The sequence below is a fragment of the Battus philenor genome, unplaced genomic scaffold (genome assembly GCF_028537555.1).
Source record: "Battus philenor isolate CCGP_79_NKW_IND1 unplaced genomic scaffold, ilBatPhil1.0.hap1 SCAF_13, whole genome shotgun sequence".
In the NCBI taxonomy this organism is placed as follows: Eukaryota; Metazoa; Arthropoda; class Insecta; order Lepidoptera; family Papilionidae; genus Battus; species Battus philenor.
In genome coordinates, this window is record NW_027181675.1 from 10,545,127 (window position 1) to 10,689,305 (window position 144,179).

Genomic DNA, 144,179 nt, shown 5'->3' on the forward strand with positions numbered 1-144,179 from the left:
GTAATGTTAAAGACCTTAAAATAAAAATTATAATTAGACACCTCTCCAAATGAACGGAGACCCGTAAAAATTTATATTGCGCTGCCTACAGAGATTAATAAGGTCATTACTGAAAATCATATAATCAATGACAAAATACGTATAGGCCCAATGTGATTCGAACCTACGTGGCTTTAGTAAAATGTCAGTTGTCCATAGCACTATTCATACATAGTACCTAAAGCAGTATACACTGTACGTAGTAATTAATATTTAATAAAGTGTATTTCGGGACGGGATCACCTCGTCAGGGAGCCATAAATCATTTAAGGGGTCCTCTCATTAAACATTCTTGACGGCTGGTCGGTTTTTAATTAATTCTTTAATCAAATTGTACGAGTATGTTTTCAGTAATAAAAACGTAATAAAAAGAAATTAAATTTTCGGCTTAAATTTTAACAGGGATTCTACGATTCGGTTTCTAATCATGTGTATTTAATTATTCGAATATTATTCTGTATAAGATTTTAATTCGTATCGATAAAAACATTTTTTTTATATACAGGATAGGTTAGGTGTAAAAACTTTAAAGAGGTGATTACTGTCAATTAAGGTATGGTGAACCTTATTCAAAAATCAGTTCTATAATAATAAATAACATTATCAAAAAAATAGTAAAAAAGCGTTTTAAACACTTGAATTACCTAATTATTGTTTACAATCTGTCATTGTATATAAAGTTATAAGGCCGTCGCATTACAATAGAAAAAAGTATAATTTCTAACAATTGTCACATATTTCAGAGAGATTACATTTTACAGAGTGATTATATATGTGCTGTACATTTGCCACTTTAAAGCTTTTACACCTGTAATCAATCACACTGTACATAAAATTCATAACCAAGAGATTACCTTACGAACCTAGCATTGAAGACATTCCAAAAAGTATATTAAGACTAGGCGATACATTTCTTTTTGATATTAAAAAGTCACCCTTAGCTGTAAGTTTAATATTGATACAACGAGAAAATTTATACCACAATGAAAACTCAGTAACTGGGTCAAACTATTGCGGAGCCTGACTTATACAATAAGTTGCAAGTCGTTAACTTTGTGTCTATAGTTGCCAAGAAAATTAAACCAACTTCTAATACTTGACTTTACAAAAATAGTAATATTACATTGATCCAAAATTTAAGAGAAAATTATCTATGGATCCTGTAGATTAGGTTTTTTATTTTGGCCACTCTACAATTTATTCCAAATTCTTATAATAAAGTTAATCTTTATTTATTTCAAATATGCGCTCATAAAACAAGGGCACTACTTATTCAGTCAATAAATGCTCATGCTGTTGGTGTAATGTAGGTGTAATAATTTTTTTTGGTACATTAAGTGTTTAATAAATAGTAACCTAATATTACATGAAAATGTATGAAATGGTTAAATATATATGCAGTTAATAACAATTACATAAATTGAAAATTAATCAATTCTCAAAATAACAGCGACACTTATAGTTATGTAGTATTAAATTATTTTTAATATTACTAAACTTTAAGTGGAGATTAATGATAAATAAAATAGATAAAAATTAATCATCAGTTGCGTTGCTAAGCGCATAACAACGGAATGATCTAAGGAAGAAAAGTACTGGAAAATTTGCGAGAAAAATGTATAAAAACAAAACTATTGTGTCCATTAAAACGAGAGCTTATTTTAAAAAACCGTCCAACGCTATCATGTCACGGCAATCAAAAAAAGCGTTAGGGTATAATAATACAAATAATATGCTATGCCATAAAGCATTACAATGAAAATATAATCAAATTATTAAAACAGTCTGATAATGTAAGAAAAAGGAAACTTATTTTTTTATAGTGATCGTCGTTAATTATTAACTTTCGGCAATACGAACGAAGTTCATCAGCAGTGCTTGTTTATTGAAATGCTAAGGGTTGTTCAAACAAGCTTCCTATTTCATGAAATATTTCGAAAATTCGTTGACATCATAAAAATAAAATTATCGCTTTAATTAAATTTTTTTTTCGTACTTAGGTACATCTTTTTTTTTGAAGATTATTAATCAATCAAAATAATAAAAGTAGCTAGTTTTTAATATGAAATACGATAGGTCAATCTATATAATTTTAAAATTTTATGAACATATAATACTTATTATTGTGGTAGGTTAGTGGTTAAGGACAGAAGCTACTTACTTTCGTAAGACATGAGTTCGATTCAACAGGAGCACTGTTAGTTTAAGGAATTTTAAGGAAAAATCATGATGTAATGACGAACAATGTAAAAGATATGTCGCAATTCGATTATTACTCAAACTTTATCTTTCGAAGGTTTGCTGTCGTATAACTCTAGTTATACATTCGTCTATATATAAGATACATAAAAAAATTTAAAGAGTCTAACTATAAAAATAGTGTCTATTTCCCATCTTTAAATACACTGCTGCTACCTCTCGACTATCAATTCATACATTCAAAGCACACTTGATATAAGTTAGTGAAAAGCCAGTCCTTTGCAAAATTCTGTCAATCATTACGATACTTCACATACGTAAAGCTTTGACCTACATTCTAAACAGAGCGCTGACAACTTTGCTCGTGTTGAATCTACTGGTAAAAATATTCCACATTTATACAAACACTGAAAGCGAAAAATTTTAGGAAATCTTTTTAAACGGCGAATAGCGCTTACAATTGTATGGAGACAGAATAAATATAGTTAGACTACTCGCTAAATCCTTTACAATTAAATACTAGTTTTTAACTTAAAAAAATTATATACTTTATTAGCTTTCTTCATAAAGTCGAAAATAAACCTAACTAAAGTGATCAATAATGAAACAATGTTCGAAATGCGCTGACAAAACGATCACTATATTTATTTAATAAATATAAAATAAAGAAATAATCTTGTAATCTTTAAATGAGAATATCAATTTGCAGTTCGGGAACTGTCTAACGAACAAAGTATATAGCAACTTGTCAAATATGCAAGGTTTAACAGTATTTATGAAGAAACTTGGAGATTATATATTCTCCAAATTTCTTCATAATTATCTGTTTTTTCCATAAAAACTTACCACAAAGTAGTAGGAAATAGACAAATTGTAATTAATAAACGGTTCATAGGAACATTATATTATATGTTAAACTTTCATGTAGTATACATAAAAGTTTCATGTACATGAAGTACAAAAAAAAATTAAGACAACTGTCTACAAAATTTAACATATGTTAAACCAATCAAGCCAAGTGTATCCAAAAGTTTTTACATAAATAACACAGGGTGTTCGCAACGTGTTTGCTATAAATTTCAAGTATTGACGCCGTAGTACTATCATTTGAATCTACAAACTCCATGCATAAATCTCAAAGTTTCTTTAGAAATATTTTTCAAATGCGTCATATTTTACATGAAGAAATTTTAATAAAGAATACTTAGATATTAAAATTTTTCATCAACTAATAATGTGAAATTTTCAATTACATATTTTCGTACCCTATTGATTAATTTATTAATATACTACTAAACTTTAAACATTTGCATTGATGTAATTGACATTTCAAAACGAGTAAAATAAAGTTATAGGATAAGAAAAATGTGCCACGAGGACTAATAATGCAAGCACGGAAGGCGTGTTACTCATAATTTTGTGGTTCAGTTTTTATAGACAAGTGAACGCTTTGCTAAACACTGAATTTAAAAAATTCTGAGTGTATTTTTGCGATGTAGCACCAAAAACTGCTCTTAGAAAGACGCTTTTTGAATACAGATAAATTATTTTAATTCACTCATTTTCTACTTCTTCAGATATCCCTTATATAATCACGAATAGTATTAAAAGCCTTGTCCCCTTTGCTATAGACGCTTGATACTTTATGTGGATACTACGGTATTATCATTGCTCACATACGATGAAAGTAAACAACGTATGGATACCAGCCCGACAACGATCCGAGCCTATTCTCTACGAGGACACTTATATCTTAAGAGTACGAATATTACGTGTCTAATACAATTTATAATCATCAGTCAGAATTCGTTTGCTCTTTGTCTCTGTCCAATCAGCTAATGATTTTTTTTTGTTTTTTTTTTATATACCTCGTAGCGTTAAAGGTATTAAAGTATACATGAATTTAAAACGTCGTGGAAGTTAGTTCGTAGATCAAAACATATTTTTTTCTTAAATTATACTTAAGTGATAAAGTTTTTATGAGTCCTGAAGTACAGAGGAGCTCAAATTATTTGGACAATCGACTTGTCGGCAATTTTGAAAGAAAAACTAAGAAAAGGACTATCACCTACTCGCTGGTCTGACAAAAGCAAGCAGGATCACCTCGCATGGATTAATATTTTAAAAAAAAAGTGTAAAGAAAAATAGTAGAAAAATTGACTTGATAGGCCACAACTCTCAATTATGATGAAATAACTAAGAAAAAAACCTTTTTTGTTCATCACACGTGCAAAAAAAATGCAGAAAAAGAGCATGTTTAAGTTCTGAAGTGGATTAACATTTTTCGTATAAATATTAAGCTTTGTTTATTATTTGTGCATTTTCTAGCTTAAAATATTATTCTAAGCTCAGCGTTACCTATATTCTCAGAGCAACGTACATTGGCTGAGAAATCGAATTTCCCTGTCCGCTGTCAAACCATGATTAAATACTCCACTTCAGGTATCACTTTATCGTATACGCTTAAACTAGATTTTCCTCCTGAATTATTAGGCAGTTGACTTAATTTCCTTTACGTCGATTTTTACATTGTACATTATTTTTTTACATTGTACATTATATTTTTACATTGTACATAATATTTTTATATTGTAACTTACAGCTATCTTTTGAAACGTTGAAATAAATACAGATGTAAATTAAATATATTCAATTATAAAATATCTAACGATAATATAAGTTATGTGTTTATAATTCATGTTTGCATACTTAAAAAGTCTTCACTTATTATTTCTGTTAAAAAAAAGCAGTCTTTACTTATTATTTCTGTTGCTAAACAGGAAAAAATTTCTTAGTTAAATTTGGTTATCAGCCAAACAAAAAATCCAGTGTTTTCAAATATTTTACCATATAACATAGTCGTTTGTGCTGGTACTGACATTAACTTAAATTATTAGATAATCGTAATTTACATACATTAACAGTTAGCTAAATTGCATAAATTTAAAATAACATTAACCGGTAACAATATGAAATATTATATAATTTATTTTGGTGTAACGTTATTGTGCTATATAATAATATAGTGAGTATTTGCTTTTTGATCTCTTCTTCAGTCCAAAGGAACTTAGAGGGTTAACACTCACAAAAACAAACCGTTCTTAGCCCCTGCTTTGATCTGGTCCACGACTCCGTTGTATAGTTACAATTAGGCCGATGATGACGATTATATCCCATATTCATTGCAAGGGGCAACGACGAGACCGACTTGAATTTAAATTCGAGGATATACCGATTCCATTAGATAATCGTTTATGTGATGATAATATTCAAAATTAATGTGAATATTTTTATCACCCATCGGAGTTTTAACCCATGACCTAAGATCGCGAGTAAAAATCTTTTACCGATTATTTCTCACAACGAACAAGGGTCACTAAATAACAGATTTTACGAAATTCCAACCCAAGGGCGGTTAAGCGTTTATTTAATTTCGCATAGCGGGCTACGGACAAGTAAATTATAATTATTAAAATCATATAGGCTTACATGTTTATGTAATTTATAATAAATAGATACAAGAGAAAACAAAAAGCGATATCAATAGAGAAATGTGTATAAAAGAGACATTAAAAAGTCGTTAGGAATATCAAACTTAAAATGAAACCATTCCACGTTATAAAAATACAACTGGTACTATAATTAATACTAAGTACTATGGAATTTAAAGAGTATTTGCATATTACATAAACATTTTATTTTAATGAAATAGTATTTGCCTAATGCTCATTTAATTCTTTAAATGCCGTAGGCCGTCTACTACTGGACACTGTCACTCCCCCCTCCCCCTGATAATATAGTAAGATAAAACATTTGGAAAATTCGGATTACTACATATTATAATTAATTATTATTTACTATCTGTCCCTGCAAACTTTAATCTGCCAAAAGTTATTGACATGTCGCTTTCCGATAAAAAAAAATAATGTACCAATTATCACAGTGATGACTTGATGATTTATAATTCCTGTATAAGCTTTCAAGTTTTTGCATCTTTTACCAGCCTTGGATACTACTCCTCCGATGTAACAAATCCTCCAATGTATCATATCCCTTGCCTAGTATCATTCATGAATATAATTAGTAGTATTTAAGAGCTTTCGCCGAGACTCCCCTGGGAGCCTTCTATCTTCGCCAATTTAAAAGAATTTTTAGGCTAGGCACCCTCTGTGCGCTGCCACCTTAGACCAGCGGAAAGCAATCAAATGTAATTTGGGTAGCAGTGACAGTCCGATGCAAAAGCTGAATCATACACTAATAACATTAGTTATTTTTTCATTCACCCCATATAAGCAACGATGTATTTTTAGAATTCTACATTTAGATTACACAATGATTTAGTGAAGTAATTACTAAATAAAATATAGATTTTCTTGTTATTTTTAAAATCCATCTTCTTGTTACCATACTCTTGTTACCGTTAATCAATCGACGCGTCGACTCATTAGTGATGCTACTCGACGTACAAGGACCGTCGGCCGAAATAGCTTCGCCCGAGTACACTCATAGTTTCCTAAACTATTAATACAAACACCGCTTAGCGTACATCTGTGTGCAAAAGATGAAAACTCAAATCATCAAGTTATATTGTTTTGTGGAAATATAATACAATGCAGTAGGTTTTCTAAATACTCTTTTACGTGTACCGATTTTTATTAAATTTGAAATATTTACTTTCGTACTGCTTCATCACTATCATCATCATTGTCATTTCCAATAAATTCCCAACAAGACCGGTTGTAAGCGACCTTCCATCTTCTATCGACTTTAACAATATCGTATATCCACCTTGTGGATGGATATTTTATGCTGCGCCAGCCGAATCACCCTGTCAAAAGTCAGGCGATTGTCTTCAAACTATCCCGCCAACTTAGATGTAGACTCGGTCAAAATCCGGGCGTCATATACCTCTACGGTCATCCTATCCCCTGGACGAAAACCGTTAAATACCTAGATGTCACCTTTGACACTAGGCTTCTATTTCAAAAGCACACTCATCTCGTCGTACACAAAGCCCGCGCCATACTGTTCAGGCTTTACCCCCTCCTCAGCCCCTCAAGTAAGCTGTCCCTCAGACATAAACTCCTCCTCTATAAGACCTGTGTAAGACCCGTGTTCGCTTACGCAAGCGTAGTCTTCGCCCACGCCCCGGCGCACATACTACAACCCTTACAGACGTTACAGAACCGCTTCACCAGGCTCTCAACCGGTACCAGATGGTTCCAACGTAACATCGATCTCCACAGTGACCTCCAACTTGAAACCGTGCTAGAGTTCTTCCAGGCGTGCTCAAAGGCATACTTCGCAAAGGCCTCTTCCCACCCCTTCCCCCTCATAGCGAACTCCTTTCGCTACTCCCCCGGCACCTCCTTCCGAAATCTCGTAAGGCGTCCTAAAGACGTCCTTATAGATCTTATGAAAAGACAGTCCAAGGACTCGCTCGCAGGTAGTCGACGCGGACGGACGTGCGCTCCCATAGTGCAGTCCCCGGCAGCCCATGCTGCCCGCCAAAGTTACCGACGAGTAGTTGTGTGTGGTTCAGTGTTCGACGCGACAGCCCGCCGGGCGGTCGTGTCTAGTACAAGTGCGCGCAGCCGACGGTGCGCTCAGAGCGCCCGAGTGTGTGAGTGTGCACGTGCCACGCTGAGGTGGAAAACGCCGCTGGGTTCCAGTGGGGTAAGTACACCAATTATTTCGTCTCCCTTGGGAGACCAATTCGACGCCCTTACCTCCCGTTGGTGGCTGCCGCGCAAGCGAGCAGGCTACCGAGGGAGGAAAGACGCTCTCTCCCTGCCGCTAGGCGGGGAGTAACCAACTGACGCGACCATCCAACAGCACCAAGATGGAGGAACTAGGGAGGCACCTAGTCCTCTTCCTTCAGGAATCTCACCCCAAGCTATGGGAAGGCTTCATAGCGAAGCATAAACGCTTCCTAGGAAGCGAAACCGACGACGGCACAGCAGTGCCGGATAAAAACCCAAAGGCCGCACACAGGCCAGAGACCCGTCCGACCCCACAGGGCCGGCCCTCCACCTCCTACGGGAGGTCCAAAACGACCTCAGAGTCAGAGTCCAGCGGCTCCGACATGGAGGTCGAACAACATGTTAACTCGACAGGTGACGAGGGCTTCACCCTCGTTACTAAAAAGCGCAAACGTGCGCTCAAAAAAAGTGAAACCGAGGACACCTCGGTCCTCCCATCCCCAGGCGCGTCGCCGCCTAAGAAAGTGGCCCAGACGGAGCGCAAGGCTCCCCCAGAGATCGAACCCAGGGGTCCCAAGCCCCCTCCGCCCATCATCCTGCAGGAGAAGGGCAAATGGGATGAGCTATCCCAGTGGATAGCGAGGAACAAAATTTCATGCCCTAAGGCAAAAAACACCCAACAGGGTATTGTTATCAATCTAGGTACGGTAGAAGACTACCGTAAAGTCACTAAACACCTCAGGGCCCAGAGCATAGGTTTCCACACCTATGCCCTCCCAGAGGATAAACAACTGAGGGTGGTCATTAGAGGCATCCCCTTAGAAGTAGACGCGGGTCTTGCGTTTGAAGACCTGAAAGCTCAAGGCATTCCAGTCAGGAGTGTCTACAGAATGTCCAATTCAAGGACAAAGGAACCTATCCCACTACTCATGGTGACGATAGAGCTCTCCCCGGAGGGCAAAAAAGTGTACAACGTGAAAACGTTGTGCAAGTTGAGCGGGATTAGGGTAGAGGCCCCGCACAGGAAGGGCCAAATAGGGCAGTGCCACAACTGCCAACTGTACGGCCATTCAGCGCGTAATTGCTACGCGCGCCCCCGATGCGTCAAATGCGACGGGGACCACAGCACAATTAAGTGCGACCGACAGGCCAACTCGGCCGACCCACCCACATGCTGCCTGTGCAAGGCCGAGGGGCACCCTGCGAACTACCGCGGGTGCTCCAAAGCCCCACGCAGGCACCGCGGGGGAGCTAAGCGCAACCAGCGCTATCAGCACCGCCCCCGCCAGGAAACGCGCGGCACCACAACCGCCACCCAGCCGCCGCCGGCGCCCTGGCGCCCGGCTCCGGCACCAAGGGTCTCGGCATGGGCTAAACCCCTGCCGGGAACGCAGCCAGCTCGAGCTGCGGCGGCCGCAAGGCCGCAACCACCAGCTCCAGCAGCCAAGAAACTAGGTAAGACCGACCTAGGCGCGGGACTGGAATCCTTAACGGGATTCCTGGACTGCATAGATATAGATAGCGTATTAGCGCTCTCAAAAGACCTCCACGCCGCCAGCGGGTGGAAAGAAAGGATGGAGGTGGTGGTCAAACACGCCGCAACCATCAGGGCTCTGAAAGCAGAGCATTAAATCTGTTACTAACCACTATGGATAGTACAACTAAAACAAGGACCAAACCAAAAACACTAACTGTCGCGTACTTTAACGCGGACGGACTCCAGTCACAGAGGGACGAGATCGGCTTGTTTCTCAGGGAACATGATGTAGACATCATGCTCATACAGGAAACTTTCCTAAAACCCGCAACGCGAGATCCAAAAATAGCAAACTACGACATAGCTAGGCAAGACAGGCTGACCGGACCAAAGGGCGGCACCCTGATCTATTACAAGAGGAAGCTTCACTGTGTGCCTATCACACCCCCTCCTCTAGTTAATTTAGAAGCCACCATCTGCAAAGTGGCATTGACGGGCCATCAGCCCCTAGTAATAGTTTCTGCATACCAACCGTGCGGAAAAACAATGTTAGAATCGGACCTAGAATCCATTATGAATCTGGGTCCAGCAGTGCTTCTGGCAGGTGATCTCAACAGTAAACACACCTCCTGGAACACGTCAAGCTCAAATCAAAACGGTAGGGTGCTCTTCAGCCTAGCGGAGACACTAAACTTTGACATAGCCGCTCCGAATAAGCCGACGAGGTACGCGCATAACGCCACTCATCGGCCGTCCATTATAGATATAGCGCTGCTCAAAAATATAACACTAGAAGTAGCAGCTATGAAGGTGGTCCAAGATCTTACATCGGACCACCGACCAGTCATTATGAAACTGGGCCAGTCCGGCGGTGAGGTCCCTCTGACCAAAACCGTCGTCAACTGGCGTAGCCTCGGGATCAAACTCGAGGCCACGAACTCCCAGCATCTGGACGAGATCCCAGACACAATTGACACGCCCGACACAGCATGCCGAGCGATCAAATCTTTAACAGCCCATCTCTCATCGGCGATCGAAGAAGCCACAAGGGAGATACCCGAGTCGGAACACCGACTCGGGGCTCTCCCAGGCTCCATTCGAGGACTGATCAGAGAAAAGAATGCCGTTATGAGGCGACATGACAGACACCCCTCCGGGGAGAACAAACAGAGATTGCGCCGCCTACAAAGGCTAGTGAAAGCGCGCGTCTCAGACTATAGACAGGACAAGTGGGATGCGCTGCTTCGAGACCTCGAACCGTCAAAAAACGCCTTCTGGCGGTTGGCTCGAAGCCTGAAGACCAACAACTGCGCTGCCATCCCTCCCTTAGTTAGGACAAACAACGCCGATCCCGCCTTCGATGATCTGGAGAAGGCCGAATGTTTAGCCGACAGCCTAGAGAACCAGTGTACTCCATCTACACACTACACAGACCCTATGCACTTACATCTGGTCAACACAGAAGTAAGTAGGAGATCCGCCCTCCCCCCGGAGGGCGAAGAATTACCAAAGGTAACGGAGGTAGAAGTCGCTGAGATCATCGTCGGTCTCAAACCTAATAAGGCACCCGGGCCGGATGGCATCACCAACAAGGTGCTCCGAGCCTTGCCCGGGCAGCTACTAACTCTGCTTGCAGATATATTCAACGTCCTGCTGGCCAACTGCACCTTCCCTGACGAGTGGAAGGAAGCGGTGGTCATCGGCATCCACAAGCCGGCCAAGCCCAGGGAGCTGCCAAGCAGCTATCGCCCCATCAGCCTCCTCTGCACCATGGGAAAAGTGTACGAGAGAATCATCCTGTCAAGATTGAAGAACTTCGCATTCGGCCAAAACCTCATCCCGGACGAACAGTTCGGGTTCAGGCCGAAGCACTCATGTGTACATCAAGTACACAGACTGACAGAACACATACTGTCAGGTCAAGCAAGATCCAAGAAGAAACCCGTCCTCACCGGCGCACTTTTCTTCGATGTCGAAAAAGCGTTCGACAAAGTTTGGCACGAGGGCTTAATATATAAGCTCTATCAACTCAAGGTGCCCGACAGGCTTGTGCTCACCATACAAGCCTTCTTGAAGAACCGCACGTTCAGATATCGTGTGGAAGGCGCCCGGTCCTCCAGACGACCGCTCCTAGCAGGAGTACCACAAGGCTCCTGCCTCTCACCGCTCCTATTCTCGCTGTACACCAGCGATATACCGAAAGACCCCCAAGTCGGACTAGCCATGTTCGCGGATGACACGGCCCTGTTCTACACAGACATGCACCAGGGCCGAATCACGATTAGACTCCAGACCGCCGCCAACCGCCTAGGCGAATGGTTCCGGAAATGGAGGATAGACATCAACCCGGACAAGAGCGAAGCCGTTCTCTTCGGCCAGAAGTTCGGAAGGAAGCAAATGCCCCGACTCAAGCCAATACCCGAGAAAAGGAAACTCGGGAATATCACACTCTTCGACCGACCAATCCCATGGAAGGCATCGGTCAAATATCTAGGAGTCACCCTGGACTCCCGCCTAAACTTCTCACCTCACATCAAAACCGTGAGGAACAAAGCCGCCTTTGTATTGGGTAAACTCCACCCTCTACTCTGTGCCTCCAGCAAACTAGCGCTGAGGCACAAAATCCACATCTACAAGGCTTGCGTACGACCCATAATGTCGTACGCGAGCGTAGTCTTCGCTCACGTCAGTGAGTCAAAATTGAATCACCTGCAAGTGATCCAAAACCGCTTCATCCGGAAAGCAACCAGAGCGGAGCCCTACCAGAGGAACGTCGATCTTCACAGCGACCTGAACCTCCCAACCATGCAAGAATTCTTCGGAGAGGCGTCAAGGAGATACTTCCAGGACGCCGTACATCATCCGAACAGTCTGGTGGCCCAAGCGGCCGACTACGAACCAGACAGCAACGCAACCACAGCAAAGCGTAGGCCCCGCCACGCAATACCGGACGAGGACGCTCCGACCCCGAAAGGTATTAAAAAACGCCCCCCGAAAACACCAAGGGGGGCCCCCACCAAAAAGGCCACTCTCAAAGTGGCCAAGACACGCCCAACCAAGAGGGCACACCGAACAGCTACTGCCAGGAGGCAGTAGCGAGAAGAAAATCAAGATCAAGACAGAAGACGAAGAAGATAACGCCGACGCAGACTCCATCACCGCCATCGAAGGAGGAAGCCGCAGCAATACCAGCAAGTCCCTCGCAGCGCAACCACGCGTCGAGAGACGGCAGTAGGATAGTCTAAAAAAATTTTATTTAGCTCGCGGGTCTTCGACCCGCGAGCCCTGTATCCGACGAAGCTGTGAAAGCCCGCAAGGCTAACAGCAGAAACATCAACAAGAAAACTGACTGATAGATCTTATCGCAGGGTTCCCACAATCCAATCAAAAAGTGGTACTCACCACACACCGCACGCTTCAGACACTCACTTAAGTGATACGTCTTAATCATTGTCACTGTCATACACACACAAATCACTGTCATAAATATCTACTTTTTAATGATTTTGTTGAAAATAAATTATACCTAAATGTTTTAACCAACTTTATTTTTATATATAAAGCACGTACATATTGTATTGTATAACCGTCTAGACCTGGTTGAATTAGAAAAAAAATGTTTGCATTATAAACTAAGAAATATACATAACCTTTCCTTTAGTTTTTTTTTTAATAAGTAACTATCAGCATATGTGTACGCTTTAACAGTAAACTCCCGTGTAAACGTTTGAGTTATCATGCAATTAATTCCATAAGTTTATATACAATCAAGTGTATATAAATAAATAAAATAAAAAGGTCCTCACTGGAATTTCAGTTCGCTTAAGACTGCCAGACTGGTCTTTCTTCACCTTTCCATACGGCACAACTACTCGAACGCCTTTGAACTTCATTCGTAACTTACTGTCCAAGTAAAGTCATTCCGGGGGAGATGACAGAGGCTTATGCGGCTACTCTTTATGATTTTTAAGATCATTGTAATAAGTTCTATGATAATCCACCTTAATAATCATGATGATAGATTTATTATCCTTTAAGTAGGCGCCTCTCCGGTCTTGGTGTTACGCTTGCCGTGGTTTTCATCACACGTGGCATACGGAGGTTTTTGGAGTGCAACGGACCCCGTGCGACTAATTGTGTAGTACTATTTTGGTAAGTGATGATTACATTTTGATTTCTGTTTTCATAATTTTATGATGTCTTGTATTTTACAACTATTTACTAAACTTTATAGGTAGAAAAACAATAGTGATACACTATTAGAATATTACAGAAATAACAGCGATGCTCAATGTGGAGCCATTTGATGATCGCGATGATGAGTTGAGCAGCAAAGAATACTCAGTGGAACACCGATGATGATTTAGCCTCTGCGCAGAGTGATATCGACTCCGAAGATAAGAGTTCACCTTTGTCTGAATATTATTTAGGCAAGCACAAGCAAACCAAATGGTTTCAAAATCCTTCATGCCAAAAAATATGACGAAGAGTTCGCAAATGCGTAACAATAATAATAATTTCATGCTTGCAAAACTTATGTTACTTTAAAATATAACCCTAAATTATCGATTAAATAAATAAAAAAAAACAAACCCTATAATATAATAAAAAATAATCCGTCGCTGGTGGTCGCTTTGAATGCTCCTCGTCACGCCTGTAATCTCGTGCACTGCCGAGAGAAGGAAGAAAATCCATGTTCCGTGTGGGCCGGATGATAACGGCCTAATAACAAAATCCCTGTGTGCGTTTTCCAATACGATTCACAAGAAATATTAATAAAAAATTCCAATTTAATCTTACGTTTTTCTATTTATTGTTTCGATTGTTATCCCATATACGTAAATATTCAAGATAATAAAAGAACACTTTTATTTAAAACTTAATCGCCAATGTTTTGCCAAGCATAGAACCCATCCACGTACCGTCCAAATAGGACTTTATTTTTTTATATTTTCATTATGAAATAAGAAAAGGAATATTACCGAGAAAAAAAATAAAAATATTAAACCGAAAATAGTAAAGACAATTTTTCATTTAGCATAAAAACAGAGTAAATTAAAACACTTGGCATAAGCTGAAACCTATATGACGTCAATAGAAGGCAACAAAGAAAATTTAAGGATTTAAATCGTAAATTAACTAACCGGATAAAAAATCTAAAACTCAGTACAAAAAATCATTATCTATATTATATTTAGATTATCTATATTATAACTCTAATAACGCACTACACAAAGGTCTAAAGCATCGAATTGGAGACTTGAAGTAGCCGTGGACATTATAACTCGCAGAACCGATGACCGCTGCAGCCTTAACGTACAGGAGTGGGAGTTAAAACAGACAAGCGCAGCGCCGTCGGACATCGGCCGTCGGACGAGCATACGAGTATATACAGACCTCTTCTAATAGGTTCGTATTGGATATTTATTAGGGAGGCCTATATCTCACGATGGACGTCCGAAAGCTTAAATATTGGTAATGATGCTGACAAAGATCAGAGCGAGTACTATAGTAGATACGATATGACCCCGATAAATGCGCACTCTTTGATATTTATAACGTTACTGCTCAATAACAGTAAAAGAATAAATATTAATATAGTATATTCTATCACAATAAACGAATATGTGACATCCACCAATCGACACTACCTAGGCTTATGTCCCAAAAGGTACTAGGCTTCTACTATTAGGCTTACATGTAACATTAACCCAGAAGTGTTAAACACCTATGTAGTCACACTACAAACTATTTATCAATCGAACACAAACTAAGAGCATTGATATTTCTAGAAGTAGCTGTTCTAAATCAAACTTTGCAATAAAAAAGCTTTAATTAAGTAAAAAAAATTTGGTTCACAAAAAATTAAAGAACTTGAAGATTGTTAATAAATTTTATAATTAGTTTTTCTATTCAGGGATACTTTATCCCATGTACAAAATGATTTTTAAATTACTTGGTAAATATTTAAGGACGAATTATTTCGTTATTCATTATTTTTTTTATTTATTTCGTGGTTCTTCACAGCTTACAAATTCACAACAAAATGTAAAAAATTAATAAATTATCTTCGACAATCATAAGGTATACGTCACATCGAATCAAATAATGAATTACGAAATTAAACTTTATTAAAAAAACTAAACGGAGAATAATGTATTATATTGACAGTGTGAATGGAGTGTGTATGTTAAGTGGGTAGAGTATATGTGGGGTGTGTTACGACACCATCTCTCAAAATAGATTAAGTACTCTTAGATACAATATTATTGTTATATTATATGCTAAACTGTGTATTGGTTTAATTATAATATCAGTTTACTGGTTTAAAAAACAACAGCCCGAGGTCATGAGTCGATAGTACAACTTATTAGTACAAAGTTGTAATGGAGACCTAAAAAATATTTACACAAAAGTTTACATCAAAGAATTGTCACTAAGTTTTTATTTAAAAAAAATTAACTAAAAATTGTGTTACCTCGCCCGCCGAAATCACTTCACAGGACGTACTACGCAATTTACACTTGAAACTTTATCAATAGTTTCAACACACCTTACAAGCAATAAGAGCGGATATTGTTCGATGAAAGGCTGTCGGAACGGCCTCCTTCAGGGAATCACCGAGAGCGACTAAACCGACGAGAAGCACTGAGTGTCACGGATGTCACCACTTCTATATTATACACACCCTGTATACTTCGGCTGAAGCGGCGCTCTCCTTACAACAACTGTATGCATCACATACATAAATCCATTCGCTGTAGACTACACTGTAGACACGAACTCTAACGACTGCCATTTCATTTTATTTTTCCACTTTCTCGGTGTCGTAGTTTCCTCTAACTTTGTATAAATAAATTGGGTAAGTTTACGCAGCTATAAATTTCCAACTTTTTAGGCACGGAAACACATACTTGGATGTTGAAAAGAAATAAAACCAACACTTTTCGTAAGCACTTATTATATTTACCATCGTCAACATAAAGTCGTTCGTCACCGTCACCATCTTCATTTTAGCCATGGACTTTCTACCTAGATTTCCATTTAATTTAAGGTTGGTTGAAAGCAGCCTTAAAAACGTCATCTGTCTACTTGTAGATTTAATACCTTAGCAGCGCTTGTTGACCAGTGGTCTCTACTTCAGAATTTTTTTTTAAGTTATCATTTCGCTGAAATACGTCGCTACTTTAGGTGGTCAGCGAATCTCCTCATTTCAAATTCTATCTCTAACAAATCATATCCATAGTTCATTGAGCGATTGCGAGCTTGTTAATCAGGCCGACTGGAATCAATTAATCTAAATTATAAATCAGTAAGAGAGTTTTTATAAAGGCCATATTAGTAAGTATCACAGACATATCGTTATACTGCATTGCTTAATAATCACTATGTTTTGATTCGACAGCTTCTATATATAGCATCTAAAAGGAATGCCACATGTCGTATCAGGTCCAAGGTAATAAAAGTACAAGTGATACAGCGCAGACTTCTCTGCCACCAAATCCCGAGTAGGGCTTACAATACCGGGATTCCGGAATCCCGAATACCGGAATCCCGGTATTCTAATCCCCGTATCCCGGGCGATTTTTGTCTGTTTTTAAAAACCGGTGTTTATGTAAAAATACCGGTATTTTAGTATTACATTATACATAAAAAACGCAAGTTATTAATATTATTTCATAAATATTCTTAATTTATTTAATTATATTTTTTGCTTCTTTAATTATATGATGCCACACGAGTCTATTATATGTAAAATGTAACATAGAATTTAATATGTACTTCTTACTTCCACGTGATTTTGTACTTATCTACTCCTACTCTTTTTGTGATAAAATATTTATTTTTTATTATTTAATGTCTACTCATTTCAGAACAGTATTTATCGGATTATATTTATTATTTGTTAACAAGTCAATATAGCAACTGAGGTAAGTAAAAATATAGCTAGTATTTTTTTTAATAATATCGGTTTTAATACCTGTATGCCGATATTTCAAATTTCAAAAATCTGAATACTGGATTCAGATTTTAATTCGGTATTTTAAGCCCTAATTCCGTAAAATTTCTTATTCTGTACTTGTATTGACCAACGTTTACGAAAATTGTCGACTTCTGACCAGGACGAATTTGATTGAATTGCTAAAATGTGTTTGTCAACAATATTTCATCAAACAATTACTAATTATAATTGTACTTATTTCACATATTTTTAGCAATGGTGCAATCATATAAAATCAGGTGTAAATTTTGCAAGTATTGACACTAATAATAAAATTAATTATTAATTAAGTTATTAGAGGAACAACAGAGACTGCGACATTAAGTATTGGAACGTAACATTTTCGTCTTAAATGCAGCGGAAAGATGAGTTACCTACTTAATTAGCTACTGCACATTCCTTAGCGACTTATTACACTAATCCCATGATGTATTGCGGCATATAGGTTCATTTATTTTCGTTTATTATTTTGGAAAACTTACGGTTAAATAAAATAATAATAAAAGAGCATAAACACAAAAAGATCATTTAAATTTTCACACAAACAGAAAAATATGCATACAACGTTTATTTTTTAAAACTTTATAATTAAACTTATCCATATTTAAGTCATAATTAGAGAACATAAATATGAGATGGCCATTCAAAAGTTTTTACAAATATACAGAAAGCAATGCAGAGTTATGTTGCTGTCATAAATATACAATTCTATTATCCACATATTCTCATAAAAACTCTATCAATACTGATTTGTCAATCACCGGAGATGTTCTGTAAAAAAATAATTTACAAACCATAAAATAAAATAAATATAAAATTTCTAGCTAATATAATTTAGATAACACAATCCTCAACCATAAGGAAAAAGATTTTTTTCCACGGATATTTCCGACATAACTATTAGGTACTCTGATATCAACTAATTCATATTTTTAGAAATAATATCACATAAATATTATTTCTGTTATTAATAACTTAAAATTAAAATACGGGTCTTATTTTTTCTATTTTATAAATGCAAGTTCACTGGCAGAATGACAAAATGTTTTATCCTCTTTTAATAGGTAACCTTTATAAAAAGTTTTATTCTGGCAATCTGACTTTTATCACAAAAAGCTAATCCTTGAGTTTACATAGTATCAAATTGTACATACTTATAATCAAGATAATTATATTAATATCCTTTTCGTTTTAAATAAATATAGCAGCTATGACCTTGTGTGGAAAACTTTTGACAAAATACATATGATGGTACGTAAAAAGAGTGGAGTTATTTTTAATACATTTACACAAACTGCTGGTAATAAAAGTAATGTACAATTTAAAGGAGTATGTAGGGGTTGATAACATTTTACCCAGTCGTAAATTATCAATCTTATATACATTAGACGCATATTTTGACGAACATAAAACATGGTTTTGGTGGCAAAGATAGGATAATATTTTCATACGCCTGAATACAAAATTTATTTTATGATTGTGGCAGACTATCGGTTAGTACAATGATCTAAGCCCAATTTAAAAAATAACATATATTTGTGAATAATAATTTTTCAGTAAGATAGAGTACACTTGTATATTGCTAACTACGGTCGTCCCTCGGACTAAAGAAGAAAGTCTACACCTACACTTACGACCCATAACGTGGTCTATCATTACGGGCCTTATTTGCAAGCTTACAGTCGCTTAGCTCGCTATGGATCCCTCTCCATATCTGTGCTCTCGATTTCTCTACGAGACGATTCAGAAATGGGGAGATCTGTAGACGAAAGACAACACCATTGTTGCCATGTCCATACATGGCCGAGCGGATTGGCAAGTTGAAATAGCAGTGAACAAGCCACATATCGCCCAGCGTAGAGATCCACTGGGACATAAAATTCTAGAATGGGATAAACAGAAGCAAGACAACGTAAGATGACAACCTACAAGGTGGATAGACCTATTTGGAATATATGGCGAAGACCAATATCAAACAGTGGACGTCGAATGACTGAAATGGTAATGAATAATTACAGTAGTTAAAAAGCACAGTTAAAAAGCAAAACAACGATATCATAACTGAAAACGCCCACCTTCGGATGAACGTACACACAACCAGATATAAGAGCGACTCGAAATTAAATAAGAATAACATTTAAAAAAATCAAATTAAACACCCTGTGAAATAAATGTCATTCACTACGAATTTTATTAGTAAGAAGTTTTGTATAAGACCAAATCTGTGTGCCTAATCTTGAGACTTCATTACCCCTTTAACTACATGTGCTGCGGTCTCAAACCGGAACACATTTTAGATATGTAGCCGAGTTCGCACGAACTTAACAAAATGAAAATTCATTTTTCAGAAAAACGTCAAGCTATGTTTACTCTTTTTTATTTATGTCAAAATTGGCGTGCTTTTAAGTCTAGATACGTTTAATAAAAGTGCATAAATTCATAGAAACCATCAATTTCTTCCGCCACAGAAAAAATATTTACAAAATAATAAGTTGTCTTCCATGTAGTAAATAAGATACAACATAAAGAATTAAACATTTTGAGAAACATTATTCAAATAAATATATCTAAAAGTAAAGGTTTTATAATTGTATGTACGTCGTTTTCACCTAAGTGTACTCTTACTGTCTTTAGATGAGTTACTTCCAAGAAGCTATGCTTTATTGAGCTTACTGATTACATCTTATAGAAATGTGTATTTTATCTTAATTTTATATCATATTTATACGTAGCAAATATTGTTTTATAATATGATTGTACTACGTTGTCCGTTAGAACGGATTATAAAATAATTAAACAAACAGAATAAACCGATTAAAAAGAAACCGACAACCTCAGCAATGGACAGGACACGAAGTGCACTGAACGGATAGCCGCTAAGTAACGTTTTACAGTGGAGATTACGGAACCGCAAGAGCAACATAGGTCATTCTCCTAAGTTGGGCAGAAACCTTAATAAAGACGCTTTCAACCAGTCCTATTGGAAATCTATGGCGTAGACCTGTGTCCAGCATTAGGTGTCACATCGTTGAAATGATGATGATTTTCAAAATATACTTAAGCATTTAACTATTGATTTTGAGTTTCATAAATAAAAATTGTTGCAGATACAAAGAATATTTTAATTAACATCGGCATACGAGGAAATCTTTGACCAAAAAAATGTGCTATTTATGTAACTGTTTAGCATGGAGCATGGACGTTATGCAACGGTAAGTCTCTTAATTAACCTGTAGTTTCTCCATGTTTTATAGTCGATCTCTCTTAGGCTTTTAAATTGTATTTGTTTCAATATAAGTTTCGTAGTAAGTAGACCGGAACAGTAATGTTTACATATTTGCAAGTCTCACTATTTTCCGGCGTGAAATGTGCCATAACTTGAGACGTTTTACCTTGTCCCATGATGACAAACGCGGAAAGAATTCTGCGTATTTTATACAGTTTCCGATAGCCAGGTACATACCCCGAAATACTATTTGATTTAAGCTACATCTCATAAGATGTATTGTATAAATTTATGTTAACTTAATTAAAAGATGTGTTATTGTTGTATTTCTTGTTATTTTTTCTCCACAACTATAACACTATACAAAGCTCTGCTTTTTGCTCTGCTTAGAATCTAAAATAAAATTTATTAAAAAAATTAATAGATAATAAATGGACGATTAACGTATTTTATTTTACCTTTATCTTTGAAGTATGTGACATGTTCTCCTCATTAAATATTGTTGTATTGGACACAAAAATGAAATTCCATTGAGATGTAATATCTAAGTTATTCAAAAGGAGGACACTAAAACCTTTGCTACCATTATTTTTATAGAACCAGTACATAATTTCCTAGGTGGAAAGTCGTTTATATTATTCATCGCTAAAATTTTTTAGTTAGTTTCCGGATAACTATAAAATATTTTGTCGATTATCAGATAAAAAATACATAAATAACATATCTGAAATTAAAAGTTTAATATATCGTTACCAACTAAAATCATCATAATCATCATAATCATTTCAAGCATAAAATATCCTTGCTGGACATAGACCTCTCCATTAGTTTTACAAGATCTCTTTTAAGCAATCTTATTGAAAATCTTAAGGTGAGGCGTATGTTACGAGCTTAACTCTCTCCATGACTCGTTAAGCTGCAACTAAAGACACAAACAGCAATCCATTTAAATCCAAATATTTAGTGTTTAATAGTAGAAATCATCTATATAGGTTGATAGATGATTGCTACTATTAAACACTAAATTTTGTACAAGTAGTAATCTGTAATATAAATGACGCTTTTCTAACGTAATTTACTTACAATTTTGTTTTAAGTTTAGTATTTATCGACCGATGATCATAACCTTGAACAACTATATATTTACATCTATGGTGAGAAATTGTTCTATATGATAATGTTATAAATTAACAATGCGACAGAGCGATCACCTTCTGCATCACAAGTATCCTGATGTTCATCATATGCTTGGGTTTCTCCATCTGCATCATCGCCGGCATTGCGTATGGATACAATTACTCGCTGGCCGAGTTCATAACATTTACACGTTAGTATTATTAATTAAATATGTTATGTAGTGATCATAAGTTTACAAAACTTTCTCTTTTAAGTGTTTACAGTGGATTACAATAAACAACTAGTCTAATAATAACAGCTGATTAAGCCATGATTCAGCTCTTTCGAACATTCCTGATTTGTAATGATTATCTGTTGTCGAGAACGATAAAACAAAACAAGTACCGTATCAATATATTATATATATATTTCTATAGATAAGTTTCGGCAGCTTCTCGATCCAGAGAAATAAGTAATATAAAAATCCGAGCCGATGCTTTCAAGGTAGCTGTTTAGCTTCATTACTGCAGAAAGGTCTACAATAAGCACCTTCAGCATTGAGCTATCCAAACTCAGTGACGCTGTAAATGCTATCGAGCTAACAGCACAAAATAATAGGATATATAATTACTGTATGATAAATAAATTCACTATATGAAGTTTAATAATAAAGGTAGAGATAAATAAATAATGGAAAAGTTATTAAAATTGTAGACTATGGATTCGAACCTGGTGAAGCACATCCTTTATATAAATTATCTTACGATCGGCTTATTTTACGATTTTATAAAGATTGTACTCGTAAATATATCTAAAAGGTATGTGTGTATCAATCAATCAGCTCCGGAACCGTATAACTTACGGCATACCATTGAAGTGTATCGTATATAAACATGAAGTCGCTTTTTGTACTGACACAAGTTTCCTAGTATCAAAATATAAGCAATGAAACAGTAAGCCTAAACAGCACTTCTCGGTTTTCTGATTTAGAAACTTTTTTTAAAAGATACATGTTTAGTAGATCTGCTTTTAATTATTAGATAACAACGTAAACAAAGGGAAATATGGATAATAATTTGTCTTCTGCGGCTATGAAGAATTTATCATATAATCGTAAATGAGGAGACCTCAGCAAATGAACTTTCATGTTATAATTTATACTATTTATTTTACTCTTTATAGGGTCTGATGTGTCTGTATACATGCGTCGTGGACAGTGGAACGACCGTAAAGATTTGGCAGAGTTTGGTCCATTAAGCAGACGAGTTAGCGATGAAGATGATTGTAAGTAATATTTAAGTTCAAGTTAATATTTAACTTAAGTGACATAGTCAACTTCAATGACCTTTTATTACAAAATTTAATATTAAAACAGATTGTGACGAACATCTTCTCAAAATTCTAAAGAACATAATGTTGTTTAATCTCTCGAAGTAAATAATTTCATGATAAGACTTCATTGTTATTTTTCACAGCATTTTCAAACATTAGCACCGATTACCAAGATACTATGGTCTCCGCTGGTGATAAAAAACCACTTTCTGAGACGTTGGTGAAATCGCAGGATACCAGGAAATACGCAGAAAGACTATCTAAGTTTTCAAATACGTTAACTTCGAAACGATTTAATGAAGAAGATTTAGATGTACCAGAGGTTAGATCGTTAAAAAAATTAACTCACTGGTAGAATATGTTTACGAGCATGAAATTTCTACACGTTTTGTTTTGTTGACAAAACTATTAATTGTATTGAGATTAAATTTAGCCTTTCTTCCAATGATTGTACTTTAGACTATTAGATAAAAGTCAAAGTGTTTAGCTATATTAATGATATATCCGCTTAAATTTGAACAGAGCCAATTAAATTTTTTCAGGGTTCGGTTAGCTATTACAGGTTCACGACACCGCCTGTCCATCACATTTCAATTAATCCCAATCCAGCAATTCAAACAACAGTAGTGCAAAGTGGCAGTTCTGCAATAGTCATGAGGAAATTTCCACCATTGAAAGATATTTCCTCTGATATCGCGAAGAAAGATCCGGATGAATATTTCTATAGAGTTAATGATTTGGATGAAAGAGATAAAATAAAATCAAAAATGAAAATCAACAGAGGTGAATCTTCAGAAGAAATATCCGATGATAATGAAAAGCTACATGAAGTTTCGACGAGGTATTTATCTTTAGAATTAACTTCAGCTGTAAAACTTAAATTCACATTTCTTAAGTAGCGTTGGTTTCCCGCCTTATAACATAAGACATGAACATAGGGCCACACACATTATTATAACTATGTGTTTTTTTTCCTTTCTGTTAATAAGTACAAACTTTGTTTATCTATCTGTTTAAGGAAAAGCAGTGTCTTAATAGAAATATGTATATATTGTGTACTTAAAAGGAAACTATAAACACGGTTTCATTATGTGTAATTATTGGATGATTTCTTTTGTACACCGTTTCGTCTGAAACCTTAAATCTTTTTCTTAAACCAAATGTGTTCTAAAAATATTGTATCCTTTTATTTATGATAAGTGCTGAGAATGGTGGAAATAAAAAAGCCATCAAGCATATTCATGAAGTTCACAATCAATACTTATTTGCCTAATGGTAACGTAAAGAAATCAGCTGCTTTCTCTTAAAAGAAAGTATTTATAAGTTATATAAGTAAAGATATCTTCCTATTTATATACGGTAAAGATGTAAGCGACATTCTACGATTATAAAACCTTCATTTAGATCCAAATCGTTTCATATTTTCTATTAACAAATAAAAAGTCTCTATTTTATTCAATGTCAACATATCTTCCATTATTAACAGCTTTCTGTTTTTTTTGCTGATAGTCACTCTATCCCGATGCGACACTTTGAAGGAGGCGTGCCGGATGTGGATGAAGAAAATATGGCTTATAAACCAGTTTAAAATAAGAATTATATTTAAACCATTAAAAACATACACACCGCTCTAGATAATAATTTGATTTTTATTATTACTTTTAGTTATTATATATTATAATTGGGATTTTTTCTTACTACGAGCAGCAAAATTTGGTTCATAAATTAATAAATAAAATGAAAATCTAACAAAAATATTGCCGCACCAAAAAGGTGTAAGCTTTACATAAAACATTTCATGAAACAAAAAACACCTTATTTCATAAAAAATTATTATGATGTACAATAAAAACATGCACGTGAATACTAGGTTAGTAAGTAATATCTTATCCTATTTAAACAAACGCAAGTTGGGAGATGTTTTCTTTCCCGTGCGCAACATTAGACGAAACCATTTCTGCTCTTTAATTAGCTCTTAATAAAAAAAGGTTAATTGAAGAGTTGAACTCTTCAAAGCAAACAGTTTCGTATGTCACAAGAAATCTATTGTTAGCCTCGTAAAAGGAATTGTCAATTTTGAAGGATAAGAAAAATGTTCTAAATTTATTAACAGTAAAAACTTTTGTGTTTTCTTGATAATAAATTTAACTGCTTTACCAGATTTTAGACGATAGAGCTTTGAAAATATTTAGCTTACAGCACTTTAACCAATCATCAACGCTCTTCCGCCAGTTCCAGCAGAAGCCGTTACATCATTTATTTTATCAAAAATTAATTGGCTGCCAACCTCATGCCATTTCTGTAGATGCTCCGTGTAATTAATCTGTACGACATAGAGGATATATTATTTAATATTTTGCACCTTTACCTTAGTGATAAGCAATTTTCATATTCTTAAATATGCAACTGTATTCAAAAACTTTTATTTTCTTTATCAATCTAAAATATTGTTTTAATAAAAACGACCGTTATGCTAATTTTATAATTGTGTAAATTATTCTCGACATATTAAATGAAGAATGCTCTAAATGATTGACTGATTTTTGTTCACCTGATGCTAAAATTATGTACGCTACCATATAGGCCTTCTCTGTAGGTTTCCAGAATTCTGCTTAAGCATTCATATTAAGGACACAACGACCTTCTAGGTCGACAGAAGATGCTGGATCCAGACTTTCTACCGGTCCTATGCAAAATTTATGGGAAAGGCGTGTGTCCAGCGGAGAACTCGTTATCAGTTTATAATAATAATAGATCTGTACCTGTAGGTAAAAAAAAACTTTAATTTTTTCTATTTTAATTTGTGGTATTTATTGTTATATCAATAAAAATCGAAATTTTTTTAATGAATAGTTTATTGCTAATTCGTGTATTTTATACTTCATTTTCAGACACGTATATCGGCATCTCTGTATACCTTCTTTTTAAAACTTTTTTATTTACATTCTTTTTTACTTTTCTGTGATGACTATTTACTTTTCTTCCTCTATGGCGTTTATTATGGCGCTTTTTACTTTTTCTGCCTCGTTTCTTGTTTTTCGTCTTACGGCTTCTCCTGATATTCTCCGATACAATTTTTGTTGGAGCGCCATCATCATCGCCTGAAACAGCGCTTTCTGAAGCTGCCATTGCTTTCAATTCTTTTTTTATATTATCTTCACCGGATATTAAACTTGTTTGTGAAATATCTTTATCTTCAGTGCTATAAAGTTTTTGCTTATTGTCAAGTTTCTGTGGCGTCACATTTTGTATTTTTTGTTTTTTCACGTGAATATGAATTTTCATCTTTTTATTACCTTTAGAATTTGAATCAGAATCTCCTTCATTTGAAAATGGGCCGTTTTCATTTTTAACTGAATTGTTAAAGCCTGAATTTTCTTCAATATGTTCTGTTTTTTTACCGTCCATTTCCTCGGATTTTATGTGTTTACCAGAATTAGTTGCTTTCAACAATATTTTTTTAAAACTTTTCGGTATTTGATTTATGACATATCCACTTATAATTGACTCTGCTGTAATTCTTTCCTTCAGATCTTTGAGATTTCTAATTGAAAAATCTGTGTGCCTTAAAATATAAAAATATTATTTATGTATTGGAGTAATAAATAGATACTTCAGTAATTTCTCATGCTTATGATCTCTAATACTTTTTATGATAACAATAGAAACAAGAATGCCCGTTATTTCAATGAACGAAATAAGCGTCACTAATATTTATTAATTGTAGGATTAAATCTGTTGCCTTCCTATTTAAATATGCATGATTATTAGGCAAAGCTAACAAATATATCTAATTCTAACTACGCTACATCAACTCCTCGTTTTCATCTACCATATTGAACACAACTTATAAGTTGCCTTATATGTGAATCCGTAAATAACAATCTATTTCCCTATTTAAGAAGAACAGACCTTAGGATAAACAAATATTGCAATATTCTTGTATTAAGGTAATCGAATTTTATGAATAACAATACTTGATCGTGTAATTACACTATATTTACCTCCAAAAAATATTATTGTCAATATTAAACGTAGCCGGTGAGCTATATTCTGAGTTCATCTCCAAGTTTACACTCACGTCTTGCAGCTCCATATAAAACATGACTGCATTTGTAACGTTATTGTTTTCAGTTGTTAATTGGCCATGGACCTAAAAAAAACAATATTTTATTTAGCACGTAAGCAATATCTTTCGTCGAAAATATTAATATTTCATAAACAGATTTAATTTTAACAACTCTATATAATTACATCGAAAATCGGATCACTGAGTTAAAGACAACGTTCTGTGAGCGTGAATCCAGCAGATCTTTGCTGTAAGACTTACTCTTCTGTCCGATGCGCCAAATCAAGAGCCAGAATTATAAATGCTCTGTTGCTCGTGTTAGTCACACCCGAAATCAATTTTTATTTTTTTTAACGGCCACTGTTTTTGGGGGCCTATCGTACACCTTTAGCTCATTGTGGGAAAGAGATACATTTTTAATACATTTTTTACGTGTAACAATTTTTTCTCTCTCTTGTCTTCACATAATCGTTCATTCACTCTGCTAACATATGTCACTTAATCTAACATTCTCATTCATTTTAAATTTCCTTCTTAGGATCGCCTTTCTTCCTCACCTCAATTATCACAGTCTAGGTGTATCCGTAACAATGCACTACAGTCTATTCTTAGAGTTTAAATTATTTATTTGTATTCCAGGTGTATATTAATCACAGTTTTCTTTGGTTGTTGTTTCATACTTTTCAATATTTTTATTGTATTACGTTATTCTGTTACTTTAATTTATATAGCGAACATACCTTTAATGTATTATATCGGAGAGTTTCTGCTATGCCAACGTTTTGCAGTTTGTAAGGGCCACCGATGTAAGGTGAATAAATTGAATCGAAACCATCTACCACAACATCAGTCAATGCGACCAATGATTCATTAATCTCACCTGCCACCTACAGATTAACAAACCAAAATTTTAACCAACTTTATATTATTAGGTTGTAACAGTATTATTATTTAATAGAAACGTATTTTATTTGTGCTTACGTTCACTGTCCACTGTATTTTCATCGGAGGCAGGTCCTGAGACGCTTTATTGCCAACAACCGTTTCCTTGTTATTTTTTCTGATAAATTCATTGATATATTTCCGAGACTTCTCGAAGATTTTCTCCTGTTTGTAACTAAGCATATGAAACAAATATTATTTTAAGAAATAACGTGTCAAAAAAAATCTGTTGCACCGTATCTTGAATGCCAAATAGACCAATATTAAGGTAGCAGTTTGTATTTAAATAAGTTTAGGCATTATACGAAAATGCAAGTTGAAGTAGCAGTGGCAATATATATGGCGTACAGTACTGATGTCCGCAGTTGCCTTAAGGTTCTTGAGTAGAGACATTAAACTGACAAGTGCAGTGTAGGACGCCCACTTACAAGGTAGATATCGTCAAACCTTATTAAGGTCGTCAGTATATGTTTGATCCAGACCGCTTCCATCTGGTTCTATTGTACATCTATAGGGGAGGCCTATGTCTAGCTGCGGCCATTCTACGAGTAAAATTATGGTGATGATAAAAATGTTTTGTGGTTAAAACTGATATATGATTTTAAGGTACATTACTGCTACTTACCGATATTTAGCCAAATCATTGAATATGGAGGTGTTAACATAAGTAAACATGGCCGACTGCATTTTAGTCATCAACTCCGATCGTATTGGCTTACTTATAAGATTTTCAAGCGAATTTCCTATTAAGTGAAATTACTTTATAATTACAGTCACGATTAACTTATTAGAGATATTTATTTTTTAGTCATGTGCTCTGAAACGGTGTGAACTAAAGCTTTCTTAATTAAAACCAACGTATTGTTTTCAAATGAAAGATGAACATAAAACCCTAAACAGATCTTAAATTTATATATAAAGTTTTAATAGACTTACATTACGTACATACTTGACGTAAATTAAATACATAATATTTATAACGTTAGCTATGCCTTACTTTGCTCGTTAGAGAAATATGGTGCTATAACTGGAGGCGACCCTAAACCCGCTGCTGAAATCTGAAAAGAAATTTGTTTTGGTTAAATAAATAGTGAGATGCCTTACGTTGTCTTGTCTTGCTCCTTTCGTGATCCTTACGTGATCATGACTTGCGATAGTGGGTCAAAGGTGCGTATAAATTAAAACATCACCAATGCTCACAAATTCTGACGGAAAATATTCTATGGTAACATTCGCATCTTTGGGCCAAAGTCTAAAACATATGTGCTATTCATCAATATGTACTACGCAAAGGCACTCTCTCCGTGTAATCTTATGTCCCAATTATGGGAACATTACCAGGCGTAAGAAAACTATGCTACTCTTACACGCACCAGTTGGGATTACAATCAGTGCTTGTACTAGCAGCAATAGAATACAAAGATAATTTTGTACATGAATTATTCATATCTCTCATAAAGCTTTATAAAATAGATTGCAAAGCAATAATATTACCTCCACATTAAATTTGCAGTCCCTAACTCTGAACGTGTCGTGTCCTAGAACAACCGATTGTCCGCTCAAAGTTGAAATTGCAAAACCACGCAAAATGCAACCTTCTGCTATTATTCTGAAAATATGCCAAGCAATACAATTTCTTTTATATTAGCGCACACATTTATAATTATTTTATGTTGTAATATTGTATAAATGTTTGTTGTTTATGTTGTGTATGTATGTATAAAATATAATAGGTTGAAACATTTTGTTCTTGTTAAAGAATTTGAATTTGGAATAAAATTAATTCTATTAATAACGCGGTTTCTCTTTTGACACCGCGAAGGCGTTTCCATACCATTTTTACCAGATTATTAATATTTTTTACTAGTTTTATAATCTTTATGTATCACACATTATATTACAATGGCATTTAGAAGTCGTCTTGTATTTTCTTAGCCTAGAGGATTAGATTATGCATCGGTAGTTGTTGATACAAATTTTGATTTCACTTATTATACCCCGAGCCATAACAGAAAATTTGTAATTTTAGGCAAGCCGCAATTAAATACTTATTTAAAAATTGTGCATAAAGGTATTTAAATACAGAAAATATTTTTTGAAAGACTTTTAAAAAGTTAATGATTACTTTTTAATATCACTACAAGAACATTTTTGTGTACATTCAATGAAAATTAAAAAAATCATTTATATATGTACTTCTCTTGAAAATTTGATGAATAATTTGTAATGACTGTTCGGTGTTTGAATTTCATGATATATTTTTATTTAAAAAAAAAGGAGAAATCAGGTACACTTATTAAAAGACCACAAACAATCCTTCAAAGAGACGCACATGGCTCCGTAGACATAGATTGAGCCTCCAGATCTTCCCCTGTATACATAATACTTACGCTGCATGGCCTTCATTTTGAACCTGCTGAAGAATGAATGGAGAATTTTTGTACGGATCCTGAACAGATCCCGTGAACAAAACTTCGGTACTGTTTCTCATCAGAGAGTATTCAGTTTCTACAATCATCTTGGTCAGTTCCGCGTCTAATATAAGCACATTATGTGCTAAATGAAAAGTTACGTCGGGCGCTTTCAAATGTGGCAGTTCTTTTAAATACATGTCTTTGAAAATTCTGTAAATAAATTCAAGGTATATGATGTAACATTTATAATATCAGCGCTAGTATTTGAAGTCATTTATTTTCAATTCTTCTAAATGTACTTCTGAAACGATTCGAAAGCAATTTCCAAAATGTCATCATATACTTCATTAAATCGGCCAAATTTCCTTGACCTCACCTATAGCACGCTGTGTGTAAGTTTTATAATATTCTTAATCATTTAAAAAGATGACTAAATTGATTCATCACCATCATCATCATCGTAAAATGTCCACTGCTGTATATAGATCTCCTCCAAAAAGTTCCAATAGGACCAGTTTAAGCCGGCCTGCATCCATTCAATTATCATTAGTGTTTTACCTTTCTGAACAAAAATTCTTTATCTACTTCTTTTTTACAATACTTAAGTAACTACTTCAACATAAGTTTTTGTTTCAGGACGCGGAGTCGTAGAGTTATATAGCAATTTGTATTTGATTTAAAACGATTTGTATTTTAAAGTTATTTCTTGTAATATATAAGGGCCATTTAAGTGGATATTTTAAGAGAACTTTCAGAAGAAACTAAATTCAGTGTATTGTCTTGTAATAAATAGGTCATACTTATATAGCAATAGACTACTTACACATGAACAATGTTATCAGTCACATAAAAACCGTTAGAAAGAATTAAATCGTTCTCAGTTTTCCTTGCGATAGTATTCAATCCTTTTTTGCCGAAACTTTCTTTCAACGCCTGGAAACAGTGATATACGTTGAAGTTATTTAATTATACCAATAGGCCATGAAGTAAACTAAAAAATACAAGATTCAGAAAAGCATTTGCATCAACGTTATTATTTCAGCTGTAAGACTACCATTTCTGGACATTTTTCTCCGCCTTCCCCTGGCACCGGTTGAAGGGGGCATCTAGTCTTCCGATGACGTTATCAAGGTCGTATGTCGTTGTCGTCGTTGTCGTTGTTGGTATAAAAATTAAGTGCTTGTATTTGTATCTTCCTTATTTGTTTATTTAGCCTTAAAAAGTCGTATTTTCCTGTTGGTATTTACAACTTTACAAGATTTAAATTGGCAGAGTAGTAAAGGCACTTAACCTTTAGTTCATTCACATTAAGAATGTTAGACAGACAATGTTATGACAGATAATGATTAATTATTATATATTTATATATTCTTAACGCAAACGAACTGAAGACCACTTTGCAAGTTAGTAAGCTTAGCTTTTTCGATCGCCTGGACTAGGGAAGTTATAAGAATTTTCTCTATTTCAGATTTGTTAATTGCCAGAGCTTCTTCGTTCTCTTCTGTTCTCTTCACTAGTATATAGCAATGTTTGGTGATTAGATTATTTTTGATAAACAAATCACACATTTGTGAAATCTAATTTAGAAAGTCGTTGTGTCCAGAATGTCAATAATTTATTTTTAAAAGCGTATTTACTTACAATCTTTAATGCATTTTCGTATGACCTTCTGTAGATTGCCCATTGTTTATGAAAGGCGCTCACGGTTTCTAAAATTTGTTAAAAATGTTTAAACACATTTCCTTATCATATAACTTAATTATAAATCCCTATGGAATAAATAGTAATGACAACAGAAAATCATCGTTAATATATGTATGTTGAAATACCTTCGTCTTAATTACTACATATTGTTCTCATGTTGGTAACTGTATTATTCCTTCTTAATGACAGATGAAGAAGGAATAATACGTTAGTAAGACTTTCAGGAGTCAGAGCACCTGCGGTAAATCGCCCCGCGGTGATGTCATATGTATCTGGCGTTGTGGCGTTTTTTTACTATCTATTTCTACGCCGTTTAAAATCAAACCACTGCTTGAAGACGTCACTACATATAAATACACGCCTTGTGCGTCTATCAAGAAGCAAACCGACTTATAATTGTAATGCTTTTTCTGTACCGATTATAGTTCTAAAATATATTGTGTAAATTCTTTTCACATGATAAATAATAATAGTCGTCATAGTTTCTATAAATATTTTTAATACAATACTGCTACATAAGTGTTATATGCTGTGTTCATTCGTAAGCAGTAATAAGACATATATATATATATATATATATATATATATATATATATATATATATATATATATATATATAAGTGGATGCGTGCGTGGGTGTGATGTGTGTATGAGTACACTTCATGTTACTTTGTATGTATAAAAATTATTCTCAAATACTCATTACAGTAGTTCTGTTTGTTCATAGTCCAAAGATCTAAGCCTCTGTTTTACAGGTTAGTTTTGTTTCCCGGAAACTTAATGAAATTATGTTGATCTTTTTACTTTTTTTGTTAAATAAAATTTTGACACTATAGTTTTTTCGCTTGGCAATTGCTATACGAAGTCTAAGAAATAGAGTTTTATAATGATTCATTTAAGTCTTTGATGATTGCTATTAGATGAAGTTATCTTATGTTACATCTAGCTGGTTGAGCCAACCATTGCGCGAATATGTACATCGAAACCTCTGGAGAAATAACGTTCAGTATTCTTTAAGATTACAGTGTTTCATCACTGTTTATTTTGAATAATGAAGGAATTTTTAGAACAGTTGTTTCTCACAAAGGGAATTGAAAGAAAAATTTCAAAATGCAACATTAAAAATTTGATACGGTTATTAATATAAGAACAATTTTAGTATAGCATTTTTATATTATAATATTTCGAGCAGTTATTGCGTAGCAGTAAAGGTCTAACATTTGTGATAGTAGGTCGCAAGCTCGATTCTCGAAATACAATCTTAGACAATTTGCCACTGCTCATAAACAAGTCCCAGAGGATGGGCAGCAGCGTCCTCTACGTATCATAATAACACGCTGCGATCGCAAACCAGCCTCCAAGCGGGGCGATTATTGTATATTCCTCCACCGATAACTTTGGTGAAGTCCTGGGTTTTGCAGTGGGCGTCTATGGGCTGAAAAGAGGAGGACTAATTATAGAATATAGTTGTCTTATCGACAGCACGTTTTGTAAGAAGGAGGGTTAGTTGGATATCTGAAGGGGCAGAACTTGTTTTTTATAATAAGCGCTGTCCTCTTTCTGAACGTATCATGTCTTACTTAAAGAAGCTACCCCATTCCCCAACAGAGTACCTGATTACGGATTCGGCTAATGTAAAATACATTGATATGAATATATAATACAGGAAATTTTAAACTCTGGGACATGTCTCATGTTTTTAAAGACCTAAACAAGTTTTTGAATAATAATACATATGTTGATGATGGTAACGGAAAAAGGAGTTCTTGGAGTTCTTCATTGCTATTATATTTCGAGTTTGCAAAGTATCTAACGCTATATTGGCTATTGTTTTAATCCTGGCAAACGGTAACACTTTCATAACGTATTACTAAGTAACACAAAAATTGTATTTAATTGTTTATTTTCTTATGTTTATAGCTATGAAAGCAATTGTAATTTAATATGTAAAATTATTCATATAAATATATAACACTATGTGTTACTCAGAATAACCATTCTGCCAGCGTCCGTTAAAAATTCATACAGCGATGGCCTGATTTTTTATCTTGTCAAGCCATTTACTGAGAATTACAGTACTTCCTACTAAAACTGATAGATGTCTCTCAACGTATTATGAGTTGACATTTGTGGGACTGTTAAACTAAAATAAGCATAGTTTATTTTTTCCAATTTTGTAAGTATTATACATTTATAAAATACTTAAATTTAGTAAACTAGAAACCTTGATCTTCATATGTTTTTATGATATATAAGGACTTTTTTATATTTCATTGCAACACTTACCGCTATTATAATAATCTCTTATTACAGAATTAATGTCGCAGTTAATTACATTATTTTCTAAAACCACTACAAGAACTAGGATTAAAAAGTAATTCATATTCTCGCGATCCCAAGTTTCAATGACATTGAAGCGAATTCTCATTAAAATGATGCCGTAAAGTTTTACGCCAGAAAGTCGGTTCAGTTATTCAATTAAAAGATAACAGAAGTATTTTTACGATTTTAACCCTGCTATAGTGGTTTCCGAAGAAGTTTTTAATTACTAAAGTCAAAATGATAACCTTCTAGTTACTTTTATTGGCAATGAGTCTTGCTTCCTGCGAAGAAAAATGTTTAATACGACTGGTTTAAAAGCTTTACCGTCTTTTTATTAACACAAACGTCTTATCAATAATATATGTCACATAAAGATATGTACACAACTTTGTCACATGTTATTACTATATACCATTTTATCCATATCAATATTAAATTATTTGTAACATTATTATAATCAAACATATATGTGAGGTCGATTACAACTGCAATATATTTTTTTAATTTAAAAAAAAACATTAATACATAGACGAATTTAACACGGCTATACTGAGTTTATTGAAATTGCATGATCATCATTTCAGCGGTAGGATGTTCGCTGCCGTACATAGGCCTCTCATTAGATTTACAACAAATTAAACTCCGTGTATTGTCATGTAATAAATAGCTCATATTTGTTTAACAATAAACTTCTTACACATGAACAATGTTATTAGTTACATAAAAACCGTTCGAAAGCATTAAAGATTTCTTAGTTTTCCTTGCAATAGTCTTCAATCCTTTTTTGCCGAAACTTTCTTACAGTGTCTGGAAATAGTAATATACCAGGTATACCAATGAATTTAAAAAAAGAGGATATCCAGTAAAGCTGTCAGTCGCAGCTCGCCCACTGTTGGACACTGGTCTTCCCTAGGTACTTGCAATAGAATTACTATGAAGCGGCCGCATCAAGCGTTTTCCGATAACCTTAACAAAATGGAATGCCATACAAATTTTTATTATCGTTCCTATTTCGTCGCTTTAAGAATTTTTTTATATTTGTCACTTTTATTCAAATTTTAACGATTTATCTTTGCTCTTATAATAACCCTCAGTTTCGGCAATAACTACATTTGTAAAAGTTTTTTGAGCCATTTATTAGACACGTTGATCTAAGGAGTTCGTAATAATTTGTAGTGTGTAAATAAGGTTCACTTTAAAAATATGTTTTCAAACGTGTATTTAAAATTGCACTACGTTTCTTAAAAAAATAAATAATATTAATTTATTACAGTCTGTTATAGTTACGGGAGGTTTTATTGATAAAAAAATTCTGGAATGGAACCACAGACCATCAATCGTCACATAAAACCTGTCAACAACCATAACCCGAAACAACCAAGGTCGTCTTTCCACACGGATCGACAAGGCGGAAAAGCGACCTTGTTTGGTATCTATGTTTTCAGAAATTTATGGGACAGTCCTATGTCTAGCAGTGACAACCTGAGGCTTCAATGATGATTATAATTCATTAAGTTTTTAATAATATCTTTGACGTAATTCATTTGATCAACATTGCAATTTATTGCTGCCTTAAACATATAAGCCATAAGTTCAAAAAATATTATTGCGTAAATAAAACATGAGACCTAACATTGTTTAACTGAAAGGAAATAAGAAGACGTAAAATTAATTAAAAATAGTTTCATGTTGATAAATCTTTTTATATAAGGTAATAAAAAATCAATTTATATTTCGCTTCGTAAGAAAATTTTGCTTCAGTATTAAATCAGAGGAAATGATTTACAACAAAGAATTGATTTTAACTGCAGCTTTTTTTATATTTATATTCCCGCATGCATATAGCAATTTGAATAACATACGTAGCAACAAAAACGGTATGATCGCAATATCATTATTATGATTTTATATGTAAGCAAGATTTTAAATTTAGAGAATTAATTCACACTTAACTAAATTTTTCTCTTAAAGTTCTTATGTTCTGCATTTACTTATATTATATGTTTCGATATTTTGTAAATTAAACTGAGCTATAAAAAGTACCATAATTAGTTATTTTAAATTTCCAGTAATGACAAAACGTTTAACATCCGAACAATCTTTTATAAAAGGGGTTTACCTTTTTAAATTAAATATTTTTTTTCTACAGTACAAGTAGTTTCACGTTCTGCACGAAGAGGTGTAAAAATACACATAAATCAATACAATTCAAATAAACAACAATCAGAAGACGACGACGATGATCCAATAGAATTTTTAAATTCGCAAAAAATCCAAGAGAATCTAACTGAACAACAAAATAATTCTGAACCTGATCATATCATTCGTAAAGAAGATATAATAAGAGATCCAGGGAAAAGAAAAGAAAAAGGACTTCCTCCATTGATATCACAAGCTGCGTTAAAAGAAGAAAATTCTAGAAAAAATTGCTGGATTGATGTAAATGCAAAAAATCATTTCGAGACAATGGATGAATTAGATGGTATGTAAATAGTCACATAATGGTTAAGAAACTGACAGTAACTCATAGACAACTCTAATTTATGGTTCAATTTTACAGATCGTTATGCAAATGTTAGAAAGAAATACCAAGAAGTGGCAGAAAAGGACAATTTCGACGGAGAAATGTTAGCGGTAAGTGAAAATTACTTTACTCTACTACTACTCTAAAACAAATTTACTCATATTTTTTTTGAATCTTACTACTTATTCCGATCAATCTCTTTTCTTGTGAGAAACAGAACAAAAGGACATCAGTTCAAAAATAACTTTTCTAAAAAAACATTAAATATATACATATCATTACTTCTTCAAACGTTATTTGGAGTTTTTTTAACATAATTGTTTGTTTAGATGATGCTTAAGACTAGAGGAGCAGCAGTGCGAGCCGTCCACGATGCTGCTGGAGAACCAAGCTTCATACCAGCTGGTATAGACCTTGGCGGATATAGCATGATGAGATTAGAAGATTCTTTTCTGTAACTAAACTTTTTATACTACTTAATTTAATCATCATCGTCATTTCAGCCGTAGGAATTTGACTACTGGACATAAGCCTCCCGTATAGGTTAATAAGATCGTTTGTAAGCGGCCTACGTTTATCTTTTTTCGAGGACTTTAATAAGGTCATCTGTTCGCCTCATGTGTGAACGTCCCACGCTGCGCTTGTCGGACCGTGGTCTCTACTCCTGACCCTCAAGGTCCCAGAACCCTATTCAGCGCGATATGTGGCCTGCCCAGAGTCACTTCAACTTGCCAATCCGTTAGGGTATATCAATTACTTTCATTCTACATTTCTGATTCAATTTCGCAGAGATATCTTGAGCACAGCTCTCTTTTTGTTATTCGTTGAGCGACTGTGTGCTTGCCAATGAAACCCAAAGTGAAAAACCATGTTCCAGTGCCGTAAATTATGACAGGTATACAACCTTCGTCTTTAGACACCCTAGGATATGGGAGGAGATATTTCGTAGTTTCAGTCGTATATAATTTTAATATTAAATCTATAACATTAGGCCACACTTTTAGTTAAATAAAACCAAATTAAACATTACAATGTTGATGGATGCAATGACAGCTATAAAATGTTCGTTAGACAGAATACATTCAGGGGCTCACACAGAATAGAGCTACTTGCTCTTTAATTAACATATTTAATAATGTTATTATAATCCTATAGGTTTTATCAAAACTACTTTTCTTTAATTATTATTTTTAATGTAAAATAATCTTTATTGGTACATTACATAGAGCAATTTATTACATACATTCTTGAACTGCCGATATTCTGGTACGCAAATATAATAGTTATTATTTTATTTAAATCTAAACTATTAAAATTTTATTGAATAACCTGATAATAATTACGTAAAATTCTTTTTCAAATAAATACTTAAATTAGCTTCCTACATTTGGCTTGCAAGCAAAATATACATTTAAAAACTTTGAAATTATTTTTTACACTTATTAAATATACATTCCTAACTGCATAAAAATAAGTTAACTAAATGATCTTTCTCATAATAATAATTATAGTCATTGTTCAGCTTTGAATGTTAGGGAATTTGGAAGAATTAATAGAATTCCGCAGAAGGAGTACATTACCGCGAGAATACTTCCGAACCATTACGACACTTCAGTGTAGTATTGGCCCAATATAACGACAACATACAATATTCATAATAACATTAACCCAGTTTTTTATTGCATATCAAGCGAAATTCCTTGGCAGGCTCGTAATCTCTACATGACGTAGATGCGGACAGCCTTGGGATACAACATTTGGACAGGATTATTACCAAGCCACACGTCCCGTGGACCATAACAGATTACACGCAGGAACATACTGATTTCCCGGCATAGAAATGTCTTAACTCATTTTGTTTCGTACTCGAATATTCCTTATTATCATACTAACAAAAATGTTTAACGGAAAAGTTTGGTGTCTTGTCTAAATTGTTAACTTAGATGTTTAACTAGAAATTATCAATACAGTAGGTCCTTTAACTGTAATAGAAAGGCATTTTTTTTATTTGTTTAATACTCGTAATTTTCCTCGTGGCAATTGTTCGGGGAGGTCTTAGAGTCTATCGGATGAAATGACAACGATGATAATGTTCATATCATTCATCAACGTAATATTAGAAAGACATAAAGTTATAATACGAGTTACATAAAATAGAGCAATGGGTAGTCTTATTACTCGAGTCTAAGAGTCAAGTCGATTTTCTTACAGACAAACATTAAGAAGAAAAGGTAGTCAATGTGTACATTATATGATATAGTTAAATTTATGTAGTTCCTTTTTGTCCGTATATTCCATACATTCATGATAAATGTTCAAATAAACAAAATTATTTTGTAATACAATTTTTACAAATTTCACATTCACGGTATGATTAGGTAAATAGCAAATGTAACTGCCTATAACACAATCGTGCAAGGCCATAGTTTTGTTTGTATTTATTTGTTTCTTTTTTATTATAATACAGAAAATAGATTCTAAATATACGAAATTTGAATTTTTGATTAAAAATTTCTATTATTTTCTTCAAAATAGTTCCCAGCGTTTTTGAAAGAGTGAAATCGTTTTGTAACCCTTGGACTCGTTGCCTAGATGGCGAGTATAAAAAGCAGTGCCTATGACAGCTTCGGCCTTCAGATTCTGGAGAATAGACTAGAGAGCGGCATGCACCACAGGTCTTTTTGGAAATATTTAGGAGGAGGCCTATGTCCAACAAAATAATCCTACGGCTTTAATTATTACAATGATTGAGAGCTTTATCTGTAATGTTTATTCAGGTTTTTCCATCGAATGAAATTGAGAAACAACACGCATTTTCGTGTTAACCATTTGCACACTGACTTAGCCAACATGGTCCTTCTGGCAAAACTCTCCCTCAACGACCTACACATTCTAGGCGCTTACGAACGGACAACCACCGGCAGCAACCCGTCCGTACTTTTCTACACTCCCACTTACGGAGAAGCTGAGTAAGTGTTTATCTTCTTCAATCATTTTAACCACAATAATAACATACTCATTGCCTAAATTAACCGTTCTTAGTCGCACTCAGACAAATCAAGACTCTCTAGATAGTAACAAATCAAAACCAATCTCTGAACTATATTATAAATGCAGAGTTATACAATTTTAACGTTTACTTTTGATTTAATTAGAATGTTTACTGGTAAAGATGCGAAGTATCTAATAAACTAACTAATCTACCTTACTGATAGACGAGACTCTCCACAAAGAAGAAAGTTTTTATTTTAATTAAAATTAAAAGGATAAAGTTTTTTAATTATCATTAAATAATAAAAATAGAGCGTTGCACTTGTCCCTTATAGTTTCATCTTATTCAAAGCCTAGCTATTTCGATATATGACAGACGGTGTTAAAGGAAGTGATTTAGAACTAGTCGACTAACGAATATTATCAGATACAAGCAATCTCTACCGACTTTATATTGCTGAAAGTTGTTGGCTTTTCGTAAAAAAAAGTAAGATGTAATAAGAGAGTTCACTTAATTTATTGATTAAATGTGATCTAAATATATTAATTTTCTGACCTTTAGCTGATAAACGACAAAATAAATTTCCAGCCTCTTTTTTATCGGACTTTCACTACTGCCAAGATGGCATTTGTAGATTCTGCGAGTTAAAGGTGGTAGAGCTATTTCTTATAAGGTAGAGAAGTTCAAAGGAAGACCCTCTGCTCTGGACGCTTCATACTTTTTTAACTATTTTAACGGATGGGGAATTTACAGCGCGGGAACTTTTTTAATGAGATCTGTCGACAAAAGATTAATAAAAGATAAATGATCATGACAAATCGGTAAAGTTGTTTTCAAGAAATACGGTTACATTTATGAATAAACATAATTAAAAGATCATGAAGAATTTATACGTCCTTTTATACCCTTTTTAACTTCTATAACTATCTGTTGTCAATGAAGCAGATGAAAACGCAGTTTGAAGTAAAATAGGAATAAATCTGTTAGAGACAAACATCTATGCCTGATACTTATAGCCGGATTTACGGTTATCCGGCTTGAAGGACTATTTTATTAACTTCCTTTATAGACGGGAAAACTCGGCAAATGGTTTCGCATATAGACAGAATCAAATTTATTACGGTTGTTTTGGTCGATGTAATAGGCGATGAAATGAAAGTATAATGAAAAGTAAAGTGTCATAGTATCCAGAAGTACTGCCAAATTTAATATGATACGCTTTTTCTCTTATTTTTAAGCGTGTGTAAAGAACAAAAAATGCTTTTCTAACTTACTCATCAAAATTTTTCCTAAAGTATACTAAAGTTTACAGCTGCTTTAATTATTAAAATTAATAAAAAAATCATTATTTCTTAAAACGAATTTACGTAAAATCAGGCGTTAGGAATAATACAAAGATTATACTTTACCTTTCTTCATTTCAATATCCAAGTACCGTCCTACAATCTGTTTGAAAGAACGCCTTAAACAAGTAAAATGATCAATTAAAACGATTGAGTACAGTTTTACTTAGAATTTCATAAGCCTGATCGGAGATGCATTGAGCGAGATGAGAGATTTTTAAGTTTACCTCACATATCAATTAAAGGAAATACTTTTTAACGCTGTTTACTTCGATAACAATTGAAATTAGTACATATTTAAATTTTTATGTTAACTTTTGAATATTTTTAAAAGAATGGATAAAATACATGAAAATAAAAGTAAAAAAAATATTTTCCTCAATATATTCTAATAGACATACATACATTTACGAAGCCAAAATGTTAACTTTAACTATAAGTTTTATATAAAGCGATGCTATTTAGAATCGCGCTATTAATACGCTACGAACATGTTTTTTTTTTAAATATTATGTTCACGTAGTAAAGTCAATTTTCTGCCACCAACATTTTTTTCGTACTGTTAAAATAGTTTATAAAATATTTTTATTATTATTACTATAAAATTGACAATGAGCTATGAGTAAATTTAAAAGCATTACACGCATTAGCAATTTATCTGTGACAATAAATGGGGAAGGACGGAGGATATGAAAGAGCTTTTTGGCGCATTTTGATAACATAGATTTTGATAATTTTTTGTCAGGTTTTTACTAAAAAACGTCCAATACAACATGGAAGGAAGATACCGTCTCTTACGTAACAAACTTACAATTGAACTGATCGTTTCTGATATAGTAACAAGCGATATAATGATGACGGTAAGATTTGTTAATTTATTTCATAATTATGTAACAATTTGATAATGTTAACATCATTTTCAGTATAAAAATTATACTAAACCCATAACTTTACAACGAAAAGACATTGGTAAGTATTACAAATTAATTAAATGTATGTATATACGACAGCAGTTTTATGTAATGAAATGTATTTTGAACGCAGAAGAATTTTTGGATAGATTAAAAACAGACTTAGACAAATGGTTAAAAGATTACTTCAATGATTATCTTATGTACTTCGGCTTGGAAGGAAAAAAAGCATTCGACGAATTGTTGTAAGTACATTATATTTTTCTTACAGTTAGTATTGGCAAAGTCAACAAAATTGTTTTTTTTTGGTGACGGATGGCTACTGCTGTCCAGCTGGAAATGACAGGTTCCGAAGGTTTGAATGGTCAGGACGTAGATGGCGTTTTGCCTATACCTCGTTTTTGGTCGCAAATTTCGAGGGTGCACTTTGAGTGATCTATTAAATAAAACAAAAAATAAGTCCTAATTACTTTATTTAAACATGTTAGCAGTTATAAAAATAAAATAGCAAATAATTATAAAATTAGTAAAATTACTAATTGCATGTGACATCCCGTAATTATTAATACTGAAAAATGTACCTTGCTCTTTTAAGAAAATCGATGGTGAATTTTATTAGGACGTCCTGGTATCTTAAGTATCGCTCTTAATAGAGAGTTAGGACTTTAAATCGATAGTTTTTCTCATGCTGATAAGACTATATGTTACTCGTCTAGTTTCATAATATAGTCTGGTAGACACCGCCTCGAGCGATAAGACCGCCTCTTGTACCTCTATATAAATTGTTTTATTTTTTAGTTATTATTTATGGTTTACAATAAAGTGTAAATAAACAGATATCGTCAAGCGACAACTGAGATTGGAGTCGCTCGACGAATGGAACAGGAGGTATATGGAAGGAACGACGGCTTCAGTAACGAGAACATTTTTCCCAGACGCTATTTCAGCCTACCGCGTGCTCCGCAGTATCGAGGTGGACGCGGTTTCGACCCAGCTCTCCACGGGGCACGGGGGGTTCTCTGAGTACCTCCACAGGCTCAAGCTCAAGGAGGACCCCTCGTGCTTCTGTGAACCGGGCGTGGACCAGACCGTGATCCACCTTGTGGCCCAGTGTCCCGAATTCCGGGGACTCCGGCTCGAATTCGAGTGCCGGTCTGACGTAAAAATCAGGGAGGAAACCATAGCCTCCCTGATATGCGACGAAAAAACTAAAAAAGAGTTCATTCACCTCTATAAAAAAATTATAGGAAAAGCAATAGATAAAAATAAAGACTAAAAGAGTAAAAAATTGTAAACAAATAACACAAAGATAAAATAAAAGCAAAATAAAGCAATGTGATATAGAATAAAAATAGAATATAAGTAAAAAATGTGATATAGAATATAAGAAAATGTAAAAGTAATGAGGAATGAATGAAAGGCGATACAGAGAGAAAGAGATAGATAGTGGAATTGTGGAAAGAAAGAAATGAACGACAGATAATATGAAGTATGAAAGAAGAGAAAGAAAATAAAATAAAAAAAAGTATGTGAAAAAAAAATGTAAACAAAAAGTCCTTGTCCCACACCAGATAGGGGGTACGAGAGGCTCCCAATAACGGGAGCCAAAAAAAAAAACTACGTCGTCTCTAGGCTTCATAAAATTAGTGATCCTGTTGTACCTACAAGTACCTTTGTACGTTAATACAATACACTCTCGTGTCCCTCTGAATTATCATGTAATGAATTTTAAAAGTTCTTGTTTATATATAATTATTTTTATAACGTAAGGGATTTTTAAGTAATAATTAAGCTTGTTTGAGATTCTTTCTCACGGCCGGTGAAACCAAAATGCTCTTAGTGACGACCATGAGCCAGGAGACGCGGTGTAGGTAGACCCTTCACTAAGTGGACTGACTACATAGTCAGACAGTGCTTTATGACAATCTTTGGGGGATGCATATGGATCAGATGGGAGATCGCCCTACTTTAGTAATCTTATAAGAGATAGATATAACGTCTATCAATTAACATGATGGTCATCATCATATGAGAGCAGAAAACATTTAACGCCCGCAACGAAAATAGAAACATCTAAACTACACAAAACAAGGTAAGGCAGCATTAGTCGACTAGCAATTAAAGTTTATGTCATGATGCCTACTTTTTCAGACAATACGACAAAGAAAAGACTGTGTTATTGAACGAGCATGCTGATCAAGTAATAGAGAATATTAAAAAAAGACTGAACGAATTGAAATACACTTCTGTTCAGGTTCCTAAATTTACAATTATGGCTGTCAACGGCATGGTAAGTGACTCTACAGTACTATTTTATAATTTTTGTTATTTTATTACAATCGTATACAGGTGGATTGGTTATGGGTGCGAAAGCTTTAAATGGATGAATGTACAAAATTTCGGATCTCTATGTACTAAAATTAATTAACTATTGTATATTGTATGTTCCTATTATATTATATAAGCCTACAATTAGGACCAACGACCTCGTTATGGTGGTCGGACGGTGCTGAAAGCAAGTTAAACGGTCCTTTTAGAAATCTTTGGGAGAGGACTATGTCCAGCATGGAGACGTTCATCCTACGGCTGAAATTTTGATGATGATAATGATAACCGTGAATATGTCTGTAATGTTGATTCCAACTAGCCTTGATAAAAATTTAAGGACGATATCCAATTCTCAGCCGAGGATGTTCTTGCCCTAAAATGATGTATGTTATGTTATTTACTTGTCTAAGTAACTCCCTTAAAATTAAATATGAAGTAGCTAATAACATATCGACAGATGTTGAAAAGAAAGAAAGTTTTATAATTTTTAGTATTAAAATTCTTTTGCAGCAATTGAAACTTACTAACGGTGCATTAAGAGGTTTAGACACCATCCACAGACGATCTTTAGCAACAAGCAAAAAAGAAGAAAAGTTACGTAAACTGGATACTATAGTTGGTTTTAGCAATTTAAAGGTATGTCTACAATAATTATGACTATATTTGACACAGTTAAACTAAAATAACTAAGCAATTGTTTAATATTAGGCAACGTACCAATACGAAGCCGTATTTAACACGGGAATGCCACCAATAAATGGAATTTTAGTCGTAACAGCTGATGAATTAGTAACACACATGGGGATGACCATGTCGGAAAATTCTGAAACTTTAGACGTACTCTTTGATTCTATACATCAAATAAGGTAAGGATTAAACATTGCAATCTCACCTAAAATCACTACGCATATATTTTTTATTATGTACACAATCTTAAAAATAAGATAAAACGTGTAATATATTTCCGTATTCAACCACAGCTGAAATAACACTTTACCACAATTTTCTCCCAAAACTTTCTAAAAGTAAAAACTTCTCAAAATCTCTAACAAGAATTTGGTAAGACCCTTATTATTTTGTATTAACTTTCATGGAGAAGGAAGACTTCAAATTCTTCAGGAATTTAGCTCCAAAATCAAAAACCTGCATCCATCAAGTTCACCGTAACATCGAGCGCATACCTAACAAACAAATTCACGCACACCACACCGGACCCATGTTCATCGACTTGAGTAAAACCTTCGCCAAAGTCTTGCATACATTTAGAAAAGGACAAATTGTGTGTAGAAGCTCAATACAATATTCCTAGACATACAGAACTTTATGAATATTTTTGAAACTGTTATGTTACTATATATATCTAAGTCATATTTAAAAATTAGGTGTAGTCAAAAATTTTGCTCGTTTTTTTGTAAATGATTTTATTTAACGTTCTATTTTCTTTTGTTTATTTCCATACATTTAAAATTTTATATTTATTGTCATATTTATTGGTATGCAATCAATTATGTAGGTCGATGAGTTATTATCGAATAAAGTAATAACCTGTCGTTAACCACACCAATAAGATAAGAGGCACTTTTAAACCGACCAATTTCGAGATAAAAGATGGTACAAGACAAACAACATATATAATTAATAATAATATAAAAATAAAATGTTATTTTTATAGACCAGAGTCTCTTACGCTAGAAGGGCCTGCAAATAGGGCAATCGGAAATTTTAAGAATCTACTGGAAAGACTGGTTTTCACATTCATTACAAATTCAATTATTCACAATGTAAGAATGCTACAATCAATCACTAAATGCGGTAAGAAAACATGTTACATAAATAACGTTTTTTTTACATTTGTCTAAATAATTAATTTTCTTACAAATGCAATAATTTCTAGAACCACTTTTAAGTGCTAACGTCAACACCGAAGAAAAATATTTATCACAAGAAAATGAATCTTTACAAAATAATGAAAAGGCAAATAGCTTAAATAACGAAAGAGAAAATTTAAACAATACAGTAACAGAACAGATATATAATGAAGAATCTAATAATATTGGGAATAGTAATAAAATTGTTACCACTACAGTTAATCCTATTGTAGACAAATTATTTAATCCGACAGATATAAACCTTTTTTATGTTGATTTTTTTAATAAAGCTGACACAAACAACGATCCAATATCGGAAAAAAAAATTATGAATAATATAAACACCAAAGATGTTGAAACTAGTTCATTTGATGATGTGAGCTTTCCAAATGAAGAAAATAAATATAAAAACCAAATATTAGATGATGACACATATAATTACAAAAAATCTTTAGCCGGCAATAGTGACTCCGATTCGTCTTTTTAAGTGAAAAAAGAGAAGACAAATTAACACGGTTAATTTTCAACCTTGTGAAAGATATCGTATAAATCACTGGAAATAGGAAAAAGGCAGATAATTGAATAAACTTGTAATTTTATCATGTTTCAAATATTTTACGCGTTTTCAAACATTTGCCAAGATCCGCGTTGCATGTTATAACTCTCTTTAACTTTAATTACTTCTTTAAAAATTTAAATGTAATTTCATATTTAACTAATTACATTTGACAAAATGTTTATTTCATATTGTTAAATAGATTTATTAATTATGTGATTTTTTCAATATAATGAATCTGTTAAAAACGCCTCATTTTTTAGCCTTTTCCGATTGTAATTTACAAATCTGTAGATAGTTGTCAATGTCAACCAGAATTTTATACACCTGTCAAGTTGTCACTGCTATGCTGTACAAATTATAAGTTTAGACAATATGTTTGAAGCAAATTTATTGTGTTAAATAATTATTTACCGTAACAATTATTTTTTCATTTATATTTGGTACAAGGTGATGCTTCAGAAAAAATGTCCGAAGAGGAAAGTGTGGATATTGAGCAGGAATTATTGGATCTGTTAACGAATGTTCAACCAAATTTACAAGATGTTATCAAAAGGGTAAACATCTACAAATTTTCGATTATTTCTGACACTTTCATTTGATTACATTACAGGATATTTTTGTACATCTGACATTGAAATTATTTTTGAAAGTTTTTTTGTAGAACTTCTGTATGTTAATAAACAAAATGATTAAATATGTTGTTTGTTTTCAGAGTTTCACAAATGTTGTGTTGCAGCAAACAAAAAATGGTGAACAAATTAAACCTGATGTTTTAGAAGACACTTCATACTTTGCTAAAAACACTCAAGTGTAAGTTTTTTGTTGACTGCAACTACACTCATTCTGCAGACATTGATTTCCAAACACAAGTTTTGAAGAAGGCAAAATTCACCACAGACTAGTTTATTTTGATTCATCTAGTTTATATCTTTAATGCTTCAGAAAATTCAATACAAATATATGTGCTGATGTAGAACTTCATATCCGTAAAACTAAGAGAGGATAATCATTGTGGATGTATGTACACTGTGTAAAAGATAAAATATTTGGCATGTAGTGGGTCTTATAATCATAAAATTTATTTAGCACTAAAGTTATAGAAACTTGATCATGCAAGTTTGTGCTCATATTACAATTAGAAATAACATAGTAATAATTTATAAATTCAAATGTATAGTTATTGTAGATCAGCTCTTTAGTAATTATTTGCATATTTACTGTAATATGTATTAAAATATTCTCCATGTGTCATAGTTAGTATTTGACCACTAACCTAGATTTTATAAATTGAAAAATCTTATTTATTTTCAGTAACCTTACAAGATTAGAACTACTCAAGGCTCCTACATTCCACTTGCAAAGTTTATCACTAGATCTCAAATCAATGGCACTAAGTTTAAGATGCTCTCTTGGAGAAGTCAGTGTGAAAGGTCTTTACAGTGCTTTTAATGAAAATCTGTACAATTTGATACCTGTGATGTCAGAGGGCCATGTTCTGTAAGTATTTCATTTAAACCTTAGTATATTTATTAATACTATTTAAAAACATTTTGAAAGTCTGGATAATATAAAAAAGGTAATAATTGTTTTTAGGTCTGCACAAAAAGGATTTGGTATTTATGATTGATTGTTTTTTTTTTAAATAAATTGTTTTATAGAACCTTCTAAATAGTTTATGTTAACAGCTTTAAGATGGTGATGAGCATAAGATCACTTAATTTTTATTTTCTAATAGAGTATAAAAAGGTTTTAAAACAACAGATTAGACATTTGTAATTGTATTAAATTTTTAAGTATATGATTGTCATTAATTTTGTAAACTAATCTTGTGCTATATATAATAATGCTATATATTAATTGGGGTAAATTATTCATAGATGAAAACCATATATGTTTGCATAAAGTACACTGCTTTATATTTGTGTAAAGATTGGCCTATATTCTGCCATAACTCTTATACATTATCATATATACATGTCTTATACATTATTATTAATTTAATTCATTATATACAGATTCAGTAATAATGATAGTTTTATAAAAGTTAGTTTAAATAAAAAAATGCAGTGATTTGTACTTTTCAGGTGATTACACTGAGCTGATCATATTTCAATAGACTCTAATTAGCCATTGCTTATGGAAGTATGCCTTCAGCTGCTCACCGTGACTCTTATCTGTCTAATTAAATTTGATAATTTAATCATTATATGTTGGTAAAATTAAGTGGCAATAGGCACACAGACAGAGAGATATTCACACACTAGGTGTACATTTAACCTTTTTAGGTTTGTTGAAAGATGCTGCTGGCTGATTCCAATTGGTCATGTTGGAAACTTATGAAGGAGGTCCATCTCCAGCTGTGGTTATGGAGCATACCTAAATCAGTGGTTAATTTTTATTCCCTACACTTTTAATATGAACAAACTATTGATATATGTGCTAATTTGCTCTAATATTATATCATAGATTTCTTTTCTTTCTTTAATTTACACTTTGTTTTTAATTATGTTGCTATCAAACTAAAATTACCTTTTTATTTTACAATAGTGTTGATTTACATTATAATGTTTGCTAGCTACTCCTATTTATAACCAAGTCCATTCTATCTAATTTATTATTACCATAAATTAAAACAAATTTCAGAATATCTTTATCGAACATGACTGCCGATGTGAACACTGGTCTAGTCATGGAGGATGACGCATTTTCTTTCATTAACCCTGGAATCGATTTTATACATGATGAAGTTATAGTAAAGGTAATTCTAATTTCTATAAAATTATCACAACCTTACAAAGCTTTTAGCATTGTTGTGGGGTAACATTAACTTTTTTTTTACATATTATTGGCATATTTTCATTGGTTGTTTGTGTTCATATTCAGAATTCATAAACCATTTCTTCACATATAACAATACTTGTAAACTAAGTTCCCCTACCAAGTTTGCTTAACAACAACAGATAAATTTAATTATTTGGTGACTATAGACTCCCCGCATGTTGTATGCTGATTGAACTGCAATAATAATAGGGAAATGGGCTATAATATTTACAACTTTAAATTTTATATGGAGTAAACAGAATCCAAAATGAAGGTTATTTGTCCCAGGGATAATTGGAGAATATTATATACCTTCCAAATGTCTAAATCTATTTTTATCCAATTTACTTTCATATCAATCCTTAATGGTTATTAATATAGTGTATACACCTGTTGAACATTGATTGCACACCAATAATTTTATAACCATGGGTCTTAAATATTAACCAATCACTGATAATAAGCTCTGTTGTGGATATTCATTAATAAATAGTTCATTAACCATTTTGAATTTGATTTTTCAATTAACACAATAATTTTAATTCTATAACTACTCATTACCACAAATACTGTAACGTCTTTGGAATATTAGAAAATTCCCAAAAAATATTATTATGCAATGAGTTTGTTTGTATTAAAAGAAATTTACTTCAATTGTGAAAACCATGAACAATCATTACTTGTTTATTTAAAAGACGTCTCGTCAATTTCTCTGTAAAGGTCACAGCCATTTGTCTATGTATTAGTCTCGGAATTTTTTAATTTGTAGTCCAAGGACTTAAACTTTAACAATTGAATAATTAATTACTACAATTATATGAGATGTATTTCTATTTTAGTTATCTTGGCCATCACCACAAAGAAACGGCGGATACGAATTTACTACAACAGAACAATTAGCTAAACATATAGGTGAGAAAAGTTCAATAGAGAATTCATTCGAAATAATTATAGACTGTGTGATACCATTTAGGAGTTGCTTTTGAAACACGAACTGAGTTAGTGACTCGTCCAATATAATTTATAAAGTAAAATTATCTTAAACCTTTTAAATATTCCACACCATGGTTGTATGAAACCCTATGAGAAGCCATTAACAAATAATACTGATACTTATAAAGTATTTAATTTTATTATAAAAAAAAATATTTATATTATGATGAATATTAAAAATGGTAATGTTTCCAGACGACCTTCCCCTCACTGCGGCCATATCGTTACCCCTGTATGCCTTATTGAGGCAGAAGCTGCAAAGGCATCTCAGTCAGGTCCTGCGACGAGCCACCAGCGTCTCTGATGTCGTTTATTCCAACCCTAGTTTACTTGAAGTCTACAGGTGATACAGTACTTTAACTATAATTTCAAATTGTATAGGTTAAAGAAATATTTTTTCTTTGTATTAGATTAGGTAACACATTGTATTTTTTTCCAAAGGTCAACAGATGGGGAGACTTATAATAATATATTTAGATTTATAGTAATATCCACGGTGATTTTTCAACCCATAATACGTTGCAACAAATTGCTATTAAAGGCGTCTCATAAGATAAACCGTCGACCTTGTTAATACAGTCGTAAGGTGCTGGAAGCTGGCCCCTTCCATCCGGTCCTATTGGAAATTTGTATGTAGACTTTTTTCCAACTGTTACAATGATGATAATGTAATAGTTAACCACTTCGGCCACTAAGACATGCCCATGGACAAGTATCAACTTTAGTCGACAACCAAGAACTTTTAAACTATCTCTGCAACTACAGTGTGCTATAATTACATTAGATGAAAGGAATGCATTAATTCATGTTATTATTATTATTCAACGGCACTGCTATTCTATTCCCGAGGACTGCACACACTTTGTCTAAAGATTAAATCAGATTTCGCTAAAACCTTTATTGTAATTATGGTTTCCCAGAAATTAAGGTCAAGTTGTAGTGAATAAACACCCAAAAAAATGTATGTAAAAATAAATGATTTTAAAAAATCTATTTAGTTGTATATGATGTATAAATATTATCAGTCATAGTTAAAACTGTTATTAGATCTCTCATTCAATTATTATACTACACAGTGTATGACATAAAAAACTAATTAAAATTTAACACAATGAAAAAACATATTTTTTCCAGTTCTGTTGTAACGTTATCGCATTATTATCAATAACGCTTGCCGTCCCACATCGTTATTCAAGCGTTAAGTCAGTCGATTTCACTTTGCAGGTCGATGGTGGGTGAGTTGGCGCGAAATGGTAACAGAGTGGTAGACATGGTGCTGATAAACATGAGGAGAACGCTACTGCAGACGTGCCGAGAGGTTTTGGAGTTACCGCCGGTTCACGCCACCTTCATGCACAAGGTTATAACTCTAATAATAATCATTTATTTTCCCCATAAAGGTTTTACATATAATCATCATCATTATGAGAATATTACACAGTAAAGTTTGATGTCACTAACTTAAACTTAACTCAGTAAAAGGAGATCCGTAAAAAACTTAGTCGATTGCTCAGCAGATTGGCAAATAAAAGTGGTAGTGGCCGGCCTTTGGGTCCTGGAGTGAAGACCACGGGCTGGCAAGCGCAACGTAAGACGTTCACTAGGATAACAGACGACCTTATTAAGTTCGTCGGAAGTCGCTGAACACGGGCCATTTCCAACCGATTCAGTCGGGAAGTCCATATATAACAGTGGACATCTTACAGTTAAAATGGTGATGACAATAAATATTTATATGACAAAAATAATGAAGCATAAAGATCGCACTTTCCTGAAAGAGAAAAAAAAATAGTAAATCGTCTACATATAGTTTATTCTCCCAAAGTGTTTTTGCTTCCATCATAAGTAGACTTTAAAAAATAATAAATATTTATAAATTATTATTTAATTTGTAGTTATTCGGTATTGTGTAATCAGACATATTTCTTGTTCATATATCAAGTCAAAAAAAATCTTTTTATTTTGCCTAATTAATGCTGTAGATCTTTCTTGTTCTTACCACCGAAAGACGTCCACTGACATATCCATTAAAAAAATATCAAAGAACGCCACCACTATGAGCGATTCTATGTTTCCACGTCCAGCGACTTAAACTCATCGGTGTCCACCTAGTGGGGGCCGCGTCTACCGGCTCATAGTTGCCACTCGAGTACCTTTCGGCCTCAACAGCCTTCGATTGCATGAGCAATGTGCTCCGCCCACCACCACGGTAGATGAGCAATTCTTCGAGCTATGTCGGTAACCTTCGTTTCTCTGCGGATCTCCATGTTTCTGATTGAATCTGACTGCGAATCTCTGAGCATAGCCCCCTTTATTGTTCTCTGAGTAATGTAGAGCTTTCTTATAAGGCCCACCGTAAGCGACAACTTCTCCGATCCGTACGTGAATACTGGAATGCTGGAGATATTTGGTATTAATCATGCATGCAACCCATGTTATTTTATGTTTTTTTGTATAAAATCCAGATCGGAGCAATATCGTTTGTTGGTAAATTCGAGACGGACACGGGATGGGTGAAAAACTTGGCCACAATAAACAGAATTAACGACGTCAGCATCATTAAATCGGATCCCATGAAAACTAGTTTCAGTGTAACGCTCAAGATAAAAGACCTGCAGGTAAAAAAATTATTTCTATTGTTTAACATATACAATCTTTCAGAGCAACTACATGCATGTGTGTAAGACATGAAAAGAATGTCAAAAGAGCTCAATTATATAGAAGCTAGAATTTTCAATTCAACTTAAACCACAGATAATTCCAAACGCGCTCTGGCCAGTGAAGAACCCACAACAAACATAGACAGATTTTTTATGATCAAATTATTCCCAAGCTTTATTATTACTTAGAGAATCTATAACGTATCCATTTTAAACAATCTATGCACCCGCCCGACCAATTTTATATCAGAAAATGCACAACTGGGCTTATTAGTTACTGATAACGAGTTAAGGATGCGTTTACATATATTGTACGTCTGCCGTTGATAAGGATGCTCTAACTTGGATTGTTCCTGTATGCAATTAGACTATTTGTGTTTAGTTTGATTTGTATTTAACTTAAAATTTAGCTTGTAATTGCATTTATTACGGAGTTACGAGTAAATTATTTATTGATACCGAATTAATAATATCTAAAACAATAGCACTAATTGCTTTAAAAAACCGTGACTAGTAAATTGCAAAACAAAGTAACAAAGAGGATGATTGGGACAGCATTTTGCGATAATCAAGAATACAATAAAAAACAATATTAGTTGCGCCGCCTAATAAAAAAGTAGCCGCATGTAAACACAATCTCAATATGTTAACAATCTCTGACACTCATTAAATTCACTTGTCTCTCACTTGTTGAAAAATTTTATTTAAAAATACTTATCTTTTTATTATCTATTGAATTTAAAGATATTCTTTAAAGAGTTTTTCGTTTCTTGGTTCATATTTAATTTTAACTACATTATGTAAACATAATTTTTTTTTGTATTTTATCATTTTATATTCGTTTCGTCATTAGTTTATCTAACTTTAAGGTAAACATAATTAAAGTTATGTTTTGTTCTTTCGTACGGAGTATCGTGAAATATGCATCTTAGATTTGGAACTTAAATACAATAGTTATGAAGATAGAATTGAGTACATTTATGGCAGATTACTACCTTATGTTCAATATAAATGTGGTATATATGACAATGATTATCTCAATCGATGTAAACTTCACCATCTATTGCTCTTTGAGTAAGGCGTGGTAAATTGGCTATCCTACCTACCATATATTTGGATAAAATTTTTAAAAAGCTCTGTCGTTGGTCCCAAACTCGTTAGATCTATACATATACATGTTCCATCTTTTCGGCAAAGAAATCTTAAGTGATTCTTTGTTCTTTATGGTCCAGGACGGACACGTTAAGGAATTTAATTTTGACATATTTAGTATCAATCCATTTGCGTTAAAGCGCAAATAGAAATAGAAGGACGATTTCTTTGGCTCTCAATTTTTTTCTTAAGATTTGTAATTCCTTTATACCTCCACACTACCTAAATCATGCTAAAGGTGACTAAACTTGCGATGACCCCTTGTTGTGTCGTATTGCCTTTTATAAATAAAATAAAAATAAAAAATAATATTTATATCAGAAAAATATATCTCAATAATACCTAGTACCATTATTTCCGCCTCCCTAATACATATTATATGTCTTCAAGTAAAGCAGTTCTGTTTTTAAATATCGTGTATAAATCGCACAGATTGGGTACGATGAGTACCGAATGCGCGCGATGGGTGTGTCATGCGTGGGTCGGCTGGCAGCGGCGTTCGCGGACTGCGCCCTGCACCTAGCTCTGTCCGTGGGGCTGCTACACTGGGAGCCCTACGCGCAGCTCGACGGCCTTCAGCTCCACCACATGCAGTAAGTCTACGTTCAAAACAAATAAATATTAATTTGTTTATTTCACACAACAATAATATAAAACTATAAGAAATGAATTAAAACCGAAAACAAAATGCTAAACTAAAACAGTATATTACAAAAAGGGTACTGATTATTATAATTTCAACCACCATAATTCTCTTCTCATAACCCGAAAGATACCCTTTGCAAAGTATAGGTCTCAAAGATCGCCACGTACATGTACACATCATATAAACAAATGAATAGATACTTCGAACAGAATCTTCTTTATTGCACATTAATGATAAATTAAAAGTGAATAATTAGCAATTACTTAGCAATAAGCAGGCGTTATTCTAGATTTCTCTACGAGATTAAATCCACAATAAGGATTTGCAAGTTTAAATCACAGTGGGCAAACAACGTAGCGCGATGAACAAGAAGCTTTATGATGGTGAAGATATTGACACAAGCACAGTGTACGTCTTAGACCAGTGTAGCATATAGAATATTCAATAAAGTCATTATAGCATAATGGGTCAGTAGTTACGGATACATAGTTAAATTAACATATTGTCAACAGACAATAGGTTCCACTATTACCATCAATGAACGCCGGTTACGGTTACGCTCTAGATAGCAAAATCCACTCAATCCTTACAATGATGATTACTTATGCTTTATTTACAAGAGAAATTGTTGTATGTAATTCTATGTAAGGTATAGTTCATCATTATCATTATGTCAACCGATAGACGTTCACTGTAAGGCATGGGGTTCCTCCAAAAGCCGTCACGGTGACGGAACTTGCGCTGCCCGCATCCAGTGACTTCCCGCGACCATGACTACGTCATCTGTCCACCCCGTGGGCGGCCCACTCCGCGTTTACCGACTCGTGGTCGCCACACAAGAATCTTGTGGCCCTATCAGCCATCGGTTGCACGAGCTATATGCCCTTCTCACTGTCTCTTCAGACTAACAATTCTTCGGGCTCCGTCGATGACCTTGGTTCTTCTACGGATCTCCTCATTTCTGATTCGATCTCGCAGCGAAACTGAGCATAGCCGTATCTACCGCTCCCCTGGCGTGTACATCGTGGTTCCACCTACCCATAATATAGTCACTTAGCAAAAAATGTATATAGGTCAATGGATATGCACGTGACGGGGTTGGGTCCAATGAGTGGTGCGGTGCCGTTGGTGGCAGCGTGGGCGCGAGGGGCTGGCAACGCTCACGCTGTGCCTGCACTAGTAGCCCAGCTCAATCATGAACTGCACACAGCGCTCGCCGAACTGCCTCTCTGGGATCTGCTGCACGGCAAACAATGACGACCAAACCATGGTAACATACAAAGCAAATAGAAACAAAGCACAGAAATTCCTCTGAATTTTTTTTAACTTTTTGGGCACTAAACACATGCAACTGAAACGGCCTATACGAAGACGGAATAATTTTATTCTACAGGGAAATGTATATTTTAAACTATAATATTTTTTTCTTTCAGGTCTTTATTTTTAATTTATGGTTTTATACTTGTTAGGAAAGATCAATCAGCGTAAACTGTTGACAAGATCTTGTCTCCAGATAAAACGCCAATCTGCAGAATAATCTAGCCGCTTTTAATTTTTGTTTTGATAAACCAGCACTTTATAGAAAATTTCAGTTTCAGTTGTAACAACATTGGCTCTTTAGTTACATTGTTATTGTTAATTTTGCGTATTAAAATTATTTATAATAAATTTCGAAAAATTATTATGTGTAACAGTAAATTTTCCAATATTAAATTTACATCAATTTTACAATGAATAATAGAACCAAATTTGAAATTGAAATTCGAAAAATACGTCAGATGTGTATCTTGTCCTTTCGTCATACAGCCCAAAAAGTTAACGATCATACAGATATCTAAGCTATCTGTACCGTTACCTGAAATCAGATGTAGATTGTAGAGAGATCATCCCTTCAACAGAAACCGATATGCGTTTTCATAAAATTTATTTTTAAGACAATAATTATATTTACAAAGAAAATCCTATAAGTATACAAACAAAAGAGCAACACAATGTCGAGTCGGCCAATCAGTCCTCGCGGGGACTTGCGACAGTAACAGGTAGCTGTGCGAAAGAGAGATCCCACTTCGTATATTTTATTTGCATTTTGTGCACAGCAGTCTCGACGCGCCGTTAGGATGTCTTATGCAATTGCTTATCAAATGCATTCAAGGTGTAAAAGGTTAACTCGAAAATGTCAATCTATAAAAAAAATTACGATCGCTGGCCAAACACTCAAATAATTTCTTCATGTCACAGGGTAAAGTATTAAAATAAGTTGATGCTATCTATATAAATAATAAATAAAATTATGGAGTACAGTCTATGTACATATTATTGCTTTAAATATAAGATTTTTAAATGTAACATTTGATATTACTTGTCATTTTTAGTCCCATTAATTCTGATCTTGCAATTTCAATAACTAAAGTTATTGGTAAATCATTCAGAACAAATTTCGTCTTCAACATCATAACTGATAAGAATCTTGTTTAAAAATATGTATAATTCTTATATCATCCATTAAAAAGTCTTTGGTTGTATATTTATTTAAAATAGTAATATATTTAAGTGATTATATTTTAGTAGAGAAGGTTGTCAAAGTTGCTTGTTGGTAAACTTTACTGTACTACTGTTGTTAAGACGTCCATTTTGTTTTCGTATCTGAAACTTACTTGTGATTTGTGTTGTGAAAAAATAAAAATTACTAAAAAATCCAATAATAATATCTATTTTAAAATTAAAATAAATACATCACACCATCCCATTGATTTCTACGAGTATGATTATGTACGAACATTAAGCAATTGTCAATTCCGGCCAATTTAGGTTAAATTGCTGTTTAGAACATATATAACTTAAGTGTAAAGAAATAAATTTTATTATTGTAACACCGCTCTAAGACAAAAACACGCGCATATATGTGTCAATTAATATATATTTATATAATATACACTTGTTAACTATCACTAATTGAAATGAATTAATGTCATCTATGATTACAGTTTGTTAGATATTTATTCAAGTAACATAAAATGTATAATGACTGATATTATAATAATATACTTATTTCTGTTGTATTATAGTGCCACCGATACCGCTATACCGCGCTTTAGGTTTCGCGCGGCGAGAGGGAACGGGGAAGTATCGGTCAACGCTCGTGGCAGCGTTACTCATGCCCCTTTTTTTACTCAACTCCCACCTCGCCGCACTTTCCTAGACGCGGTACAACGATTTCGGTAGAAATATGTATATTAATGATTGGAAATCTACAGAGAATGGTCATGGTCAGGTGGCGCGCATATTGCTGTTGTATTAGAGGCTTATGTATTACAATACCCTATTTGTTTTTGTTGTTAGAGAAAGTATATTCGAGAACATTGTCCAAAAGTTATGCTATGAAGTTATGGAGGTGGCTTAAATGAGTTTCTACCTGATAGATAACTAAATGAACTATTATCGAAATTTCCTGAACGGTTTTTGTTTCTGTCCTAGGATTTTTTAGAAAAAAAAAACATTTTTCCTCACTAAGCAAACTATAGATAAACAGCAATAGAAAATTCAAATGCATATTCGAATGCATATTCTACTGTTTGTTAACATGCTGACGAATTTACTAAAATAAAATAATTGTATATACACTTTAAATTATTTGAAACTACCGATAATTATAGAAATTTTACATTAAATTTATTAAAACATGAAAATGTCTTTATATTTTGTGTAGTTCATAATCAATGGTAAGATTAAAACATTGTTAATTCCTATTAATATGTTGTTACCTTAGTTATAGAAGTGTAATGAGCAATAAAGTTATGTCATAAGCTATATATTATCAGAAAGCTCAATGCAAATCTTCGATTAAATTAAAAATTATTTGTTATGAAGTATAAAGAATGTATAAAAGAAATTCAATAGAAATCCTTTGACATGTTTTTCAATGTTACTTTAAGTTTTTTTGTTTGTTATTTGCACAATATCTTTAATTTGTAATTTACATCATTATACTGTATAGAATCATTAAAGTTTTTGATTGTTTATGTACTATTGGTTGTGAGAGCCTCGACTCTTGAGACTGTTGTAAATTATGTTTTTTTTTTTCTTACACATGTTTAATAAATTTTCTTTATTTCCAATTACTTGTGTTTTTTTGTTGTATCACTTCTTCCTGCAATTTAAAAGTATACCAATAAACATTTTAAAAAAAGACACGTGAACCACATAAATATATATTTTTTTTTAATTAGAACTGGTCAATTTTGTATCTAGAAGTTGGTAGTCTGAGAAATTCTCTTTACAAAGTCCACAGCAATATATAGTCCGAGTTTAACAAGAAATGGCAAAAATATTGACAAAGATAACAATAAGCTAAGAATACCGAAGAAACTGGGCTTCAAAACCAGAACCATGTATAAAAATATTATTTATTTAACAATTTAGCAATCATCATCTGACATTATTTTTGATCACAATGGGAAAATGAGCCTCATTAGTTTCAAGGTCACTCAGAGAGCGATTCTCGCTTCTCTGTGAGATCAAAACAGGAATAAGGAGATCCACAAATGAACTAAGGTCACCACACCAACATAACTCGAAGAATTGGTCGTCGGAAGTTGCAGTGGGTCAAGGTCTCGGGATGTCCCTGGATACGGGTGATCATGGCGAGCTTTGGAGTAGACCTATGACTTGCAATGAGCATCTATCTATGTGATAGATAAGTTGTGCATTTTCTGTTGTGAATTCTCTCCACTGGTAATAGGAAAGTATACCTTTATGGTCATCAAGTAAAAGACATTTTCAATAACAAAAATATTGTTGTAAGTTTGCATGTAAAACTTTTTTTCAACTTTTTTATGATCATGATTTTCATTTATTATCTTTTCGATATTCTGACAACAGACTAAACTTTTAACGTAACTGACCGTGTCATAATTAATTTGAGACTCACATGACACTTTTATCAACTTTTTTATTATTTTTTGTTATTTTTGATTTATATACACATGAATTATACTTATAAGTTAATATCGTGCTTATATGAAAAAAGTAATCGTTCGGACAATCTCCGACGAAGAATATTTGTATCCATTGAGGAAAGGACAAAAGACTTTTGGAACAAAGTATATGCTTAGAACATACTTTGTACATATAAATATATATATTTGGAGTATGTAATAGAGTAAGTCATAAAACATTCTATAAATATATTTAGTATAAGTATCTTGAGATTCTGGAGCAGAAACCACGAGCCGGGACGCTCATCGCAGAGCATACACCCACAAGATGGGAGGACTACTTTGTTATGGTCGTCTTAAGACCCTGGATGCAGGTCGCTTCCAACTGGTCCCATTATAAATATATGGGGAAGCCTATGTCCAGCGGAGGGCATTCTATGTCTTAATTGATGATGACGAATCAAGAAAATAAGCATTTGTAAAATTTGTTCCCGTTTAGTAATACTAAAAAACGTTATATTATTATTTAGTTTTGAGAACACGACAAACTAAGGCACTGTGTGCTTCATGTGCCTTATTTATCGACTGACTTTTAAATTGACACATATTATTTAATGGATCACATATGCTTATAATAATATTTTAAAATCCGATCGTTTTTATTATCTATTTTACTTTAAACATCTTTTTGGAGAATGATAGCCACGTCGTACAGAAAACGCGAATTTCTGCTAATACTTAAAAATATATATAGCCTACAATGTCGCAGGTCACAGGTATTTTTTTAATTTATTTTGAAGTTACAAAACATAATAACAGTTGCACTATTTAAAGTAATCGTTTGTGTTAGTTCTCCCATTCACGTGAATTATAAACTACACATTGTTAATATCATTTCACAATTAAAAAAGTTATTTTAATTCTTAATAAATCCTTGGACATCTGGAATATAACCACGCCCTTATATGTGTGGTTAATATACTCTTTATTCTAGTCTGTAATTGCGTAACCAAGTTACACTTGTACAATGTGATGGTTTTTAGTAGTAAAATTTAATTTTAATAAAAAAAGAAAATATTTTTTACGTTCAATCAAAAGGTACTTTGTTTTCGGATAAAACGCTATCATTCACAACTTGCGATGTCTCTGCCTTTTATGATAATTTCGATTTACTATTTCAAAAAAATTTAAAAATTATAGTTTGTATATGCTTTACAGGTTCTATTAATATAGTATGGGTATAGTTTCGTCTACGTTTCTCGGCATACAATTGTGTTTGAGCAGGTACCTAAAACATTCAATAATCATTTTTTTATTTTCTCCAACATTAGCCATAAGTTTATAAGTACATTAAAAGCTCTTTATTCATGGCGTTTTGTTTTAAAAATATGATATCGCGAATATAGAAACCGTGAACATGGAATAGTAATTTATATGGAATCATAAGGGATACGTTCCTAAATGACAAAATAGACAAAACAAATATAATAAAAAAAAAACAATTTAATTGAAGTTTTTGAACATTTTAATTAAATATCTTAGTTCTGAGACAATGGTTTAAAGACCTTTGTAATTTTCTGTTACTTGACGGTTTTTAAAATATCCTTTAACGCACTAGTCGCGTTACCAATTTGCCTCTTAAAAATAAGACATCGTTCTAAAGACGGATTAATATAACTTTCACTAAGAATTTTTTTAATTAAATGTGACTTTTGCAGTGCTTGTTAGAGCCTCTTCTTCAATGGGCTGTGAATTTAACATTTTTAAAACGCCTTTTTGTTATTAGTCCATTTGACGGCATTTCCAAGGGATATTGGGTTGGATACCTATTAGAATCCTTTCATTATTATGTATTTACTTATTAGATCCGCGAATAAAGGAATAGAGTCGCATATTTTAAATCCGAATAGTGAAAAGGCGAATGAAGGAAGCGTGAATAACGAACTTTTATTGTATAGCAATCCGACTTTTAGTGTTGTAGAAAGGTATTTTACGTCCATTTTTAACCACATTTTTAACCTTGACGGTTACATCTAAATGAAATATTATTGGTTACTCTTATCAATTTATCGATAACACACGCCGACCAAATTTTTTCGTAATCCATACAACATCATAAATAAATAAAATTTATTGATGCTCGTTACAACCCACAAATTTTGCAAAATAATTTAGTTATTAGATGTTAAAACATAACAAGAAAAAACCTCATCAATTTATCAAATACAGAGATATATAGTTTTAACAATTAGTAATATTTTATTTTAGATTTATAAATAGAGTAACAAGAAAATCTGCTTTAATTTCAGGGTATCTAATTGGGGACTCTGTGCATTCATACTGTCGGGAATGATGTTGGTAATGTTACTGTTATTAATTTATGGCATGACTATAGGATACCATACGGCTCAAACAGAACTGGTTGAATTTTCAAGTAAGTATTGTAGCTGCCATACGACATAAGTACACACATATCGCACTCTGTTAACCTGCGTTTCCCAACCGACGGCGCACTGAGGGAAGTCAACTCCCTTTTTTTTCCCCTTTTCACAATCATCTTCATTGACCTGCGACACGTTAATCGGACATAACGCTTCGAAGAGCGCTGCTACAGGACATCGTACTGTGACAAATATTGTCACAACAAACAGCGTGCCAGTCGACACTATGTTGTGAGCGAGTAGGCAGACCGGGATGCCGGCTGCGCAAAACCGGGCAATGTGGAAATCTGTGAGAGAGGCCTCTATACCTTGCAATGGGCGTGTGATCTAAAATGTTTTCATGGAGTTTTACATCTCTCAGTTTCTCACTTTCTTCTATTATTAACCAGTTTAATATTATGTCTAAGGCATTAATTTTTGGTTCTACGACCTTAACTGTGTTTGTTAAAATTTTCAGTGAAATCACGTGGCTTAAAAAAATACACAAAATACGAGGGACCATTCAGGCGCGCTACTATGGGGTTAGAGCAGCGAGCCCAGGAGCAAGCCGTCACAGATGCATCCTCACTTACGGTAACCTACAGTACGGAATCGACAACAGAGTCTATACTTGGTAAGTAAGGCGTGCGTCTCTCTTAGACTGACGATAGTCGCGTTTGTATGCATGGAAAAGTCCTCACTGCTCATGAATTGCAATGCGGTCATAGAGTCGGTGCCTCGTCTATTTATGTCACCCTAGGTGCGCATGCTTCGCAAACTTAACATAGGCCCCTTCTAATCTCTTGCAGGTATAATTACGTAAAATTTGTTCTTAGCTGATCTCTGTTTGGTAAAAGGAATATTTCTATTAAATTACTAAATCTCTAAACCTTGTAGTTCCGAAGATATGGCGATGAGTCAGCACATGGTCAGTAATAGAAATGACTCTTCACATATATCGACAACAGTTAAGCTGCGACCCGATCGACGGCAGGATTTGATCGAAGTCGACTCCCTTTATTATACCTACGGGTGTATAGTTAACCATGGAATATTTTCAATACAAAGATTCCGGATGGAACAGCCATGCGGTTTACTTCATACAACAATATTTCAGTCCGTTAAGGGTGGTTTTTGTTTTCACTTATAAACATCTTAAATCTTAAATGCTATAAGGACGATATTAATGTAGAAGAAAATGCTATTTGTTCGTTTAATGTCTTCCACGTCATAAATTTAAGTTTATTTAATTACTTACTTTTTCTTTTTCAACAAATAAGAGTTAAAACTGGCATTTTTAACTAAAATACACCTAATAAATTAGAAATAAATGTTTCTACCTTTTATTGTATTAGGAAAATAAATATTTGACCATAAAAGTGTTTTAGTTTTCATATTAAAGATTTAAATTATTAATTATTAATAAAAATCTTAATTTTTTATTATTGTAACGCGAAGTAACATTAATAACAAACATTTGTTTTAAAAGCTGTAACTTAGATGAAGGGTAAAACCGATGTAAAAAGATCACAATTATTTATTATAATCCTACTAGGTAGATATTCTCGCGGCGTGACAAGGAAGGAGTATCGTCAGCTCCGGCAACGTTGCGATGAATGAGCGTTCTTCCAAGGCTTCCACCTCTTTTTCCATTCCTAAAACACAATACAACAGTTTCTAAACTACAGCGAACACGCCAATTTGATTTCTATAGAAAAAAATATTAGCTTATACCATAACAGAATTAACCAAAAGTCCTTAAGTTCAATTTATTGATATTTCGCGACTTATTTAATTTTATTTCAGGATTGGAGTTGTACGATACTCGGCCACCCACGGCTGCTTCTACTGCTTCGATTGAATTAACTGAGACACCGGTTTTTATACGAATCAAAGACGGGTTCGTTACAATACATTACATCTATATGTAAACATTAATTTCGTTTTATTAATTAAATAAAAACTACATAGGACTTCTACCGAAGAATCGATAGAGGCTGCAGAAGTACTTCCGAAGAAACTCATTGGAAGATTCCGCCGAGCGAAAAATATAATTTTCTTTAACAGCCCTTTCTGGCGGCCGCTCCGAAAAAATGGATAATGTAAATTTGCAACTGTTTATGGTGTCTAAATTCGCAAGGAAGCTTTGAACAGGACTTGTTTATTTATTGTTTATATAAATGTTTTCACTTTGGCGCTTTAACGCCGTATATTTATTGATATAAAGGTTTTTTTCATATTGCTTGAATTTTTATTTTAGTAACAGTCCATGCCTTGTATACTATGTAAATGCTGTATGAGAAAAATAATAATTGACAACTATAAATATATATATACGGCATATATATATATATATATATATATATATATATATATATATATGCCGTATATAACGAATTCTACAAAGTAAAAAATAAATACCGCTTACAAAATTTATGCCTATACTCTGTTTAATCTATAAATCGGTGGTCTTTAATATTTTTTTCTTTTGGCTAATTTGATAATTTATATTGTATTTTCATAATTTATATGTTATTATAATATATTCATATTATATTTAAGACCTTAACAAAAATATTGTAATGAGCTCTAATGTTATAAGTGAATAAAATACAGCAACAAATTTGTCAAAAAAATTATAAAACTTGGTAGTATACACAAATTTAAATCATCAGATACAATGCAAATTCTATTTCTGATATACCAGAAGGCCTTCTGAAAACAATTTGCTATCATCAACTGATAACACCATAGTCGTCATTTCAGTTGTCGGACATCCACTGTTTAACATAAGCTTCCTGAGATGTCTTCCAATAGAATCTGTAGGAAGCGTCCTATGCCCATCGTCCTATGTTCAGCATCCTATGTCAATCGGTCTATGTTCAGCGTCCTATGTCCATCGGTCAATTAAAAATTATTAACAAATATTCATCAATAAAATTAAAACAAATGTTCAATTATGCTCATTATATTTTATGTTAATGACAAATTTTCATTTAATGTTCCTGCAAAAACCGCATCAAAGTGCCGAATAATTAATAATATTATTTATAATAAGTTTTCCTTTTCAGTACATACTGTTATTTTATATAGTTTTTTTAAATATTTAAAATCAATTATTTGTGATAAAATATAAATGTTGTCAAAATATCAAAAAATATCGAATAATATTAGGAACTGGTTCATTTTAATACATGTAATTACGTCTGAGAAAGAAAATAAATATATTTATGACTTAAAAAAATTTACATTGTAAAATAAATATATTTTAATATTGAATATAATCTGTGAAAAACGTTATTCAAATTCTATGTTATTTTGATAGCACGTTCGTTTAGATAATAATGTTTTATTTGATGTAGCATGTAGATTAGTCAATTCTTCTTAAATTATAAGATAATTTAAGAACTTGTATATTTTACGAAGTATATGAGTACAAAGTGTATCACTCATGTTTTGGAGGATGTAAAGAGTAAATTCAAATCGGATAAGATTAGATTTAACTATACGCAGTAAACCATTTTATTGGGAACTTTATTACAAAAACGCAGCGGATTAAATTACCAGCGTGATCCTAATGAATTCTGATGACATATTCTAGAGAACAAAAGTAAGAAATATCTTCATCACTTTCTTCTTTGAAAATTCACATCCAGGTAATACATTTTATCCTTTTAAAACGTACGATGGCAAGAGTACAAATTTTTAAATATAGACACTTGTTTTAGAGTAAAGAAGTTTTTTAGTGTTCAAAATAAATATGGGTCTAATATGTTCAACGTTACTCGGCATCCATTTGTGCATGGAAAGGTAAATTCGTTCAATATTCACTTTTGATTTTAATACATAGTCCTGCATCTTTTATTGAAAATTACAACCCTGTTTATTTTTCCTGCTGACTTAAATTGAGTTGTAGGGAAACCGAAACGCTCTTAACGAATAGCATATCCTCTTTTAATATGCATAATCGTTGTCTAAATTTATTAATCCCCATCACGCGCAGAAAATGTGGCCGCTGGAACCTTAATTTTCTGAAACGGAGATTCAAGACTGGTAAGCGAATTGTAAGTCCTATTGGAAATCTATAGGGGAACCTCAAGTCTAATAGGGGATTTCCGACGGCTTAAATGATGTGTTCAAAAAAAAAGAAGAGTGTTAAAAAATCCCAGAAAAGGTTTCGTTGACTTAGATAATAATATTGTTACAGAGTTTCAAATTGGGCGCTCTGTGCGTGCATACTGTCGGCAATTATGTGGATCATGATGTTAATGGTAATCTATGGTATGACGTTAGGATATCATACGGGCCAAACGGAACTGGTCGATTTTTCGAGTAAGTGTATTTAAATTTTAATACCAATAACTCGATTTATTCATTATCTATGGCATAGTTTTGGTTAACATAACACAGTAACGTATATGCTGCGTGGCGAAAGATCCAAGATAGCACAGATAACAGAGCTGATGAGCGACAGTTTCTTGTAAAACAGAGAGGTTAGGCTAATAGGCGGCCACTGTTTTAAACTTGTTGTATTGTTAGCGTATATTATGATTTGCTGTTGGCATGCTATGCCTATTTAAGATAAATAAATAAATACATTTTCTCCATTTTCATAATGATAGTGAAGTCAAGAGGTTTAAAAAAGTACACGAAGTATGGTGGACCACTGCGAGAGGGCAATGGCACAGAACTGGAACGGCGTGCCATGGATCAACTGACTTCAACAACCCAGGACAAAGAAGTAGAAACCACCACTGCCTCTATTCTTGGTTTGTAGATATTTCTTTGTGGTATTTAATGTGAGTTTAGAATATTAGGGTTACTTTTATAGTTTTTATAGTTTCAAAAGAGACATTGTATTTGCTAATAATAAATATTTTATCGCGAAATGCGAAGGTATAAAAAATAAACTATAATTATTAATATAAGTGTATAATATAAATAAGTTTTCTCGCGAGTGACTGCAAGATAGGTAGTAGATAATACCTCTAAGTTTATGAGGTATACGTAACAAATTTTCCAAATACAATTAAAGCGGAGATTTGATACAATCGAAAAACATTAAAATCCTATATCCTCAAAATGAAGACTCGCGTGAATAATTTATCGCGCTCTTTAATATTGACTTTTTACTTCAGGTCAACGGTTCGACAATCCGCTAACACTTAATGCCGTCAACGATTCTGCTGAATTCAGGGAATTCCCCGAGCCATCAGTTTTTATACAAATAAAAGACAGGTTAGCCGGTAGACTCTATTATTTGAAAGACTTTTCTAGATGATAAATTATACGTTTATGATATGTTTTACACGCGGTGACGCGCTCAATGGAAGCGAAAAATGAGGAGATCGTAGACAAACGATAGAAACTGACATGGTTCAGAGAAATTGCAAGTGGCAGTGGCAGTGGCAATAGGCACATTGGTTGTAACAGATGGCCGCCGGGGCTTTGAGGTACTAGAGTGAATATCACGGCAGGCCAAGCGCAACGAAGGACAACCACCTAGAACGTGGACGAACGATCTCATTAAGGTCGTCGAAAGACACTGGATGCGCAGGCCGCTTCAGGCCGATCCTATTGGAAATACATGAAGGGCGGCAGCCGTGAAAGCCTCCTACGGTTGAAATGATCATGATGTCGTACGACTGAAGACGCTTAATGCAATCCGCTTCCTAGTAGTTCTATTGGAACTCTATTGAAACTTACATTGATGTGGTTTTAAAATATCACACCCGGCGCAACACCGCCTTCAGATAAGATGGTAATATGAATATTTAGATCAATAATTTAAGTTGTTTCATAAGCTTTATAAACCGAAACATATTATACTATAACGAAACTAAATTATCTTAGCAATGTTAAATCAATGTACAATGTGTTAAATAACATTATTTTTAATGTAATTAAACTTAAAATTTGCAATCTTTATTTTATTCTTAGATATACTTTTGACATATTCATTAAAAAAAATTATTTATATATATATATGTATAATATACAATTATACGTTTATACTCATTTTATACAAATAAGTATAATTTTTATAAGATGATATATAATTTGTTGAAAATACAATATTTACCCGTTTATTTATACTTTCGTATTATTTTATACTTTGGATAATTTATAGTAATCTTAAGAAAGAAAGAAATTAATGTGAATTAGATAGAATAAGTAATAAATGTGAATTACAAAGCCCAGTTTAATATGTATATACTAGAAACTAAAATAAAATTACTACGCTACGTAAATTCTACACGCAACAACACAGAGCCTGCATCAAACTCCAACGAGACTTTTTTATGTCATCGCTTTCACAAATGTGAACGAATATTTAGATAATATTTCATGTACAATATTTTGAATAATTCATGAAAAATATCAAGATTGTGTAAACGGCAACAAGAAATACCATCTTCATAAACTTGATATGGTAAATATAATGTATTAAAAGAAGTTCTTCCTTCTTTGTAGGAATTCTTCAGTTTTTTTTATATTGTAAGTATTAATAATTTTTTTTTCATAGATCCAGCACAAAAAGGCCTGCTAGAGAAGTAAAACCCAACAGACGATTTCGACGATCAAAAAATAATATTTTTAACATTCCGTTTTGGAGGCCGTTAAAAAAAGGCAATATTTAAAATGTAATACAGTTTTGTCGTACAAATTTAAGAGTTAAACTTTGTACAGGTTGTTACGAATGGCTGCGTTTACGCCATCGATATGCCTAACTATTCTGCTAAAACATTTGTAAAGGAAAATCTATGAAAAAACTTTATTAAATTGCTTTGAAAATTTTTGTTTAAGTATTTTTATTAGTTGTTAGTTAATAAGGAAATGAAAGACATTTACAACACCACTTATTACACTTATTACGTATTTTATAGTCCGATGGACATGAAAATAAAATAAAACTCATGCGAAAATGGTTTAATAGCTCTGAAGTTTATCTGTGAAACATCGTAGCCACATATTTCTCTTACCAACTGTTGTACAAACGAAGAATGTGAATATTGTAGCAGAACGTCTACTGCTTAATGTTGGCGCACCCTTGAGTCTTTCAGATTCTTCCGACAACCTTAACTTGTTAATCGTCGTCTGTCTACCCTGTCGCATTCTGCGCTGCACTTTCCGGACATTCTAAACAATATATATATATATATATATATATATATATATATATATATATATATAGTGCTGTATTTCATATTGCACGGATGTTCTACGCATTATGTAGCTTGACCTCTTCTACTTGCTAGCTATTCCTATATTCTCTATTCTAATATAACATATGTAAATCACAATTATTACAACCCTCACCATGGGCTGCTTTTTTTACAAATAGATGGCTTCTAACGTAATACCAACCACCGGATGAATAAGCCGTTATGAAATTATCGATTTATTGTACACATTAAAGGCAAATAAATAAATATTTTTTGTCCTGTCCCTGTGCAACATGGCACTATGTAAGCAGCGCTGAGGTTTTTAGTGCATTATATTTTCAAACATAATTTTGTTCCATTGTATATATGTAATTTTGTTTCGTGTATTGAATTATTTTTTTTTGAATGTTTACTCTTGGAATACATAATAATTTTCGCAATATTTGTGATAATTTATAAGTCCTAAGGGTAACATTACAAATGGAGAGAGGCTCTCTATCCTAATCTAAATAAAAGACTTGTGCTTGTTTCATTTAGTACACTATTACAGAATACTTGTATTTCCAAAGTTATATGGCTATTTAATAACTTGCAAAAATAAAATCCAACAGAGCAACCGTCTCGCAGCGAATCAGTCATATTAGGACGCTGCCATTTTTCGAAGTCCGTCATCTGTCAACTAGACGATTGATTATTCTCACTTTGCTTGAAGTGTGCAATTAGGATTTTTATGAGGGTTCAAATGTAGCAGTTTCAGTACCCTAATAGTAAGCTATATAATTATTAAAATAAAATGGTAAATTGTTACCAAGTTACACTCTTTCAGAATACCAATTATAGGATCAATATATAAAAACATGGATATGTCAATCTACGGAAATCGTAATTGAAAATCGCTATCAAAACTATCGCTGATTATAAAAAAAAATATACAGAACGTCATTTTAATTTTTAAGAGCATTAAATAAACTATTAATTCTACAAATCTAATCTATTGTTTCAACTGATTTATTTTGTATGTTGTATCTGTGGATGTCACTGCTGCTAGCTCGGAGGCTTTTTCAGCTACATCGGAACTGAATTCACTAAACCGAAAGGTCCAGGAACTGGACAAAATGAAACTAGCCTGATGTCGTCAATTAAATGTAGACGTTCACACGAAGATTGTATCCGTGTGAGTGTTCATTGTAAGAATGTAAAAGTGATTTATTTTGACGTTTCTTCGTTAGTAGGATTCAAAACCTATTAAATGAGCAAAATTTACGAACGTATATCTGAAAAAATCCGTGATGAGAAATATTTAAATACAATTATTAATTAAAGGAGGTATTAGGGCGACTTATTCAGCCAAGTTCAGGTATATAGAAGCCTCGAAAATAGACAGTACCTACATTACTAATAAGTACAACTATTCAAACACGTAATTAGCAATGATTTTGAATTTTAAAATTCACAGTATTAATAAAACATAAATTAACATATATCTAGACAAATGGACATATCGGTTCCATTTCTTCTATCTATACAAATACATTTATTTATCCAAATAAACATATAGGTTGGTTACACTTGATGACAGTTTTATTTTTAAAATTTTACTCTGATTATTTTGACATCTATTGACATTTACTTTTACATATAATTTTACTTCAATAATACAGAATTGAAAAGTAAACTTTTACCGTGTAGTAAATTACATATAATGATGAAAACGCTATGCTATTTAATCAAGAAACAATTGAATCGGTGTAATTTATATGTATAATTTAATATATGACTTTTGATGTAACTAACGCATTACGCGAAACATATCGAAAGTTTTAATCCGCGTGGTGAAGTTAGAAATAATATTTTTAGAATATATTGATGTTTATGTGGTTGTTGTTAGATTACTTTAGAGCATTTGGGTTACAGGAATGTATCCAAATTAATGTTGAAATTGCGTCTTTTCTTTGTAAAAGCTAGTACTGTCGTATAAATCTTTATAAGGCATTTGGCAGCTTGAGCCAGGGAATAATGTTTCTGAATTATAAAAACATTCGTCGCAGCTTTACCGATAAGTTCTTACTCTGAAGCAATAATAAAAAACAGTAGTTACTCCTGAACGCCTCCTCAGAATGCAAAAGAAATCTCTCCGACGCACGTTTTATTAAAAATTCTTTTATCACGATTAATTTAATAACTTGTCACATAACTTATATCCTGTTAACTCAATTGCATCTAACTTTTTTGTTTTCAAATTAAAAACAAAAAAGGTAGTTCTACAGTTCAGTCATGAAATGTTATCGACGCAGAAGTCGCACTTCGGGGTGTACAAATCATTTAGTGTTTTTATGACATATCTTTACCTTATTGTTCACAGGTTTTTGATTTTGTTAGATATATTAACTACTCATTATGGGTTTGGTACAATCTCTTATGTGTGGTGTTATAATATGCTTTGAAAGGTAAGCTGCAATTTCGGTTTTCTATTTTACAATTTTAGTGATGATTTGAAGTAAACCATTATTCTAATTTTTTATTAACGATATCCTGCTTCTGTTTTTTAACTGCTTTGAAATCTTTGAAAATAAACACACTGCCCTATTAATCTTTTCACTCATCTGAATATGATGCACATGATCATGATGCACTTATGTCTTAAACAAGTACAATATGAGTGTGCTATATAGTATTGTATTAATTGCCCATAAAAATATAAGTATTATAAAATCATATACTTTATTTTTATTCATGATGTTATTTCATCACAGAATTGTATCGTGGCTCTGCTGCGCATTCGTTTTGATGGCAATTTTATCAATGATCATATTCTTAACGATTTACGGCATATCATTGGGATATCACTACGCTCAAAAGGAAATTGCGCGTCGAGCGCGTAAGTATAAAATATTACGTCATATGTACTTGGGGTGACGGGCTTTTGACCTGATATTTTTTACAACTAACAAGTTAATTTGATGTCCAGTTGGAGATTCTGATACTGGAGATCGTACCCTTTTACGAAGTCAGCAAGAAACAATAAACGAGCCAGTTGTAAGACTGGTTGCTGTCAACAGATCTCAAGGAGAACAACCCACCGATATACCGGGTATGGGAGTTTCAGGTATTTGTTAACATAACCATGTGCTAGCATCCCCGTCACGTGAAAAAGCAACAACTATTATTGAAACTATTCTTCTTAATTGATACAGTCTTAATAATAAAAAAAAACCAATGCTCACAAAAATATTTTCTATTTCGTGCAATGAGAGACTAGTAATAATATGATTTAAATGGTCTACATATGTCTAACAGAGGACGTCGTACGACTAAAATCATGATGATGATTTTAATTGTAATGCTTTATTTTATACAACATTTTTTAATGTACTACATACTAACATCTTTCGTCATTTTGATTGACGTTGACAAGCTGCAAGCTTTCTAATTTTCTTTACGATTTGTATTAAAAAATTAATAATTGGTAGTATCGTTATAGAGTTACGCATACCAATAACGATAGAATTTAATGTTATGATTAGTAATTAAATTCAACACATTACAGGTCTGTACGAGACAAGAACCATTACACAACCTCTATTCTTAGACTCATCGCCAACACCGCTCGTTGTGTTAGAAACAGAAAGGTGAGAGAAGTCGGAATTATAGTCCCGCATTTTAATATCATTGTAACATATTTGCCTAAACATAAACAATAGTAAAAATATTGTAAGCCAGGATTGTAACAAGTCTTCCATGTTAGAAGACACCATAGTTTATTTTTTATTAAAGATACGTTAAACGGCCCGAGGAGGCTTTACTGGGGACAACCATCGCAATGCTCTATGTTCTAAAAACAAGAAATATCTCAGTATCATTGTGTTTTCATTCTAACGAACGTTTTCTAGAACATAAAATTATTATGATGGTATATCATCTATCTGCAAAGTTATAATATATAGGTAAATTTGAAATGTTTCCGCATTATAGCAATCACTTTTATATGAAAATTTACGAAGTTGCTAATGAACAAATAAGACGAATAATATGACTTCTGTGCAAAAACTAAACTAGTTGCTTTCTTTAATTTATCTACGTATATAAGTAACACATTGAATTATAATTCGTTTCCAAAAAGCTATTTTAGGCAAATATGTTTTCGTTGATTTAAAATTAAATGATAATACTTTATTTCTTGAACTCAGTAACATTTCAATAGCATTAGAAATCGTCGTATTGTTTTTTGCAAGCAAATTAAACTACCACACGTTCGGAAAAGTTAATGCCGATAGAAAAGATCGCGCAATTACCTCCCTGACTATTTCTTTTAAAATATGAGGGAATATTTGCTTAAAACTATAATACAGTAATTATACTGTACACAGACAACAACAGTAATTATACTGGACAAACAAAGCCACCGTCTACTAACATTCAAAAATTCATTAACGGTGTAATAACCACATTGAATGAAGTAAATCTTAACTACTACAGTTACTTTTAAATTTAGGAAAACGTAGTTCTAAAACTTAGTTCTAAACGTAGTTCTTAGTTGTATCTTATTGTAAAGCGCACAGTTTTACCGAGTCCCGCAATTTGTGAACTTTATGCAATTTATAGTAAACACCGACCAATTTGTATTTATTTCTTGTATTCAAAGTACGCCCGTACATACTCGCGATAGAGAAGTCGCTATTAGTAAATGCATCAGTATTTTTCGTAATAAAAATTATGTTAGCATAAAAATACTCCGATGTGGGAGATTCGAGCTCCTAGATTATAAATTGGCCGAACTGCTCTTTCTTGCAAAATGAAAATGGTTGATCCTACAAGGTTGACTTTTTCGACATTTAAAGCTATAACAGTGTTAACATTTCTTACATTAAACAAGATAAACTTCATTTTTGAAGAATTAAAACGTAATTTGTTAGTTGTGACACAATCCAGATCTTGCGCAAGTGATTCGTTAGCTTTGGTACAATTATTATAATTACAATCAACTTTGAAAGCGATTGAGATCAAAAATTTGCTTCGTAAAAGTAATATACGATTACACGGCACAAAGCTTTTTTACCCAGAGTAGTTAACCTAGTGCAATACCACAGTATTAATGGTAGAAGGGTTCCCTAAACATCAAGCAATAGCTCTTTTCGTAAAATTTTCAAATAGATAAAAAAATCATTTGTTTAAAATATTATCTGGTTGCAGGCCTCCGAAAGAAATAGAATTAACAGCTCACGAAAAAGAACTGGCTAGAAAACTAATTGGTAGATTTCGCCGAGCAAGAAAAAACAAATTCACAAACATTCCAACATTTGCTTCCTGGCAGAACGACACCGCTACTTCTTTAGTAACTAGTATTTTATTAGCAAACTAACCTGCACTAGATGTATAAATTCTCGCGCTAAAATATTTCTATTTGTTAAGTTTTAACATTTATGTTAATGTAGATGGTATTAATGTAAATAAAATTCAGTTTTATTAAAATTCTAGTTAACTTATCAAAAGCAATACGATACGTTTTTTACCGTAAAAATTTTGTTTTGTTGTTTTAATTGGCGAGTACTACAGTACTACTTACATCAGAAACTACTTAATTTGAGTATAAAAACAAGATTTTTAATATGTCCACATAAAACGATCACTTCATTTGCATTCACTCAACCAACTAAAATCAGCCAGATTAGCACAATGAAATAGCAGTGGGCACGCCACATATCGCGCAGAACAGATGTCCACTGGGGCCTAAAGACCCTGGAATAGAGACTACAAACCACTAAGCGCAGTGTTATAAGTCCACCCACGTAATAGACGGCTGTCGGAGGCGCTGTAAGCAAACATTTCCTGCCGGTCCTTTTAAAAATTTCTATGGGAGGTCTATGTTCAGCTGTGGACATCCTACGGCTGAAATGATCATAATGATGACGACATCACAAATGCTGAACAAATCAGTGACGTCAAAAGTTTGTCAGCATTTGTTGATTAATATATGTTCATAAATTCAAGCGCATTACGTTAAAAGTTGAAGCCCCACTTTATCTTAAATGTCTTGGTTTATTTTAAAAGAAATCGGGTATTCAATGCTAAAGTTGTGTTGGTGTCATAGAAAGTACTTTTGTATCGAAAAAGTTCCGGATATGATTACACCTGTGATTATTTATGCATTTTAATTAGAACTATAACCATATATTTTATTTTGATAAAAAAACTTGCTATTACGGGAATTTTAAATTTAAAAATCAGAATTGTTAAATTTAAATTAATGATGTACATATTCACACCTCTAGTTGTATTTTAATCAAAAAATACTATAGAAAATAAATATTCAGTTACGAATTAATTTTTAAATATGATAAGAGTCGTATAAAAAAGAAATTCTTGAAGTAATTTAGTATTTTACTCATAATCTCTATAGATAATGTACATGTTTTTTTATACATACGAAGATTGATGCTTCCTTTTTTGTCACGAAGAAATAAAACACACTTCAATATTTCAAAGCTTTATTGGTTTCCGCTTACAAATATAAATTAAAATAACAAATGACTTTTAGAATGTTTTCAAAACAGGAGTACGTGTCACTTTATTTGTTAATCTTTCAATTCTCCCAACTTGTTTTACGTCTTGGTCTGTTATATAATGAAGGTTTTGGGCAAACAGACTGCTTAGTGTTTCATATAAAAAGTTCGAACTCGATGTTAGATTTCCTTCAAATGAAAGGGGTTTTTTTAACGAAAAAACATTCAAAAAAAGCAGGTCTAAAGGTAAGTGAAAGGGTTATTAACATTCGCTTCATATTCTTATTTGATATAAAACTTATTAAATGTTTATTTTAACCGATTATATAGCGTTTTATTTTTATATTCCCAGTGCTTCATAATTAATATAACAATCGGAAATAAATATTGAACTAAAGACTAACAAGGTACCGTAATCTCATTCAAAAACAAATTAACAAGTTTGTAGATACTGGAATCGGGAATAGCAAATAAACCACGTTAACATCAATTAGTTTTATTAAATTTTTCACGTTTAATAATAAAGTGATAAGACGAAGTCGCTTACCCGATTTTCCTACGTAGTTCACGTAGCAATAGTGAAAGCCGATACCGATTCCAGTCAACAACACCAAAATAATCGTAAAAGCAAGACAACACATTACCATTGCGCACATTGTCCATACAGAAATTCTGAAAACAATTTATTTAAGCAATTTCGAGTTCGTATCTGTAATGTTACTACAAAATTTTACAAACGTATTAAATATCCCTACTTTGACTGTACTGTTTACGTTTTATACTACTCAAGTATTTACTAACGAAAACGGACGGAGATTGTTCTAACCCATATAATAATTACATTATGTATAACTTATTTGAATTCATTAAGAAAACAACAACTCTGAATTAAAATATAATGTACTACTTTTTAAGTGCATTTTATTCACCATCATCTTCTGGGTTTTGCGCTGCCCGTATCCAGCGACTTCCACGATCTTAACTACATAGCTAGTCCACCTAGACGAAGAGACACCCACGCCACGTCTATCGACTCGTGGTCGCTTTTAAGAAATTTTCTACCTACAGCCACGATAGACGAGCAACGTTGGTGACCTTGACTCATCTACGAATATCCTCCTTTCAGATTTGATCTCGCGGCGATATACCTACGATAGCCCTCTCCATTGCTCTGGGAGACCATGGGGTTTCTTATAAAACCCACCATAAGTGAACACTTCTCTAATCAGTAAGTCATCACCGGCAACATACACTCGAAGACTTTTATCTTGAGCCATTGTGGTATTTTAGACAAAGAGATGTCTAGGGGAAGTTGCATATTTAATAATATGCTCATATATGGAAACTAGCGAACTTAAACCCATAATTTTGACCTACAGTCGACATGTATAACCGGATAGTAATCGGTATATATATTTCGCATACATTTCAGTTCGTACACAGACTTGAATGAATTTACCTTTCCAATGCATCTAAAACGACTGAAACAAACGAGCCCAATGAACAAACTATACACCCCATTTTGAACTGTTTACACCGCACAGAAATATGTTATGATTTAGTGAATGCACCAAAAATTTATTTAAGTATAAAACTGTGTATTATTACATCGTTGTAAATTTAATACATGTTAATTTCTCAAAACGTCCAAAGTAAATGATGTAGTAACTATTGTCACATAACATGATTTTTTTTACAAAACCTCAGATGCGGGTGACGCATTTAGTAAATAGTTAATGATACAAGCATAATAAATGCAGCATCCCATTTTGCAAGCTTTTTGCTAAAGTTCAGTACACTAAATGGGTTTTTCTGTATTTTTCAAATGCATTAAATTAAATAAAAAAGAATAGTAACGCAATTAACGTGCAGTTGTCCAAGCTTAATTATCCGACAAGAAATGCTGCAACGCCCATTAGGATGAGCGCTTTTGTAACGCGAAGCACAACGGTTCCGGTCGGACTATAGCAGTATGAAGATCGCAAAGAGATTAGCTTTGAAAACTGCCCGTGAAATGTGAAGGCCGCCACGATTAATAACTAAAGTGTATCACTAACAGCAAGAAGTAGCGTATTATAATCAAGGATCGACGTATCTACTTGGTACTTGGTATTGAATCAGAGTGCAATGCCGTGAGTGCTAGTGATGGTCGTTTAGAAGTATTGAAATTTTGGCCATAGGATGACTATGGTAGTTGAAGGCCTTAGCGTTGTAAGACTAAGAGTTTTCAGTAGGTCAAATCATTAAGTTTTAGGACACTGGAGAGAGCAGACCTCATAAATCGGTTTTGACAAACTAGATGCTAAGATTATTCACTTTCGTTCGCATATTACGTCAGACTAGTAGAACAATGAAAATAACATGAAAGGTGCATTAATAAAATTAATAAATTATAATTTATTTTTCGTGGGCTGTATAATCTATAATAAAAGTACTCTTGTTTATGTTCACGTCATTTTGGCATTCCATCTGCAATCTATGTAATTTTTGACACTAACCTGACGTAGAGTTCTTGACGTATCTGTTTTACACTATGGCAGATGAAAACATTACAGAAAAGAAGCAAGAAACTAAAAATACTGAACGTTTCTCCAACAAAAACTATGCAATTAAAAAACGTCTTCCTGTCCGACCGATCGAAGGATCAAATGTAATTTTTGTCACAAAAAAAACTAATTTTAAAGTAAGTTTACATCTATACTTCCTTTAAATTTTAGATTTTTCTTCCATTTATCGACTTTATTTTTAAATTTTAAGGCCCAGTTAGACAAATGCTGCGATCTTCTAACAAAAGGCGAAAAAGAGATAATCTTACACGGCTTAGGAGCGGCTATACAAAGATGCTGTAACCTGGCACTACAGTTGGAAACACTCTTTTCTGGTACTTGCCAAATTGAAGTGAATACCGGCACTGTAGATCTTGTTGGTAAGTTTTTAATTATAGTTTAAGCCACCCATGGTTCAGTCTAAATACACTTTCTAATATTTCCTAAAATATAATTACAGATGATTTGGAGCCACTGATGGATGATTTAGATTTTGGTGCTCAAGTACGACATTCGTCATCCATTCATATTCGGATATTTAGAACAGCAATGCTTGGTTCCAATCAGTAACAATGTTTTTCACACTTAAGGAGATTGTACAGTGGATAGGATTAACTGTTTTTGAAATATGGATTAACCTTATTACATTGACAATATTCTCAGCATTGTTGGCATTGAAGATTGATGGTGTTGTGAATAGTGCCTGGTGGACAATCTTTGCCCCTCTGTTTGTGAGTGATGCAATGAATGCTTATTTTTGTTGTATTGTCTGTATACGTATGAATTATGAAAGTTCATATCGTGCATCTCTTTATAGAGCATCATGGAGTGGTATTTTCTTAGGTCTGACATTTGTGTTTAAATTTTTATTATGCAGAAAATTACAAGGGGATTCAGCCATAGAATACAGTGAAGTATTTGCACCTTTGTTTATACTACTACAATTAATTGCTGTAAGAGCTTGTCAATTACACCAATAATGACAGTTTGAACTAAATATTGGTATTTTTTTAAATAATACAAAGTTTTTGTGAAATTAGTTGTTTTATTTTAAAATTAATAATGACAATTAAAAAGGTATTATGAAAATTTATTTGTGAAACATACTGAACAGTCCACCTCTATTTTTCTTCTCTTCATTTTTAAAGTTAAATTTGAAATTTTCATTACAATTTTGGGAACTAGTAGAAGGGTTGCCACCGATAGGTGACCATCCAAAAAGTGAAGCTGTTTTACGAATTCCTAGAAAACAAACTTGACCAATGCAACATAACCAAATTAAAAAAAAATATTTCTAATTCAATGTATACACTCTTATTATCAATTTCTATAAATTTCTTTTTATCATAATTTAAGCCTTAGAACATCCACTGCTGGACATTTGTCTCTCCCATAGATCTCCAAAAAGTCCCAATGGCCTGTATCCAGCATCTTGTGCCAACCTTAACAATTGGCAGAAGATACAGGAGGTTGTCATCCACCTTGCGGTTCCACCCTAAAATATATATTATAAGGGCAAAGTATTTGTGTTAAAAGTTAAAAAATTACCTGACATAAAGTTAGGAACCTCTTCTGGTCGGTTTTGTTTATCACTTGCTAATTCTGGATGAGTATCAGCTTTAGGTGATAATAATAAACTAGAATCTAAAATATAATTTGAGCAGTAAACAACAAACTTTAAATAATCATCACAGTTCTTAAAAATTAAATAAACAAAATTACCGATACAATGAGGAAAATCACCATCTTCTAATCCAAGAGTACTATCCGATAAATTCAATGATTCTGATATTCCTTGTGACCCATGGTTGAATAGATATCCAGTTATTGGTGCATGGTGAATTTTTCGCATACTTTGAATATTCTAGGAATTTTACAGTATTTTTATACTAATATATGTTTAATATTGTATACATAAGGAATAATAGCATAAATAGTACAATATAATCATCACATTGTAATTGATTTCTGCACTGTCATCTTGAAGCTTAATCAATGTTATTACTGACTTAAGGCTATTTTTTGGGAAAATACCAACTCCAGTGTCAATAAACTTTGTTACAATTTTTGTTTAGAGATAGTAATTTGTACTATAGTGGGTTTCCCATGTAAAGGCTTCTAATAAAGAATACTGTATGTGTGGGCACCTATGCATTATATTACAATAAACAAGTATTGTAGGGGAGACAAGGGACCAGCTAATGTAGTGTAGGTCGCCCTCCCGAAAAGGATAGATGACATAGTTAAGGTTGTCAAGAAAGCATTGGACGCAGACAGTTTCCTTCTATCTTATTGTAAATCAATTGGGGAAGCTGTAAGTCTACCAATTGATGTCCTACAGCTGAAATGATAATGATGATATATTACTATTTACTTTTGAGTTTGATGTCTTTTTCTCATTTAAACTACTGGAGTCAATAATTTGGCTGTCTTTTTCAAGTTTTCTTTGTGTTTGATCTGGCTCCTCTTTCTTATTTTCATCATTATTGTCAATATCACAATTAAACCTTTCTTCAGTTATTACAGCTGTTACAAGGTTTTCCTTATTTTCAGAATCGAAGAACTTTGATGTTCTGACAACTTCATTTTCAGGCACCTAAAATATCCACTGCATATAGTATTTACTGTTACTGTATCTAATAGCAATGCATAATCTTTACCTTAGGTAAAATGGAATGCTTGGCATACATAAATTGTGGCGACAAATCTAAGTTGCGTTCCTTTAACACCTTGTCTTTTATTTTATTGTAATCTTCATTACTAACTAAACTAATATCTTGAATATTCAGGGTTTCGCTGGTCATACCATCTTCAAAAGTTACATTATTACTTTGATTATTTTCTGCTTCCTCATGTTCATTTGTAGCTATTTGCATTGATTCTTTGAATGTTACTTTTTTCTTCTCCTGTGAATTCTGTAATGAAATCTGTAATTCAGTAATGGATTATGAAAATATGATGTATAAAAATTTAAAAAAAAAACTTATCAGTGCTAAAGAATGAATTATTTGAGCATATTATTGTTTTTGTATCTAGTGTCAAAAACAAACTAATAACTTTGTACCAATTGATAGATAATTTTAAATACTACTTCATCTTAAAAGCACCTTGTTTTCGTCTAGGAATTGTGTAGGTGGCACTAGAATTTTCCTTTCTTCAACAGTATAGTCTACTTTATCACGCTCTTCTTGAAATAGATTGTTATCCTGTAATTTAGAATCACTCGCATTTTTAATTATTTAATTTGAGTATAGCTTCTAAAAAGTAACATATTAAAGTATGTTACCTTATTATCAGAAACGAAATTAATGTCATTGTTAACTTCCGGACTAATAGAATTAACCTTCCGAAGTTGATCCGATCTTACTTTTGAAATTATATCAATGGATTGGTTGTTATTGAGTTTTACATCATCTAAAATGTTGATCAGTTTTCTTTGCGAATAATTTTTATTTTTCTCTTTAAATGGTTCAGCCATATTATTGAAATACGTCAGGTTACGCTCCTCGTTACATTCATACAGTTGAAGTCTATTTTTATTTACGTCTATTACTGTTACTTTGTTTGATTGAATAATTAAATCATCATTTTTAATCTAAAATCATTAAATTAGTTGAATTATTGGTGGATTTGGTAAAACCAATTGATGAATATAGGATTACCTGATCTATTTGAACATTCAGAATGTCTACGTCTATGTCTAAAAGCTGAAGTTTCGGCATCTGCAAATAAAAGGTTTTATAATAATTTCGGTCAGAATACGAGGCACTTGAATATATTATGTATAAACATACCATAATGCAATCTTTGTTAATTTTTTGTACTTCCTTTTCATCTCGAGTTGCCTTCTCTACGAGTATATTAGGCCCTTCATTTGTTATTTCTTTTGTTATCAATTGCGATAAAGGACGCTTTAAAGATTTTTGTTCTAATGTTGTAATTTTATTGGACAGTTCTTGAATTTCGTTAATTAGGCCATTTATCATTTTTATTATCTTTGGACGATCATTTATTAAGAATTTGGCTAAATCAATAACTCGTTTTTGATCCATTCCCATTACCGCAATTTTTTTAATTTTTATTTCCTTTAATAGATCCGCAGTTTCGTTATGCAGATGGCTTATGTTATTTTCAATTAATTGAATTTTTTGTTTATCTTGTAAACATTTTTTTATAAATGGTACATTTTCATATCGGCTTTTACATTCCATCCAAAGCTCTTCATATTTTTTTTCGCCTAACTCAATTTTCTTTAAAATTTCTAAATTTTCTTCCTTTTTAAGTAGCAATTCTTTTCTTAATTCTATGTTCCCAGATTTTATCGTGTTGGAGGCGATGATTAAGCTAAAATTTATAGCAATGTTCAAATTAACTGAATACACCTGGTCCTTTAATAATGAATATTATACAAAGTTTAAATAATTTAATAGCTTACGAGTCCTACAAATAAGTACTAGGCCACAGGTTTCCAGTCGTTTATGGAACATGCGGCTTTTACAACATTAAAAATTCGTACGTTGTTAATAATCACAAATAAAAATGAATACTCTCTTGTTATATTTTTCACTAATCGTGCCGAAGATCGTGATTATTGATTATTTAAATACAATAAAACCTGTTATATATTAAGCATATACCTTCAAACAAAACATGTAATATGCTTGTAAACATATAAAAAACTTGTTTAGGCTTGTTACCTACAGATCCATACTGAATCAAATAGTTCATTCTTTATATTTAATTACGCGATAATAATAAACATTTTTGATAGTTAGGTAAAATCTTTTTTACGACTCATTTAATAACGTCGCCTTTTGTGACACGCCGTTGCCCTATCAAACATCCAACGCACACTAGGTGGCGATAGTACCTTTTGCTAATCTATGAATTAAATACAGCTTGTGATTTTGTGACGTAAATGACACCAATATTTTCAGGAAATCTACACGTTGTGCTATATTTTTTACCATCAGAAACTGTTGCACTTACAATATATTAATGAAAATATAGTCTACTACATTATTACATTGATTTGTAGTGACAAGTGAGCGAAAGAAATAAACTTAAAACGAAACTCTTTTGTTTATTCTAAAGAAATATCGCAATCGTCAAAAAATATTTAGATATTAGCACTTACTTATTTATTTCTTGTTCCGCAAACTTAATTTCGGCTTCCAATTTTACATTTTCGCCACTTATAATTTTACAAATAGCCTTTTCCTGCTTGGTTTGGTTTTTTAATTTATTAACCAAGAAAGCTTGTGCTAAAATACGATTCCAAAAAATATACTAAACCATGAAAATTATAAATTTAGTTTTTATTCAAATGATTTCTAATTCATGCATATAAAACAGTTTTTAAGCCTTCGATCATAAATCTACGTATGGCTTATTTACACACATCATCATCTACATCGTCACCACATCATCTTTATTATTCAATCTAATCAAGTTTATTGTAATAAGAATCATTTAGAATTAACTTTAAAATAATAAAATTGAAATAATGATCGTAATATAAATAATGCAGTGATATATAACTGGTTAAAAATAAGCTAAGTTAGTGAAAACTATAGTTTTCGCCCTATCAATACCGAGCGTTATTAATTCGGTATAAGTTATCTTTGGTAACCAGGGTTTTTCTGTGCTGTAAAGTTTTTTGTTTGAAATAAGGCGTATTAAATAAATTAAGACATTTCGTTCGTTTAACCTAGTCACGGTTGAATTCACACTGAAATTGTGACTGTCTTTAAGAAATTGGTTTCAGACCTTAGTTGTTAAAGGAAAAAATAAATTAAGATTATCCTCATAATTTTCTTAATATATATGTTCAAATTTACCTTTAATACATTGGCTTGAAAATATAATTTTTATTTGTGATTCATCTACTTCAGTACAAATTTTTTCTAAAGCTTGTAATTCGTTAGATTCCGCCATTTTTATAATTTGTATAAACGTAGATTGGCGGCAAACAGTTTCGATCTAGTATTATTTTTTTTTCTTTTGAAAAAGACAAAGACATTGCCGCATACAGTCTATTAATCGTTGTGTTTAATAACATACAAAAGTTATAGATAATTAAATCAAAATTCTGAAAATTTATAAATTTTGACTTAAAGTACACAAGTATTGTAAATTGTAGATCAAAAATTAGAAACGAAGTGAAACTAAGTTTAAATTTTCATTGCAATTCATTTTTACATCTCAACGTTTCTTGTGCTATTGTAGTCTTAAGTTTTATGAACATGGGCGGTACAATAACGGTAAATGAATTCACATGGGAATTTGAAATAAACCTTGTTAAAATTAAAGCGGGCCTACCATATAGCGATAGTGGAAGATAAGTATAGTGTAAATTTGGTCGAAATAATAAATATGACAGAAATAAATCTGTTTTATATTTATTATTTTCATTAAATATGTGTTTTTCGTTAATATTTAATTACCTATATTTTATATAGTTAATTTATAGAAGGAAATATAAGATACACTATTTTTTTTTAATTTCTTTATCTTTATTAATATATGTGACTAGTGTATAAAGACAGTTCTATTATAAAGATAATTCTAATAATTTCGTGATTTACACACACCTCGTACCAAAATACCAAAAGATATCTCTTGTGGCTTGCTCTTTTTTCTCCTTCATCTCTCCACGCTTTTTTAAGTCGTGATACAGTGTTTCGGACAAGTTATAACAGAAACCACAATGAGTCATGCATGTTTAAGTTTGCATTAATTACGTTTTGTCATTTGTAAAACAAAACCTGCATTGTGGATCGATCACAATAACGCTTTAAATTTTTTGGTTATTAAATAGAAATAAATTCCTTAATACAGTAGCACGTGCTACAACATACTGTGTATGTAGATTATAAGACATTTTAATATACAAAATGAGGAGTAGAATAAAACCAAATATTCATTACCTAAAATTTATTTAACAAAATAGTGTCATACAGTTATTCAAAATAACAAACGTAAATGATAATTTGCAGTACAACCTAGCATTCTAATTAAACCAGGTACTTCTCATAATTTAAATCCCACAATTAAAAATTAAAATAAAATAAAATAACAGATGTGAATGCAGCACAAAGGAATGTTGGCTAACATTGGTGATTGATCACACATTTATTATTAACACCACACGGAGGTTGTTGTTTTTATTTGCACTATGCAATCATCATTTCTCTCTTATATGCTTCAATAGTCTTTAAAAAGCACCCAATTTACAATTTTCAGTTTCTAAATCTTACTTATTACACTATCCCTCTTTGACAACTTCGCTCATAATACTGTTAGCCAAATTTGACAAAACATAATACACACTTTCAAAGCAAACTAAACAATACTATTAACATCTTCGTAACACGGACACACAGGACTATTTACATTTGTTCACATATATGTCGTTAAAACAGTATTTAAATAACATTCTATTAATTCAATCAAGACGATGTAGAAAATACCAATCTAAATTCTAAAATTACTTTGGCTTCATTGACTGGGCTCTAACAAATAAAAGGATTACGATTTGTCAAATAAAATGAAATGGTTACGGAGATGTCAAATTGATTTTAAATGCAAAACGAGATAGGGAGGAGTACAGCAGACTGTTCAGAAGTGGAAAACGACCCTACATATTAAAACACTACACACAGTATCTATTGGTAGCAGGGAATGTCTATTTTATTTTTAGTTTACAGGTGCACAATGGACTCCTTACAGGAGTGCAGAATGAATGTCATATATAATTAGTGTGTCGATCTGGAATAACTTAAAATAATACTTAAAAATACAAACTTTAAGAATAGCTACTGGGTCCCACATTAAAATTATAATAATTTTAATATTAAATTAACAATAGTTTGTACCGCCAACATTCTCTAAGTGCAATAACTACTATGTAGTTACATAAAAAGAATAAAACAATTATGTCTAAAAAGCACGAGGTACGGGATGAGTGGTGCACAGCGGAATTACCCTGGAGAGTCCTTTTTATGTAAACACATAGTCATTTAATAATTTCACTATTTTTTATTTCATATATCAGTCGAATATTTCCGAAAAATTTTGAAGAAAATAGTTTTGTTTTCAACACCGAGTTCCAACAACGTTCTACACATTTGGCAAAGGCGTAATACTTTCCGAGCTTCAATATCGGTCGCCTGCGCCGATCCCGCGGCTCCGGGGGTCGCGGCCGTGTCCAACGAACATTAGCTACAGATTGCGTCGCTCATCAAAGGTCTATTCACAGACGAGCATGATTGTTCGGGATGGAATCCTTTTAAACTCAGCCTTAGCGAAGTCTAACAACAGAAAAATGTTGGAAACGAGCCAAGCGTGTTTCGCTCGCTCTGTGACGTCATATTCATTTGAATATGCTCGTCCGTGAATACATCCTTTAACTGTATGGTAGGAGGATTTCACTGAGGAGCCGTTTGAGACTATCAATCCCGGTGAGGAAGCCGCAGTCTGGGCCGTGATGCGGGTAGGCTGTGGCCAGAGGGGACTCTGCCGCGGCGCCGGAAAAGGCAGTGTGCGCGAAGTCTATCATGCGGATGTCGACGCGTTCGCTAGGAGGCGGCGTACTCCACTCCTCCCCAGTACGGGCGCGTTTACTCGTCTCCTCATCAGTTTCATCCTCGCGCCACGATTCACTGCTAGTCGAGTACGCCATCCAGCTGTCCGCGGAGTCCGGGCTCGGTGGCTGGGGACGAAGCGAATGTGACACTTCGCCCTCCTCGTACCCTCCCATGGTTTCCTCAGAGTGAGTGAATGGTTCCCTCGGCGACGGCATCTCATCGGTAAGCGTGGACATGTCAAAGTGTCCTGGTGACGGCGCCAGGTCTGCAGAACTGCTTGACGCATCCGCATCATATATCTCTGAAGTTCCGCATTCCTCCACTGGACCGCTTGAGATATCGCCCTCGTATACTATTAACAAAGAGCTGTAAAATAACAATTAAAGTAGTGAATATCTCATATCTATCTCAAAATAAACTTATAAAATATCAGTAAAAACAAGTAGTATTATACTGGCCATAAATAATAACTAATCAACGTTTACATTGTAAGGGATCTTTAATTTTTCGAAAGATTCTACTTATTATGATTTAAGATTATTTAATTAACACACTAATATAAATGAATATATACAAAAAAAAAATGTAGTAAAATGTTTAACTTTATAAACGTAAAACTTAATGTGTAAACAATAAACCAACGAGTTTCAAAATTTACGTCGAACAAATATTTTAACTTTCCATCTAGGTGAATATTGTTTATAAGTAGTGAATATCTGCATACATATGTCATTAACTACCTACTCGTGGTTGAAATCGATTGCGAATAAAGCAATTGCTCTATTTTGTTCACATCCTATTCGGCCATTCATGCGACATCGACTGTTTCTAAATAGATGGCAATGGCGACATTATGCACAAGACAGTTTTGTCCAAAGTGGGAGTACTGCACCTATTTAAGTTGCATAATAAATGCTAGTATAATGCGAATTTGAAGGCAAGCTAACAATACTTTATTCGCCAGACAAGGTTAATATAATAAAATGCACAAGTTATCTTAAATACATATTAATATCAAGCAAAGAATGTGTTTACAAGAGTGCAAAATATCAGTCTTCATTTGTCGTTCGCACGGAATAGACGCGTTGTCTACCTGTGCTAAACAGAAACCATCAACGTAAGAGTTGAGAGTTCTCTACGACTTGACTAACCTAAGATTATAACGCATGAATTACAATAATTAAATAATTTACTGTTGTTATTAGAAACAGTAATTGACCGAATTAGATAACAACTGTTGGCCTATATAAAAAAAAATACATATTTGCGTATTTTTCGAAAAATAGTGTTTTGTAAACGCATCTTTAGATTTATTTTTATTATTGTAACTCACTACAGTTACCGGTATTATTAACTTGCAAGAGAAATACGGTTTAGAGAGTGTTATATTAAGATAGTCGGTCGAATAAAGTACAGATTTCCCATTTCAAGGAGGACGAGGAAATAACGCGCATTTCGTTATTGCATTTTGTCATGTTCTATCTTATAAAAAAGAGATTTTTGCTTGCCGCAGATCAACATGCGTAATTATTACTAAATGACATACATTTATGTAATTATGCAATTTCCTCTTTTCCAGTACATAATTTTCATATTAGCCATCGTAGTTCGTTCGCGTTAAGAATCTTTCATTGCAATAATCGAGTCAAATCGTTGGACATAGCTGTAGCGTTCAATAGTATGCATTAATTTGGTCGCATTTGATTTAATGTATCAAATATATATATATATATATATATATATATATATATATATATACACATAAATATATATAGATACCCGCCAAGTAATCTCTCTTACTGTGACTATGTGAAAAACGTGACTACCTAGAGAAAAAGACAATTGATTAATTTATCGCATTCCGCAATTTCTTAAATACATCTGGATGGATTGGAACAGTTTCGTAATTTAAAAGAGTGCTGACGATTGATACGAAAATAATATATAATATGCATAAGCTTTTAGACCGGATAGAAGCGGCGTAATTTTTAGCATTTTCGGATGACTAAGAAATTTTTTTATCCACCTTTTGGGTGAACGTCTTATGTTGCGCTTGTAACAGTAACTATTTATTCTGACCGCTATATTGACTGCGCTTTGCAACTTGAACTTGCTAATCTACTAGTCTAACTTACGTTAGTTTTGTCTACGGATCTCATTCTTTATGCGAGCTCGTAGAGAAATCCCGAGCATAACTCTCTCTGTACCTCGTTGAGCAACTGCGAGCTTGCCAATGAGGCCCAAAGTCGGAGATAACGTGTAAGTGTCTAGTTTGGATTGCTTATTATTACTAAAATTGTTATTGTAATTGGAAGAGTCCTCCTGTTATTCGACAGTTTACGTCTTACGGCTGAAATAATGATGAAGGATAATAATCTGACGCGAACGAACTATAAATACAAACAGATACAGACTATAAATATGTTTAAACAATAAGCCGGGATAAGACATGGAAGTGAATGGTGGGAGGTGGATACTAACCAGGAGTAAAAGCGGTAGCGAGTCTGCTTGGCGACGGCGCGGCGCAGCGCGTCCAGGCCGCGCAGGACGCGACGCACAACACGCGCGCGCAGCCCGCCGCCGGCCGCGAAGAAGTCGCGCAGCGCCTCGCGCAGCCCCGCCTCCGACAGCGCGCGCCCCCAGTACTTGTCGCGCCGCACGCACACGCCCGTGCCCGCCATCCACATCTGCCAATACACACATATACATTGAAGTTTTATCATCATTATTTGCAGCCACTATTGAGCCTCCCACTTAAATGTCCAATAACACTGTTTGAAAGCGGTGCAGTCCAGCGTCCTCTGCCGAATTTAATAAGTTCATCAGTCCGCCTAGCACTAGGAGCTTCCTGCGCTGCAATTGATGGTCCGCGGCCTCAGTTCCAGAACTTTAAAGCCACAGCAGTTATCTGTTCTGCGGCCATGTGTCCATTATCACTTCAACTCACCAATCCGCTGAGCTGTATCGGTTACTCTCGTCCATCCATAGATATAAATGAATATACATACAACATCATCCTAACAAGGAATACGAAATAACGTATTAAGAGAACGTACACGTTACAATTGCAGAGATAAATTAAAATTTTGTTAGTGTGAATTAAAGACAACGTTCATTAGTCGATTCGATCTTTATATCAGTAGTCGATTAAGTCGAGGCCCGGCTGTTCGCATTCACATAACAAACTTAGATCCTAGATGCCGTTATATGTGTTTTACATATCGATATTTAGATACTTTGATTTTATTAATAAATGGAATTTAGACAAAGCGTCCCCGACTCTCTGTCAACTCCAATCCGCGGACACTGTCTACCACTAAGGCGAACTGAAAACGATACATAGCTTAAATATAAATTACATGACGTTAAGATGCCTTGAGACCATTTTGTATAACGCCTTAAATTATAGATATCGATATAAATTGATTAATGTGTTCAATTCGAACAATCGTCCTAAGCTACCTTATTATTTGTTATATGCTTATCAGATAAATACGAAAGTATCAGACAACAATACTGCAATGTTTTTGTAACAAAGCGCATTGACCTGCCATTTAAAAACACGTCCAACCTCACAGAACAGGAAACATACTTGAACTACGTTTATTTGCTTCCCCCGTTTTATTTACGTTTGATTATTTCCTGCTCTGTAGTCAGCGACCGAAACGTGAGTAAATTATTTAATGTATTCAAATCAAACACGTTCCAATGTATATCGATTTGACCTTATATACCTTAGTCAAGTTCAGTTTGCCCTTCCAGCAGATTACCAAGTTTCACGGTGAAGGTCTTTCCGCATTTAATCCTTTTAGTGACGTTAATACATCGCGACGGTACGGTAAATCCCCTTAATCAATTCAAAGTTGATTAATATTTTCAAGTAGAATTTAATAAATCTTTCAGCAGAACTGCTGTGTCCGTGATAATGTCCAAAACCTTGATCGATTACGATTAATCGATTCATGACATTATTTTTTTAAGCGATAAAAAGGAGTAATGTTTATGAATCAAACAAAAACGAACAAAACATTAACGATATTGCTATTATGAATAAGGAACGTTGCGGACTCTTCTTGGATAGATATTCATCGGGGAAATCCTCGTAATCGTTTGATCTGTTTGATTCTTGTTTGTATCTGATTAGCAAATCAGTGATCAACGAAAAAAAGTTAAAAAAAGTTACAAGGAGAGTTTTTAAAAATAATTTCCCATAAAAACTAAAATAATTAAAACACCCCCCCCCCCCTCTCCCTAGCTGCCGGACATTTGACACGAGTCAAAATTTTAAAATAAGTGTCAGTACGTAACCAAATAATTCGTGTATTAAAGTTTTGCAGCGTACGACATAAAGTGATTACACTGAAGCCTTCTTTTCAACAGTAGACTCTTCATTATTGAAGGCCATGTTTGTCTTGAGAAGCTTTGACGGAATAGATAACGAGTTCTTTCCATACCATCGTATCCTCTCCTCCGCTTTACCCGAAACAGTAATAATGAATCTAGTGCTTTGACATGATCAGACGAGCGGCTAGGGGATCGCTCACGAGGCCTTTTTCGATAATGATTGTGGTCGATTATATGTAGATGCATACCTGCATGCCACAAAGGCGCACGCCGAGCGTGGCTGAGGTGCTGGCTGCGCACTTGGCGATCTGCTTTGTTCGTTTCTCGGCGGTGGCGTCGTCGCCATGCTGCCGTGTGCCCATCTTCAAATCCAGCACGCACGGCCGCCGGTACGATGAAGTTATGTTCTCCATCATCAGGAAATCTAAACACAATCATGTCTTCACTATCATCATATCAGCCAATAGACGCCCATTGCAAAGCAAACGCCTCCCCAAGTATCACCGACCAGTCCTTACACTGCCGGCATCTAGCGACTTCCCACAACTTTAATTATGTCTTTGGTCCACCAATTGGGGCGCCTCCTACCCTCGCCGTGTCTACGGGTTTAATCGTGTTTTACACTCTATTGATTTAAATCATAGAAAAAATCATTATAAGTGTAAAGAGCTCGCAGTGTGCATTCTCAGCGTCATAATCATAATCATTTCAGTCGTAGCATTGCTAGTAACAAGCTTCCTCCAATGATTTCCAATAAGACCAGTTGGAAGCGCCCTGTATCACGACACAACCATAACGAGGTCGTCAGTCCATCTTGTGCATCAGACGTCCCATACTGCGCTAGCAGTGTTATATAATGGGTGTAAATATAAAGTAAGTTACATTAACACGACAAATTACAAAATTATATTAGATACAAACATACAAGAAAATGGTACTGATGCCAGTAACTGAATGCAGCAAGTGCTATTTATAATCTACGTGTATGGAAAAGCGAAAAGCACATAATGCTATAAAACATTGTCTGCTAGAAATAATATAGCATTTTTAACACCATTGAGCTTTTCGGAATTATTTAAATTGAAAATATCTTTTTTCAAGTATACTTTTACACGCAATTTCGAATCGTTAATTATTTATGATTAAGAATTTGAAACCAAAACATAAATTTTGTAGCAATTTTGTAGCATCATCATCATCATATCAGCCGATAGACTCTCACTGCAAGGCAGTGGCCTCCCCAAAGATCACCGCGATGACCGGCCTGGCACCGCCCATATCCAGCGACTTCCCGCGCCCAACTATGACGTCATTCCACCTTGTGGGAGCCCACCCACGCATCGTCGTCTACCGGCGGCTTGTGATCGCCACTCGAGAACATTTCGTTCCCAACGGCCGTCCGGTACTAGAGAGATACTGCTATGTCATTATTTTTTTAAGGCAAATAACATATGTACATTTATAACAAAGGTATAGTAATGCATAGAGCAACCTAAATTCTTACATTGTTTGTGTATTTAAATCACCTATTTAAATTGCAAATCATGTAAACCGTGTTAAGGAAACGTAGAAGTGATGTTAAGAACGTAATAAATGAATACTCACATTGTTTATTAGAATTGTCCATGTTCGCAATGCTCTTGAGCACTTCGCTCGCATTGCCATTTCGGTGAACTTTAAATCTGCAATGGGAAAAGTAGAGGCTGTAGTAGAGTGTCGTGAGTGACGGGCGACGCGAGAAACACAAGGAAGGCGCTAGTAAACAAATCTGCGAGTGTTAGAATCAAATGGTGCATCATTACCACGGCTCCGCGACGCCGGGGCGGGGGCGCGCAGAGAGAATTGGTCGTCGGCGCGTTAGTGGGTATAGTAAGGATCGTATGAAATAATGGCGTCGGCTCTCGTGTCTGAAATATGATAAAGGACACATGACAAGTGTCAGGAATGCGAGCGCGCCGCCGATCGCTGATACGCACTTGAACACGTCGTCGCGCTTGCGCTTGCCGCTCAGCGACTGCTTGCGGCCGTTCTCGTCGCGGAAACATGGAGAGTAGCGTTTGTCCAATTTCTGCCCATCAGTGTTAGATGCCTGCATCACGCCTGCAACAAACGGCCAAGCCATCACTCACTGTGTCCTCTCGGAACCTAAAGTCTAGCATATGTATTGTTTGCATTGTAATATTGGATCAAAAATATATTCTTTTAACTCAAATAATGCCATACGGGTGTGACACCCGGAGCTCGAGGCTGATGCTCGAGTCAGGAGATTTACACGAAATGAGCATTAGCTGAATGTTTTCTACGTTACAAATGTTTCAATATTTATCATTGGTGCAAATTCTAGCGTTAATTTTAGATGAAAAGTGACAAAATAACGTTTAACGTAATTTTAAAAAGGGTTTGTATATCTTTTGTAGCGTTTCTTGTTTGAGTCGTGTGAGAGAGTATCACTTTATATGTATGAATAATGCATATGCGTTTGTGTTCAAAATTATGTATGTATGAGTGTGTTGGTGTGCGGTGTGTGCGAGTTCGGATGGCGTGTGTGTAGGTTTAAGTAAAGGTTTACAAACCCAAAATGTAAAATTACCGCTAGGGCGCTATTAGAGGCGGTAGAGTGGTGCCGCCGGCGTCGCTCCGCTCGCCGCTGCGCCGGAGCCCTTGCGACAACAAGGAAACTAATATTGTGTTCCTCACCCTGGCCCGCAACCGCTCCCGCTTCCGCTCGCGCGCTCACACTGCCCACCGCCTAACTCAACACGGTTTACGCCCATAACGAGCCACTGGCGTTTCGTCAACTCGATCGAACTTTTACCAGTTTCGCAATACGTTTTAGCGATCTCTTCTAATTTTATCGTTACTTGGAATATGAATATTCGTTACATAATGGTAAAAGTTCCATATCTTACACTCAATGCACAATATATCTTTGTACATTTCTGAACTCAATTTATATGGTACCATGAATGAGCAGAATTTTCAAATGAACGGGATATTGGAGTTCACAATTTATATTGTGCATCTGCTTATTACATTGCGTGGAATCCTTTATAACGCGTAATTTGATTATTAGCGTTCCGCTCTAAAGGCAAAACAATAAAGGTTGGAGTATCACATTCGAATACCAACCGTATTACTAACATAATAAAATTCATATTTGTTCACAACGTCGTCATGCCTCGAAAACGTTTGAAATATTGTATGTGCTACTAACATTAAAAGCTTAACGTATACCTCACGAATACAAACACAGGTGCCTTAATATTTTCTTACAAAATAAAATACTTTCATTAACGGAACACTAATAAAGTATTAAACAAAAAAACTTTAATAAAATAGTACCTTGTAGCGGTTGCAAAACATTACCAACATATACTACGACATATGCGAACAAAATTCACATCTGTATCTTTAATGTGGTCGGGGCCTTTTGAATCCACACTCATGCATCTCTATCATACACAAATTGAAATGATGATCACGATATGATGACCAATAAGGAGGGCATTTGTTATTAAAACATGCTTTTTTTAGATAAGGCTTTTAATATGCTGCGTTTTAATATGAAAGTAGAAAAACGTATAACAGTATATTGTGGGAAAAGTAAACAAGGTTATTAAAACACGAAAGTAAACCTCCTTACTGCTCCGAATGCAAAAAACATCAAACAACAATTTGAACACGGTCAAATATCGCTAAGAGATAAGATAATATTGATAGAGATATAAATGAACAAAATAATACAATGCAATGAATGAAATGATGCATTCAGCGAATTTGTAAAAGCGTACCGAGCATAATGCTTAGTTGCTAGGAGAAAGCAAATATCGAGGCTCACCTTTGTACCGCGGTACGAAATTCTGGATGTCTTCGGGAATGTTCTGGTAGAAATGCAGTTCGCGGATGTTCAGCGGCTTGATCACCGTGCTGTCGTTCAGCACCAGCAGCCTGGTGTGCCCGCCCACCTGAGACAACATTCCGTGTTCAAAAACCCATATTTGATTAAATATTTAAACAAATGCTCCAACCTAAAGACAGAAAAATATTGTTAGAGTTTACAAGAGTTTACAATTAAAACAGATGGATTTATAAACTATTTTATTTATATTTTTTTAAATTAATGCATAAGAAAATTACACAGTAGTAGATTTTAAATATTTTCTTACATAGCGATTCTGAGTGCATCACTCGGAGAGATGGTACGATGGCCTTTTTATATCATCTCTTGTCTATTTCATATGACTTCGTTTTATATCCCAACATTGATGTATGTTAAAGAATAAAAAAATGAATTAATTAGACCAGTCATTGTGGCGAAATATAGATTGACATGAATGAACGAAATAAATAATTAAAATTATGGTAATTAGGTCGAATATATATATAACGAACCCCTTTGAAAAAAGTTGACAGCGCTCCACAGTTTAGTAATACAGTCCGCGGAAAACAACTGAACCTAAGGGGACGGTTTATTTTGAAAAAATAAACAAATTCTAATACCGGCTCTTGCTAGACAAACGTGCGAAGACACATTGGAATTAATAGCTAAGAATGCTATACTCTCTAAAGCATGGAAAAATAGATCGCGCTCACTACGAAGATATAACTTTATAAACTAACATATTAACCTCATACAGACTATAAATAATCATATATGGTGCATAGACGTGAACTCAAGGGATGGACAGGAATCACATGGACTTTTAACATGGTGTTGGAGGAGGAAGCTGCATCAGCTACACAGCACTACGAACAAATATCTCTATGTTTGAGCAACTAAAAATCACTACAAGGCTCTCTTTCGAGTATTTTGGACATACCCCAATCCCCCGATTTACACGGTACTTGTTTTACACGGTTTTCCCAAAAAGTTTTTTTTTTGGTTTTAATAACCGATTTTTTTTACCATCTCTCATAATGTTTCAAAGATCGAATGTAAATATTTCTGCTTCAAACATCGAATAGGCACAAATAACTTCGAGTGATAAAAGTGAATTCGAATCTTCGATTCCGAAAAAAAGTAATTTCTGACGGTGATTAAGGATAATAAAACAACTTAGGTTTTATTTTTTGTTCTTCTGTTAAATGTATTGTAATTAAATAAAAGAACAGTGTTTCCGTAATATATTAAATATTTTAACTTGTCAATGCATTTTATTTTTTGTGTACACCTAAAAATATTTTAAAAAAAATCACAACTGTTAAATAGCAAAATTATGCATTTTCTGCAGGTTTTTCGATTTACATGGTTTTGACTTGAAAATTTTTAATTTTCGATTTACACGTTTTTCTCAGGAACGCATATACCGTGTAAATCGGGAGATAGGTGTATTATTATGAGGCCGATATCTTATAGACATTGACGCGAAGACCTAATCATGGCAAAGTAAGAGATAATTGAGCATGTTTACATTGCCCAACAGTGGGTCTCGTCAGATCCGCAACACGCTTGACAACACTGTATACAATATAAATTGTCGGGATCTATGACGTGACACAGAAGCACACGTGTGACACACGACAGAAGCTAACGAGAGGGTGTCACCGTCAGATCCTTAGAATTGAAGGTAACGCCGCAAAAAGGGAAGAATTCAACATTAAACTTATACGTTGTACACTTAAATTTTCTATTGCAGTAATACCACGTGTCGAGGTTATGAAATAATAACAAAGAATTACGCTAACCACAACGTGACTGTGTTCACCACATAACTAATTATTACTGTAATGTTATGTACAGTAATAATTAGTTTTATCAAATATTACTGCCTCTTGCTATTGGTTCGACAACGATGAAAAAGCAAAGGTTTGACAACACATCATCTTGTATGAAATGTGACAAAACAACAGTTTATTATTAGAGTCATTTATACAGTAACAAACTAACTGCCTTTTTGCCGATTGACTCATGTCTAAGACCACTGTCACCAAACAACATACTTTACGCAATCCCCTCAAGCCGATTATAGCAATGTATTACGTAACGATTTCCTTGTTTTCATAGGCAACGTTATACGTAGTCGTAATTCTTGATATTTGAATAATAATTCATGGAATAATAAAGTAACTGGGCTAACAGACAAGCACAAGTATCTAACATCTACGTAAATGCGTAAACATATTCAGTGGAACAATATCGTGCCATATCACCTGTGCTATAAGCGAATGTTGCCAAACAATAAAATTACAAGTGTTTACAATACGACAATGTTTCCAGCGCTTTGTCCTCTTATCAAAGACAATATCCGATAAGAACATCCGACCGATTGTTGTTAAACCTTCGAAAATAATTACCAAATATCAATTTGAACATTTCGCGTAGTAAGTAAACTTGTAATTCATAAAAATCAATAGTTTACATAGTGTTTGTTATTGAAAATGGCTGTTTGACCGTTGGCATTGACAGCTTCGCCCGGTTTGAGCGCAGCGCAAAAGACGCTTAGCTTAGAGCTATTAACAGCAACTAAACACGAGTTCTATTGTTATGCTAGCAAAGTGCTGTGCACTTTGCCACATTTTCCTAAAGTGTATTACCACATTTCGATATTTATTAGATTATAAAGTAGTCACAGCTTAGGTAAATCCATCATTTGTAAAAATAAATACTGTTTGGAAGACAAACACTGTTACACTCTTTAGATAATCTTCATAGTGATTTGACGCAAGAGCATCCAAAACAAGTTATTAATAAAAATCAATTAGTAATTCATTTATATATATTTACTATTATAGGCCGAAAATTACATTAACCCCCGTTAAAATATCTGACATCTAAATGTAAAATAAATTTCTAGACTTAATGCAAAAACAGTCTGTTTTTACATAGTTCCAAACAAAAGTTCAAAGCAAAATAGCTTCACGAAGTAATTATTTTCATGAAACGTCTAATTTTTTTACGACTATAAAGAGAAGATTTTTTTATTTATATCTATATCCTTACCATAAGTACTTAAAGCAATGGTAAAAGACTGTGGTTTACTACTATAGGCCGCAGATAAGATACCTTTTATACTGCCTTAGACCTTGTGTCAGCTAAATAACATCAGCTCACAAACGGTGAAGGCGAACAATACAAGGTTAATATCATTTTCTTATCAAACAGTTATTTAATAACAAATTGTCATACATTCTTATAATTATGTAAAACATTTACGATTGAATAAGAAGTATTACATTGTTTTTATATTCTAGTCTTTCTTCTGATGTTATATGTTCAAATATTTATATTTGTAATATAAACAGTAACATTACTTATACGAGATTTCCACCTATGTACTGACTTATCTGAATATCTCTGGAACCATAAAGCAGAGGCTTCAAATTTGAAAAAAATATAACCGTTTTATATAAAATGCACCCGTAAAGAGCTTATCAACGATGCCAGAATTTTTAAAAACTAATAGCTTGCACTGCTTGTTAAAAATTATACATGATTGTATTATAGTGGGAACTAGCCGAAGGCGGCGAGGAATAGTTTTATCCTGAGTTATGTATAACATATATACATAATATATGATAAAGAAATGTATAGCTATTGATAGTTAGCCGTATTTACACAGGTACATAGATATTAATATTAAATACTAAAAATATGCAAATCACACACACATTTGCAGAAATTATAAATCGGGATGCGTTCACAGAACATACTCGCATTTTAAAAAGTAAAAATGAATACGGCCGTCTGAAGAGGTCTCCGTCTGCGGAACCGGTTAAAACGAAATATGTAAGCGATCGTCGTTATGGACCATTGTTGGGGATATTTTACAAAAGAAACATAAAAAATTAGCAACAGGTACTAAAAGTGAACACAATGGCGTCTGCATTCGAAACGGAACCACTTCAATAATATTTATGCATATTATTTTCAATCTCATTTCACCTCAATGATACGAGAGTTATCTAATGCAAATTCTTACGGCATGGGGGACTTTATTGAAGAAGAATCGCGAGACATAATTGCAAAAAAAACTTGCACTATGAAAAATATTCTGACATCAAACCCACTGGCATTATACTTATATTTGGCCGGGAGGCAAAACCGTAATGACGTATGACGATGGACGATAGACAAAACACTGAAGATACATTTTGACATTTTATAAATAACGACATTTTTTTCTAACATTAAAGTAAGTAAGGAGTCAAATATACTTTAAAAAATTACCTTAAGCAATAAAGGGTGCACGGTTACAGATATAGAAGCTTAAACAAACAAACAGATATAGAAGCTTTAAATGAGTAAATGATCATTTGTCCGTAAAAATCTGTCACACCTATTTTTAATCACCCTGAAATTCTATTGTATTGCTACAGGCAATTAATTTATGGCAGTATAGTCTGCAGAAACAGATGGTAAACAATAATTAATATACAGTAATTCGAATTTTTTTCTATATTATTCTTATTTATTATTTCAGAAACCTTTGATTTTATTAGCCCTTTAAATCTTGCACATCTATAATTAATCATCTTGTTAAACATTTTCAGCAATTTTATATGTGATGTCCGGCACCGAAGTCACACCACTTCGGCAATTTGTTTCGGTATATCTATCCGAAATAAAAAAGCTTACAACATATATTGATCTTTTTCCTCTAGATTGATTCGATTTTTAAAACGGACAGCACACAAGGCAGCACGTAAAGCACACATCACGTAAGCGCAGTGCAGTGCACTCGGCCCAGCGATCGTTACTACCCGCGCCGGTGTACAATAAAAAAAGCGAAGAGACCGGGTGCTTTGACCTGGCCTCGGGCTAACCTGCGAACGTCCAGTCCACACCACTTACGAACACTCACACCGTTCACAGTCCGCCCGACACGGGATCCGTCGAATAACAAAAACCCTTTTTAATAATTCATCACAGTTCAGCCGCTTTTATGTATTAGTTTTGTAGAAAATTGTACCAGAAAAAACTCGGTGATACACAGTTTTAAACTGGTTTAATATTAAGCGGTTCTACTTTAGATGAAATAAGATACTGTATTTTACAAGTTCTAAAATTAAGTTTCTTTTTAAATTTCTCGCCTTCTGTAAAATTCTATTAAAAGCAATCCTTTTACGTTCCATTAATTAATAATGCAGCATAATTTACTTATGTAGCAAGGAAACAGTAGAAATAATTAAAAAAAGATTCATTTATCGCTTATTTATCTCTTGTTTATTAATATGTATACAAGAAAAGACACTGATAATTTTTAGATTACCAATAGTTAAACTAAGTGTAAATGAAATTTTAAGGCGGTTAAATAATTATGTTTAAAGTAATTTTCAAGTTGCTACAAATTTGTGAAATTAAAAAGACTGAATCCAGTACATAAAAAAATCAGTAAAGTGTTCTAATTTAGAATTTCTTTTAATAAACATATTAAAATTATATATTTCTTTTAATAATATATTTAAACAGGCCAGCCCTAAAAACCTATAGTGTCACGAAATTATATAATATAATCATATAACAACATTATTTCGAATAAGTGGAGTTTTCTCAGCAGAAGGTATTTATAACATTTTCACATAAATATATCTTTTCATATTCCAGATGCTGTGTGACCTAGAGTACTAACAATCAACCTATTTACGTCCTCTGACGCACGCTGAAAATTGCGAATTTTGTTATAGTTTTCAATTTAACTTAAACGACAGAAAAACTACATAGTACAAATAAGTCAATGCATTTCTATATTCTATTATAAATGAAAATTAGAAACTTTACCCTGTGACGCTCAAATTTTAATTTTTGCGTGCAGTTCTTATCTGCCTTAACTAATTTTAGTGACTTTATTCAAAAATTGTAACTTGAAGTTTAAGTGGTTCAATAATAGCAATAATTTTTTATTTATTTAAAATTTTATTAAGCCGTCAATTTCTAAAAAAATTAGATCACTTTATATTACAACATAATGAATAAAAAAAACTATTTCGACTGTCAGATCGTAATGGATGGAATATAAAAAAATAATGAATAGAGAATAATTGTTTTTTTATAAACTATACTTGACATGTAACGATTATAAGGAATATATCACGTAGTTGAACTAAATGCAACGAAAATTTCAGGCATAATCCCACGCAACTGGCTCACCTCGACGCGGGTAACTAAAATGGCGCCATCCTTGACGAGTTCATGATATTTTACGTGCGTTTGTTAAAAAGAACGCAGACAACAGATTGACGTGTGCATTGAAAATAATAACCACTATCAATACTAAATGTTTAAAATAATTTCGCTTGCTTGCGCTAAAAGTTGTTCAAAATATCGCAATGAAGTACGCACCTATACCTATTATTTTCTTTTTATTGGTAGAAACGTTAGTATAATAATACTCACATTATGTTCTTCCCATCGAAATTAAAGACGAGAGTGTGCACTAAACAGATTTCTTCGAACATAACTTACCCTATTTGTTGCTGTATACTGCGAGATTGAAACAGAAATAAAAAAACTCGTGGAAGAATCAAGGTCACTGACGTAGCTCGAATAATTGCTCGTCTAAATAGGCAAGACACGTCGCCCGTGCAACTGACGACGAGCCGTGGTTAGGTCCTATACTTGGTAGATCAACCACATAGTCTCGGTCGCGGGAAGTCTGTGCATGCGGACAGTGCAAGACCGGTAATTGTCTTGATCTTTAGGAGATGCTTATGTTTTGGAAAAGGCGTCTATCGGTTGATATTACGCAGTAGTTACGCCATGGAGTCGCAAATAAATGGAAAGGAGAACTTCGGTCTATTTTGGAGTTACAGGTGTTTTGCGTCTACTTTTTGTAGACGGTCTTCTCCAAAAAAATTAGTCTTGTTAAATATTTTAGATCCACGCGGAGCAAGATCAATGTTCAAAAACAAATTATAAAGTAAAAAAAACTATGTATATATACTCTATATTATATTTATCTCGTAAGCCATACGGCTGATTTTCAACGTTGTTAACTTAGCCGTCATGAAGTAAGCGGCGTGCGGGGACTTCCCGCTTAGATTCTTTAATTGCAGTATAGCAAGCATGATGAGGAATTTATTGACGAGAGTAAGATGCGAACTGACCTTGCACGGGGATCATAGTGAAATAAGAAACCATGGATTATGGAAAACTGTTATGACATGCGTTCCCGACAGTGTAAACAGAAATATCCAAGATAGATAGCTGTAACGACCGATAAAAGTGAGGTCCATAGATGTCAAGGAAGAAAGAAAGATGAGCCACCTACCTGGTTATGCAGGGGAAGCACGTCGACCTCATGTCCGTCGTCGGGCGAGAGCGTGTGCGCAGCGGAGGGCGGCTGGGGGCGTTTGCGGTCCACGGCACGCCGCTCTGGCTCGCCCATGCCCCAGCCGAGAGAGTACACCATCACTTCAGCCGAGCCACCGCCGCCGCTGTCCACCTGCGCACAAGTACGATTATATATGATAAATTAATCATGAGACACTGCATAAAAAGTCAAGTATTAATAAGTCACCAACACTCGATTGACTATGATTTTTTTAAAACATCTCTAAAGATGTTTGTGACATACATATTAGTGTCTATCAGTTTTATACAGGATGAGGCATAAATAGTTCACTTTTGTTTTTAAATAACTTACAACTAAAACTTCAAAAGTGTACAAGTGAATGTTTTACCCACTTAAATAAGCAGGTGCATCTGCATTTTTAATTCTTTTAACGCTATACGGCATCTGCTTCTGGTGTGCATTTCTAAATAAATATTAAATAGCACAATGATTAAAACTCCTTGACTTAGTTCCAGTACCACGGGGCACTAGTCACACATATAACACCAAAACGGAGTTCGTATGATGCATGTTTACCAGAAAAGTCATATGGAAGAGAGGTGACGTTGCGGGGCCACCAAGAAAATGAAATTTGTCGCCTAGTGATTTTTAATGATGGAAACAGTAGACGTCTACTGTAACTCACATAAATAATTATTCTGTTTAAAACAACTGTGAAAAATCGAGGTGATTATAATAATTGTGTAGTAGTAAACTGGCAGACGTAATTATAAAAAAAACGCTATACGATAATGAAATCGTTTAGAAAAATATTCCCGCAGATCTTAAGGAATCCAAAGTACATATTATCAAGAGAAGTAAATTTTCAAAAAGTAGATTACGTTTTTTTTTTGGTTTAATTTAAAAAAAATATTCGTTACAGCGAATTTTTTTGGTTATTTTTAAAAGTAGCACTTTAACAGTAAAACTTTATGATCGCCAGTCCTACTAATATTATATAAATTGTTTTATACTAATTTATAAGGATTATTTTATTTCTCAATATATGTATCAATCTTTCAATAGTGGCAACACAGTCCGGACGCTGTGAGCGGTATTTGGATATATCTTCGAAGGCCAGCGAGCGTACAATAACCTTCGCAGATTCCCGTTGGGCAATGTACGTACGGTGTGAACAGACCATAACGAAGATATCGAGTAAGTTGAAGCTCATAAGCGCCAGTTTAAATGTATAACAAAAGATTTTTATTACTAAATTCAATGAACTTTCCTCCTTTTATATAATTATTTTTATAAGTAATGTTTTTAAAAAAATTATCTTCGTATCCGAAGTTATCAGTTTTGCAAATGTATCCCAATGTAAGTCCTTGTTAAGGACAACCGACTTGGTGGGCGTTAGATGTCAGCCGCTTCGAGCCTGTCCTATTGGAAATCTACAAGAGAGGCAGTCTAGCAGTGCACATCCTGCAGTTGAAATGATGAGTATGATGATCCCAAAATTAGCCTAACTATTGGTCAGCATGAGGCTTTTTTAATGGACCGAACTGTCATTGCACAGCAGGCGCCTAGACTAAGACCCGATGCTCGAAGACTGCCGGGGAAACTTTGGATCGAGCCACTACATTGAAAGGTCGAGCAGTTATATCTATCGCTTCGATAGGCGCTACATTGAGTGAGTAGGCTCAGGGGATCTAGGGGACCACCGCTTGGGCTATCACTCTCCGATATACTTCGAGAATGCTTGTTATTTTTTCTATATTTGTTCCGATTTATTTCACTGTATGTGAGCAGTATCAAAATACTGTTTCAAAAATAAAGTAAATGTGTATTTTAACAAACGGCGCGACAGAAACCATTAACCTACGCTTAAAAATTTTTTACATTAAATATTGTTAGACATTTGGATTAATGTTTAAATTTAAAATATTTTAAGAGGCGTAAAATTTATATTTTATGAATTTCAACATGCAACTGTAAATTTGTCATCTGTCAGCTGTCCGGACTATTTGAGAAACTGCTCAGAAATCTGCGTGACACGTGGAACGTGCGTTATTTCTTTAATTTCTCTCGCGACGAAAATAAACATTTTGTTATAAATTGTAATTGTACAAGCTTTATAGGGGTGATTGTACAGCGCATTTAATCTATCAATTAATATGAGGCAAACTATCGTAAAACAATGGATACAGAAATAAAAAGGCGTTTTTAAAATTCGAGTTACCGCATATAAGATAAAATATTTGTTTACTATCTGTCCCTGCAGACTGTACTGCCTTAAGTGACTGGCCTAACCCATTTCAATAGAAAAAATATATACATTTTAGAGTGACACTTTATACATTTCCAATAAGTGTAAAATTTTTTAAGCATCTTTGATGACAAATCATCTATACATTTACCCCTTTTAAATCGACTAAACTTGTAACTAATCATCCCGTATATACTTTCTAATATAGGTCAAAGAAAACAAACGCAATTCTTATCTACTTCCTTATATCAAAAGCCCGCGTTCCGTGTGCAATGTACACGGAACCACTTTATTTAATTACATAAGTGTTTTATAATCCTTAAAATTTTGGGTATTTATAAGAAGATTTTTTTTAGAAAACACCGTTCACCTGTCCTATTAACTTTATTTGTTTAAATTTAATCTTTAAAATAAATATTTATTGATAAACATGCAGTGGTTTAATTCTAGTTCGTGTTTTATATGCACAGCTTTTGACGAGATGATATCTGTAGTAAATAGCAGGCAAATTATAAATCGTTAAGCTGAAACTGACATTGACCGATAAACGATTTCTACAGTTGTTGAGTTGGACATGAATTCGCAAGGCACTATGATATTTTTTACTTTGTTTGAGCATCTCAAACTAATGCAGAAGTAGTAAAAGTACTTTTATTTTACGATATCTCATACTACATAGTCAAAATAATTTTATAATATGGAGAAATAAGGTAATCTGTTGTATAATTTCCTATTTTGTTCATACAAAATATTTTAAAAAGCGTCTTTACTAGGTTAAAATAGTGCTACCGTAATTACTGTACCGCGCCTTAAGTACGGGCAGTGAGTCGCAGTAGAATATCGGTCGTTCCGATTCATCAGTCTGACACCCCCCCTAAGCTTTTTACTGAAAACAACACACTACATTTATGTAGTGTAATTAATAAATATACCTTTTAACAATATACATATTCAATTTTAATTATTTCGACGACAGCAAATGACATGCCACGTGACGTCATTCATATGAATAGTATTAATGATATTTCTCTTGAACAATGGAGAAGCGATAAATAGTGATATAAGTATCATTTGACATAATTTTGTTAGGTGTCACACCAGATAGAACAAGGCAACGACTATTATCGACTATATCATTAAGACTATGTAGACGTAAAATAACAATGTAAAGTTATGTACAATAATTTAAAGATACTATGTGACCAATAAATAAACAAAATATCGGAGGTGATGCCCTCTAGCAGGCGCTAGATCTTTTCATAAAGGCGATCCAAAAACAAAAGGGTGCGCTCTATGACACTAAATGTCTAACATATTCATGATATTATTGTGTTGTAAATACAGGGTGATTGGTTATAGGAGTAAACACTTTAAAGTGATGAATGTATACCTCAAATGCTGACAATTAATGTATGGTACTCTCTATAGAAAAATCATTAGTTTCAGAAATAATAAATAACGTAATAATACAATATTAAGAACTTACTATATATTACTTATGGCGTACTTTTTACTGCCAGAAGTTCTTGCCCTATCTCATTCTTATAGAATATCAAAGTGCCCACTTTATGTACGGATGGATGAAAATAGTTTTAATACTATTTAATTTTGACTATAGAGCTATACAGTAGTATTTTACGCCTTATGCCAATCAGCAGTGTACGCAAAACTACCTCGTTGCAGTTTCTAGAAACAAATGCATAGACTAAGCAGCAGATAACGCTTCTCAGTTATTAGATATTATTATTGCATATAGTAAACATTATAAGAATTATACCGACTTCCGACGCTCTCGGAACTTTTATCTCATAATAATACGTTGGCTATGGTTAAAACATGGGACGAAAGCAACGACATTCCTAACTCACGAGAGCCTCAAGAGAGCACAAAGACCAGTTTTCGAAGTATGGCGTCAAAACGATAAAATAAAAAAGCATTTTAAAAATTCTGATATATTAAAATTAATTATGGTTGCTTCTTTTGTCCTGTGGACTTTGTATTGCCTGTAGTTATTGACCTGTCGCATTGCAATACAGGTTGATTGAAAATAGGTGTAAATGCTTTTTGTTGACAAACGAGCTCTATATTCACTTTTAAAGTTATAATATAATAATCAATCATCTTGTAAAATACATTGGGAACCTACGCACTAACATTAAAATATATTTGCAAATCCAATGCGTTTTACGCAATGTATTTAAGATATATAGCACAGATAAACTCTATAGGTTTTAAGAAAACTGTGCCACGTCAGATTTCCTTACAATTACGAAAGTAAACTGCACGTGGTGCGTAGTTAGACCACTACGCACATTTCTCGTATTCCGCATACGTCACCAGCTAAACAAAGAAACCGTTGAAATTCATTACATTATTACACTCGATAAGTAGGTATACAATGAGATTAACATTACAAAATGTACAACGTTTATTTTATTATCAATTTCTTTTAAAATAACATATGTTTTACTATGTACTACATTAATATAAACCTTTAAAAGGATTATGCTAATGTAAATTGAAATGATACGAAGGACTTTCGCTTTTTTGGATAGCTCTATATCCGCCGTTTCAGCCCATAGAAGTCTATGGCAAGGTATATAGGGGAGATATACCATAATCGCCACTTTCGGAAGAGAGTTGGCACAGTGTGGTATTATGGTACGCAGAGCATGCTGCTGACCATCCTCTGAAAACTTGTTTATGAGCAGTGACAATCCTTTATAAGCAATACACAAACTACGACACGATTCTGATACGTACACAGGTGTGCAAATAAATAATGTCACTTAAATATTAATATGAATGATTAAATTAAAAGCAATAAATAAATATCTATGTCTATTTCGTAACTAAAAACTTTTTAAATCAAACAAATGCTACTTTTTAAAAACAAAACTAAAACTTGATTTATTGCAAATTTTGTGTCACGACTGTCTCTCACGCCTTCGTTCGCTAAAGAATCGTCCAAGGTCACTTTCTCCTACCGTCGACCTGAATCTATCAATTTTGTCTTAAATGTCAACAATTCATGAACTTTTCGTTCTTTTCGTAATGAAAATAGTTAACTTGTGTGATTTCATTTAAAAAAATATAGCGGAATACGAATCAAAATAAATAAAAATTAATCGTTGAAATGTAGCTAAAACTCGGGAACGGCTCCACTAATCCAACTGTTTTTTTAATCATTTCAATCTTCTCCAAAGTAAATAAAAACAAGCAAAACGAAAAAAGACATGTAACGATGTAATAAATTGTATCTTGGTACCATAAAGCATTAAAATGAAAATAGTCTATCTAGCAGTGTAGTTAAAAGAAAACTTTTTTTGAAACGATCTATTTTCCTTTTGAAATCAACAAATAATTAATCATTGAAATACAATTCATTAATTTACTTTTATACAAAGTGGACAGACAAAGTTAATGTCTTCGGAATCTACGGGGACGCCTGTCCAGTGGAGGATGTCCTACGACTAAAATAATGAGGCGATGTGTTGTTATCACGTACGTATTACCCTACAGAATGGAGACGTCATATAGCCCGCCTCGATCAATTGCAAACGGGTATAGTTATTATTTAAACTGCTACATCATCTACACAAAACAATTCACTTGAATACATTTTTAAATAGAATGTCATATCATATTTTCGGCCACTAAACATTTTAAAACAATAGATACATCAAGATATTTTACTTTAATCAGTAAAACAATGACTAATGTCTGGTGTATACCGCCTTGTAGAGATAAGAGTAGGAAAATTTGTACACCAGTCCACTCAGAGGTATTTTCAAAACAAGAACGTTGAAAATACTTAGCATTAAATAATAGCGCAAATAGCTAAAGAAAATCTAAATAAAACCTATTCATATGAGATTTTCACCTACGTCTCTTAACGATATCTCTGAAAGTCTCCCTAAAGAGGAATATTCCTTACGCCGAGAAGTCCACTAAGAACATATTTACGAATTACCACCCGGCGTTAGAAGCGGGATTCGTTAGAAAAGTGCTAATTTTCTAACTATGGCTCATGTACGATATACTCATATGCAAATTACATTAACATAAGGCAGACAGCTAGTACATATGGTCGTCGTCATTACAGCCCATAGATGCCTAAAGAAATCTATGGGGAATATACCATAATCGCAACGATTGGCAGGTGGGTTGGCGATCGCAGTTTGGTATTACGGTGTACAAAGGACGCTCCGCCCATCCTCTGGAAACTTCTTTGTGAGCAGTGGCAATTTTATATAATTAATGTACATAGTATGAATTATATATAATTGTATCACGAAAATTAGAACCCCGATCTGCGATCGCAAGTTTCGGTGCTCTACCGCTGGGCAACCACTGCTAACCGATACACATATAGAGCCTAGAAATCCGTTAAAAATTTTTTTTTATTGATATTGCATCTATTTAATTGATCCATTACATAATTTGAAATATATAACTACTAAGCCAATGTAAAAGATACCAGTGTTTAAGTTAGATTAGTTATATAGGATTAAGTGTGAATGTTTATGCTGCATAGGCAAAGCCGACAATACGATCTGATGCAATTATAACAACTTTTACACAACACGAACCCGACAAGACACGCCGACATTGTCCGCGACCGCGACAATAACTCCCGCTTACACTGAAAACCACTTAAGATAAAATAAAAGTATTATTACTCGTAAATATGAATAACGAAAAACATTGTATTACTTTTTCTAGAACGTGAAGCAATCTAAACACTATGTTTTCAGTTTCCTTTGTAATAAAATTGTTTTAAAAATTGTAGCATTTCTTATCGTACTCTATGCGAAAAAACCTGTACAGCTTCGTTTTAATCCAAAGAGGTCAATTACATTATATCTATAAAAGTATACTGTTCATATAACACCTGAGATTTTCATTATGAGCCATAAATAAGGGTTTGAGGGTGACAAATTCAGATGTTGGAATATTAGAGTGGCCCTCAGCCACCACCGGTTTACTACGTAGCATTGGACTCCCCCGTGCACAAACCGGTTATCGTGGTGACCTTTGGCCTTTGGTCTTGCAGTGGGCGCCTATCGGCTGACATGATAATATCTTTATCGTCTTAATTCTTTAAAATTAAAAAAAAAAGTATTTTATTTTGTTACCTGTAGGAAAATCCTGTACAGCGTCATATCCAAGGAGGTCAATTATATAACATCTGTCAATCTACTATTAAGGTGTAAATAATAATATTAATTATTTCTACATACATCATTAACGACGATATAGTCAAGGTCGCGGATATCGCTAGATGCGGGCAGCGCAACACCCGTCATCGTAGCGATCATTGATTAAGGCCTATATGCTTTGCAGTGGGCGTCTCTATGGGCTGGCATGATGATGATGATGTCATCTTTATCATCTTAATTATTCATTACCTCTTACATACAAGAACAATAATGGTAGTAGCAATGATTATGTCACCCTTTACGATTACATAAAGTAGTAAAGTTTGTAGCATCATCCGTTTTCTAGTGCGCTTTAATATACAAAGTGTTGTAATATGAATTAAATCCCACTTAAACTCAGCTCATGTTTCAAATTGTCAAGCCGTAGCAGTGTATAAGCTAGTAAGCGGTAACTGATAAATATTTTGACTGCAAAGTATAGGTCTCTCCCAAAAATATCTATGGGAGCATATACCATATTTGCCACGCTTGACAGGCGAGTTGGCGATCCTAGTATGGTATTATGGTATGCAAATGCTGCTGCCTATCCTTTTGAAACATGTTTGTGAGCAGTAGCAATACATAATTAATGAAAAGAGTTTGAAATTTCAGAAAACATGACAATTTTTTTTCCTATACATATAATTATCTTTGGTTCTATCTACTTTTAATTATACAACAATTATTACAGTCGCGTTGATGTAAAATATGTGTTTCATTAAATTCATAGAAATACCACGAAGGCAATTCCTACAATTAACCCGTAATGCCCTCGCGTGGTCGTGATGACCACGAGCAGTAATAAAAGTGAACGGTTGGTACTCTGACGCTTAATAATAAAGAACTGCGCCTTTTTAATTATTACAAACGCGTATAATCGGAACAGTCTAATGGTACGTACTGTGGGCAATGATCGTGAATAGGCTTGATTCACTATATGTGCACATTTTGTATGAATTACAAGATTTAACCCTGCGTACATTCATACAATGAGCAGTCATAGCCCAGCGGTAGAGGACTGAGACTTGCGACGGCGAGTCACGAATTATATTCCCAGGAAACAATCTTAAATGAATTTGTGCCTTAGTTATATAGAATTAGCTCTGCTCAAAACAAGTTTCCAGAAGATGGACATCAACGTCAAGTGCGTACCGTACCATAATACCACACTGCTATCGCCAACCCGCCTGCCAAGCGTGGCGTTTATTGTATATACCCTGTTAATGTCTTTGTAGGGATTATTGTCTTACTGTGGTCGTCGGAATGGGCTGAAACGACGTTCATAATAAAACTGAAAATCGTCACAAAATAATACAGAAAATTTCAGGATAAAGAAATGATTCAGTATTACAAATTACACCATTTCAAACAAAACTATTTTCTAAACTATTGTCAGTTACATTGTTTTTCACCTCTGTTTAGAAATTGGCCGTCTGTGGGCAACAACACCCGTGACGCAAACGGAACGCAACAGTCGTGCGCTAATGACCGCGTATCGACGATTGCGTCCATCGGGTGGACGTGTCGTCACCAAATTAGACGCGAAACGAATCGAACCCAACATCCCGGGCTATTTACGTGACGAGCGACCACGCCTCGCGTCTCCACATCAACGAACCACGGGGCAACACGTACATGTCAAAACAACAAAAATAGACGGACAGAAATAATTTAAATAACAAAATTAACTTGCCCACCCGCCGCAAACGACACGTGCTGTCAAACCCCTGACTTATTAAACATTGTATGAACACTACGGGAAGCACCACTAGATAGACTTTAAGCATGACTTTAATGTATACAATATATGATACAATACGTTCACGAATATTATTAATAATCATAATATTTACTGTAAATTCTACTGTGACAAGTAGGTATTTAACTTGAACTAGAAAGACTGAAATTTGAAGACAAGGGTTCTAGAGTCCATACATTACTTAAAAATGTGCTGTTCGTACCATGTTTGAACACAAACTGTTTTAATATCACATTTGCATAATTAATCTACATTGATCATGAGTTATGAACTTTAACAAATTGTAATGACCACAGAAATGGGTGTAACCTTAAAATAATAAAAAAACGAATGATGTTCTAAAACCCCGCAATGAGGTCATACATGTCTAAACAGTTGAAACCGGTTCCATGCAGTTTTTTACTGACACAAGACAATCCAATATTTTTAACGTTCTTATATAGTCGACAGACACGATTTTTTAAAAATTTGGAATAAGTGGACGCCGACAACTATGTTGAAAAATTAGAACTAACAGACAATCAGTTGTCCCTGGACTGTTTATATAATATTCTACACTATAAAATAATAAACTTACTTTGAAATACGAATTCATATTCTTTATCTATATAGTGTAATTGTTTGTAAATATATATATTTAACTTTTTTATTTTTGCCAAATAATAGGGTATAATGTAGAAAGAAAGGACACGAGCAGTTATGCTGTTTTCAAACTGCAACACGTCATGTTTCCTGCCCTTTCGCAGTAAACATTGTGTGACCAACTCACGTCATATTTGTAGCTCTTGGCACTTGCTCAGGGAATTCCAGGTGGGCGTTGCCGACAATCAATACCAAATGTCCTTCATTTATGTACACTTTTTAAAATTAATGTTATTAAAATTTAAGTGTATGTCATAGACACAAGATACTCCGTATTTTTTAAATGAATATATTATCACATTTTACTACGTTAGTGAAAGCATAATACAACACATCATAAAGTTGTTATGAACCAGTTCGGATACCCATCATAACAGAATTAAATTAATGTATGACGTCAATTAGGGGCCTAAATAACAACACTAAAGACAACTTGTTGCGGAATAACATTTAGATTACTATTATATAAAGATATTTATGTTACTTGAAAAAAATTGAAAACAATTACATAAATAAAACGTAATATTTAGGTTAACGAACAAAAACTAATAATTCTCTAGTTTTTACCTCTATACGTATTACAATAAATTCAAATCGATACTGTTGCAATAATCGCTATAATAAACTCGAGTACAAATTAAAAATAATTGCCCTGTTATATGTTTGTATTGGTATATTACGATTAGATAGTGTTATGACTAATGAAAATAATTGCTCATTAGTAACACCGATATGATATCACAATATTAGCAACGATACAGAAGATAAAGTTTAGCTTTTTATAATAATTATGATTTTTCTTGGTAAAGCGATGACATAGTTGAGGTCGCCGGAAGTCGCTGAACTGCAAGACCAGTCATTGTGGCGATTGGGAGAGCGCTTAAGCCTTGCTGTGGCTGTCTATCGGCTGCCATGTTGTTCATTATGGTTATAACTTTAACTTTTTAAATCTCCAGATGTCCACTGCTGATAGTAGGTCTCCTCCATAGATTTCCAATAAGACCAATAGTCATCTGCTAACAATTCAACTTGTAACTGATATTTACAAAATTTATGAGAAACAAACAGCACATAGCTGAAATAATGTAATAGAGTATTTTAATGTTATTTATAATAAAATCTGAAATGTATACCGCAGCGTCACAAGAATAGTTCCAGAACGGCACCAGGATCGCATATAGGTTAGTAGGTCGACACCGAGCAGCGACACGTGAGATCCCGGTACAAATTTAAATATTAAAATTCGTATATCAAATATAACAGAAAAAGTTATTTACGTGCATGTACAGGGTGACTGGTTATAGGTGTAAAACCTTTAAAAGGGTGAATGAATATCACATTCGCTGACACCAAGAAATTAATGGTTTCGGAAATAATGACGTAATGAATTGATATAGTAAAAAAAATTTTCACGGTGAATCACCACATATTAAAAAAACAATTAGTTACTATCTGTCACAGCACGCTTTTTACTACCGTAAGTCATTGGCCTGCATCGCATTCTAATAGACCCTCAGTGACCACGTTATACAGAATGATTGAAAATAGGGGTAAAAGCCTTAAACTTTTTGCTGACAAATGAGCCATACACTCATACCTTAAAAGCTTTTACAGCTATGACCAATTACCGCAATTAATCTACATTTTTTTCATATTTTAATTAAGGCACGAAGAAGGTTCATACAGAAAAATTGTATAAAATACACGTATGACAAACTAGTAAAAACAGGTATTTCTTTTACTCACATAATTGCAGAATAATTTAAATTACCTATCCCTCGATGTGAATAATTTGACGTCAATCTAAATAATATAAAAATGAATGTAATGAAACAATATACCATGGATGCATTATAGAAAAAATATAATTATATCTTACGCAATAAAATTACACGAAAAAGAAAATTTATATTGTTAATAATCATTGTTTATAATAAAGACATTCAATTTTTATTTTTTGCCGAGTAAGTTATACTGAGTCAGTCTGTTATGGTACATAGTACATAAGAAATACTGATTGGATTCATCACCACACATCACATGTGACTAAAGTGTAGTGCCAGTCGCCGATACTCCCAGTGACCTAACTACCTATGCCGTTTATAGCCAGAAACCATCGCCAAGGTTTATTTTTACAGAGCTGTCTTTAGTAACTGTTTAAGACTAGAATAAATTTGCTTACAAACTGAAGTTACTTATTTATCTCCATGTGCAAGAGAATATTTATACATTAGTCTTACTAGGCGCGATGTCGAAATTTCTTGAATAAATTTGTATTATTTATATTCGTATATTAAATTTAATTATATTCGCAATCTTGTATTTAGATATGAACGCCAAGTATATTATACATTGTCATATCTCTCTATATATAAAATAGATTTTCAATAATTTACTTACTCATCGCGATATCTCTGGAACAATAAAGCTTAAAGACTTGAAATTTTGTAGGAATATTCAAATCGCTGAGTAGAAGCCATCTAAGAACGGATTTTACCAATTCCACTTGTATACTATGTTATATATAAGGCGTTTATTTGCCAGAATATTTTTTAACAATTTAAAAATGATCAAGAATGAATTATATGAAATTATGCCAACAAAAAGCAGGGTGGGTCATGATGGATATCAACTTATATGTATGTATGTATAGTTATATTATCATTAAAAATATTTTTTATCGCAACTACAAATCTCAAGCAGTGTTATCTGATCGATCTTCATAAAATGATAAAACAATAGCATGGCCGTCATCGGAAAATCAGTGTGACGCATGAACGAATGTTTTGAGTAAAATAATGAACATAAATTTCATTTAATATTATTCCGATTAAGCCGATTCTCGCGTTACGTATACGGGGTTATTGGATATGTAAAAACTTCAAAGGATTATGTTTAGGCATATTTGCAGTCAATTAATGAAAGGTACATCCTATCCAAAAATCAACAGTCACAGAAATAATAACGTAATGAAACATAGTAAGAAAGCGCGTTTAAAATTCAAATTACTACATATTAAAATTATTTATTGATCACTTATATGTCTCTGCAGACTTTATACTGCCAGTAATTATTGACCTGTCGTATACCTGTAATAAGAAATAAATTAATTTTAGAGTGATCACTTTATACAAAATAATTGGAAAATGATGAAAACATTTAAAGCTTTTTACTGACAAATGAGCTATTTTACCCTCTTAAGACTTTTACAAATATAACCAAACACGCTGTATATTACAAGAAATTAGTACATAATGTACGTATAAGTTTCAAAGTATGGCGCCAACTATTTATAAACATTGACTGTACGGTGTTAATAACAAAACTAGATAGAAATGATTCGCATACGCGGATAAAAACATGTTTTCCGTAACGGCATTCCGTTTTAATCTGCAGCACATTAAACGTTTGATTGGAACGAAGAACATTAAACAGATTTCAATACAAGTAATATCAAGTTGCTAGCCAGTTATTCTTTGCACAGTTGATAAGGTGAAATATCAGCCAAAAAGTTGACTCACGATTTTCATTCAAGGTAAATTGTGTTATTCATATATATAAAACAGTTGAAAATTTTTATTAACACTTCTGAAATAGTCGTCGAATAATATTTCTAGGAAATATATATATATATCACTAAAAGTATTTCCCGAGAGATTTTTAGTAGATGACTGATATTCAAAGAGGTTCATGATATTTTTCCTTGAGCTTGACCTGGCGATGGCCGGGTAGAAAAACGTTAGCAACAATTACGCAATAGATGACAGGTGGCGCGTTCATTGCTAGAGTAATGGGAGCAGAAATTAAGTTTGCTTCTAACGCAGCGTTCTAACGCCCACGTCGCTTGTTTCATTATTTGCTAGAGATGTTCCGAGTATTTTTTAGTTCGTGCGTCCAGTGTTCACAGCAATCGGTTCGTTTGATCTACAATGTTCAGAAAATCTTTGCTTTTAAAATAACAAAATGTTTTAATATCATACTATATCCTATTGAATATGCGGGTTATACGTATGCTGCAGCCCGCAGCTCGTGAGAAATTTATTTATTACTGTCTTTATAACCATATTTGGTTCAAAATAAGTAACGTGTAGGTATTTTCACAAGTTATATTAACACAAGTGACATAAAGCGAGTCGTGTCAAATGAAATGGATAGCCAAGTTGGGTTATAACATTGCAGTGGAATTTTCCATGGAGCTTTCTAGAAACCGGGGACGAGTTGCGCCTTGCGACATCCGAATATGACGGTGTCGCGGTCAGGTTTGCCAGACCAACGGCAAACAAATACTTAAAAAAGGTTACAGGTAATGTTTTCTTTCATGTGTAACCCAATATCTCACGACCATCCAATATTAAATAAATTCTATTTGTATAGATCAGATCTAAAGCAAAATACATAAATATTGCATGTATAATCAATAATGACAACTCGTTTTAAGTTAAAAGCTTTGAAGGGGTAAATATATAACTCATTTGCTGTTAATTAATGTATTGTACACATATCTAAATACTACGGTTTCTGAATGAGAATAACGCAATGATAAGATAGTAAGATAAAGCCGTTTTAATAATTAGGGTTATATAATTGTTTTTTATCTGCAAACCTTACACTGCCAAACGTTATTGATTTTTCCCGTTTTAAATCTTTCAAAATGATCTCTTTATACAAGATAATTGGAAATAGGTGTAAAAGCTTTAAATAAATTTCATAGCAAATAATCAATATATCATGATTTTATACGAATAACCAATCACATTGTATATTAAAAGAGTTTAGTCAATTTAAAATATTTTTACTCAAACAATCGACACTTTTGTTGCAACTCTCGCGTCCTTTTAGAGTTCACTGGCAACACTGGTCGCCCGCATCGACACTTTCACTGCGTATTCAATGCGACGTACCGTGCCTAACCCGTATATAATAACAACCAAAACTAAAACAAGTCCCTTAGGTCTCACTACAAATAGTACTTTGTTTTAAGGAGACATTTCACTAAAAATACTTTTAAAACTCCACAACGAAGTGAACAATATGGTGAAAAAAGATTATTTGATGTCAACGGATTGAAATTCTTTCACGTAAAATAAAATCCAGCGTTCTTTTCAAGTGCCACTTGACATATAAGAGAAAGGTCTCGGTCAAGTTATTGCCCAGTATACTAGAATGTTCTAAAAGTAGCATTTTTATTATGGAATATAAGAAATAAATATCTTGTCCCGATACAGGATATTTATTTCTTATATTCTATAATAAAAATGCTTGTTTAAGAACATTCTAGTATAGGTTGTTTTGTATGTTTCTAAAAAATCCCGTCTTACCGGTTTGGTTTGTTTTTTAAGCTGGTACAATTATTATTTCTTTTAAGATGCGTACTTTATGTACTTATACTAAAAGTTGTAAATAATTTATACGAATAACTATTATTTTTAGTTTTTGTGCAATAAGGCAACAAACGTGAATCATAAATGAAATTTGAACTTAATTTTTTTGATCACAACATAATCTAGTGGATTGCAAATTGAAGTGGCAGTGGTTACGCTATATAACGCGAAGAACAGACGGCCGCTGGGGCGTTAAGGTTTTGGATCTGATCTCAGAAGGTGGATAATTGACCTTGTAAAGATAGTCTAAAGACGCTTCATGTAGACTGTTCTACCGGTCGGTATTGGAAATCTTACAAAACTAAATTTTAAACATAATTCACATAATATTTTGTTTAATCGAGTTTGTGTCGCAGGGACCCGTAAATTTTAAGCAATAGTTGTATTTATAAATATAAAAGTTTGATATACAGGGTTGAAACTGACAAAAATGTACGGCTACTAGGTAAACTACGTTGTAATTGTTCCCACTAATATATAAAAAATTCTGCGTTTATACTATAACATTAGTAAAATTACAATTCATTAAACTTTGCGCCTAGCTGCCGTAGCAATAAGTTTTAGTCAGACTTTCGTACCTGCCAAAGCCACCATTCATATTTAGCCATCCCCTCTACGTGTTTTAGGGAAAATAACACTGGTAAGCTTTCAGCTTTCAGTTCCCGTTCAACTGTACTAACAAATTTTGTTATTACGTCGAACCAAATAAGGCGTGCCCACACGCCTTACTCGGCCCAGTCCGATATCAAAAACACTTAATGTGATAAATAAACATATTTTACGTAAAACACGACCTTGAATCGAGCATGTAACGCAGATAACACACGAAACTAATTTAGATTTAGATTTTTGTTTATACGCAGTTTAATAGGCTTAAATCAGTAACGTAGGAAAAACCAGATAAGGTGTTGTTTCATTTTATTCAATTATTTTTCGATGCATACTGCTAAATTTTAAAACTCTTGCGGTGAGACGGAAGTAATAAATTTAAAGTTTGATTTTATATGTTTTAAAAGATTGTAAGCAAGATTCAGGATGGACCGACGACATAGTCAAGGTCGTAGGAAGTCCACGGGAACAGCGCAAGGCTGTTCATCATGGCGATCTCTAAGGGGAGCCTATGTCTGGCAGTATGCGTCTATCAGCTAACGTAACGATTATGATAAATCAAGATTTTAAGAAAAAAATTTTAGGAGCTTAAATATATCAACAAAATAAAAGTACTTTAAACTGTCCCTTACAATTATATGTATATAGAATCATCAATATTTTTTCTCGACCTCAAGTTTTGACGAACATAAATAAAAACAAACATGACGTCACGTTAGGCACGTGCAAGAATATAATACTGTAAAAAATCCAAATGGAGTACTGCAATAACTGGTTTAACGAGATAAGGCGAATAGTAGAGAGCTGCCAGTCGCGATTGTGACGTGGTGGAAACATGCAAACTGTATTCTGTCTTCCCATCGCTGTTACTGATCGCCTCTCTTAGTTTAAGTGTGTTTTTTTATAAACATTATTGTTAAAGTATTCATTACTCTAATTTTTTTCTTTCGTCAAAATAATTATTTCAAACTATTTAATAATTAAACAGTTATGCTTTTAATAAATGTCAATAAATTATCAATACACTCAAGCAATAAATATCAGAGTTTATAAGTTCATTAACAACGTAACCTCTACTCACTTGACTGTAAATCTCTTTGAGCCCGCTCGTGATGAATTCCAAAATTGGAACACGTTCACGAAATCGTCCGTTTCTATCAAAAACACAAGCACTGCAACTGACACAGAATATTACCCAACACACAAACTAGGTAGATCACGTAGCGCTAGACACACTTTTTAACAGGGCGTCGCTAAATAGGCCGTATGTAGCTGTATACGTTTCAAATCTAGTCCTCTTTCTCAGGATTGCATTTAAAAAAAATAACAAAAAATAAAAGACTTGATAACGTGAGACGCTTGTTACCCGTGGCGTTGCGCAGTGGTGACTGAATGAGGCGATAGCTTCAACCACGAATCGATGTTGTACGGCGGCGCAGTGGTGTGTTGTCGCCACAGTACGCACGCACACACGCGCGCCCAATCTCGCCGGGACCGGAGCAAGGTACAACGTTGTCTGTGTCTCGCTACTCTAGTAACACTCCCCCATCGGGAGCATCACATGATCAATAATCACGTATTGCGATTTACTTTTGTTAATTATAGGGTTCAATTTCAAAAAGGGTACATTTCATACATTGGATACGCAGATCATGTTTTTTTATTATTTTTAGCATAAATAGTAATAGGCTATACTCATTTGCTGTCAACTCATGTATGTACCATATATAAATTCACCATACACATATTTTTAATGCATAAAAAAGTAAATACAAATTATAAATAAACATTTCCAAAAAAAATTTGATGGAATAATAATATTTTGACTGGTTTGAATGCAACTATCTAAAAAATCAATTGTTTCAGAAATTATAAATAACATCAAGATATTATAGTAAAGAAGGTGTTTGGAAACTCGAATAACTACATATTAAAATTTAAAATTGTTTACTGTCTGTCCATGATGGCTATATATTGCCAGAAGTAATTAGGCTGTTGAATTCTAATAGAGAAAATATATTAATAAAACTTATTTATATAACACATAAAAACTCTAAAGCTTTTTGATGACAATTGAGCTATACATACGCTCCTTCAAAACTTTTACACATTATTTCTAATCGATCTGTGTAATGACGTAATCAATCTTACACAAATATTTATAACTCCATAGTCGATAACTTTTTTAAATTCGTTTTCAAAAAATCTCAATTTCACACAACAGATTAACAATATCTTTATGCATTTAAGGCTCTTATAAATATAATGCAACGCGTTCATTATCTTAATCATTAAATAATCGCACGTAAAAATAAAAATATATATAATCCAGTGACATGAATAGAACAATGTTTTTGTAAGAATCAAGAATTATGGTGATAAGACAACGATTATACATATAAAATGATAAACGCACTTTCACTGAAACATTACTAATATTTAATTATCAATTTGGTCATAACAAAATCATAGATGTACATATCAATCCGTCTTAATATAGATAGTGATATACAAAGTATATGTAAGGCACAAAGTGGCACTAATCTAATGTTTACGATTACGTAAATTTGTACAATGTTTTGGTCCGAACAATGACAATTCATATCAATCCGGTTAAAATCGGATCAAACACATCTCAGTCGGGTAATAATCGCTTACACAATCTGAATTAGCCGAAGCAGCTGCGGCAATTGGCGGGGCCCAATTGCTAACGATCGCCATATTCCATACGCTCATAAAAACACGATTGAACTGCCTTACATTGACGATCATCATTTACACCATACAATTATAGAAATAAAGTTAAATTTCTAAAATATTGACCATAATACATAGAACAAATGTCACACACATCATTCGAAATAATCAATTTGTCGTCAAAAATTATTTATCATAAATTATGTATACTTATTTCTGCTCAAAAGTAATAATGACAATTACATAACCATATTATATTATTATAGTATATTATCCATATTGTCGTATAAAATCTGCTATGTGACTAGTCATTGTACGGTGAACTGTGATCCCTAAAAATAAGTTAAATTGTATCAGAAACTTTTTTAATTTTTCATGTCAATTTTTTTTTAACTGTAACCCGTCCATATCTGGACATAGGCGCCTGCTATAAATTTCCATCAGAAACAACATGAAGCGGCCTGCATCCAGCGAATTCCGGTGACCTGAACAAGGTTCTGTGTTCTTGTGGATGCGTCTTTCCTTTGAAGCGCTTGCCTGTTCTCAGCCTCCGCTCTAGAACCAAAAGGCCGTCTGTTCTCCACATAAAGTGGCCTATCCAAAAATATCTCTTAGTAATATGTTTTTCTCACACAATGCTCCTAAGATTTAGACAATTATTTATTTTATTTGATGTTAAGAAATGTTACTCGTAGTATAGCGCTAATTTGGTAGAATTGACAATGTAAGGTCGTTTGAACGTTTCGTGGCCGGGGACTGGTTGATAAGGGAGGCATTGACCCAGAGCTAAACGACAAAGTAGTACATCGTGTTTCAACCGTATTAAACAACAAAGCGACTCGGTCACACAAAATGGGTCTTGGCCTCAGAGACGAGTTTGCTAAAGTTGAACTTCAACCAATGGAATCAATACTTTCTGCAAAGTGGCTAAAGCCATTGCATCTTTTATACTGAGAATTTTCGAGAATAGTGTCAACTACTTTTATTATCTAAAAATAACATATATAATAATAATTTTTATTAAAGTAAATAATATTTTCTGAACTTAATTTTACAATTAAATCCAAAGAACGAATGTTTCTTCTTGCCTTGTTGAAATCGAAAAACAATTATTGCTTTAATTATTAGTTCAAACTTATTTGTCGTCAGAAAAGACAACACAACAACGAGATGCGCAAATCATTCACATAACCTTTACGTGCCTTTATATTCTGAACCAAACTTCACAGCTACTCAAGGGACATTTGCAGATTCCTTGAGTTCGAGGCAGAAAAGTGCAGAGGGCGCTTAACTTGACAGATATCCTAAGGTAGCGAACCTCGAAGGTTTCGGAGGAGCCTCGGTTCGATCCGCCACGTACTATTATTTCGACAGATTTGGCCATTTGCTTTAACCATAACATGTTATGGGTAAAGCCGCATGGCTTAAAATTTATAATCCCTTCAATAAACGGTTGCTTTTCAATGTTCATATTTACGCCAAAAATTAAAATGTTGTGAACATACACATATATTATTGTATACAGACATATGTTAAAAACAATAAATAAAAATAAAATTGCGCCTAAATCTTATCTTTAAAAAGATTAACAAATCCTTCATAGATCTCTTAGGATTGTGTTTAAGCTCATACATTAAAGTTCCACAAGATATATCACACATTCCTTTTCTTAGTTTAAAATCTAAAATAAAAGTCATTATAGTAAATTACAAAATAAATCTCATTATAGTATTCAAGAATTTTTAGTTAATCGAAATGTGTGGGACTTTGTTTATTGACACTCATGTACATGGTTGATAATATAATATACAACAAAAAAATGTTAAATTTAATTTAAAAAGCAACTGTTGAGTTTCTGGGCGGCTCTTCTCAGGAGATCTGCATGCGTAGCCGGCGGTAGCTTACTACTTATGATTGTAAAATAATCTAAGATTCAATAGCGCATGTAAATGCCTAGTTGAATAAATGTATTTTTAATTTGAACTGAGCTTATATTAAAATTCTCTTCAAAAATTTTGATTCATCATCATCATCATCGTTTCAGCTATAGGTCTACAGTTGCATATCGGCCCATAGATTTCCATTAATACCGTTACAAACCGGGCTTTTGAAATAGAAAATATCACGAAACTCCCTACTCATCTCTTTGAGAAACTAGTCTCGTCACTTTGAGAAATGATAGGACATCTGCTCAGTACATAAACTCAGCAATTAATTATCTACCACAATCTGTAAGCAGTAGAATTGTGATATTTGCTTAATTTTGTTTGTCGGTAAAAACGAGCGACTTTGTGGATTGGAACACAATGCCGTCCTCGTAGTTCGACTGAATTATGAACCAGGTATTTTATAATTCAGAACAATAAATTCAATTAAAACCCTTTTATAAAAAAAAAGTTTATTAAAAGAATACTCATTCGCTGATAAACCCTGCCTTTAACAAATTTTTTACTTCCGATTATTAATGAAATATTTTGTAGACAGAGCCTAACACTCTGTAACAGTCAAATTTGAGTTGTAAGGAAATAGAATAGTATTTTTTGAATAAACGACAACTTAATGTTCAATGAATTAACTTATAGTAGCTACTTGTAAGTCGTATCATCGACAATAAGCAATAAATTTGAAGCGTGCTATCTGAACGTTCCACGTAAATGTTATCTTTTACAAAAGCTTTGATTGCGCCATCGCCACAAATATACGCAGGACAAAAGACGTAGCTGTTTACAATAACATCTTTCTAAGCTCAATCGTATAGGTAAATTTTGTAATGACGAATTTGATGTATTTTATGTGTAACTTTACAAATTTTATTTATAAATAAATGTGGACTTTTAAGGAATGAAAAATTTTTTTATCATATTATATTAAGCTATATTAAATTTTCCTTGTTTTTCATTTCGGCCTACTTGCTTTTTTCATTTTTTACCTAATATACTTGCATCAATTCGTATATCAATATATCGAATTCATTTTTGGTGTTTTATCAGAACATGTAAATAATACAATTTTGATAAAGAGTTCCTTTTTTTCAGCTTTTAATATTATTAATTAGGCAACAAGTTTATTTAACAGCGATTATATTTTCAAAATACTAAAAGGAGCAGCCTTTACCCGTGAAGGTTTTGCAATTATTTAAAACAAATTATTTCTGATAATACTTATCACAAAAATATATTAACTAACATAATTTCAAATTCTTATTGTTATATTTTCAAATAACGCTCGTGCGACATACGTGTAATGTATCCCATACATTTATAAAGTGGTTACCTCGTCAAAATCCTTGGTCAATGTTGTACTGGCGTAGTCCTGGTCGAGTGCGGCCGGGAGGGACGTGCGTCGCGCACCTGAGAGCAACATGGTGTAACGTTAACGACAGCGTAGCACAGCGCACAGATTAGCAAAGCAACAGATAAGATAACATTATTTATGAGGGTTCAGCGTTTTGCGGTTTTGTAACAGAATAAGATGAGATAATCTTTTGTTTATTTTTGATTGACGAATTGTTTCCTATTTAGTTCTTTATAGGGATTTTGTTGTTGGAAAAAAATTAAAAAATGATATTTTACTTTTTCTATTTAATATTATTCATTTGCCTTTGCATCAGCACCATAGAATGTGCACCTACAAGATGTATAAATGACCTTATTCAAATTGTCGGAAAACAATAAGTGAAGGCCGCTCCCTACCGTCTTATTAGAAATCTACAGGATAGGCCAATGTCCAGCAGTAGACGCTATGACTGAAATCATGGATAGTGGTAATTAATAAATATTATTAAAGAGACTTGTAGTAATAGCTCTATGGTTATAAAATCTAGTTATTAATTATTGAAAACGAGTTTTGGTTTACACTTTTACAATGTATAATATGTAAGGCAGACGGCGGGGGAAAATATCATAGAAGAAAAGTAGCATATGTTATGATCAAAAATCAAAAAGTTATGATATTTACCAAAATTCACTAGGCCCGTATGGCTAATGTAATACAATGTCTATTTAATATGTAATACACACATTAATGTTTTATTTAAAATGAGAGAGAAATGTAACATTCACGGTACGAATGCCGGGTCCATCGCATTGTGGGAAGAAGAGGCGAGGAAATGTGACCGGGGCTGACGACCCGCATAGCAGGTTTATGTAGACATCCTTGCAATACCTTGGCATACATCTTCACCGACCAGACTCCTACTTAACCAAATATAAAATTATCCTGCTAATGCTGCTTTAGAAGTCGGTTCCGGTAAGGAAATGATGTCCGCCCACGTTCACACGTCAAAATCCATCAACATATTACAGAGAGATTTTGCTGGTATACCTCTTGTATCACCACCGCATACAAATTTACTATGAATTTATTTCTGTTTAATTCTATATCACGTGTAAATTACCACAAAAAGTTTATGTTTTCACATCTTGTAATATATATCACATCCATTTTAGGTTTTTGTAACCGCAAATTAATTCGATCCATTAACGGCTGGTTTCAGTGGATTCAAAGTTTAAACACATGCGCAAACCTTAACTGATAATTAAAATTAAAAGATGGTAATTATATTTAGTTTACACAGGTTTGTATTTTTAAAACATTTTTTACTGTGTTGTATACATGAATCTTTATACAGAGTATTTGTCAGAGACAATGAAGGCAGGCTAGAAACTGAACGGGGAAAATAATTCAGGCATCGATTAGGGAGTCATACGTTCATACGTTTTTAGCTCTTAAGTATCAGGTTAAAGTGAAAAAACATAATATACTGATAAAATGTGACCGAAATGATATTGAGGTATTGTAGTTGCAACTGATGTAGGTAAATTAAAAATCCCGATACGATATTTTGTTTCAGTAACCATGTTCACCTGACTTCTCACCTCGAATGATGGGAGGCATGGTTTTGGCTGGAAATTGGCTCAAAAACCATAATTCCCTTCTTGGCGCCTTGGTTGAAAAAAATACGCGCCATCTATGGCGTGACTTGTAATAATATGTAATGATGCCTTGGTAACTTAATCATTCATTTTATTAAATAATAACTGTATTTTTAACTATCGAAAAAATATGCTCTAGTGTTTGGAACTTTTTTTTTTTGTTTACATAAACTTATTATTTATTTTATTATACATAAGTTGAAATCAGTTAAAAATAAACTTCTGTCTTATCTGTCCGAAATAGCAACATTGTTATCCGTATTTGTAGTAAGGCTTACGTAAAGTTTGTGTCTATTTTCTGATCATATATGCTATAATAAAATGACTATGAACATCTAATAAAGTCCGTTCTAAATATTTGGCATGGATTGCGCGATCATATTTTTAGTAATAACTCGCGGTGATCTTTGCATAATATTTGCAGGGATTACGAGTGTAAAATACACAACAACGATAAAGCTATACATGTCGTATTAGACGGTACTATTCCACCGTAAATCAAACGCAGATTATAAAACAATCTCGGTACGTTTGTGGCTCTGGCATCATCCATATGCGCATAAAAATCTTTGTCCCTGCCGTGACACGAATTGACGCCGTGACACCTCTGGATCGTACATGCAAATCACATTTGACCTCCTACACATACTCACGGAGAGAAATAATAAATAAAAACAATACCTCGTTTCGACGTAAATTTAAAACAAATTTGTTTAATTAATTCAGAAAAACATACAAAATCTCTTAATACTGTTTGTTTACACTTTAGAGCAATTAAAAAATAACCCTATCTTAGGATGACAATTTAATCTATAATTCATTCAAAAATCGATTAACCTTCACCTTATCGAATTTACACCAAGTTAAGGATCGCGTGCGACTTTAAAGCTAAGCGTTATCATCTTGACGTCTAAGATGGCTGAATGATTAAACAATTGTTTTGGCTTGTTGATAGAAGTAGCACTATCGACTGAACGTTGTTCATCATTCTACAATAAACATGTATAATATTTAATCACTATTTTCTCATTATCATCATTTTCACTTTAGGGCTTCCAATAGGCCTACCCTATAGATTATCTTACGAAGATCTTAACAAGGCTGCGATGGTCGCTCCGTGCTCTACTCTATTTTCTACCATTGCATTTGGTGTGATGTTGAAGGCATAAGTTGTAATGAATGAAAAGTGACGTACAGTGCTATGCAAAGACTATTCGATGGGCAAGGAAGGGAGTACCACTTTTCTAACAAAACATACTACAAGCGCAAATTTTCTGGCAGATGGTAGGAGACACTTAGCTTATTAACAGTAAGCGCCAAGACACCGGTCGTTACATGTTCCTCTGGATGCATCGAGTTCTTAAGACGTCCAGGTGGACGTTTGATCTGTTTGTCAATCTTTCTATGAGAATTGTATGTTTCTAAGATATGATCTTAAATAATGTTCAGCAATTAACAAGGAATTTGAAAAAATTGTCAAAGAAAGTTTGTGTAATTTCAAGTACCTTCAAACTAAATACTTCATATAAGATGCACTTGGGGAAAAATATCTTCTCCTTCATGCTCTTAAATATATGATTTAATATTCTATTCAAAATATATTTTCTTTTCCAGGTCTAATACATTTATCGCTCGCCATCTTACGTTAAATATAGAATTTTAGATTTTGAAATTATGCTCCAAGAAATCAAACGTCAAACAAATTTAGTGTATTGTGTCGTTTTCCTATAACCTATACACAAGTTGTTAAGGAAACACGTGAATTGACTATGCTCGTAACTGCAACGACAGATTACTGCTAGGCAAATTTGAATACTGCCACGTCATTCTTTGCGAATGAAAACAAAGATTTTGTGTATTATTTCTAATCTTGTTATCAAGTAGATTTCTTAACTCATTAATTATTTTTATCGGATGATGACAGTCAGTTAACCGAGAGGCAAGTGGTACGGCCGTCCGTAACAATGCGATGCTACACGGTATTTTGCAATACAATATCTTGTACATTACATTTGCTCAAGATCATTGAATCAGATGGTGCATCTGTCTTGTACGGTACCCTTAAACCGAGACATGTTTTTTTTGGTCAAATGTTCTTTACCCGGGTATAAGGTGAGAGACTAGACCATATAACAGTAATGAATAGAGATACCTTCAAACTCTTGTTACTTGGGAGTATGCACCATGAAGTGACTGGACCGCAAGAGTGTGCAAGACCTCGACTTGGACTGCCATTGTAATAACGATTAGTTTATGAAAGACTCGATAAAGTATTGCTTACGATGCTGCTTAACAGTATACAAAGATTGTAAATATATGTAAAAGCTTTAAAGGGGGCAATAGACAGCTGATTAGCTATCAATTAATGTATGAAATATCCTATTGAAGAATAAATAGTTCCAGAAATAATAAATAACGTAATGTTAATGTATCAGTAGTAGTATTAAATGATTGTTTGTTATCTATCTCTGCATTTTTTCTGTTGCAAGCCCAGCGGTACATGACTGAGACTAGCGATCATGGTCGCCGGTTTAATTCGCGGGATACAATCTTATATAATTTTAACTTTGCGTGTTAATTGTATAGTATTTCTACTGCTCAAAAACCAATTTCCGAAGGATGAACAGCAGTGTCCTTTGTGTTCCATAACACTACATTGCGATCGCCAATCCACCTGCCGAGTGTGGCGATATATCAATATCCACCCATAATGTCTTTGAGACTGAAGGGACGATCTATCTCTGCAAACTGTGCTGCCAGAAGTTATTGGTGAAAATAAATTTAAAAACTATTTGAAAAAATTAATTAAAGTAGCATTTTTCAGAATGATGACTTTACACAATGATTATTGGAAATAGACGTGAAAGCTTTAAGGGGATGGATGTATAACAAATTTGCTAACAAATTATATATTTTCCTTTAAAGCTGTTACTGCTACTACCTAATACAATGCGCCTGTATATAGGGTGCCGTAGGAGTACTAAGTGACGGCACTATATTTAAAGAACTTTAACGTAACGTTTTTTTTTTGTTAACTTTAAGCCACGTATTATCAAATATCGAACCCGCAACACATGGCACACGGACCGGCATTGCTTCGTTCCCATCACGCGAACTGCGCACTTGACACAGGAAATCAATTATATAGCATGCCCCGTGTTGACATTATTTTATTTTAATTCCATCGACTAGCTTATTGTTTATTATACGCGGTAGCGCAGCTGTAACAATACTTTGACGAAACAAAAATGCAAATCAAATACAATTAATACGTATTATCGTTAATTTTCTTATTTAATTAATTTCATGTGAAAAATAAAATTAAAATGTTTCAATTCGAATTAAGACTTAAAATCAAAAGGCCAATAATGCTTCAAAGGAAACTTCTTGCGATCAATATTGGTAGACTGCCAGAGCAATCAAAGCTATATATATATAGCGTTGTTATAGCCCGTGACCAGGTAGTTAAATTCTATAATAAGGTGTGATCTCGATAAAATTCGGATTACTACATATTAAAATTAATCATTATTGACTGTCTGTACCTGTAGACTTTTAACTGCCAGAAGTTATAGCCGGTCGCATTCCAAAAAAAAAAAAAAAAATGTCAGATCACTTTATATAGGTAATCCTAAATAGGTTTACCAATAACTTGCAACCAATCAACCTGTGCACAAATCAGCTTTAATACTATAACGTATGTAAAGTAACATTTTAAAGCTTAACACGTTCCGTGCCACGGCAATTGTTGAAGATTTTCCATTCAGGCCGTATGGGGCGTGTACAACCCACACTTTAAAAATTAAAACAAAGTTCGTTTAAGACGTATGCTTTACATTTTTTCAATACTACAAAGCTATAATTAGCGGAAAAATTGATATTTTAATATGCATAACATACGCGCATACGTGATGTGTGAAGTTATGTATATTCAACACTACAATTCATTTTTAAAGATTCTTTTTTTTTTTTCAAGGAGAACTGCAAATGACCTAAACGGAAAGTGCAGCGGGGATCGTGTACGCCCCACAAGACATGGAATGGAAAATTAAGGGTTAGTACTTCATAATTTCTGATGTTACTAAGAAAAAACTATAAAAATAAATATATTCTTCGAAGAGGTATACATATATCGGCTTTCGCTTCTAGTAATGTTAAGCGCATGCGCCGAGAAACTCAGATTTTATAAAACAAAGGTTGATGATCACTGGCTCTTCGATTATTAGACGGAAAAGTGTAACGCGACCGTTTTCATGTGTTTCGATTCGCCGCTTCACGTGGACTGCCAAGGAAAACTTCCCTTGTCACTTTTCATGTATTTAACGTAAACGTCTTTGTCTTCCAATGTGGGTAATGCGCGGAATCTTTTTGAATCACCACGGTCATCGTCCGAAATTATAAATAAACCTCGATATAATAAACACTCCGTCGTAAAGTAATTGCGACTGGCGCCAATGAAAAATGCCGAATATATCGTAATGTTAAATGGGACAGAAAGAGAAGCGGGACAACTTTGACTATTTTATAAATGTTTCTTGTATGTTTTATATGATAAAACGTTGGTATGATAAAAAATAGTACATCTCAAATTTTAGAGCATCTTTAGCAATATATTGGATATTAATTCGATCATAAACTTCTTCTCTACTGTGTCTTCATTTTCGTGTCAGTCTTAAAACGCCTTGAGGAACCGATAATAAAATCTTTCCATGCCATCCTATAATCTACTTTTCTCAGGGCAGTAGCCATGGAAAATCTAGTTATTAATAAGTTAAGCTAAGTTATCTAGTCTGCTTGTGGTATGACAAAAAAAAATTAAGACTCGGTGGCATATTGTGAAGAGCCTAGTTTTAATTATGTGCTAATATGTAATAATGTGGTCATGTACATATAAACAATACTAACAATATTCATTTTTGGTATTATTATTAAAATAAAATAATAATATAAATTTAAAATGAATCCCCGACAGCGGTAAAACAATTTTATTATAACAAAATACAATTGTTTGAGTCGTAACGGCGGCTCTGTACTCGAACACACCTCATTAATCATGACATAATATAAGGCCACAAAGCACCCATGTTCTCTTACGTGACCCTGATAATGCATGTAATCCCATAATTATACCATTACGTGATCTCAACTAATTCAATTATGTCATACAGGTTATATAAAACATACAATCATTTAATTGTTTCCTTAATGGCAATTTAAAATAAAGCCGCCTAGTAGCGTAATATTTTATCTTCTTGGACACCAGTGATTTTGAAAATAATAACTTTTTAATCTGTTGCTGCTTTGATAGTAAGTTTATTAAATCGTATAAAACACATAAAAACATTTAATATTATAATATAATACATAATTAACAAAAAAAACTTGAATGATACAAAAAATATTGGGTAATGATGACCTGGCCTTTATAAAGTTATAAGTTTAAAGAGTAAGTGAGGATCATACAGTTAAATGTAATATTCTCTAAATTCAAAATATTAAACAAATTCGTTACATTTGATGTAATTAAATAATTAGCATTATTCGGCCTCCGTCCTCCGTCCGTTAATATCATTACGTGTTGCTTGACATTCAATACTTTTCGAGTTTAACTACCTGTTACAAAATACGGCATAAAATTATATACGAAATTTAAAATTTATAAATAATCGAAATTAAAACTGCATGGTCCGCACTACCTTTTATGGGTGTAATTATCTTACATACTTTCTCGATAACTTTTAAGATGCCAATAAAAATAATGCTGGCCATGTTTTATACCTACGAGACATCGTTTCAAAACATGCTTTTTTATTTACGCTGCCTTCAAACCTTCTCGCGGGTTGAATTTCGTGAAATCCGTTCTTCGATGACATTTACTCAGCGAAAGAAATATTCGTACTAAATTTCAAGTCTCTAATCTTAACGATTTCACAGAAATCTCTTTGGTATTTATATAGCTAGGAGTTATTTCATTATTCATAAAAATTAACGGTATTAAAAAAAATTACGAGAAACCTTATAAATCAGTTACGTTTCACACATTTAATAAATTTCGGTATTCACGCCTAGAACACGGTTCAAGGCGTTAGAAGTTATTTATGTCACGGAGGCGACAAGCTTCCAACCTCGAGTTTGGAGTAAGCTTACGTAAAATCTAGCGCGATCCAATGAATAAAATGAATACTTCGTTAAACAGAATTCAATACGTATCCGAGATTAAATTTAGCGTATTCAGAGGTATATTAGATTTTATTCGCTAAAAAGCTAGGATTTATAGTATTTGCTTGTTAATTCTCTTGTTATCTCCTGATAGTAAAATTCTGAAAGGTGCTAAGCCTGGTTTTTTTTGGCGCCTATGCCATCTTTTCCTCGTCCCCCTCCTCGATGCTCATGTCTAAGACGCAGTACAGCGTTTTCGGTCGTACTATATCTAGTTAACAGAATTCGCTCGGATCATTGGTTCGAGACGGTAATTTATTTCGACTAATTGGGATAAAACACCATAGAATAGATAGGCAAGGGCGCTTATTGAAATAGAAATGTCGATGGCAGATATCGCGACACATTCCACATTTTGAAAGGTTACATATTTCAGAAATTACAGCGCATATTTACAACCAAAAAAAACGATAAATATTCTTAAATTCAAGAGTGATAATAAATACTGCGTAATAAGTATTCTTTATATTTATTAATAAGGCTGAGTGTTTCCACGATCAAATAAGTGTGTGTTTGTCATAAATTATTCGATGTTCAGCTCGAGTGTAAAGCATAATGTATGAGTGATGTAAATGTAACGTGTCGTGCAACTAACTGTGACATTTTTTAACACTTGTGATGACCATTTCAGTCATAAGAGGTCGAAAGATGGACATAGACCTCATCCATTGATTTCCAATAGGACCGGTTGGAAGCGGCTCGCATTCAGCTTCTTCTGGCGACCTTAACACGGTATTCTATCCACCACACACGTGATGTATATAAAAATATTAAAATAAAAACTATTAAAAGCATAGTTAACGTCGCGGAAAGTCGCTGGATGATGGCAGAGCAAGACCGGTTATCATAGCGATCTTTGCGGGAGGCCTATCCATTGCAATGGGCGTCTTTCGGCTGATATGAATGAATGAATGGATGAATAAAGAAATGAATGAACAATATCAAACCTTCTCTAAACCAGAGTCAAACGAATTTATCTAATACAATTAGAACTAACAAAAAGAACTGATCACTGATCAAATCATTGAATGAATCGCCGAAACGATTCATGGTATGCAGTTATATATCAAAATTAAAAAAATTGCATATTAAATATGCAAACTTTTTAATAAAAAAGAAGCAGATTAAACATCACGGAACGGGAAGATTTGCGAGTATTTCTAACAAAACTGAAACCAAATATTAACAATATGCTGTCAATCTGTTTCGTGATTGTTATAGAAGAAGTTTACGTTACATTATTAACGTTTAATAGCTGCGAGGGTCCAACGGATCCGGGCACATTTTGAAAGTGGTCTATGAATAAAAAAACCCCTGAGAGGCCCTGATAAATAAAATATACATGCGTACGAAAGCAACCAAGTTAATATAAATGTTCTTGATTATTCCCGGAATGCCAAAATTAAAAATGAAACTGCGATCGAAATCATCAAGTAGGCATTTACGTGCACTTTTGAATCTTCAATTAATTTAACATTGTAAGTAGTAAGATTCCACCAGCTCGGAATGCTTATCTGCTGAGAAAAGCCTGAAACTCAACAATTAATCTTTTAAAATTAAATTTAACATGCCTTATTGTACAGCATTATAATATCATCATGTAAATGAGTCAACAAACACATTCTACACATTTCTATCAACTAAAAACTCTTCAATATTAATTTTGAATATTAATTCTCTATAAGATTAATTTAATAACGTACTTTTAATTTTTTATTTAAAACTATTCGTCATGACTATCCATAAACATCTATTTGTTTAAACCAAGCGTTTTTGTTTTGCTTTTTGGAGTTCATAGACCTCATTATAATTTTTAAAATAATAACAAAAAATATTAGTCAACATCGTACGATTTATAAAATACTTGCGGCAAACTTCGAATGGCCTGCGCTGCCTTTTGTGGGTGTATTTTCATGAAGTTCATTTTCATTTTAACATGCCAAAAAATTAAAGCTGGTTTTATAAGAGCAATTGCTTAAAATATGCATTTATTAATCAACGCCTCCTTCAACCTCTTATGCGGGTGCAACTACTCAGTGAAAAGAGTATTTCATTTCAAATCTCTGAACCTTATGGTTCCTGACAAATCCGTTCGTTCCAGCCGCAGGAGATCTACTGGTGGACACAGGCCTACCCATAGAATACTGGCTGGAAGCGGCCTTCATCCAGCGTTTTGCAGCAGTATATAAGTGGAAAATTCTTATATATATAAATATATATATAAGTGTGTGTGTGCGCCTGCGTGTGTGCGTGTGTGTGTGTGTGCGTGTGTGTAAATTAAAAGTAATGCATAATGTTTAATTATAGTAAAATACTTTATTTTTACTTTAACCATTTCATATTTATGATACAAATCGCCTTTTCAATGTAAAAGTCGAGATGGCGGCATTTATCGTGCACTTTAAACTTTATCTACAAAGAAGACGCCCACGCCCGTTTTAAATATTCAGACGACCACGCCAGGCGCTCATCGCGCTAGAACGCCTACGCTCGGTCGTCGATTTTTCAATATGCTCTTAGTATATCATAGTATATCATCTCTCATAGTATAACATATATATGTAATGATCATATATATTATCATATATTATATATATTATCATCTATATATATATAGTACTTGCAAGTATAACATCTACATCATACAGATAGTACATAATGAGACTAATATGAACATATCTTACGAGTGAGTTTCTTTCAAAGAGCCTTTGTTATGTAAAAATCGTTCTTTGTTACGCACAAAGAATATAGACAACAACTGAGTGTCCCACACAACAAAGATTCACAGATTAATGAAAACACAGAGGTACCGGAGTCAAGGTCACCATTGCCGCAGTGCGTAACGCGCTCCCGATAAATCAGAATTCAAGGTCCCCATGACATATCTTGGCTTGTTCTTAAAGGGAATAATCTCCCTATATCTAGAAATTTCCATGAGTTTTTTCCACGAGTTTATGACCAAATAAAGCGATAAATTAAAATTAAATTTCATAGTCTTATCAGTTTTAGAATTACATAGTAAAACAATATACGCTTACATAGCATTAGATAAGACCTACTTTAATATTTTTTTTCTGTTAATAATTTCAATATTAAATGAAAAAAGTAAAATGTTTGACATTATAAAGAACAAAACATACTGAACATTTCATACATGATACCTTAGTGAGTATTAATCAGCGAATAAAAAAAGCATCCTGGTTAAAACAATCTATATTATTAGTTTAATCAAATTTTTAATATCGCAAAATATTTCATTAGTCAACTTTGTTTTTAAAGACAAAAGTATTAAGAAATATAATTGATTATTTCCACGACAATTTGTGATACAGCAAGCCGTTTAACAAGTTGGTAAACAATAATCAATGCGATACGTGGGAGTAATGACGCCTTCAATAATATTGATATGTGGGTACATAAATAAAGTGACATGTTGAAAGAGTTCATCTAAATTTAGCATGTTTACCTTTCCATCGTCGAGTGTTGGCGGACGTATATTTATTCACATGAACTGAAAGAGGAGTATCTCTCAATCGACAATATTGCAAATAACTGAATAAAACGATCGATTGTTCGATGCCAGCAAATTAGAAGCAGGACATCTACGAAATTGCAAATTTACAGGAATGTCATGCCGACTGTAAAATTTCCTGTTTCAAAGTTACCTCTTGTAGTAGTTATATAATATTTTTTTAATTGAAATATAGAATAAACTAAAATAGATGAAAAATAAAATCTGAGCAACCAATTGAACTGCGGCTCAGTTGGTTGTGCCTCATGCTAGTATCCTCGAATCCAGAATGCATAACGCTTTCTTACAGTTTGGATTCGGCCAGTAACTCTTTGGAGCATCCATGTAACCTTTAAAGGGCCGCAATTAAATCCGGTACAACCTTCGAGACATCCCTCCACCTTAATTACTGTAAAGAAATCTGGCCAAGTATCTCAAACCGAATAAACACATAACGCCAACTAACAAACAGCCGTCGTCAAGGACAATGAAGACGTAGTTTATTTTCAAAATATAAAAGAACCAGTAAGAAAAAAAATATAAATTTACCGAAAACGTGTATTATATCAGCTAATCAACTTTTCCTAGTCTACTTACATATAATATAAAGGAAAACGTAAAAAAACAAAATAATCTTCTAAATTAAAAAGATGTTAATACTAAATATTAATAAGGTTTATATTTAATCGGGTAGTCTTCACAACTATTATACTAATTCGAAATTTATCGTTAACCACATGTTATTTATACTTCTACTGTTTCTATATTATGATCGTCTGGAAGAAATTGCCTCGTGTGATAAGTCCACCCATTGTACTTTTTTTACTATTATGCACTTTTATATAGTAATTTTAATCGTGTACAATAAAGAATAATAACTATTTAATTACATTTTGGAAATAAAACTTGCATATAACATGTGTTATGTAGATAGATAACTTACATTAAAATATTAAATAGTAAGCCTCAATTGATGTTTGCTATTGTCAACTATTTATCTAATCTACGTCCACTTAATTAGTCATTAAATCGATCGGAGCCCACACAAGCACGTCTTCGTCACGTAGTCGGCCGTAAACAATGTCAAGTGTAAAGAACTATCGAGGGTTGTAGCCCCTGGATAAGCCCTGGCCTTGAAACGAGAGAGCGGTGTAGGGTAACCATACATCGTGATTTGTAGTGAACAAAATACACTAATAAGTTCTGTAAATACGTTCGAAACAATAAATACAAAATAATTTTGCTAATTATATGAATATATACTTCATGATACATATGAATATAATTGTAAAGCGAATTTGCTGTCAAGAAATTGTAAAACATACATAATAATATAATAAAAAAATGCAATTGAAAATGTTTTAGATGACCACACATAACATATTAAAATTAATTATTGCTCCATCTGTCCCTGCAGACACAGAACAAATCTGTCAGAATTCATTAGCTTATATATAGTTTCCAGTAGAAAAAAAATTAATGTAACAAATTTCAGAGTGATCACTTTATACAGGTGATTAAAAATAGGTGCAAAAGTTTTAAAGCTTTATGCTGACAAATATACTTACATTCATTCACCCAAAAAATTACCAAGTAATATTTTTACGTCTTATGTCATTATTACTGAGATTTATTACAAAATATTGTGGAATCTAATATATATAATTAGATTAATCGGTTATTGCATCGTTCTTTGTTAGTACAAGTTTTAATAACAAGATTATTATGGAGGTCAAAATAGTCAGAAACGGAATCAAATATGGCAGCCCTAAAATAAGATGACGTCACCCGCGTCGCTCAGTGGTGTCGACGGTCCTGCGCCCTGCGCGAGACAGACGCGCTGACGCCGGACAAAGCAAGTTCCCACTGCCCTATAACTATTAACTACAAGCGTACCGTGACGCCCACAGACCCGCCCAGTCTATCGCCGCATGATAGACGTGTGCAGTCGATTTCACCCTCAAACTTTAGGTTAACGAAACTTTGATATTATTTTTCCTCTTTACATCTTTCCCCTTGCTACTAAGAATCGTAACCATTTTTGAAAAGTTTGTCGCACACTATGTTACGCCATCTTTACGTCTCCCCTTCCGGCGAAGTGTATTTATGAAACAAATATTTATTTTTTCAAACAAACAAACATTTATACATAAACTACTGCTAGGTTCAAAACATTTGTTCTATCGAAAAGAACCTTGCAAGAAATTACTTCGGCTATTGTGATATCGAGCGTGGTTAAGAACTCATTGGACACCAGCACATAGTAAACCGGTAATAATTTGTCACCGTTTTACTACTTGACCGAAGAACTCAATAACCCTCTTAGTGCATATTATTTTAAGCCATATTATAAAAAATAGACTCCACTATAGCATTGTCGACTCAAGATTGAACAAGGAAAACGATTTAATTCAACTTTATATTTCTCAGTTTCCATTGTAAGAATATAAAATTAATTTATCTATTAACGTATAGAATAATATAAGAAAATGCTGCTATTAATACTACGATTATAATTATAACTATAAATAAGTTTCTACTATATAGACATGAATTATAAAAAATAAGTTCAAAAGAAAAACATAAACGTTTTAGACTAGTACTTTAAAACTTCAAAACTTTACCAACGACAAACTACATTAAAACACTGTAGATGGACAGGCAAACATCGTCCGATAGCTAGTAGACTCAGAAATAATAACCTGCTCAAATTTCTAATACGTTAACACAATCTACAACAACCCGACACCCGTGGAAATTTCTTTTATAAATATTAAGTATTCCAGTGTTACGTTGCAGTAGTTCATCCTTAAAGACACGTCAAAACATCATGAATTATAAACAGTCTCACTGTCGGCGATTCGATATCTTTTTTATCTGATTAAATTTAAATACGAAACTAAAAATACTTATTACAAATATAACTTCATGTGGTATCCTTTTTTGTCTAAAATTTTCCTTATAATAACCAGTTACATGAATCATTTTCCTATAATACCTTTATGTATTACAAATGGCAAAATTGTAACAAAAACAGATTTTTTTTTACTTTTTTTACCAACTACACATAGCCGCAAATATAAAGTTACAAATAGTAAGTATAAACGTCTTCATTCTCATCGCAAAACTAAGAAGCATTTTACAAATGTTTAAAACTATTTTATTGCTTTATAATATATTCGTTTTCTCTCTTTAACAATATAGACTTGAAAGAATATTTTTAAATGGTGTGATAAAGAAAATACGAAACAAACTTTTTTCAAAGATGTTTCTGTATGAACAAAAAAATTCCGTTTGAAATGTATGAATTCCTTTTCTTCTTCCTGTCTGACGCAATGCACTACAGAAATTGTAACATAACGAACAAAATCATTGAATGATTACCTAACATGATGCGTCTGGGACATTGTTTTTTCAAGAAAGCAGCTGTTGTGATTGAGTAACCTAATAATTTAATCAAGCCATCGAACCCTGCCGTTCAGAGAACGTATAACGAAACCCTGTTGTCAAACGGGACGTGGCAGAGCTCCAAGTGTTGGCAATAAATAGCGACCGCGGCGCCGGGTCGCATGCAACATCGACCGATCGTGACGGAAATAGTGTCGCTGTAGCGTAAATTAATTGGCCATAACTTAAAAAAAAAACATTAAAGTTCTTAATTCAAACATATCTAATAAATTTATGTATATAATAATTCATATTCGCTGCAAAATCAAATTAGAAATTAGGAAATCCCCGAAAGGAAGTCACCGATGTGGCTAGAAGAATTGTTCGTCTAAAGTGGTCGGGACAAATCGCCCGTGCAACTGATGGCCGTTGAAGTTAAAAAGAGTCGCAACCACGAGCCGATAGACGCGGCGTCGATAGGCCCCGGTATTTAAAATAGTGGGAAGTCGTTGAATGCAGGCAGCGCAAGACCGGGCATCGTGGAAATTTTAAGGAGAAGGCCTACGGCTTGCAGCGGGCGTCTATCGGCTGATGATGATGATTTAAATAAATATCTCAAAACAAATTTTGAAACCCAAAAATTTTGTACCTATAATTTACAATTCAAAACATGGGTTCGTGATATAGTACACTAAATGTATATTTTCGTATGAGTTACGCTGCGAAATTGCGACAAAAATTCATTTGATATATTTTAGAAATGAGAACACCAGCTCGTAGTCGTATACACTATAACCAATTCATTTTCATTACATAAAATTGTACTTACACAAATTTCACGCAATACTACATAAAATATAACCGGAACTATAGATCTTATCGTCCATTACACATATTTAAATGGGCGCCATAAATCCCCGATATAAAGAAGAGCCGTATAATTTAAAGATTCCATTGATCCAATAAGTGTTTCTCAAATATTATCTCCTATATTTAGTCACTGGATGAACTTATTTAAAATGTCTAAAGAATAGCAAAAACAAAAATTGAACGTTGCTAGTCAAAATATTGATTGAAATATAATAAGATTCGATTGCAACTCAGTTGTAAACATTTACTATCAAAGAATTAATGTTGATATCCAATCAGAAATGGGGTTATCCGAAAAATAACCAAGGCCACCGACGTAGCTCGAAGAATTGCTCGTTTGAAGTGGCATTGGGTTTGGCACATCGCTCGAGCAATCGACGGTCGTTGGGGCCGAAAGGTTCTCGAATTGCGACCACGAGCCGGTAGACGCGGCGTTGGTAGGACCCCTACTACGTGGACCGATGACATAATTGAGGATGCGGGAAGTAGCTGGATACCGGCAGCGAATAACCGCTTGTTGTGGCGATCTTTGGGAGAGGCCTACAGTGGACGTCTATCGTCTGATATTATGATGATAATGATCATGAAACTAGGACACCCGCAGACTTTATACTGCCAGAAGTTATTAGTCTGTCGCATTACAATAGAGTTTCAGAGATCACTTTATACAAGGTGATAAGGAATAAGTGTAACAACTTTATAGTTTTTAGTTGACAAATGACCCTTACATTCACCCCTTTTAAAGTTTTTACGCCTATAACCAATACCTCTGGATATTAATTTAAAGTTTAATAATAAATAATAAATTAAAAAATATTCCTGGTCGCTTTTTTTAAAACCCAAATCATGTTTGTACTTCAAGAAATTAATTACATATTAAGTAAAAATAACCAAGCTTGATTTAAATATTCTCTATTTCTTTACATCTAGAACGGAAAAAAAAACATCTCCATGTTCTCCAATCATCCCACATTTACGTGTAATGATAAGTTTAAATGTTCAAGATTGAAGTGTTAAGCGCAACAAAGCTATTGTTTATAATCTTTCTCAAGTAGTTGTTTAATAGAGGTATTAAATAATATATTTCTGGTTATCATTATAAGAATCTCAATTTATTATATAGTGTTTCTGCTTCATTATCTTTAACTACATATAGTATATAAATATCTACATCTATAGTATATAATATCTACATATTGCATGTACATGTTACTCAAGATAGTCTGACTGCTAATAGATAGTATAGGTTGGTTTAACTTACATACAAAGCTTCGCAACAGTTTAAACGTGGTAAATATTTACTTTTTCATATTATCATTTACTTGGAATTATTAATTAGAGCCCAATTTGTGCTATGCCTTTAGTGTATCCTCCAACTACGAGAATCCGGATCCTAAACAGCCTGTCACCAGATAGACAGTTTCTTTTTTTATTTGATTTTTAAATCTGAATCCCACAGACACTAGCGTGCATTCCTTTGTTTCTACAATCACAATTATTATTTACCTTTTTTGATTTCTTGTTCTTGCATGTTTACTTATATAAGAGCTATGTCAATCAAGTCTCTTCTTATACTCTTTCTTAACATAAACTTTTTTTAACTGTATTAAACTAAACTTATCTTCAATTTCTTTTTTGTGTTTTCGATCGATAATATAATTTGCTTTCTCATCTGTGTACTATTTATAATTAGATTTACTTTTGATTAGAGCGGACTTGTTCGATTTCTTTCGGTATTATTTGTTGGTCGCGAGCTCGACGGTACGTAATACGCAAGTACAAACAGCGGACTATCAAAACGTGCTCTGTAGTCAACACGTGTACAGAGTTTCTCTAATCTACAAAAGAAATCGTGTCGTATCGTTCTTCCGAATTTATTACTTTCTTATTTCTTAAATTTGTCTTAACGGACATGAAAATTTTTGTTGAATATTATTCATAAACTTATTGGATAATACAAACGTCATTATACTAAGTATATTTATATCCACATATTTAATAATATCTTTATATTTAATTCGCAATTATCATATATCCAGTATATAATTGTAGAATAGTTAGAATGGTAATAAGTGTAAAAACTTTAAAGGATATATATAGCTCATTCGCCAACAAAAAGCCTAAAACCTTTACACCTATTTCCTAACATCTTGTATAAAGTGATCACTATGAAATATTTTACATTAATTTATATTTTCTATGGGAATGCAACAGTCCGACAAGTTTAAGCAGTACAAAGTCTGCAGGGGCAATCAATAAACAATGATTAATTTTAATATGTAGTAAATTTTGACGACGCTCATTCTTACTATACTATCATTACGTTATTTATTATTTCTGAAACCATTCGATCTTGTATAGATAGCAAATGAACTGCACAATTACATTTTTAAATTCTTTACACCTATAAACAATCACGCTGTATATTAAACAAAGAATATAAACAGATTTTATAGAATCCGACAATAGTAATTTATCGACCTAAGATTCGGCCCTCTCGGGCGCCTGTAAGTTGAATTGCTAAACATGTTTCTAATGACAGCCGAAATCTATGTCTTCTTTCGCCGTTCTCTTGATTTCAGCCAAAGAACAATAAACTTGATGTAAAAACATAACCGCCTTAGTCGTAGTTTCTCAGGTAATCTTCCAGTTTATGAATAGAGATATAGCCCAAAGCAGTCGGCTGCTTCAAATCCGGTATATATACTAGCGGGCAAATACCATTTGTAAATGACACAAAAGTATTTTTAAAATTTTTAAAAGTTTAAATTTTATATTTTATTTTTAATTATTCTAGACACTATACAATAGATAGCCTCAAGGTCCTGAAGGTTGTGGAGACTATTGACTGGCGAGCGCAGCTTAGTACGTCCGCCCATGAGGTTGACAAACGACTTTGTTGAGGTCGCTGGGTACGGGCCGCTTGCAACCGGTCCTATTTAAGATCTAGAAAACAACCTGAAATGATGATGTTAATAAAATCAAACTAAATTACTATCAAACTGATAGATACATAAACATTAGACGCGCCCGTAAAACCTTCCGCAAACGTTGACTGTGTTTGTATGTTCAAAACAAAAGACAGCAACAAATAAGACTCCGCACACGTCAATTAACATTGCAGTGACAAGGTACACGTTTATAGAGTTATTCGTTTACACTGATATTAAACACATTTATCGCCTCGTCGAAATAGGTAAATTGTAGAACCAGGTTGACGTTATCAACTGAACATATAAGCACTATGTATTATATTTCATCAAACCTAGTTACATCCAGTACAGTATTTATTTAATATCTAGTAATATCAATTGAATTATTATACAGGACAATTGCTATTAGATGTAAAAGCTTAAAGGGTGAATAAATAATTTGTCAGCAAAAAGCTACATAGCTGTGAATATTTTTTTTTTACCAGGAGCTACTGTATCATTTAAATGAATACGTTCCATAGTCTAATTCATTAAAATAGTCTGTAGCAATATTGAATAAGTTGGGACATGTTTATCAGCTTCCTCAGCTAGAAGAGTGAGGTCATATTGAGTTTTTTTGTAGCGCATCATAGATTTTGAACTACATGTTAACATAAAATTTTGTTTTAAGCCGCAAAAAAGTTCCAAAGAAACTCATAAAATGTTAAAATTTGTGTAGT

At 33.5% G+C, this 144,179-nt stretch overlaps 9 protein-coding genes and 1 long non-coding RNA gene across 15 annotated transcripts in view; 7 read left to right on the plus strand and 3 right to left on the minus strand.

Moving 5' to 3' along the window:
• The first annotated feature begins 20,581 nt into the window (after positions 1–20,581).
• LOC137933487 (uncharacterized) lies at positions 20,582–24,681 on the plus strand. The gene is made up of 6 exons (XM_068777446.1): positions 20,582–20,631; positions 21,848–21,972; positions 22,944–23,045; positions 23,237–23,415; positions 23,636–23,934; positions 24,603–24,681. The coding sequence occupies exons 1-6, from the start codon at positions 20,582–20,584 to the stop codon at positions 24,679–24,681; spliced, it is 834 nt and encodes a 277-aa protein (XP_068633547.1).
• Positions 24,682–25,967: 1,286 nt separating this feature from the next.
• On the minus strand, positions 25,968–34,220 carry LOC137933488 (uncharacterized). Its single transcript, XM_068777447.1, has 11 exons — positions 34,208–34,220; positions 32,160–32,227; positions 31,342–31,451; positions 30,495–30,728; positions 29,599–29,713; positions 29,102–29,162; positions 28,730–28,847; positions 28,144–28,279; positions 27,903–28,049; positions 27,098–27,246; positions 25,968–26,658 (listed from the first exon to the last, which is right to left on the minus strand). The coding sequence occupies exons 1-11, from the start codon at positions 34,218–34,220 to the stop codon at positions 25,968–25,970; spliced, it is 1,842 nt and encodes a 613-aa protein (XP_068633548.1).
• Positions 34,221–36,890: 2,670 nt separating this feature from the next.
• Positions 36,891–37,419, plus strand: LOC137933185 (uncharacterized). Its single transcript, XR_011109122.1, has 3 exons — positions 36,891–37,026; positions 37,105–37,178; positions 37,398–37,419. It is a non-coding gene; the product is annotated as an uncharacterized lncRNA (long non-coding RNA).
• Positions 37,420–37,427: 8 nt separating this feature from the next.
• Positions 37,428–46,770, plus strand: LOC137933489 (uncharacterized; the record flags this gene model as incomplete). Its single annotated transcript, XM_068777448.1, has 11 exons — positions 37,428–37,522; positions 39,846–40,037; positions 42,149–42,272; positions 42,327–42,372; positions 42,448–42,559; positions 44,466–44,604; positions 45,153–45,278; positions 45,351–45,508; positions 46,315–46,454; positions 46,537–46,658; positions 46,765–46,770. Coding segments are annotated over 11 exons (1,260 nt in total), but the record flags the coding sequence as incomplete, so codon positions are not given.
• Positions 46,771–47,406: 636 nt separating this feature from the next.
• Positions 47,407–59,155, plus strand: LOC137933186 (uncharacterized). Its single transcript, XM_068777015.1, has 10 exons — positions 47,407–47,623; positions 47,782–47,879; positions 48,381–48,566; positions 49,713–49,827; positions 50,729–50,801; positions 51,078–51,225; positions 52,107–52,242; positions 53,348–53,500; positions 55,127–55,287; positions 56,414–59,155. Exons 1-10 carry the CDS (start codon positions 47,534–47,536, stop codon positions 56,595–56,597), a joined length of 1,344 nt encoding a protein of 447 aa, XP_068633116.1. The 5' UTR covers positions 47,407–47,533; the 3' UTR covers positions 56,598–59,155.
• A 13,102-nt stretch (positions 59,156–72,257) lies between these two features.
• Positions 72,258–75,219, plus strand: LOC137933490 (uncharacterized). Its single transcript, XM_068777449.1, has 5 exons — positions 72,258–72,307; positions 72,614–72,738; positions 72,829–72,951; positions 73,408–73,489; positions 75,051–75,219. The coding sequence occupies exons 1-5, from the start codon at positions 72,258–72,260 to the stop codon at positions 75,217–75,219; spliced, it is 549 nt and encodes a 182-aa protein (XP_068633550.1).
• Positions 75,220–78,857: 3,638 nt separating this feature from the next.
• Positions 78,858–79,476, plus strand: Rpp20 (ribonuclease P protein subunit p20). Its single transcript, XM_068777358.1, has 3 exons — positions 78,858–79,043; positions 79,118–79,286; positions 79,367–79,476. Exons 1-3 carry the CDS (start codon positions 78,894–78,896, stop codon positions 79,474–79,476), a joined length of 429 nt encoding a protein of 142 aa, XP_068633459.1. The 5' UTR covers positions 78,858–78,893.
• Positions 79,477–79,478: 2 nt separating this feature from the next.
• Positions 79,479–79,926, plus strand: LOC137933408 (transmembrane protein 203). Its single transcript, XM_068777359.1, has one exon. It carries the CDS (start codon positions 79,479–79,481, stop codon positions 79,884–79,886), a length of 408 nt encoding a protein of 135 aa, XP_068633460.1. The 3' UTR covers positions 79,887–79,926.
• A 70-nt stretch (positions 79,927–79,996) lies between these two features.
• On the minus strand, positions 79,997–84,843 carry LOC137933492 (putative leucine-rich repeat-containing protein DDB_G0290503). The gene is made up of 11 exons (XM_068777450.1): positions 84,747–84,843; positions 84,044–84,170; positions 82,701–83,250; positions 82,569–82,628; positions 82,193–82,501; positions 82,014–82,112; positions 81,567–81,821; positions 81,281–81,502; positions 80,629–80,770; positions 80,455–80,550; positions 79,997–80,148 (listed from the first exon to the last, which is right to left on the minus strand). The coding sequence occupies exons 1-11, from the start codon at positions 84,841–84,843 to the stop codon at positions 79,997–79,999; spliced, it is 2,109 nt and encodes a 702-aa protein (XP_068633551.1).
• Positions 84,844–85,827: 984 nt separating this feature from the next.
• Positions 85,828–144,179, minus strand: part of Ip6k (Inositol hexakisphosphate kinase) — a 64,331-nt gene continuing 5,979 nt past the window's right edge. The window contains exons 2-9 of one of the 6 annotated variants that reach the window (XM_068777211.1): positions 124,880–124,956; positions 103,046–103,219; positions 95,677–95,803; positions 93,815–93,938; positions 93,444–93,520; positions 92,087–92,262; positions 89,976–90,181; positions 85,828–87,860 (exon numbers count right to left, since the gene is read on the minus strand). In XM_068777211.1, the coding sequence (XP_068633312.1) occupies positions 87,314–87,860; positions 89,976–90,181; positions 92,087–92,262; positions 93,444–93,520; positions 93,815–93,938; positions 95,677–95,803; positions 103,046–103,186 (1,398 nt within the window). In that variant the 5' untranslated portion in view covers positions 103,187–103,219; positions 124,880–124,956 and the 3' untranslated portion in view covers positions 85,828–87,313. Of the gene's footprint in view, positions 87,861–89,975; positions 90,182–92,086; positions 92,263–93,443; positions 93,521–93,814; positions 93,939–94,411; positions 94,502–95,676; positions 95,804–103,045; positions 103,220–113,046; positions 113,073–119,990; positions 120,281–124,879; positions 124,957–144,179 lie in introns of those variants that run through there. The other 5 variants (XM_068777206.1, XM_068777208.1, XM_068777207.1 and 2 more) reach the window with 5 other exon arrangements.

Excerpts from the sequence above, each read along its gene's own strand:
- LOC137933487 (XM_068777446.1), top strand. The coding sequence starts at position 20,582 with ATGTGCTATTTATGTAACTGTTTAGCATGGAGCATGGACGTTATGCAA. Across the intron at positions 20,632-21,847 it reads AGCATGGACGTTATGCAACG|AGCGATCACCTTCTGCATCA; the intron begins GTAAGTCTCTTA and ends ACAATGCGACAG. Across the intron at positions 23,416-23,635 it reads AAGATTTAGATGTACCAGAG|GGTTCGGTTAGCTATTACAG; the intron begins GTTAGATCGTTA and ends AAATTTTTTCAG.
- LOC137933490 (XM_068777449.1), top strand. The coding sequence starts at position 72,258 with ATGGGTTTGGTACAATCTCTTATGTGTGGTGTTATAATATGCTTTGAA. Across the intron at positions 72,739-72,828 it reads GGAAATTGCGCGTCGAGCGC|TTGGAGATTCTGATACTGGA; the intron begins GTAAGTATAAAA and ends TTTGATGTCCAG. Across the intron at positions 72,952-73,407 it reads ACAACCCACCGATATACCGG|GTCTGTACGAGACAAGAACC; the intron begins GTATGGGAGTTT and ends AACACATTACAG.
- LOC137933492 (XM_068777450.1), bottom strand. The coding sequence starts at position 84,843 with ATGGCGGAATCTAACGAATTACAAGCTTTAGAAAAAATTTGTACTGAA. Across the intron at positions 82,629-82,700 it reads TTAACAAAGATTGCATTATG|ATGCCGAAACTTCAGCTTTT; the intron begins GTATGTTTATAC and ends TTTTATTTGCAG. Across the intron at positions 81,822-82,013 it reads AATTCCTAGACGAAAACAAG|AATTCACAGGAGAAGAAAAA; the intron begins GTGCTTTTAAGA and ends ATTTCATTACAG.
- Rpp20 (XM_068777358.1), top strand. The coding sequence starts at position 78,894 with ATGGCAGATGAAAACATTACAGAAAAGAAGCAAGAAACTAAAAATACT. Across the intron at positions 79,044-79,117 it reads CAAAAAAAACTAATTTTAAA|GCCCAGTTAGACAAATGCTG; the intron begins GTAAGTTTACAT and ends TTAAATTTTAAG. Across the intron at positions 79,287-79,366 it reads CGGCACTGTAGATCTTGTTG|ATGATTTGGAGCCACTGATG; the intron begins GTAAGTTTTTAA and ends ATATAATTACAG.
- LOC137933408 (XM_068777359.1), top strand. The coding sequence starts at position 79,479 with ATGTTTTTCACACTTAAGGAGATTGTACAGTGGATAGGATTAACTGTT.
- LOC137933488 (XM_068777447.1), bottom strand. Across the intron at positions 28,280-28,729 it reads AATGATTTGGCTAAATATCG|TTACAAACAGGAGAAAATCT; the intron begins GTAAGTAGCAGT and ends TCATATGCTTAG. Across the intron at positions 26,659-27,097 it reads GACAATAATATTTTTTGGAG|GCACACAGATTTTTCAATTA; the intron begins GTAAATATAGTG and ends TTATATTTTAAG.
- LOC137933186 (XM_068777015.1), top strand. The coding sequence starts at position 47,534 with ATGTCCGAAGAGGAAAGTGTGGATATTGAGCAGGAATTATTGGATCTG. Across the intron at positions 47,880-48,380 it reads TTTGCTAAAAACACTCAAGT|TAACCTTACAAGATTAGAAC; the intron begins GTAAGTTTTTTG and ends ATTTATTTTCAG. Across the intron at positions 49,828-50,728 it reads ATGATGAAGTTATAGTAAAG|TTATCTTGGCCATCACCACA; the intron begins GTAATTCTAATT and ends TTTCTATTTTAG.